Source organism: Anomaloglossus baeobatrachus, chromosome 8 (genome assembly GCF_048569485.1).
Source record: "Anomaloglossus baeobatrachus isolate aAnoBae1 chromosome 8, aAnoBae1.hap1, whole genome shotgun sequence".
NCBI classification, from domain to species: Eukaryota; Metazoa; Chordata; class Amphibia; order Anura; family Aromobatidae; genus Anomaloglossus; species Anomaloglossus baeobatrachus.
Window position 1 is genome coordinate 208,858,741 of NC_134360.1, and position 109,394 is coordinate 208,968,134.

The 109,394-nt window shown below is 48.4% G+C and overlaps 2 protein-coding genes across 2 annotated transcripts; one reads left to right on the forward strand and one right to left on the reverse strand.

Moving 5' to 3' along the window:
* Positions 1-1,903: 1,903 nt before the first annotated feature.
* On the forward strand, positions 1,904-24,670 carry CIMAP2 (ciliary microtubule associated protein 2). Its single transcript, XM_075320131.1, has 10 exons — positions 1,904-2,037; positions 5,950-6,037; positions 9,333-9,503; positions 9,585-9,707; positions 11,776-11,913; positions 11,984-12,127; positions 13,319-13,486; positions 17,424-17,552; positions 22,264-22,394; positions 23,731-24,670. The coding sequence occupies exons 1-10, from the start codon at positions 1,988-1,990 to the stop codon at positions 23,813-23,815; spliced, it is 1,227 nt and encodes a 408-aa protein (XP_075176246.1). The 5' UTR covers positions 1,904-1,987; the 3' UTR covers positions 23,816-24,670.
* A 3,423-nt stretch (positions 24,671-28,093) lies between these two features.
* On the reverse strand, positions 28,094-87,082 carry DHCR24 (24-dehydrocholesterol reductase). Its single transcript, XM_075320130.1, has 10 exons — positions 86,989-87,082; positions 84,713-84,963; positions 82,288-82,443; positions 80,268-80,373; positions 59,504-59,622; positions 58,384-58,647; positions 58,164-58,307; positions 49,677-49,874; positions 49,328-49,506; positions 28,094-30,012 (listed from the first exon to the last, which is right to left on the reverse strand). Exons 2-10 carry the CDS (start codon positions 84,941-84,943, stop codon positions 29,859-29,861), a joined length of 1,551 nt encoding a protein of 516 aa, XP_075176245.1. The 5' UTR covers positions 84,944-84,963; positions 86,989-87,082; the 3' UTR covers positions 28,094-29,858.
* Positions 87,083-109,394: the final 22,312 nt, after the last annotated feature.

Here is a 109,394-nt window from a genome sequence, read left to right on the forward strand (position 1 = left end):
TGTGTAAAAAAAAAAAAAAAAAGCTCTTATTTTACCCACCATTTTTCCTGTTAATGCTTTGGATGTTGGTGCTGAAAAATCTGCGGAAAGTACCCAGGTTGCATTCACACTATGTACGAACATAGACATAGACTGGATGGGGGTCCCTTGAGCTGAACGCAAAAGCTGCATGGACATATATGTTTTATAGTTTTAGCGTGTTTTTTTATTAATATTTTCATCATAGGATCTTTTGCATGGATTTAGTATATAATGGGAAAAGAAATATTGATGTAACTCATGGGGAGTCAAAAGATCACATGGTCAAGTCCCCTGATGGGACTGAAAAAAAGTCTGAAAATAGTTTGACAAAGTATTTAAAAACATTATCCCCATTAAAAATACTTTCTTATGTCAGAAAATAGTAAAAATATAATATATAAAGCTGAATGAATGTGTGTGTGTGTGTGTGTGTGTGTTTGTTTCTGTGTGTATATGTCTGGGATTAGCATCTGCACCGTTGCAGCTACAGCCACAAAATTTTGCACACTCACACTTCTGGACCCCGAGAGCGTCATAGGCTATGTTTTGAGGGGAAATTTTAACCCCACGCTTTACAGTTATTCACCAAAAAACCTGCCTCCATTAAAGCGAATGGAGCTGGGAGCCACAGTACAGCCAGAACTTCAGAAGAATGCGCAGCCACGCCCTTAAATGGAATGTTGGCGTGTCACAATGCAGCCAGGGAAAGAGACAGACACAGACAGGGAAAGAGGCAGACACAGACAGGGTAAGAAACAGACATAGACAGGGTAAGAGACAGACACAAAGAGACAAAGACAGACTGACAGGGAAAGAGAGGGAAAGAAAGAGACAAGTTAAGAGACAGACACAGACAGGTAAAGAGACAGACAAAGAGACAGAGACAGACACAGGGAAACAGACAGACAGGGAAAGAGATAGACAGGGTAAGAGACAGACAAAGACAGGTAAAGAGACAGACATAGGGAAAGAGACACAGGGAAAGAGACAGACAGGGAAAGAGAGGGAAAGAGACAGACACATGGAAAGAGAAAGAGGGAAAGAGACAGACAGGGAAAGACAGGGAAAGAGACAGACAGGGAAAGTGACAGAGATAGACAGACAGGGAAAGAGATAGATAGACAGACAGGGAACGAGATTGAGACAGACGGAGAAAGAGACAGAGACAGTCAGAGACAGACAGGGAAAGAGACAGACAGACAAAGAGATAGAGAGAGAGAGATATATACAGAAGGGGAGACAGGCATTATAATTACATTTATATCTATTTGTTTTGTGTTTTTTGTGTGCAGAATACATTTTTGTTAATACATTCTATTTTGTTAACAGCAGTTATTAACCCGGGCGAAGCCGGGTAGTACAGCTAGTAATAAATAAAAATATACGTATTTAGTATAGATGTGTCTGTAACATTATCACGTTTTTAACCCATACGGTGACTACTATGAAAACAAAAATACCAGTATTGCATTTTGAAAGTATTTTTTGTTGTGCAAAAGTAGTATAAATAAAAAACTAAATAAATATATGTTCATAATCATAGTGACTTGCAGAATGAAGTTTATACATTTTTTCCTATAGACAGAGTAAAAATGAAACACCCTATGCAAATAAAAAGAATATTAAGCTTTTTTCAATATATGTATTTTAACATAGTCCCATGAAAACATGCAATTCTCCCTGCAATAAAATGATCCCCCATGTGGCTCCTGTAATGCTTAGTCCTGGGGGCCACATAGCCATTTTTGTAACTGAAATGATAAAATAGAAGAGATCAGCTCGGCTCTGGTGAGAACTCTGTGCGGCCCCTTTAAGGAAGTAGAACGCGGAGCAAGAAGCGAACATTCCAGGAACTTGTTACACAGCTCGATCTCGTCGGCTATTGGCTGCGGTTCTGTCGTCACGTGACAGGCACTACTTATAACACTGACAGGCGTCTGCGTTACTATAGCGACCAGGGCACAGAATGGCTGGGAAGAAGTTTAGAGGTGCCCCCTTTGGCTGCCAGAGTGCCAGGTACCATGAAACCCTCCTGGGAGACGAGGGGCAGCGTCTCCTCTGCTTTACCCAGCAATGTCTGGCGCTGCTGCAGGAAGACCAGAGATCGATATGTATGCTGTTCCATTAACCCTTGACTGGTATCATGAAAAAAAAAATCACTAGTTATACCAATCTGCATGGGGTCATATTGATCACATGGTACCAGACAAGGGTGTTAAGCAGTGTTTTTGGTGAAATGTGCAGGGCTTTTTTTCTAATCTGTTCATCTTCAGAGTTAATTCAGAAAATATATCTGATAATTACAGTTTATGCTGCCAATCAGCAATACACTCATTTTTCACTTTTTTCCCTACAAATAAGCCAATGTCCTCAATGGCATCCAGTAAAGTGTCCAAATTATGGCAAAGTCACATAACCAAAAAGATTTGTGAACTTGCTGTCACTTAGCAGCAAGAACCCCCCATCCCATAAAACTTCCACATTGCAGATATGTCACCAGCAAGTCGCATCTGCATGCTGCTCACATAGAGGTCTATGAGGGCAAATTCACTTGTAACCAAATATTCAACCAAAAATATGGATTTTATTAATCATATTGCAATGTGACCACCTCTGACAATCAGTGGTGCGCAGCATCACCACCTTTATGTGCGGCATATAAATTTGTAGCTCTAGCCTTAGGGGGTTGTTCAGACCAGTGTTCCATCCGTGTGTAGTTCATCATGCACATGGACCCATTGTAACCGATGTATGTGCTAGAGCACAAAAGCAATTTTACAAATGGATCAATGGTTCGCATTGAAATAAGGCTAGGTTCACAATTCCGTCAATTTGTATCAGTCACAGTCCGCGGCTCTGGTAAACAACGGAATCCGTTTGGCGTATTCCGTTGTTCTCATATACTTGTATGAGCGGCGGATTATGACTGATGCCCTTGCGTTGCATCCTCCGTCCGACTGATCAGTCGTGGAACGACTGACCATCGGGCGGCAGGAACGCAGCATGTAGCGTTTTTTGAGCAGCGGAATCCTTTTGATTATGCTCGCATGCTCTGTCTTGGCGGCCAAACGATCAGCTGATCGCCCGGCAGCCGCCTTCTGTGAGCAATCAGCTGATCATCCGACGGCAAGCTGCTGTGAGCGATCAGCTGATCGCCTGGCAGCCGCCTTCTGTGAGCGATCAGCTGATCGCCCGGCGGCCGGCTTCTGTGAGCGATCAGCTGATCGCTCACATTAGCCGGCCGCTGGAAGATCATCTGATCGCTCACAGAAGGCGGCTGCCAGGCGATCAGCCGATCGCTCACAGCAGCTGGCCGTCGGATGATCAGCTGATTGCTCACAGAAGGCGGCTGCCGGGCGATCAGCTGATCGTTTGGCCGCCAAGAAGATCATCTGTTCGCTCTCAAAAGCCGGCGGACGGCTATTGTGAACGATCAGCTGATCGCTCTCTCTCTCACGTTTTACAAGGGAATCCGACAATGAATCCAATTCTTGTCACACGTTGTACAACGCATCAGTCACAAGCGTCAAGCAACGCATGTGACTGATGCAAAACAACAGAAATGTGAACCTAGCGTAAATTGAAGCTTGCGCTATTCTGGTTTTACAGCGCTACTATATGGCACCAGTCCGAAAAAGCACATGGAACCTATTGCATCACATTTTTCAGACATAATTTAATAATCTTTTTTTTTATATTCAATTTGGCTGTGTTTTTTTTTACCCCAGCTTTTAAAGGGAACCAACCAGCAGGATATTCACATATAAAGTACAGGTAGTGCCATTCTGGCGCTAGGATGCTGACTCAAATCATACCTTCAGTTTAGAGATTGGATCTTTGATTGCAGAATAAAAACGTTAGCAAAGGTCCAGAAATTAGTGCATTGGCTGAGTGGGCATGTGCTTCGGGGCAGGCCTTTGTGGGAGTCTTTAGTAATGATTCCTCCCCTTCATGCCTGCCTAACCTGTGTTTGAATTTCTCCCCTCTGCCACCGTTATTAACACTATGGCCAACCCGTGCACAGTATTATGTTCAAGTTTTTCTCCAACAAAATGGCGCCAGAATCAGCGCATGCGCACACCGCGATCTCCAGCACCATTTTATTGAAGGCACTGTTGAGATGGCTATGAACAGTGGCGGCGAATGCGCTAATAAAAGAATTTTCAATCTGCTCATGTGCCGCCGCTGGTCATATTTGTCTTTACAGTGCCTTTAATAAAATGGTGCGCTCATGCGCTGATTCTTGCGCCATTTTATTCCAAAGTTGGAAAAAAAACTTGAAGATAATACTGCACATATGCTGACCATGGTCTTAATCATGGCGGCAAAGGGGAGATATTTAAAAAAAGGTGAGGCAGGCAGCTAGGGGAGGAATCCTTATTAATGAAGATCAGACCCACATAGTCCCACCCCGATGCTCACGGCACTTAATCAATGCACTCATTTTTGGACCTTTGATAACTTTTTCTTTATGCAATCTCTAAACTGAAGGTATGATTTGATCCGGCATCCTAGAGGCAGTATGGCACTGCCTGTACTTTATATGGGAAAAACCTGCAGGTTGCTTCCCCTAAGGCCTCTTTCACACATCCGTGAAAATCACACACGTTTTTCACGGACATGTCAAAGGTGCGTATTTCCCTCCGTGTGCCGTGTTTATGGCACACGTGTGTTCTCCGTGTGTTATCCTTGATAGCATACGGAGAACAGGAACTTTCTGCTCACCTGTCCCTGGCGTTGCTGTCCGTGGTTCTGATCTACGGTCTCCGATCTTGCCGACTCCCCGCTGCTGCTGCTTCCGACCCACAGTGGAGTGAATATGCAATGAGCATAATGAGTGGGGGTCGGAAGCAAGTGACAGCAGCGGCAGAGACAGCAGAGCCGGAGAAAGTGAGTATAGAAATTCTTTTTATTTCACACACGTGTGTTTTCTCCGGTACATGTCACACGGATCACATCCGTGCGGTCCGTGTGCGGTCGTGTGACACCCGTGATGCCGGAAAAATGCCCCCCAAAATGTGGTATTTTTTTTTTACAAGTGAGTGAAACCAGCCATGCCGACATTGCTCAGCGTTACCTATTTGTGTCCTAGTTTATGGCCCTGACCTACAGTATCTTGTAAACTTGCAGCTAAAGGTACTAAGCGACGCTCCAGTGATCCCACCAGCAACCTGACCTGGCAGGGATCGCTGGAGCGTCGCTACACGGGTTGCTGGTGAGCTGTCACACAGGCAGATCTCACCAGCAACCAGTGACCAGCCCCCAGCCAGCAGCGACGCGTGGAAGCGATGCTGCGCTTGGTAACTAAGGTAAATATCGGGTAACCAACCCAATATTTACCTTGGTTACCAGCACACACCGCTTAGTGCTGGCTCCCTGCACTCCTAGCCGGAGTACACATCGGGTTAATTACCCGATGTGTAGTCTGGCTATGTGTGCAGGGAGCAGGGAGCTGGCACTCGCCGCGTGAGAGCGGCGGACACTGGTAATGAAGGTAAATATCGGGTAACCAAGGAAAGGGCTTCTTGGTTACCCGATATTTACATTGGTTACCAGCGTCCGCAGAAGCCGGCTCCTGCTCCCTGCACATTCAGTTGTTGCTCTGTCGCTGTCACACACAGCGATCTGTGCTTCACAGCGGGAGAGCAACAACTAAAAAATGGTCCAGGACATTCAGCAACAACCAGTGACCTCACAGCAGGGGCCAGGTTGTTGCTGGATGTCACACACCGCAACATCGCTAGTAACATCGCTGCTACGTCACAAAAGTCGTGCCTCAGCAGCGATGTTGCTAGCGATGTTGCTTAGTGAGACGTGGCCTTAAGTGACCAAAACCTTGATCAGAAGGTATAAGTGAGCACAATTACATTGTTACTTTGTCTGTAGATGTCTTTGTATGTCTTTGTATCCCGCACTTTTATCTTGCAGATTTGATGTGTCTGCAGTTTATCCTGATTTGAAGAAACCTGGAACATACACACAAGTATCATACTGCAAGAGGGCGACCTCAGAGCTAGTGAGTAAAGATGCCAGGAGCCACTGGACAATAAAAGGCCGTAATTAAATGGCCTCTATTAGTGATGAGTGAGCACTATCATGCTCGGATTTTCTGTGTACTTGTAATCAGCAGTTGGACACTCAGATGGGCACTACTCGAGCATCCTAGTATAATGGAAGGCAATGGTGAACTTGAGCATTTTTCCAGAAGATCTTGATCGAGTTCCCCATTGATTTCCATTGTACTCTGTACATAAGTCGAGCCCATCCGAGCATCCAACTGGTCATTAAGAGTAACAAGCACCCAAGCATGGTAGTGCTCGCTCATCACTAGTCTGTATCAGAGAATGGTAGTGCTCGCTCATCACTAGCCTGTATCAGAGAATGGTAGTGCTCGCTCATCACTAGTCTGTATCAGAGAATGGTAGTTCTCGCTCATCACTAGCCTGTATCAGAGAATGGTAGTGCTCGCTCATCACTAGTCTGTATCAGAGAATGGTAGTGCTCGCTCATCACTAGCCTGTATCAGAGAATGGTAGTGCTCGCTCATCACTAGTCTGTATCAGAGAATGGTAGTGCTCGCTCATCACTAGTCTGTATCAGAGAATGGTAGTGCTCGCTCATCACTAGCCTGTATCAGAGAATGGTAGTGCTCGCTCATCACTAGTCTGTATCAGAGAATGGTAGTGCTCGCTCATCACTAGCCTGTATCAGAGAATGGTAGTGCTCGCTCATCACTAGTCTCTGTCGGAGTATGGTAGTGTTTGCTCATCACTAGTCTGTATCGGAGAATGGTAGTGCTCGCTCATCACTAGCCTGTATTGGAGAATGGTAGTGCTCGCTCATCCCTAGCCTGTATCGGAGAATGGTAGTGCTCGCTCATCACTAGTCTGTATCGGAGAATGGTAGTGCTCGCTCATCACTAGCCTGTATTGGAGAATGGTAGTGCTCGCTCATCCCTAGCCTGTATCGGAGAATGGTAGTGCTCGCTCATCACTAGTCTGTATCGGAGAATGGTAGTGCTCGCTCATCACTAGTCTGTATCGGAGAATGGTAGTGCTCGCTCATCACTAGTCTGTATCGGAGAATGGTAGTGCTCGCTCATCACTAGCCTGTATCGGAGAATGGTAGTGCTCGCTCATCACTAGTCTGTATCGGAGAATGGTAGTGCTCGCTCATCACTAGTCTGTATCGGAGAATGGTAGTGCTCGCTCATCACTAGCCTGTATCAGAGAATGGTAGTGCTCGCTCATCACTAGCCTGTATCGGAGTATGGTAGTGTTCGCTCATCGCTAGCCTGTATCGGAGCATGGTAGTGCTTGCTCATCACTAGTCTCTATCGGAGTATGGTAGTGCTTGCTCATCACTAGTCTCTATCTGAGTATGGTAGTGAGCGCTCATCACTAGTCTCTATTGGAGCATGGTAGTGCTTGCTCATCACTAGTCTCTATCTGAGTATGGTAGTGTTCGCTCATCACTAGTCTCTATCGGAGTATGGTAGTGCTTGCTCATCACTATTCTCTATTGGAGTATAGTAGTGGTCGCTCTCATCATTAGTCTCTATTGGAGCATGGTAGTGCTTGCTCATCACTAGCCTCTATCGTTTCAGCAAACATTGCAAAAATCAGCATTACAAACAAATATGACAAACCATGCAATATACATGACCAGCGAAATATGCTTCGTTCTCCACTTATGAGCCACGTCTTCTCCAAACCCCATACTCTCTCCCGCCCGTTGAACTCATCATACATTTTGAAATATAACTAAAATCTGTTTTGGTCAAAATAAGACTAACTGCCAAGTCACTGAAGGGTCAGATTATAGCTGTGTTTTGAAATGCATGGGGGGAAGAGCTGCAGAATGGGACAACAGGCAGAGAGACAAACATAAGGCTGTGCTACTTCTGATTTTTAGGTATGGTTTTGTCTCACCCCAGTGCTGAATCCACAGATAGTTGTTTGAGCATTGTATATCATGTGTTTGAGGGGCTCTTGACTAGTCTCTGACAGATGAATTTGGGGGAGAGAAGAATCATTGAATCGCAATGATAGATAAGAGGTGTCTGGCTGTGGCTTAACTTTCCTCTTTCCATTAAATATTTGTAGATAGGTGTAAGGAGAAATATCCAACCACAATCTAAGGTGTATAGGCACTGTAAAAACCTAAAAGTTAATCTGAAGTTTGTCTAACACTATAACACCAATATTTGACTAGTGGGGTAGGGATGATCTCTTGGATAGTAGGGTTGGTGTGATCACTTGGGTAGGGGGGATCTCTTGGCTAGTGGGGTAGGGGTGATCTCTTAGATAGAAGGGTTGGGGTGATCCCTTAGCTATTGGGATAGGGGGATCCCTTGAATTTTGAGGTGATCCCTTGGCTAGTGAGGTAGGAGTGATCCCTTGGATAGCAGGGTAGGGGTGATCTCTTGAATACTGGGGTAGGTTTGATCCCTTGGCTAGTGAGGTGGGGTGATCCCTTGAATAGTAGGGTAGGGGTGATCCCTTGGCTAGTGGGGTAGGAGTCATCACTTGAATAATGGGGTAAGGGTGATCCCTTGGTTAGTGAAATAGGGGTGATCCCTTAGATAGTAGGGTAGGGGTGATCCCTTGGCTAGTGGGGTAGGGTTGATCCCTTGGCTAGTGAGGTAGGGGTGATCCTTCGGATAGTAGGGTAAGGGTGATCCCTTGGCTAGTGGGGTAGGGGTGATCACTTGAATAGTTGAGTAGGGATGATTCCTTGGCTACTGGAGTGGGAGTGATCCCTTGGACTCTCACTAATTATCAAAGTGTGACAGACATAGCGGCTTGTCTGCAACGATGCATTAGAAAAACAGTCTGGAAACCATAATGATACCATGATCGTCAAAGGGGTTTACCGTTTTCATAAAACTCTTTTTCATGGTCTGTAGGGAAACAAACTGTGTTTTAGTCACCCCCTTTGGGTTCAGTGCTGAGTCTCTGTCACTGCTGTCTGTTACTGTCTTCAGGGCTGATGCCAGCAGCTCTGAGCAGCTTGTGCCATCAACTTGGCTAGAGCCGATAAACTCACTGATTGGCTGCAGCGCCGTCTACGTGATGTCATTGCTGCAGACAATAACAGACACCGAGAGCAGACAGACTCTGTGCTGGAACTGGGGAGGGTGAGTAAAGTACAGTGGTTTTCTGAAACCAGAAAACCCCTTTAATTGTGGTCATGGGGAGCGAAGCTCTATTCTGAGTTTTCCTTTGGGGGCCTGGGCCCTATATTTACAGCAAAACCTGTAACAATGATGCAACTTGTTGAGTTTGGAATTACACTATTATCTAATCCAGGGAAGACGGTTGGGTCCGGGATCCTATGAAGCAGCACCAGGCAATTTCAGTCCATCAGTTCTCCAGAGAAATGCGTCTGCGCCTGGATGGAAACGAGCCGAAGAAACGGAAAGACTGACGGAAATCCCTCACATTCTTTATAAGGAAGCCTGGGAGAGGAACCGCTTGTTGGTGAGGAATGAACATTGCAAGGTATATTCTGCCCAACTTTAACAACTGGTCTGACGTCTTGGATATTCTTCATTTCTGTAGAAACAAAACCTGGGACCCGGGCGATACAATACAAAGTCATTTGTGGAATTGATGGAGGAGAAGCCTAGCAGTGTACGGGGAGTCTGCAACACCAGAGACGTGCGATTCAGGGCAGATAAAAGGGTAAAGAGTTTTGCAGTATTTTTTTTTTTACCTCCGTCCACTTCTTTTTGGCGTACGCTGTTCATACATTTTGCACAAAATCATAAATACTGTTTTTATTTTTGTTTTTCACATTTTTTGCGATTTTCTAATGCAAAAAGTCGCATGTTCCCCTAAAATCTAACAAAATTTGAGCAAAATTTCAGCCTTACATAAAATTTTTACAATTTATGAAATAGCCAAAAACTTCTGAAAACCCCAAACCACACACACACAGTGATATGAATATAACAAACACAAACAAGTAAAAAGAAATCCCCAACAAAGTAAAAAGGTTGAAATAAAAAAAGGTGAAAAAACCTGAAAGACTAGATAAATATAGGCACAAATGAACAAATGACTTGGGCCCTAAATCTATTCTAGTCCCAGACATTTATAGTTTATCCACAGGGTATACTATAAATGACTGATTTATGTAGATCGCCCAAGCCTCATCCTTGCTCATGGGGCAGCCACTAGGGAACACCTAGTCTAAAAAATACGATTTGGACAAAAGCATTGGGACCCCTCCATATTCCATCTACAGGAGCTTTTATGACCTCCCAGTCTACACCCATCCACATTAATATAGAGTTGTTTCCGCTTCCGCTCTTCTGGGAAGGCTTTCTGCTAGATTTCAGAGTTGTCTGTGAGAATTTTTGTCCCTTCATCCAAAAGAGCATTTGTGAGGTCAGACGCTGATGTTGGATGCGAGGCCGGGTTCACGATCTTTGCTTTAGTTGGGCTCTATGTGGCTGATCAGGTTCTTCCACACCAGACTACCTCAAGCATGTTTTTATGGATCTTTTGCACTGGGCACAGTAACGGGGAACAGAAAAGGATCTTCCCTCAAACTGTTCCCACAAAGCTGACAGCTAAAATTGCCGGAAATGTCTTTTAAAGGGGTTTTCCCATAAGCAAAGTTAAATTTAATCAATAGATCTTGGAATAATACTAATTTCCACAACTGGATGTGTTTAAAAAAATGTTCCTGTACTGATATAATCTTATATATGTGCTCCTGCTATGTACTGTGTAATAACAGAGAGTGATAGAAGAAGGGTCTTAATTCCGCACCAAGGACTTAATGGATCCAGGAAGAGATTAATGCTTCTTTAATAACATGCACAAGTCTACGCGTTTCTGGAGACACAGCTCCCTTCATCAGGACATTGGCAAGAGAACAACATGATGTTCTCTTGCCAATGTCCTGATGAAGGGAGCTGTGTCTCCAGAAACGCGTAGACTTGTGCATGTTATTAAAGAAGCATTAATCTCTTCCTGGATCCATTAAGTCCTTGGCGCGGAATTAAGACCCTTCTTCTATCACTCTCTGTTATCAGCCAACTTTGGGACTGCTGCCTGGACCTGGATCTTATATATGCCTGTATAGTGGTTGTGACTGGCACAACCATTATAGGTGAGTGTGTTTTTATTACATATCTTCCTCCCTTTTTGGGGTAAGACCCTATTGCGCTTTTCTTTCCACAGTTTCTCATGTACTGTGTAATGGCTGTGTCTGACCGTACAGGGACATGATCTGATCACAGCACATCTCCTGGGCAGGGGAGGAAGCAAAAAAATATACAGACCTTACAGCATGGGATCACAAATAATCCTTTCTTTGAGGTAAAACATTTTTTAAAAAAAACAGACAGGGAAATGTTTTACCTCACAAAAAGAAACAGTTGCAATCCCGTGCTGTAATATCTGTATACTTTTATTGCTTCATCCCCTGCCCAGGAGCTGTGGTATGATCAGACCATGTCCCTGTATGGTCAGACACAGGCATTACACAGTACATAGTAGGGGGACATACCGTATATAAGATTATCTCAGCACAGCAACTTTTTTTTTCTAAACACATCCAATTGTGGAAATTATTATTATTCAAAGATCCATTGATTAAAATTAACTTTAGAATGAATTTTGTTTATGGGAAAACCCTTTTAAGCATTATGGTTTTCTGTTTTATGTATTCGTATCTCTGTGTGTATATTTTAGCACTATACATGTAATTAATTTGGCCACTTCTCTGCCCTCCATGCAGGACTGTTACCCAGGACCTGGAACTTACGAAAAACAAGGAAACCATTATGCATTAGTAGAAGAATGGATTTCAAAGTCTGCAAACTCGAAAGGCATCATGGATAGCGAGACGAGTAGATGTTGCACAGCAGGCAGCAGTGTGAGTGACCGTGTTAGAAGAGGGACCAGTACTGACTGGCATGTCTCCTAATGTTAATCTCATTTTACAGGGATGTGACCTGGGGCCAGGATCCTACAACATTAAGTGCTCCACGGATGAAACCTTTAATCACGTTGTGGGAAAGAGAGGTCCATATGACTTATTCACCGGATCAAGATCAGAGCCCATCCTGTATGGACACTTTGCTACACCTGTGAGTAGAGTTCCATATTTACTGCAAATTGGTGTATCGGGTGGAAATTGCTTCAAAAAACGCTATTTTTTTATGGAGCTTTTGCTGAATAGGTTTTCGAAGATTTTTAGTTTTTCTACAGTGTTCTTTGCAACCTTTTGTCTCCACAGTGTCTAGTTTGGAGCAGATTCCATCAGTATCTGCTTCAAATACATTAAATAGACTTTTCTATTTTATTCCACCAGCATTTTTCAAAACCTCTTCAGGAAAAAAAACACTGAAAAATCAATAAAGTGGATTTCCTGTAGAAATGACTAGGAAAAGTTATCAAGAGTTTTTGAATAAAGTTGAGCGAGTAGCAAACTATTTGTACTCGCCCGAATAGTGTGTGCAATGCAAGTCAATGGGGAATACTTACAAAGTAACGAGTAACCTGAGTACCGCACTATTCGCTACTCGCACGAATAGTAAAGCGCCGCACAATTAGCTCTACCCTCACCTACTGTATCCTCACCTATCCCTTGTAGACTGTGAGCCCTCGCAGGCAGGGTCCTCTATCCTCCTGTACCTGTCTGTGCCTTGTATTGTTTATGATTATTGTACTTTTCCCTATTATGTATACCCCTTTCACATGTAAAGAGCCATGGAATAAATGGCGCTATAATAATAAATAATAATAATAGTACGGAATTCGGGTTACTCGTTACTTTGCAGGTTTTTCCCCTTTGACTTGCATTGCACACACTATTCGGAACAAATACGCGAGTATTAGCCAGTACTATGTTATGAGTATAGCGAGTACAAATAGTTAGGTACTTGCTCAACACTATTTTTGAAGCAGATACATTCCCAAATCTGCTCAGAAAACTATTCTTTCAAGCGAATCCTGATGGGATCCATTATAAACTAAGCAGTCAAATCACAAGGCTGAAAAAAAAAGAATACTTTTGTAAAAAAAAAAAGCTCTTTTGAAACTCTTTAAAATCTATTCAAGAAACGCTACAGGAGAGGAAACCTCTTAACAAAGGGCTCCCTGGGGTACAATGCACCAAATTTTATTGAGAGGCGCACGCCACGTGATGGATGTGGCAAATATTGTCATTGGTCTATGCCAGAAATGCTAGTCCAGGTACTGGAGTCACATTTCCGCAATACAAAACGCCCGTCGTTTTGGTGGTAAAAAATGTTTGTTTGTTTTTTTTATATACACAGAAAAATTACAAGTCGGAGCCCGGACAATATAAAGTCAAATCATTTATTGAAGAACTGGAAAATGAGCAGAAAAAGAAACACGGAAGGTTTGGGAAAATTGCTCAGTATCCAAAAGTCCCAACTGAGAGAATATTTTGCAACTCATTGACTCACAGGTCCCGGCCCATTGTAAGTATCTAAGAAGGAGCAGAAATAAGTCTGACGGCTCGCTCATAAATCGGACGAGTGCAATTCGATAAAAAAGGGAGGAAGTGCAGATCTGCGTTTTTTTTCTCAGCTGTTTTTGGCATGAGAAAAAAATAGCAACATGCTGCAATTTAACTCCCAAATCGGTAGTGCGAGAAAGATATTGCATGCTATAAGGACCATCAGTATGGCTTCCAATTTTACAGATGGATTGGACAAGGAGTGCACATGGATGACAAGTGAGAAAAAATTGTCCCTCTTTTCTGGATGGGAATGGGAATAATTTTTTAGTTTCAAATATTTTATTGATTTTTCAACAATACAGTACAAACAATGCAAATAATACTTTCCCCCTATCCGGGGTTACTACAAGTGAACGTACTTTGTTATGAGAAAAATAAACAAGAAAGAAAAAAAAGGAGAAAAAGAGAATGAATCTAATACAAGCTACTGAGAATAGAGAGAGGTATAAAGAGAATAGACTGAGATAGAGATTATAGGGAAAGAGTGGGAGCGGAGGAGGGGGAGAGTTTACCTGCACCTATTCCGTTTCACCGGGGTCAAAGCTACATATCCAAGGATTGATTTATTTATATGCGTATGTGAACCCAGCCTTAGGGCTCACTCACATGAGGGTATATGTGACGCCCTGGCAAAACTAGGTAGTCACAAAAAGAGTTAATCCTCCTTGGCACTAACACAGTCCCCACACAGATATACACCAGACAATCAGGCCCTACTCACCCCCTCCCCAGGGAAATAGGAGGGAGTGAGGGAGAAGAGCTTAGGAAGTGCAGAGAGGAATTAAGTTTCAGTTTGTGCTGTAGTCAGTGGAGAGCTGACAGGAGAGAGTTGGAGCTCCCTGGAGAGGTTGGTAGTCGGGGTTGGAGCCCTGGACTACTGGACTAGGTGGCAGTGAGGGCCACAGGCATGTAGATCCGCCGACCGGGACAGGGTTGTAGCCCGCCGTTGCTGAGAGAGAGGACCCGATCCAAGGGCCATTCAAGCGGACTAGTCCAGACAAGAAAGAGACAGACAGAGAGTGTGGAAGAAAGGGCCCCTGGCTGTATATCTGGGTGTGGGACCCGAGCACACCCCTCCATAAGGCTCCGGGCATTCAGCTTTGGTTTACAAAAGGACTCTGTGTTTACTGACCCTCCACATCAGTACAACCTCATCCAGCACCAGAACAACCGAACTGTGAGTTTACTGCTCCCTGCAATCCCTCACAGTACCCTGGGCCCCGGGACTACACCTCCCCTACCCGTGGAGGGGATCCCACCTTGCTACCCAGATCCATCAGCCCCGGGAACCCCCATATCTAGGCAGCGGCGGTGTCACCATCCATCACCGCAAACCACGGGTGGCGTCACAGACAATTTCCCTTGTAAATAACCCCTTTTCACTGGTGGGCGACGGACGGCTGCTCGAGCCCCGGATCCGCCTGCCACTCAAGCCCCAGACACAATCCCGGACCCGAGCGTCACTCGAGCAGCCCCCCGGTTGTGATCTGTCCCCCGCCCGTGACATATACATCAGACAAGTTCTATCTGATGTTTTAAAGCATACACTTGCTCCAGTGTTATACTATGGAGTAGCGCTTACCAGCTCTTGTTTTTGTCTCGGCATGAGAAAAACATTTTTGCATCCTCCGATTGGTAGCGTTTATCTGTCGTCCACACCCATTCAAGTCTATGGGTGCGTGGACTGCACTCGGATGATATACGCTGACACAGACAATGGAGAAGATGGAGAAATTAGGTTCTCCATCTTCTCTTCACCTGAGCACAGCAATCTGACACTCGGCTCAAACACTGATCAGAGTTTGAGCGGAGTGTCATTAACATAATCAGCCCGATTCTCTCGCATGAGAGGATATACGCTTGTGTGACCCCAACCTAATAGAGTGCTGAGATTTATTTTAATACTACATATCCCAGCATGTTGATAACATTAATGTTCCTTGAGAGTAAGGCGGGCTTTGCACGTTGCGACATCGCAAGCCGATGCTGCGATGTTGCACGCGATAGTCCCCGCCCCCGTCGCAGGTACGATATCTTGTGATAGCTGGCGTAGCGAAAATTATCGCTACGCCAGATTGACATGCACTCACCTGCCCTGCGACCGTCGCTGTGGCCGGCGACCCGCCTCCTTCCTAAGGGGGCGGGTCGTGCGGCATCATAGCGACGTCACACGGCAGGCGGACAATAGCGGCGGAGGGGCGGAGATGAGCAGGATGTAAACATCCCGCCCACCTCCTTCCTTCCGTATAGCCGGCCGGGACGCAGGTAAGGAGATGTTCCTCACTCCTGCGGCTTCACACACAGCGATGTGTGCTGCCACAGGAACAACGAACTACATCGTACCTGTCGCGGCACCGGCATTATGGAAATGTCGGAGCCTGCACCGATGATACGATAACGACGCTTTTGCGCTCATTCATCGTATCATCTAGGATTTACACACTACGATGTCGAGAGCGACGCCGGATGTGTGTCACTTTCGATTTGACCCCACCAACATCGCACCTGTGATGTCGTAGTGTGCAAAGCCGCCCTAACTGTTCCCATCAGATCATGCGATCACCTATGTACAGGATGGGTGATAACTTTCTGATTGCATGGGGTCCTCCCACTAGACCCCCCCTCCCCCCAATACCGAAAATGGAGCTCTCAAATGCCTTGGTGGAATGGAGCAGTGACTGCGCATGCCCTGTACTTGGCCTTCTCCTTCAGTCCCATAGGTACCGTAGTGAGTGGAGCCGTGGCATTGGACTGCCTCTTTCAGGATTGCTGGGAGTCTCGCCATCAGCAAGTTATGAACTATCCAATTAATAGGTGATATCTTGCTTAGAAGGGGATAAACCCTTAAAGGAGTTTCCTGGCTAAAGTGTCAGATGACTTATTCTTAGGCCTGTTTCACACATCTATAAAAAACACATACGTTTTGTACGGTCCGTGGTGTAGGTGCGTATGTATATGCGTGTGTTCAGCGTGTGCTGTCAGTGTGCTATCTGTGTGACATCCGTATAGCACACAGACAGCATGAACTTCTATACTTACCTGTCCATGGTGCTGCTGTCCCCAGTGCTGCTGCTGCTGCTTCCAGTGATCGGTGCAGTGAATATGCAATGAGCATAATGAGCTGGGGTCGGAAGCAAGTGATAGCAGCGCTGGAGACATCAGGGCTGGAGACATCAGGGCTGGAGACATCAGGGCTGGAGACATCAGGGCTGGAGACATCAGGGCTGGAGACAGGTGAGTATAGAAAAGCATTTTATTTCACAGACGCGTGGTTTTCTCTGGTACGTGTCACACTGATGTCACACAGAGCACATCAGTGTGCAGTATGTGTGACACCCGTGCTGCCGGAGAAAAACGGACATGTCTACATGTGGAGCACATAGATACACGTATGCACCACACAAACACACTGTCTATGGGAAAACACGCACGAGTGCACAAACCAATTGATCTTGGGTCTACGTGTGCCCGTGTCTCCGGTGAAAATGGACGTCACACCTACCGGAGACACGGATGTGTGAAGGGGGCCTTAGATCAAGTCATTAATATAAAATCAGTGTGGGTCTTACTCCCGGCATTCCCACTGATCAGCTGTTTTTAGCTCAATCAACAGCCGCCTATTCCCTTTGTCAGTGGCGTGTATTCCTACGCGGTCTGGTATGGTTAACACTGATTGGATAGTGTCAGACACCCCTACTTAGTAACACCCAGTTGTCAATTTGTTCATAAGTTTCTAGGAGGATTACCCGAGGAACAGCAATGTAAAGTTCTAAAATGACCCAGAATTTCATGATTTTATTTATTTACTAACATCTTAGGAGAGCCCACACATTTATCACAATGTACAGTAGCTCCACTGGTTCTATCCATTAGACTTGATTTTCATTTGATTCTAGGACTCTCCTGGACCCGGCTCCTATGAAACAAAACCACTGTTCGACTCTGTACGGAAATCATCAGCGCCTTTCCTAACGTCTGCTAAGAGATTTGAGAAGAAGTCATGCAGGATGCTTTTTGGAAGCAGTGTAAGTATACGTGCCGTCCTATGTATGCTTGGTGCATAAGTTAGCAGTAGAAAAAAACACAAGCTCACCCACTTGGAGTTCCATAAGAATCTGACCGGTGCACGGACATCAGTAGGACCCACTGAAGTGTGAATATGAAGAAAGGAATTTCCAGCATCCAGGTTCCAGATTATTTTAAAAAACGAATTTCTTTATTCCAAATGATTTAAAAATTCAGTCCATATGTATAAAAACAAGTGGCAATTAACAAACAGGTACGCGTTTCGGTTTTTTCACCTCCTTAGTCTGAGACAACACTATTCAAATGAAAAGCCCTTAAAAAAGGTCAAGGGGGAGGAGAAAATCACAGAGAAATGACATCACATGTGTAGAAACACGACTGAGTAGGTAGCACATGAGAGAGACTTTTTACAATACATTTGAAATTTCATTTTTCACATTGAGCCCATACGGCATTCTGCTATTAAGTAAAATTATCCATTTTGCTTCGCAGCGGTGTAACAATTTTGTCAAATCGCCACCCCTTTTAGGGAGGATCACTTTTTCTGCAGCATTCACTTTGAGCGATGTCAGATTGCCAGCATGCACATTTAAAAAATGTTTAGATGCGGCAGACAAGCTCCGTGTAGTGGTATGGTTTACATCATAGACGTGCTCTGAGATGCGACGGCGTAATGTACGGGAGGTACTTCCCACATACTGGACGTGGCAGCTCGTGCAGGTGATGATGTAGACCACCGCAGCAGTACCGCAATTAATAAAGGACTTAATGGTAAATTCTCGATTATTAGCACAAGATGTAAATTTAGTGGTATTAAACATGAACCTACATAAACCACAATTTTTTTTAGCACATTTGTAGGAGCCCAATGTGGGTAACCAATTGTGTGAACAGTGACTTATATTCTTATTGAGCATTGTGTGGTCACTAGGTGAGATGCGATTTGCTATTGTAGTATTGCGCTTAGACACAAATCTCACACCATTAGCCAAAATATTTTTTAAGGTGTTGTCAACCTGCAAGATAGGTAAAAATTTCTTGACAATATCAATACTGCACAAAACGGAGAAAAGGAAGACGGGTTTTTTTGCCGCGCTATGAACCACACCGCTGAAGATTTCTTAAGATATTTTTATTGAGCCATTCCAACGCGTTTCAAAGGCATAACCGCCTTCTTCCTCAGGGAATAAAAAACATACCAATACAAAAAAAACAGGGTTTAAATAGAAGTTTCACAGTGAGGCCATGTTACCTCTGCAGGTTCAAATCCCTTTTTCTTCTCCCCAAAAAAAAACCCTTTTTATTTTTATCAAAAGAAATGCACTTATAAATACACATAAATAAATACACATTTTTTTGGCTAAAACAATTTTTTTTACAATTTTTTATCATATATAATTTTTTGTATTTTCTTTCTCTATCATATCATCGTGTTGGACATGAATCTCCTTTCATCCAAAGCATCAAAGCATGCAGAATCTATATGTATTTAAACAAAAAATTTTTTTCTTTTTTTCCTTTTATCCCTCCTCCCCCTCCTCTTCTTTTTTTCTGATCATGACGTAGATCTGCTCCTCGTGTCTATGAGTCATGGGGAAATGAGGTAATTCTTGGTAACATGGCCTCACTGTGAAACTTCTATTTAAACCCTGTTTTTTTTGTATTGGTATGTTTTTTATTCCCTGAGGAAGAAGGCGGTTATGCCTTTGAAACGCGTTGGAATGGCTCAATAAAAATATCTTAAGAAATCTTCAGCGGTGTGGTTCATAGCGCGGCAAAAAAACCCGTCTTCCTTTTCTCCGTTTTGTGCAGTAACCTAATTTTTGACGGGGCCGCTGCTGAACCAGCCTAGCACTTACATACGTCTTTACAGGGGTTGTGACTGGCACAACCGGACCAGGTGAGTGCATCCATTTTCTACTTCAAACCCAAATACCGGGTAAGACCCTATTGCGCCCTTGTTTTTCCCTACTACAGATCTTGACAATATCAATGACATTATAATAATCACTACTAAAACAGGTTGAAAAAACTACCTGAGAAGAGGTTTGTTCAGACACAGAAGAAGTGGATTTTTGTTCCAAATATTGCGCTCTGTTTTTCTTTTCAGATTTTAGCTTTGCTTGGTCAATAACCTTTGGGGAATAACCCCTGTTTTTGAATCTGTTTTTAATAATATCACATTGCTTCTGGTAAGAGAATTCAGAAGTGCATGTGCGTCTGGCTCTAATGAATTCTCCCACAGGTATATTATTGGTGACATGGCGTGGATGGCAACTAGAGGCATATAATAGGGAGTTGCCTTTCTGAATAGGTCACAATCCAAACTATCAGTACCAGCCTTAGCTGTCAATTGAAGGTCCAGAAAGGAAATTGAAGTGGAATCAGTTTGATGGGTAAAAAAAATTGCCGTCCTATGTATACTTGGTGCATAAGTTGTATCCATTATAGCAGTCAGCAAAAAAATAACATTATTATGGTAAATCAGCTGCACAAACTACATGCGTGCACACACCCATCACTTTTTTTTTTATTATTTTTTTTTTATTTTGCTATATGCATTCTGTTGGGTACACGTGAGGAAAGAACAGACGTCTACTTCTTCTTCGCAAGAAAGGAGTTGGTGGTTTCCTAAAATAATAACCATGTATTGGTGCCACGTCTGAGGATTTTGCTGTTATATCCAAGTGATTTGTGTTTCACTTTTTTTGTCTTGTTGTTACCTTTTGATATTAAAAATGTTTCCCACATTGGGGTCACACTCTGGGAAAATTTAGACCTAGCTTGTGTGCAGTCCTACAGGCTATGCATCCTGGGAAAGGGTATGCAAATTAGCTGTCCTCTAGAAACTGTCTAGAAACTGTCTTAATGCCTCCATTTTGAAAGGAGGTAGTAGCTACCCTTTCCACCAATGCTCAACCCATAAAAAGAGCCTTGAAAGATGCTGTTAAAGGGAACCTGTGACCACTTTTTCGGCCTATAAGCTGCGGTCACCACCAGTGGGCTCTTATATACAGCATTCTAACATGCTGTATATAAGAGCCCAGGCCGCTGTGTAGAACATAAAAATCCCTTAGAAGGTCGCTCCGGTGCACAACGGTTGGATGAGTGGTGCCGTTCTCCGGGACCGCCGCCTCCCCTTTCGGCCATCTTGGTCTTCCTTATTCTGAAGCCGCGGTGCATGACGCGTCTACGTCGTACACACGTGCCGGCATTGAGGTCCTGCGCAGGTGCACTTTGATCTGTCCTGCTCAGGGCAGATCAAAGTATTGTAGTGCGCCTGCGCAGGACCGGTGAGTGTGTATGACGTAGACACGTCAGGCACCGCAGCTTCAGAATAAGGAAGACCAAGATGGCCGAAAGGGGAGGCGCCAGTCCCGGAGAACGGCACCACTCATCCGACCGTTGTGCACTGGAGCGACCTTCTAGGTGACTATTATAAAATGTTTTTTATGTTCTACACAGCGTCCTGGGCTCTTATATACAGGATGTTAGAATACTGTATATAAGAGCCCGGTGGTGGTGGCCACAGCTTATAGGCCAAAAAAGTGGTGACAGGTTCCCTTTAATATTTTTTTTCCTTTTGGGTATGACCCGTTTGTACCTTTTTAATGGGGATTTTTTTTTACCTTTCACTAAATTAATAGTGAGTTAAAAAATGCTACATTTATACCACATCCTTCATTTTCCTTTCTTTTATCCACATCTTCTTCCCTCTACTTGTTATAACTAACAAGTATCATTAGTTCGTGGGGCTTTACGATTTATGACTTTGGATTAATGTTCTTGCACCTGCAAGAAGGAGCAGGTCGGGTCTCTATCTGACAAATTTGGAGAAGACAGAAGTGGTTTATTAATGCTTCTGTCTTAATTTTTACAAATTTTTTTACGCAAGCCGAACAATGGCCCAGAATATATATAATCTCAATAAATTACATAAATACCCAAAAAGAGAAACAAGAGATTGTCTTAAAAATATATTTTATTTAAATTATTAGTCAAAAAGACTTAAAACCATACATAAAAACAAGTGTTTTTATGTATGTTTTAAGTATTTTTGACTAATAATTTAAATAAAATATATTTTTAAGACAATTTCTTGTTTATCTTTATGGGTATTTATTTTTTTCCAAGTAACATAAAGCTAACTGAGTGCTGTATAGTGAATAGAAGCTTTAGCATTACCAATATTTCCATAAGGACTAGCGATCATGTGATTGTCAGGTGTCTGCTGAGAAACATTCACTGTCAAGTGAAAACCTAGAATTGCAGGACGGTGCAATGCATTCTGCAATCAATTTGAATACTGCCAAATCGTGATTATGTAATGCTCACACTGTCAGGATTGTCCTCCGTTCTCCAATGTCACATGACCTCAGGTATACAATTTGCATGCTTGTGTTCACTTGCCAACTAAATTCTCATCTGCTTCTCTCAATAGAGCTATTGAGAGAATCGGATGAGAGTCTAGTCAGCACGCTTTTCTAATTTTTCAATCCGAAGTCACATAAGATGACTGTAGAAATGTCTAATGTGCCCGGAAAACGCCATAATGTGGTAGGAAATTGATCGAGATATCATAAAACCTTAGATTCCTTCATAGAAAACTAATTCATAATTTATGCAGATGCAATAACTAATTTTTTAAAAACTAATTTTCAGATAAGAATTTTAATTCTCTGACTCATAGTAACACTTTTTATCTTGCAGAACCCAGTTGGCGTTGGGCGATATAATATAGATAAACCAGCGCGCGGCAAAACAGCAACTTGCTTCCGAACACCGTTTCTTTCAAAAACAGGGCGTTATTTATCAAATTTTGAAAGGGACAAAGTTCTGCAGTAAGTACAAGATGATTATATTCACATTCATATGTAGAATTTAGGATTGATGCTTTACGCTGTTTATCAGCTCCTTTAGGCCTCTTTCATACGTCCGTGGAAAATACAGACATTTTTCACGGAAGTGTTGAATGTGTGTATGGCCCTCCGTGTGCTGTGATTTTGGCACACGTGTGTTCTCCGTGTGCTATCCTTGATAGCACATGGAGATCAGGAACTTTTTACTCCCTGTCTCCGGCAGTGCTGTCCATGGTGCTGCTGTCTCTGGCACTGCTGCTTCCTGGTCCATGGTGCAGTGAATATGCAATGAGCATAATGAGCGGGTCCTGAAGCAAGTAACAGCAGCGTGGAACACAGCAATGCTGGAGACAGGTGAGTATATAAATTAATTTTATTTCAAAGACAGATTTTCTCCGGGACGTGTCACACAGATCACATCACTGTATGGTCCGTGTGGCATCAGTGCTGCTGGAGAAAAACTGACTTGTCTCCGTGTGGAACACATGTACACGCGTGTGCTCCATATGGACACACAGTCCTTGTGAAAACACTGATGTGTGCGCAGACCCAGCGTCGGACTGGCTACCGGAGGAATCTCCAGTAATGCCAGGGCTGGATTCAGGTACTTGCATTGCACTCCGGAGCTCTCACCTGAGCTCCGGCGTGCAGCCGAGACTGTACCGCGAGCGCCAAGTGATTGATTCCGTGGCGATTGCAGTTCAGTTCATGGCCGCTGCAGACATCCCGGGCTGATCTCCGGAGTTCAGGTGAGCGCACCGGAGATCACCCTGAGACTGTCTGCAGCTGACAATCGCCGAGGAATCAATAACTCGGTGCTCGCGGTACAGTCTCGGCTGCACGCCGGAGCTCAGGTGAGAGCTCCGGAGTGCAATGCAGGTACCTGAATCCAGGCCTGGCATTACTGGAGATTCCTCCGGTAGCCAGTCCGACGCTGCACAGACCCATTTGCGTATGTCCGTGATTCTGGTACATATGAAAACGGCGTCATGCGTACCGGAATCACAGACGGGTAAAAGGGGCCTTAGTTGCAGAGGCTTCACACTACATTGATTTTAAAACGAGGCAGAGTAAAAGTTGAATTACTTAAGTCCTTTACTTCCTCCCTGCTGAGGGAAATAAATATGGCTTAAAATAAAAGAGGGATAACTTCTTTCGACTTAACTGGCCCTGTAACCAATCTCTGCCACGTGAATGTGGAGGAGTGGTGAGACATTTTATGTGGATATGCCATTACATATAGCTTTATAATTGGTGGGGTTCCAACGTCAGTGATCCCAATCCTTCAATCCTTTCCAATTCTATTTTTTTTTTTTAGGGAACGGATCCAAAAGTCCCACACCCCTTCATCTGCTAAAAAGTTATTAGAGTCGGACTCTACGGCTCCACCTCATTCAGCATGAAGACCATCAAAGTGGAAGATAATAAAAAGAGTGACTGATGGATGTGCAGGGTTTTATTATCATATGAAATGATTGTATTGTGGACACAAATTATAATATATTAACATGACACCTATGCAAAATCTGAATGTATGTGTAGAAATAACATGTTACATTTAATTATAAAAGGGATTATCATGTACTATAATATTAATAGGCCATCAATATCAGATTGGTGGGGGTCTGATAGGTGGCACCCCCAGTGATTAGCTGTTAGGAGGTCCCACGGCCAGGTGCCAAGGCTCTGTGTGTGAGTAGCCTAAGTGTCTTGTGCTTATTGAAGTGAATGGGAGCTGAGCCTCAGTACCTGGAATCAGCAGCGTCACAGTATACAGAGATGTTGTTTTCCGGCTCTGAAAGCCGTGGGACCTGCTACCAGCTCATCGGATCACCAATATCATAGTCCTGGAAACCCCCTTAATATTGGTGTTGAAATAATTTGCTGTGAGTTTGATATCGTTATCAGAAAATACATAAGTTGTCCAAGAATTGGGAAATTGCTTTATAGGAAGTGTTTTTTTTTCCCCATAACCTTCTGTAGCTCCAGTGCCAACAATCTTTGATTTCAGAGATCTTTGCCAACTTCCCAGCAGCGCTTGTACCATCCATGTGACCACTGCAGCCAATCACTTGTCTATGCGGTCCCTTGATGGTACTTATCATAACCACCAGGGCCAGTAATTGGCTGCAGCAATCACATGCACTTACAGGTCATCCTTACTACAGGGATGTAAACCAACACTTGCCATGATCCAATTCTGGACAATCCCTTTAAATAAATTTGCAGAACATATGACTATGGCCACAGCAGCTGTACTTGATGATTATCTAAAATATAAATGCTTCACAAAGTAGAGGAGAATCTGGGGCGCTGCTCCAAACACTATTATACTACTCATGCCATGCGATCAGTGTCCATTATATCCATAGTAAACAGGCAAATATCCATGCCGCTCCGGGGTGCTCATTTTAGAGGAGACATATCCAAAATAAAATTATGGAGAAAACGGCACTCACCGGTTCTTGCTGTGCAGGAATTTCTTTATTTACGGTACATGTGGAGATTACATGCATAGGGCTAGCGGGGAGGGAGCAGACCACCCGACACGTCAGACGACGGCTGTTTCGCACTCTCAGTGCGAGGGAGCGGACCACCCGACACGTCAGACGACGGCCGTTTCGCACTTTCTCTCAGTGCAATGGAGCGGACCATTCGACACGTCAGACGACGGCCGTTTTGCACTTTCTCTCAGTGCGAGGGAGCGGACCACCCGATACGTCAGATGACGGCCGTTTCGCACTTTCAGTGCTTCACAATGATAAAGAAATTCCTGCACAGCAAGAACCGGTGAGTGCCGTTTTTTCCATAATTTTATTTTAAAATATAAATGCTTGATTCTATTTTATTGTTATATTTGTGAATACTGCAAAAATGTAATGCATCAGCAAGCATAGGCTTTCTGTTTTTGATCAAAGTTAGGCTATGTTCACACTGCGCTTGTTTTGGTAGTCAAAAACGACAAGTTTTTAAAGCAGAAACTGCTTCAGGAATAGGTGCTTCTTGTCTTGAATAGTTTTCGCTAATGCTGTGACATTTTTTTTAGCACTTTTTTGACACCCATCAAACAATTAATCCAACATTTGCTTTTTTATGTTTATAAAATGCTCAGAAATACACCCAGGCATCTACTGGGCACTTTTTTACCTTTTCTGTTGACTTCTAATGGAAAAGATGGGGCGGTTTTATAGCGGCAAACAACTGAAGAATGTTTTGCTCACTTCTTTGGCGTTTTTGAAACCCAGAAAGACGTTCAAAAGCCTGATTGTGTGAACAGCAATATCGTTTAACAGTAGTGAGGAATGGAACCACTCCAATAATGTCTGAAAATACCCCCCCCCTAATGTGAACATGCCCTAATGCACCACGTGAATCTATTATGAACTAGTGCAAATAACTAGTAATGTCCAGTTACATATACTGCAGCTTGTTGTCTGCGGGTTTATAGCATATAGTAAAAATAAATAAAACAATTGATGTAGGGTATCCCTATATTATGATACCCAGCACATATAAAGCCTATAGCTACAGGCGGCAGCCCCCAGCCGTGTGCTTATCTTGTGTGTATCAAAATAAGGCCATGTGCGCACACTGCTTTTTTTGGTGCAGTTTGTGTTCATAAACTTCATGCAGTCCTTCCCCAGCAAAATCTATGAGAAATCCGAAATGCTGTGCGCATGTTGCTTTTTTCCTTATAAATTTTGCTGCAGTTTTTCTGCAGAAAAAATAATTAGCATGCAACTTCTTTCCTGCAGGTCCCTGCAATGTTCTCTGTGTTTTGCCATTGATAATGTGTAAAAAACGCAAGGACAAAAACACACCAAAACGCATGCGTTTTTTTTTTTGGCAGAGGTGCGTTTTTCGCTGAAGAAACAAATCTATAGTGCGCGCACAGGGCCTTAGAGGAACCTCATGCGGCTTTTTAAAAAAAATATCTTAATAAATAATTTAAAATAAAAAAACAGACGCAGTCCCCTTCCGCCCCAGAATTTTTGATACCCAGCATCCATTAGCTGCGACAACCCCGGAGCTTTACCCAGTTCTTTCCGATTGCCATGGTACGGTGGCAATCGGGTACTGAGGAGTTAATGACAGCTTACAACTGTCAGTAAGCGTCCATCACTAATTCTATACGTAAAAATAAATAAACACAGTGAAAAATCTTTTATTTTAAATAAAAGACAGCACCCTCTTTCCCCTCTTTGTTAATCTGAAAAAGACCCTTGAAGTTTCGCCATAATCTACACAATGTCCCACGACAGTCCTGGCACTGCTACATCTCAGCCTGCAGAGACCGAAAATAAGCTTGGATCTCCCAGCCTGAGAAGACCAACCCCCAGCTGTTGGAATTTATCATTGCTGGGTATCAAAGTTGGGGGGGACCGCACGTCATTTTTTAAAATTATTTATTTAAATAATATAAAAAAAAAAAAAAGCACCTCTTATTTTCATACACAGCCAAGATAAGCAGACAGCTGAGGGCTTCAGCCTGTAGCTGTATGCTTTATCTGTGCTGGGTATCATAATATGGGGGGACCCTAGGCCAAATATTTTATTTATTTGTTTTTACTGTACGCTACTAACCCGCAGACCGGGTCTATGATTGGAAGACATCAGATTGATCAGACATGTTGTCACTAAGCATGGGCGCTTGTTTTGCTGTAACCAATTGGGGGGGAAAGCCGTGCATATGCAATGAAGGATAATGTGTGGCCCCGAAAGTGAATGCGCAGCCTGGAAGCAGTGTACAGCCAACTCGGAGCCTCAGCGAGTACAGCGCACCGGCTCCTATTCCCCTATCCCTTCTACCAACATTTTTAATCTCTGGATTCTGGTCCCCATAGACTTGTATGGGGACGGCAATCCAGCCCGGAACCGGATTTTAAAAACCAGATAACCGAGATCGTCAGGTCCGTGTTATCTGCGAGTCCGCTCATCCCTATATATTATTAGTAGTCAAAGTTGACATGAATAATTAATATATGGAACTCCCCTTCAATAATTAGTGGAGGAGTTCCCCTTTAAGACTGGCCAGTTTTCTCTGTAAAGGCTACTTTACACGCTGCGATATTAGTCCCGATATCGCTAGCGTGGGTACCCGCCCCCATCTGTTGTGCGACACGGGCAAATCGCTGCCCGTGCCGCACAACATCGCGCAGACCCGTCACACATACTTACCTGCCCGGCGACGTCGCTGTGACCGGCGCACCGCCTCCTTTCTAAGGGGGCGGTCCGTGCGACGTCACTGAGCGGCCGCCCAATAGAAGTGGAGGGGCGGAGATGAGTAGCCGGAACATCCCGCCCACCTCCTTCCTTCCGCATAGCGGCCGGGAGGCAGGTAAGGAGAGCTTCCTCGTTCCTGCGGCGTCACACATAGCGATGTGTGCTGCCGCAGGAGCGACGAACTACATCGTTACTGCTGCAGTAACGATAATCGAGAATGGACCCCCATGTCACCGATGAGCGATTTTGCACGTTTTTGCAACGATGCAAAATCGCTCATCGGTGTCACACGCAGCAACATCGCTAATGCGGCCGGATGTGCGTCACAAATTCCGTGACCCCAACTACTCCGCATTAGCGATGTCGCAGCGTGTAAAGCCCCCTTAAGTCTCCCTAAAAAAAAAAATTCCAAAAGCAGCACAATACAACACACTGCCCTATAATACAAAAAGAAAGGATTACACACACAAAAAAGTCATTTAATAAAGTATCTTGCTGGCTTGCATCCAGATATACTGACAAGCTTTGTCATCTTTTGGCTGCATCATCCAAACAACTTTTTGGCTTTTGAGAGACATTCAGACATTTCAGCCTTCCATGGCTGGGATAGGAATAAGGCTAGGTTCACATTTCAGTTGTTTTGCATCAGTCACATGCTTGACGCTTGTGACTGATGCGTTGTACAACGGGTGACAAGAATAAGAATTCATTGTCGGATTTTGTTGTAAAATGTGAGAGAGAGAGAACGATCAGCTGATCACTCTCATTAGCCGGCCGCCGGGAGATCAGCTGATCGCTCACAAAAGCCGGCCGCCGGGAGATCAGCTGATCGCTCACAAAAGCCGGCCGCCGGGAGATCAGCTGATCGCTCACAGAAGCCGGCCGCCGGGAGATCAGCTGAACGCTCACAGAAGCCGGCCGCCGGGAGATCAGCTGAATGCTCACAGAAGCCGGCCGCCGGGAGATCAGCTGAACGCTCACAGAAGCCGGCCGCCGGGTGATCAGCTGAACGCTCACAGAAGCCGGCCGCCGGGTGATCAGCTGATCGCTCACGGAAGCCGGCCGCTGGGTGATCAGCTGATCGCTCACAGGAGCCGGCTGATCAGCTGATCGCTCACAGGAGCCGGCCGCCGGGTGATCAGCTGATTGCTCACAGAAGCCAGCCGCCGGGTGATCAGCTGATCGCTCACAGAAGCCGGCCGCCGGGTGATCAGCTGATCGCTCACAGAAGCCAGCCGCCGGGTGATCAGCTGATCGCTCACAGAAGCCGGCCGCCGGGTGATCAGCTGATCGCTCACAGAAGCCGGCCGCCGGGTGATCAGCTGATCGTTCGGCTGCCGAGAGAGAGCATGCGCAGCGAAATCCTAAGCATTCCGCTGCTCAAAAAAACATTACACTCTGCGTTCCTGCCGCCCGACGGTCAGTCGTTCCACGACTGATCAGTCGGGCAGAGGATGCAACGCAAGGGCAATAGTCACAATCCGCCCCTCATATAAGTCTGTGGGAAACAACGGAATCCACCAAACGGATTGCGTTGTTCATCAGAGCGGCGGATTGCGACTGATGCAAAACAACGGAAATGTGAACCTAGCCTTACTGTATCCCGGTATCGACCACCGGAAGGCAAGGCTGCGAGAACAACTCAGCACAGCTGCATTGCATTTTTTCCATAACGCCCATAGAAATGAATGGGAGGTACGCAGCGGAGAGAAGCTGCCCCCTGCCTTGATACAGTTTTTCCCCTTTCATGGCTGAGATGGGATTAACCCTTTGATGGCCAAAGTTCACATTCAATTACAAATAAAGTGGGTTTTTTTAGCAGTTATATTCGATGGACAACAGTGGCAGCGGTTCTGGAGAAGAAGCCATCATGGCTGCGCAGGACTCTTCAGAGCTATTGTAATTGTCTTCGCTTTCCAGGGAGCATGGTGGATTTGTCTGGGGCAGTGAGGAAGCGACTCTTCATAGGTTTAGTAGACGTCTCACTGGCACCCTGAGGATATATGAGCATGGTACCTGCTGTAGGGATGGCACTGATCACTTTGCAATGATAGATAAAATGCAATAATGGATCCAATTCGGTGATGTTGGGCGCCAGTGTTGGAGGTTTGTTGCCACAATAAGCTGAAGGAACTTGAAGTTTATGACAAAGGCTTTTAATTTGGATCTTGGTAAAAATTAAAAAAAAACAAACCATCCCGTTCTGCAGTAGATGTCTCTCGCTCAGTGGCGTGCGGTTTTGCAGATTTTATCATACACCTCCGGGAAGGCGTTCCTACAACCCAGCTTCTGCCTCAGCTTCTGATACAAGGATCCATCAAACATGTCCCAGAATTCTTCACGGCTCATGTAGCAGTCTGCATAAAGCATCTGGAATCTAAACGGAGAAGGGGGAGAAAAAAAAACAAGTCAGAAAATCAGAAATTAAAAATTCTAAAATGGAATATTTTGCTTGATGTAGCAGATATTTTGTATTTGTACTGAAATTTCTTATATTGATGATCGGTGGAGATACCGTTAATTGACAGCAGGCTGTATACGCTGTAGATATTTCCAGGCAGAAAAGTCACGGTGTATTTTAGTGGCAGAAAAGGATTATTGCAGATTTTTACAATTAATTAGTGTCCAGTGTGGAGGATGTTTTGTGAGCGCAAACTGGAGACCTCCATGGAAGCATTGCCCATTGTCAGATTACCAAATTCGTCCTTCCTTCTCTCCATATTTGCAGTAAATACTTGCAGGGTGCATTGGTCGAGCATACATGAACACAACTTTGAGAATAAGGGGGGCTTTGCACGCTGCGACATCGCTAGCCGATTGTAGCGATGCCGAGCGCGATAATCCCCGCCCCCATTGCACATGCAATGTCTTGTGATAGCTGCCGTAGCGAACATTATCGCTACGGCACCTTCACACGCACTTACCTGCCCTGTGACGTCACTCTGGCCGGCGACCCACCTCCTTCCTAAGGGGGCGGGTCGTGCGGCGTCACAGCGACATCACACGGCAGGCGTCCAATAGAAGCGGAGGGGCGGAGATGAGCGGGACGTAAACATCCCGCCCACCTCCTTCCTTCCTCATTGCAGGCGGGACGCAGGTAAGAAGATGTTCCTCGCTCCTGCGGCTTCATACACAGCGATGTGTGCTGCCGCAGGAACAAGTAACAATATCGTACCTGACGCTGCAGCTAAATTATGGAAATGACCGACACTACACAGATCACCGATTTTCGACGCTTTTGCGATCGTTTATTGGTGCTTCTAGGCTTTACACGTTGTGACGTCGTTACTGGCGCCGGATGTGCGTCACTTTCAATTTGACCCCGACGAGATCGCAGTAGCAATGTCACAACGTGCAAAGTACCCCTTAGAGTATGTGCCCATGATCAGGACCTGCTGCATCTTGGACGCAAGCCTACTTCCTTGCACAAATTTAGTGTTTGTTGTGTTCCCTCGGCATAAAGCTGTTGGGTCCCCGCTGCCCAGATGTATGGCAGTTGTGCTCTTGGTGGCTGACACGCGGGACTTTTGTGGGTTGCTGTCCGTCTGGAAACCCTGTCCCCCTCGTTGTGTTATTACCGTCAATCTCTGAGCTCTGGGGGAAAGTCCATAAAGTAACTGTTCTTCGCAGGTTAATTATCAGGTTGCGTGAAGCTACTCCCTGATCTAGGGTCCTGTACCCCCTGCTGTGATCGGTACTGATCCGGTTATTGGGGTCTTAGTCTGGCCAGGCTGTCGGCACCAATCGGTCACCTTTCCCAGTTCACGGCGACCGGTCCCCGACTACTCCGGTCCCGGACTACTGTCTGCGACCCAATCTAGTCCGACCTCCCGGGAGCTCCAACTCCCCTGCTCCTCACACTATGAGGGCTACTACTGTTCACTTTCCTGGGAGCTACAACTCCCAGTACCTCTCCCTTTGAGAGTCACTGCTATTCTCTTGTCACTCCTCCCACAAGTCTGCCTGACCCCTCGGTGGGCGGCCCTTTGCCAGCTAGACCTACCAACTGGTTTGTCTGTCTAGTCCTGGTGTGAGTGTGGATTGGGATTTGAATGCGGTTGTTAGCAATATCATTGGGTGGAACCTGGAACAATGGAGGGTAAGCTCTGCATCCCTTGGAGGGGGTGCAGTTCCCTGTGGCACCCTAACATGCTCAGGGGCACCACACTTGTGACTCCACAGCAATTGACATGCTGCGGCTCGGGAAGTTGCACCACAGGACAGTTTTTGCTGAGGGAAAAACAAGCACAGTGGGCACGGGATTTCTAGAAATCCATCCACTCTGCTTGTACTGTACAACGCAGCGTTTTGGATGCAGCTGTAGCATGCTATGTCCAAAACGCTGTGAACACTGATCGTGGGCACGCAGCCTTGCATCCAGATCTGCAAGATTAATTCTCCACTGAGTGAAAGCATGCAAGCTCGGCCACTGCTCCACCACGGTGGCGAGGAAGAACAGGGAACTCAGTATTCTAATAATAGCAATCTGTGTGGAGCCCCAATTTTAGGGCCTCAAAAGATCTAACATTTATTATCTATCCACATAATTCACAATAAATAGAGAGGATCAATAAGTTTTGCAGTATCCTGGTCTGGCGTCTACTTGACTGTTAGGGTATGTTCACCTGTCCAGTAATCATCCGTTAGAACTAGACTAATGCGGGCGTCACACGGTACGATATATCGTGCGATTTCACAATCGATCGTACCCGTCCCCGTCGTTTGTGCGTCACGGGCAAATCGCTGCCCGTGTCGCACAAAGTCGTTAAACCCCCGTCACACGCACTTACCTGCCGAGCGACCTCGCTGTGGGCGGCGAACATCTTCTTCCTAAAGGGGGAGGGACGTTCGGTGTCACAGCGACGTCACACAGCCGCCGGCCAATAGAAGCGGAGGGTCGGAGATAAGCGGGACGTAACATCCCGCCCACCTCCTTCCTTCCGTATTGCCGGCGGGTGCTGCGGGACGCAGGTAAGCTGTAGTTCGTCATTCCCGGGGTGTCACACGGAGCGATGTGTGCTGCCCCGGGTACAATGAACAACCGGCGCCATGAAAAATAAACGATTTTTTAAAAATAAGCGACGTGTACACGACTCAAGATTTGTGAGCGATTCTGCGTCGCTCGGAGGTGTCACACAAAACGATGCCGGATGTGCGTCACGAAAACCGTGACCCTCGACGACGCATCGCACGATAGCTCGTCTCGTGTGACGCCTGCATTAGGGCGGCACGGTGGCTCAGTGGTTGCACTGTTCCTTTGCAGCTCTGGGGTCCTGGGTTCAAATCCCACCAAGGACAACATCCGAAAGCAGTCTGTGGGTTTCCTCCAGGTTCTCCGGTTTCTTCCCACACTCCAAAGACATACAGATAGGGAATTTAGATTGTGAGCCCCAATGGAGACAGAGATGTCAATGTATGTAAAGCGCTGTGGAAGTAATGGCGCTATATAAGTGAATAAATATTATTATTAACTTGTCCAACAGTAACCCGTTGGCAAAAGAGGTGTACAGACAACGTTTTGTCCATTTTTAAAAATAAATAAAATAATAATTTCAGCTTGAAGTCTCTAGAAAACGGATCCGTTAACTAGCCATCTGTTATATTCTATTTCAATCTGATCCAGAAAGCAAAAAATTGATCCTTTTCAAATGAAAGAAAACCAGATGGCTTATTAAAAGGATCCTTTTTCTATAGACTTCACTGTTAAAAAAAATAAAATAAAAAAAAAACACAACACATTCAGCTGAAATCAGTTTTTCTAAAAGGACAAAAAAGAAGGGAATTTTGTTACTTACCGTAAATTCCTTTTCTTCTAGCTCTTATTGGGAGACCCAGACGATTGGGGTGTATAGCACTGCCTCCGGAGGCCACACAAAGCAATTACACTAAAAAGTGTAAGGCCCCTCCCCTTCTGGCTATACACCCCCAGTGGGATCACTGGCTCACCAGTTTTAGTGCAAAAGCAAGAAGGAGGAAAGCCAATAACTGGTTTAAACAAATTCACTCCGAGTAACATCGGAGAACTGAAAACCGTTCAACATGAACAACATGTGTACCCGCAAACAAACCAAAAATCCCGAAGGACAACAGGGCGGGTGCTGGGTCTCCCAATAAGAGCTAGAAGAAAAGGAATTTATGGTAAGTAACAAAATTCCCTTCTTCTTCGGCGCTCTATTGGGAGACCCAGACGATTGGGACGTCCAAAAGCTGTCCCTGGGTGGGTAAAGAAATACCTCATGTTAGAGCTGCAAGACAGCCCTCCCCTACGGGGAGGCAACTGCCGCCTGCAGGACTCTTCTACCTAGGCTGGCGTCCGCCGAAGCATAGGTATGCACCTGATAATGTTTGGTGAAAGTGTGCAGACTCGACCAGGTAGCTGCCTGGCACACCTGTTGAGCCGTAGCCTGGTGTCGCAATGCCCAGGACGCACCCACGGCTCTGGTAGAATGGGCCTTCAGCCCTGATGGAACCTGAAGCCCCGCAGAACGGTAGGCTTCAAGAATTGGTTCTTTGATCCATCGAGCCAGGGTGGCCTTAGAAGCCTGCGACCCTTTGCGCTGACCAGCGACAAGGACAAAGAGTGCATCCGAACGGCGCAGGGGCGCTGTGCGGGAAATGTAGATTCTGAGTGCTCTCACCAGATCTAACAAATGTAAATCCTTCTCATACCGATGAACTGCATGAGGACAAAACGAAGGCAAAAAAATATCCTGATTAAGATGAAAAGAGGATACCACCTTCGGGAGAAACTCCTGAATGGGGCGCAGCACTACCTTGTCCTGGTGGAAGACCAGGAAGGGAGCCTTGGAAGACAACGCTGCTAGCTCAGACACTCTCCGAAGAGATGTGATCGCTACCAGAAAAGCCACTTTCTGTGAAAGTCTAGAAAGTGAAACCTCCTTCAGAGGCTCGAAGGGCGGCTTCTGGAGGGCAACTAGTACCCTGTTCAGATCCCATGGATCTAACGGCCGCTTGTACGGGGGAACGATATGGCAAACCCCCTGTAGGAACGTGCGCACCTTAGAAAGTCGTGCTAGACGCTTCTGAAAAAAGACGGATAGCGCCGAGACCTGTCCTTTAAGGGAGCCGAGCGACAAACCCTTTTCTAACCCCGATTGCAGGAAAGAAAGAAGGGTAGGTAATGCAAATGGCCAGGGAGACACTCCCTGAGCAGAGCACCAGGATAAGAATATCCTCCACGTTCTGTGGTAGATCTTAGCAGACGTGGGCTTTCTAGCCTGTCTCATGGTGGCAACGACCCCTTGGGATAAGCCTGAAGACGCTAGGATCCAGGACTCAATGGCCACGCAGTCAGGTTGAGGGCCGCAGAATTCCGATGGAAAAACGGCCCTTGGGACAGTAAGTCTGGTCGGTCTGGAAGTGCCCACGGTTGGCCGACCGTGAGATGCCACAGATCCGGATACCACGCCCTCCTCGGCCAGTCTGGAGCGACGAGTATGACGCGGCTGCAGTCGGATCTGATCTTGCGTAGCACTCTGGGCAAGAGTGCCAGAGGTGGAAACACATAAGGGAGCCGGAACTGCGACCAATCTTGCACTAGGGCGTCTGCTGCTAGAGCTCTTTGATCGCGAGACCGTGCCATGAATGTTGGGACCTTGTTGTTGTGCCGGGACGCCATTAGGTCGACGTCCGGCCTTCCCCATCGGCGACAGATTTCCTGAAACACGTCCGGGTGAAGGGACCATTCCCCTGCGTCCATGCCCTGGCGACTGAGGAAGTCTGCTTCCCAGTTTTCTACGCCGGGGATGTGAACTGCGGATATGGTGGAGGCCGTGGCTTCCACCCACATCATAATGCGCCGGACCTCCTGGAAGGCTTGCCGACTGCGAGTCCCTCCTTGGTGATTGATGTATGCCACCGCTGTGGAGTTGTCCGATTGAATTCGGATCTGCTTCCCTTCCAGCCACTGCTGGAAGGCCAGTAGGGCAAGATACACTGCCCTGATCTCCAGAACATTGATCTGAAGGGTGGACTCCTGCTGAGTCCACGTACCCTGAGCCCTGTGGTGGAGAAAAACTGCTCCCCACCCTGACAGACTCGCGTCTGTCGTGACCACCGCCCAGGACGGTGGTAGGAAGGATCTTCCCTGTGATAATGAGGTGGACAGGAGCCACCACTGCAGAGAGTCCTTGGCCGTCTGGGAAAGGGAGACTTTCCTGTCCAGGGATGTCGACTTCCCGTCCCATTGGCGGAGAATGTCCCATTGAAGTTGACGCAGATGAAACTGCGCAAACGGAACCGCCTCTATTGCCGCCACCATCTTCCCGAGGAAGTGCATGAGGCGTCTTAAGGAGTGCGACTGACTTTGAAGGAGAGCCTGCACCCCTGTCTGTAGTGACCGCTGCTTGCTCAGCGGAAGCTTCACTATCGCTGAGAGAGTATGAAACTCCATGCCAAGATACGTTAGTGATTGGGTCGGTGACAGATTTGACTTTGGGAAGTTGATGATCCACCCGAACGCCTGGAGAGTCTCCAGTGCAAAATTCAGGCTGAGTTGGCATGCCTCCTGAGAGGGTGCCTTGACCAGTAGATCGTCCAAGTAAGGGATCACAGAGTGTCCGTGAGAGTGCAAGACTGCTACCACTGCTGCCATGATCTTGGTGAACACCCGGGGGGCTGTCGCCAGACCAAATGGCAGAGCCACGAACTGAAGATGTTCGTCTCCTATCACGAAGCGTAGAAAGCGTTGGTGCTCTGTAGCAATCGGCACGTGGAGATAAGCATCTTTGATGTCTATTGATGCTAGGAAATCTCCTTGGGACATTGAGGCAATGACTGAGCGGAGGGATTCCATCCGGAACCGCCTGGCGTTCACATGCTTGTTGAGCAGTTTTAGGTCCAGAACAGGACGGAAGGAGCCGTCCTTTTTTGGAACCACAAAGAGATTGGAGTAAAATCCTCGCCCCCTTTCCAGAGGGGGGACAGGGATCACGACTCCTTCTGCTCTTAGAGAGTCCACCGCCTGCAGCAGGGCATCTGCTCGGTTGGGGTGTGGGGAGGTTCTGAAGAACCGAAGTGGAGGCCGAGAACTGAACTCGATTCTGTACCCGCGAGACAAAATGTCTGTTACCCACCGGTCTTTGACCTGTGACAGCCAAATGTCGCAAAAGCGGGAGAGCCTGCCACCGACCGAGGATGCGGAGGGCGGAGGCCGAAAGTCATGAGGTAGCCGCCTTGGAAGCGGTTCCTCCATTTGCTTTCCTGGGGCGTGAGTGAGCCCGCCAGGAATCTGAGCTCCCTTGTCCTTTCTGAGTCCCTTTGGACGAGGAGAATTGGGGCTTGCCCGAGCCTCGAAAGGACCGAAACCTCGACTGCCACTTTTTCTGTTGAGGTTTACTTGCTCTGGGCTGTGGCAAGGAAGAGTCCTTGCCCTTGGACTGTTTTATGATTTCAGCCAATGGCTCACCAAACAGTCTGTCTCTAGATAATGGCAAGCTGGTTAAACATTTTTTGGAACCAGCATCTGCTTTCCAGTCCTTTAACCATAAGGCTCTGCGCAAAACCACAGAATTGGCGGCCGCCATAGAGGTACGGCTCGTAGATTCTAGGACAGCATTGATAGCGTAGGTCGCAAACGCAGACATTTGCGAAGTTAGGGACGCCACCTGCGGTACTGCTGGATGCATGATAGCATCCACCTGTGCCAGACCAGCTGAAATAGCTTGGAGTGCCCACACGGCCGCGAATGCTGGAGCAAACGACGCGCCGATAGCTTCATAGACAGATTTCAACCAAAGGTCCATCTGTCTGTCGTTGGCATCTTTAAGTGAAGCGCCATCCTCTACTGCGACTATGGATCTAGCCGCAAGCTTGGAAATTGAGGGATCCACCTTTGGGCACTGGGTCCAGCGTTTGGCTACTTCAGAGGGAAAAGGATAACGGGTATCCTTAGAACGTTTAGAGAAACGCTTGTCTGGATGAGCGTCGTGCTTCTGGATTGATTCTCTGAAGTCAGAGTGATCCAAAAAAGCACTTAATTTACGCTTGGGATACAGGAAATGGAACTTCTCCTGCTGTGCAGCTGCCTCCTCTGCAGAAGGGGCTGGGGGAGAAATATCCAACAGTCTATTAATGGCCGAAATAAGGTCATTAACCATGGCGTCACCATCAGGGGCATCCAGATTGAGAGGGGCCTCAGGATTAGAATCCTGATCCCCGTCCTCAGTCTCATCACAGAGAGATTCTTCTCGCTGAGACCCTGAGCAGTGTGATGACGTGGAGGGTCTTTCCCAGCGAGCTCGCTTAGGCTGCCTGGGACTGTCATCTGAGTCAGAGACTTCAGCTTGTGATGCCTGAGACCCCCTTGAAGTACGGATTAGTTCCAACTGAGGGGGACCAGAGAGCATAGCCACAGCAGTGTCCATGGTCTGAGGAACTGGCCTGGCCTGCAAGGTCTCCAGGATTTTTGTCATGGCCTCAGACATCTTATCAGCAAACACTGCAAAGTCTGTCCCCGTCACCGGGGCAGGGTTCACAGGCGTCGCTGCCTGGGCTACCACCACAATAGGCTCTGGCTGACGAAGTGCCACTGGGACTGAACATTGCACACAATGTGAATCATTGGAGCCTGCCGGTAGATCAGCCCCACATGCAGTACAAACAGTGCACACAGCCCGTGCCTTGGCAGCCTTGCGTTTTGCGGATGACATGTTGCTGCCTCCTCAGAGCAGTACAGGGTGTCCAGCCAAGAAGCGACCTACAGTGCAACTATATATATATATATGGTACCAAGAAAAAAGTACACTAATATGTCACTGAGGCACTAGAGGGGCCAGCACTACTGTGCAGCTTACCGTCCGCTTAGGAGCGGTGTGTGGTCGCCAGAAATCCCTCTAGTCTGGGTCTCCCAGAGCCTGCTGCCTCTCCCCAGCCAGATCGCATGTGTAATGGCTGCCGGCGTCCTTGTGGAGAGGGGGGGCGGGCCCTGGGCGTACACCGACGAAGAGCGGGAAGTCTGCTTCCCCTTGTGCCTAGTGAGAGGGCTGGAGCATGTAAATAAAGCTCCAGCCCTCGGCGCTGCCTATTGAGCAGCGTCTCTCCCCTACCCTGATTGACAGGGTGGGGGCGGGAACGAAGCGGCGCTAGGCCGCAGAAGCCGGGGGCTAAAGTTAGAAGCGCCGCCGCCGTAAAAGCGCGGTCGGCGCAAAGCCCCCGGCGCACCATAAGTCGCAGCTGCGCCGCCGCTCCAGGAGCGGTCGGCGCAGTAGTTCCCAATACACAACGTCACCCAGCAAAGCTGCAGTGACCTAACCCCCAGCGTACATCGCCACTGTCCCCGGCGCACTACAACGCTCAGCAGGCCCTGAGAGTGTCCGTGCCTGCCGGGGACACAGAGTACCTGAAAGTTGCAGGGCCTTGTCCCTGAACGGCACTCCCGCTCCCAATCCAGCAGGTTCTATGGGTCTGTGGATGGAGCCCGGCCCCAGGGCTTGGGGGCCGGCAGGATCCCACTTCCACAGAGCCCTAAGGGGATGTGGAAGGAAAACAGCATGTGGGCTCCAGCCTCCGTACCAGCAATAGGTACCTCAACCTTACAAGCACCAACCGCGGGTGAGAAGGGAGCATGCTGGGGGCCCTATATGGGCCCTCTTTTCTTCCATCCGATAGAGCCAGCAGCTACTGCTGACTACAAACAGTGGAGCTATGCGTGGATGTCTGACCTCCTTCGCACAAAGCAGAAAACTGGTGAGCCAGTGATCCCACTGGGGGTGTATAGCCAGAAGGGGAGGGGCCTTACACTTTTTAGTGTAATTGCTTTGTGTGGCCTCCGGAGGCAGTGCTATACACCCCAATCGTCTGGGTCTCCCAATAGAGCGCCGAAGAAAGTTGTGTTTTCACACTTTTTATGCCAACGGATCGCTGCTGGATCCGTTCTAACGGATGATTATTGAACATGTCAACATAGCCTAAAGGGTACTTTACACGCTGCGATATCGGTACCGATATCGCTAGTGTGCGTACCCGCCCCCGTCGGTTGTGCGTCATGGGCAAATCGCTGCCCGTGGCGCACAACATCGCTAACACCCGTCACACTACTTACCTGCCCTGCGACGTCGCTCTGGCCGGCGATCCGCCTCCTTTCTAAGGGGGCGGTTCGTGCGGCGTCACACGGCAGCCGTCCAATAGCAGAGGAGGGGCGGAGATGAACGGGACATAACATGCCGCCCACCTCCTTCCTTATTGCCGGTGGACGGAGGTAAGGAGATGATCGTCGCTCCTGCGGTGTCACACGTAGCGATGTGTGCTGCCGCAGGAACGAGGAACCACCTCGCTATGCATGAGACAACGATTTTTGGTAAATGAGCGACCTCTCATATACCAACGATTTTTGTCTCTTTTGCGCTCGTTGATCGTCGCTCCTTGGTGTCACACGCTGCGATGTTGCTACCGGCGCCGGATGTGCGTCACAAACACCGGGACCCCGACGATATATTGTCAGCGATGTCGCAGCGTGTAAATGGCCATTTAGATGGATGGCTGCCAGAACAGGACAGTGTGAATATCCTCGGCCAGGTTCTGGGGGCTTTTGTGCTAAAGGCTCATTTAGACGTCAAGTTTTCACAGATAGAACTCTTACCCATTGTAGTCTACAGAACTGTTCACGTATCCATTTAGGTTTGCAAACTAGGTGGTCTGTACAAAATCATAGACATGTCCAAAGTTCATCAAAGATCACACTTGCCAATGCAAGTGTAGTGCCCCTGAAACCATCAGGGTGCTACAAGGTTCTGCATTCCCACAAGGATGCAGGGCCTACTCCCTTAGGGACCCAGAACCCCAGTGTCGGTAACCCCAAAAACCCAGGTAATCCCAGTTTTCCCCAACAATCCCTCAAATAATGGTACCTAGCTAGGGTGGGACCAAAGGATGGCCACCTCGAGGTGCAGCCAATCCAGTCCACTAGTTGACCATGTGGGAGGGGCAGACTGAGGAGTGTGAGAGTAGACTATAGACAATACAGTGGAGAGTCGGAGACGGACGGAGGTGCCAAAGCTGTCGTGGGTTATCGGTGACCTGGTACCCAGGGCGAAGTGGTTGCCGGTGGAGTACTCCCGGAACTACGCACCCATGGGGTACAGGACCCTAGGTCAGGAAAGCGCTCCAGGCCAACTTATTAACACCTGCACAGCGAGGGGACCATCAAGGACCTTGCTGACCCTAAAGAATCCGAGGACTCAGTAGCAAAGGGAGAACCGGGGACAGGACCAGAGACTCCAACCCCACAGGGTTCACGCTACCATCAGGCGGACAGAAGTGGACAACCATAGAACGGGGACCCCCAGTGTTCCATACCACGGGAAACCACTTACTAGGGACAGGTGCAGGGGAAGAAGGTACCAGAGAACCAGACTGGCACTGGGACGAAGGGAACCTAGAGGCAAAACCAGCCAGCCTCGGGCAACCAGTTAACAACACAAAGTGAGTAAACCAGTTGCACTGAATACCTGTCTGGACTCCTTCTTCCGACGTCCACTGCACCATACACCCTCTGGGGCAATACCCTACTTGCGGAGGGACTACCATACTAGCTGCAATACCATCAGCCCCAGTAGAGACACTCTGCAGCGGCGGCTCCCTACATTTAGCCGCAACACCGCAAGAGGCGTCATGAACATTAACTTTATGATCACTTGTAAATAACCCCTGCCATTTCATTACGTGTCCACCATCAACCACGTCCGGGACCACTCGAGCCACAGACCACCCGGATCCGAGCACCTCGGCTGCCCTAGGGCGCGACACAAGTCTACGGGTCCGTGGAAATAAAACGAACCAAAGTCATCAGACAGCATTCGGATGACATTCCGGTGCGGTCACTTTTTCAAGGACTGTCTAATAGGAGAAGCTTGAGAAACCTGCAGTGGGTTTTTTTTTCTTTCAGCCGAGAAAAGCTGATAAAATGAAGAAACACTGATGAAACTCGGACCATTTTTTGTTAACAGGATTAATCACTGACATCTGAATTAAGCCTTGCCTGGAAGTTTGCATTGCCTTGGTCCTACAGCCATAGAGTACCAGAGTGGGCGCCAATCTCTTTGCGCATCTCAAGTGCTAAATGTTATTTGTGCAAAATTCACCATCAATGTCCCTGCGCTCGTTTACAAATGTTTAGGATTTCTTCCAAAAATAGTTTTCTTTGTCGCTCCATTGGGAGACCCAGACAATTGGGTGTATAGCTATTGCCTCTGGAGGCCACACAAAGTATTACACTTAAAAGTGTAAGGCCCCTCCCCTTCTGGCTATACACCCCCAGTGGGATCACTGGCTCACCAGTTTTGTGCTTTGTGCGAAGGCATATAGTGTCCCCAGCATGCTCCCTTCTCACCCCACTGTATGTCGGAGGTGTTTGTAAGGTTGAGGTACCCATTGCGGGTACGGCGGCAGGAGCCCACATGCTGATTCCTTCCCCATCCCTTTTTACAGGGCTCTGGGTGAAGTGGGATTTACCGGTCTCCAGGCACTGAGACCGTGCTCCATCTACAGCCCCTGGAGAAGATGCTGGATGGAGCGGAGTACATCAGGGACATGGCCCTGCTTCCTCAAGGTACTCTGTGTCCCCGTGCATTTGGCGCTCACACCGCAGCATGCTGGGTGTTGTAGTGCGCCGGGGGACATCAGCGCTGCGGCGCCTGTGCCATGGCCTCATTCAGCTTTGCTGAAGCAGGCTCACTTATGGGAATTGGTCGCGCCGGCCGCTGGGACTGCGGCGCGGCTGGCACTTGTAGTGCGCCGGGGACTTCAGCGCGGCCTGCGCTTTTACGGCGGCCGCGCTGATAACTAGAGTCCCCGGCTTTTGCGGCCTACTTCCGTTCGTTCCCGCCCCCAGACCTGCCAGTCAGGAGAGGGGCGGGACGCTGGCCACTTCCAGGAATCGGTCGCGCCGGCCGCTGGCAGCGGCGCGGCTGGCACTTGTGGTGCGCCGGGGACTTCAGCGCGGCCCGCGCTTTTACGGCGGCCGCGCTGATAACTAGAGTCCCCGGTTTTTGCGGCCTGCTTCCGTTCGTTCCCGCCCCCAGACCTGCCAGTCAGGAGAGGGGCGGGACGCTGGCCACTTCTATGCATCGGTCGCGCCGGCCGCTGGAACTGCGGCGCGGCTGGCACTTGTGGTGCGCCGGGGACTTCAGCGCGGCCCGCGCTTTTACGGCGGCCGCGCTGTTAACTCGAGTCCCCGGCTTCTGGGCCTAGCTCCCTTCGTTACCGCCCACAGCCCTGACAGTCAGGGTAGGGGCGTGACGCTGCATAGAGCAGAGCTGAGAGCTGGAGTATGTTTTGCATACTCCACCCCTCTCACTGTGTGCACTGTGAGTCCGGATTCCCGCACTTTCTCAGGCACGCCCACGGCTTCCTTCTCTACAAGGACACCGGCAGCCATTAGTGTCAGTTTCTGTACGATACAGAGACAAGTGTGGAAGACCCTGGCATTCTGATAGTCACACAATCGCTGTAACAGGCGTTAAGCAGCACCTGTGGTGCTAACCCCACTAGTGCAGAAGTGCACTTATAGATATGCTTGTACTATATACATTGCACTGTTTGGTCGCACGTTGTATATACCCTCCTGGATTATGCGGAGGAGTTATCAGCATATTCTCTGTGTAAAACAAAGGTGCAGAACCACATGTTTTTCTATACAGCTGGTACAGCATGTACGGCTATACGGCCGGCAGGTACATAGACTCCCATTGTATGCACTAATGGCCAGGGGATGAGGACGGTGTCTGCAGTATTTACTGACAGTTTTTCTGAGACTATGGCTATGATACTAGAAGCCTAGCAGTCCGGACATGTCTCTCACAATATGGGCACTGTTGAATCATTGATCCATGGCCCCCCTCAGTGTGAATAACTAACAGCTCCGGGAATGTCACACGCATCCCAGAGTCACGGCTCTGCACGGACGTCAGTCCCAGACAGCCTAAGTGGGCTCGCTATGAGCGGCCTCGGTTTCATCAGGGTCCTAACAGAAGGACTCGCTGTGTAATGAGGCGGAAGTAGCGGCTCAGGATTCTGATCCTGAGACCGCTCTCAATCTGGATACACCTGATTGTGACGCCATAGTAAATAATCTTATAGCGTCCATCTATAGAATGTGGGTTATTTCTCACAGCTCCTCCAGTGGAGGAGTCAGCTTCACGTATTTTTCTGGACCACTCTGCCTTCAGAGAGGCAGTCCAGGAACACCACGCTTATCCAGATATGCGCTTCTCCAAACGGCTTAGGATACACGTTATCCCTGTCCCCTGACTTGGTCAAGGACTGGACCCAATGTCCCGAGCGGCATCCTCCAATCTCCAGGCTTGTAGCTAGATCCATAGTTGCAGTGGGAGATGGAACTGCAAACTCAAAGATGCCACTGACAGACAGATGGATCTCTGGTCGAAAGCCATCTATGAGGCTGTCGGCGCACCGTTGGCTCCGGCATTCTCTCCCTTGGGGCACTCCAAGCTATTTCAGCTTGTCTTACACAGATTGACACGGTTACACGTACATCTGTGCCGCAGGTGGCATCCTTAACCTCTCAAATGTCTGCATTTGTTTCTTACGCGATTCAGGTTGTCCTGGACTCTGCGAACCGTGCGGCGGTAGCCTCCGCTACTCCGTGTTTTTAAGCAGAGCCTGGTCTGCTCGTTAAGTGAATGGAAGGCAGATTCTGCTTCCAAAAAAGGTTGCCTAACCAGTTGCCTTTTTCTGCTGACCGACTGTTTGGTGAGCGTTGGATGTAACCATCAGACAGTCCAGGGGTAAGGATTCATCCTTTCCTCAGCCCGGACACAACAAACCCCAACAGAGCAAGAGGCAGTCGGGGTTTCGGTCTTTTCGAGGCTCGGGCAGGTCCCATTTTTCCTCGTCCAATGTGGACTCAAAAGGATCAGAGGAGCTAAGATTCTTAGCGGGCTCAGTCTCGCCCAAAAAAGCGACAGTCTGAAAACCCGCTTCCAAGGCGGCTTCCTCATGACTTGCGGCCTCGGTCGGTAGCAGGCTCTCCCGCCTTGGCGATATTTAGCTGCCATAGGTCAATGACCATTGAGTGTGAGACATTCTGTCTCACGGGTACAGGATAGAGCTCACTTCTCGTCCTCCAACTCGATTCTTCAGAATTTCTCCACCTCCCGGCCGGGCCGCTGCTCTTCTGCAAACAGGGTGCACTCTATAGGCAGAAAGAGTGATGACCCCCGTTCCTCTTCAGGAACAAGGTCACGGTTTTTACCCCAAATTCTTTGCGGTACCTATAACAACGGGCCGTTCCGTCCCGTTCTGGATCTAAAAATGCTCAGCAAGCTCGTGGACACCAGGCGGTTCCGGATGGAATCCCTCCGCCATGTCATCGCCTCAAGGTCCCAAGGATATTTCCTAGCATCATTAGGCATCAAAGATGCTTATCCACACGTGCCGATTGATCCAGAGCACTAGCGTTTCTACGCTTCGTTATAGGAGACGAACACCCTCTGTTCGTAGCTCTACCTTCCGGCTAGCGACAGTCCAACTGGTCTTCGCCAAGGTCAGGGCAGCAGTAGTCACAGTCCTGCACTCTCAGGGTCACTCTGTGGTCCCGTATTTAGACGATCTACTTGTCAAGGCACTCTCTTAGGAAACATGCCAACACTGCCCGAACGTTGCGCTGGAGACTCTCTAGAGTTTTGGGTGGATCATCAACTTTTTAAAGTCAGATCCGACCCCGACCCTATCGATAACATATCTAGGCATAGAGTTTCTTACTCTCTCAGCGATAGTGAAGCTGCCGCTAGACAAACAGCATTCACTACGGGCTGCAAGCTCTTCTTTAAGAACCAGTCGCACACATTGAGACGCCTCATGCACTTCCTACGTAAGATGGTAGCAATGGAGGCAGTTCCTTTCGCGCAGTTTTACTGCGTCCACTACAATGGGACATTCTCCGCCAATGGGACGAGGAGTCGACGTCCCTCAACAGAGTCGTCGTTCTTTCTCAGGCGGCCAAGGAATCTCTACGGTGGTGGCTTCTTCTCACCTCTTGGTCAAAAAGAAGGTCCTTCCTATCCCCGTCCTGGGCGATAGTTACGACAGACGCGAGTCTATCAGGGTGGGGAGCAGTTTTTCTCCACTACAGCGCTCAGGGTACGTGGACTCAGCAAGAGTCCACTCTTCAGATCAATGTTCTTGAACACAGAGCAGTGTATCTTGCCCTACAATCCTTCCAACAGCGGCTGGAAAGCAAGCATATCCGACTTCAGTCGGACAGCTCCACAGCGGTGGCATACATCAACCACCAAGGAAGAACGCGCAACCGGCAAGCCTTCCAGGAAGTCCGGCAGGTTCTGATGTGGGTGGAAGACGCGGCATCCACCATATCCACAATTCACATCCCAAGTGTGGAAACTAGGAAGCTGACTTCCTAAGTCGCTGAGGTGTGGCCGAAAGAGTATGGTCTCCTCACCCGGACGGGTTTCAGGAGATCTGGCGCCGCTGACAGAGGCCGGACGTCGATCTAATGGCGTCACGGCACAACAACAATGTGCCAGCTTCATGGCACGGTTTCACAATCATCGAGCTCTGGCGGCAAACGCCTTAGTTCAGCATTGGTCGCAGTTCCAGCTACCTTAGGTGCCACCTCTGGCATTGTTGCCCAGAGTACTGCGCTAGATCAAGACCGACTGCGGCCGCGCCATCCTCGTCGCTACAAATTGGCCGAGGATGTTGTGGTACTCGGTTCTGTGGTGCCTCACGGTAGGCTAACCGGGGGCACTACCAGACCAATCAGACTGGCTGTCTCAAGGGCCATTCTTCCATTTGAATTCTACGGCCCTCAACCGGATGGGGTGGCATTGAGTCCTGGAACCTAGTGTCGTCAGGATTACCTCAGGACGTGGTTGCCACCATGAGACAGGCTAGCATACCAACGTCCGCCAAGATTGACCACAGGACGTGGAAGATGTTCTTATCTCGGTGCTCGGCGCAGGGTGTTTCTCCCTGGCCGGTTGCATCGTCTATGTTTCCTTCCTTCCTGCAATCTAGGTAGGAAAATGGGTTGTCGCTCAGTTCCCTTTAGGGACAAGTCTCAGCGCTATCTGTATTTTTTCAGAAACGACGACTTCCTCAGGTACGCACGTTCCTACGGGGAGTTTGTCTTCTCAGCACTCCGTACAAGCGGCCGTTAGAGCCCTGAGATCTGAACAAGGTTCTAATTGCTCTCCAGATGCCGCCTTTCGAGCCTTTGAAGGATGTCTCCCTTCCCGTTTTTCACGGGAAGTGGCCTTCTAGTAACGGTCTCGTCTCTTAGGAGAGTTTCCGAGCTAGCAACGCTCTCATACAAACTCCCTTCCTGGTCCTTCACCAGGACAGGGTAGTTCTGCGTCCGGTTCCGGAATTTCTCCCTAAGGTGGTATCCCATTTTCATATCAATCAGGATATCACCTCACCTTCTTTGTGTCCTCGTCCAGTCCATCAATTTCAGAAAGATTTGCATCTGTTGGTTCTAGTGAGAGCACTCAGGTTCTACTTCCCGCATGGCGCTCCTGCGCCACCCGGATGCACTCTTTGTCCTTGTCGCTGGTCGGCGTAAACAGTCGCAAGCTTCCAGATCCACCCTTGCTCGGGGGCTCGAGGAACCAATTCTTGAAACCTACAGTTCTACTGGGCTTCTGGTTCTCTCAAGGCCGAAGGCCCATTCTACCAGAGCCGTGGGTGCATCCTGGGCATTACGGCACCAGGCTACGGCTCAGCAGGTGTGTCAGGCACCCACCTGGTCGAGTCTACTTACTTTTACCAAGCATTATCAGATGCATACCTACGCTTCGGCAGACGCCAGCCTAGGTAGATAAGTCATTCAGGCGGCGGTTGGCCACCTGTAGGAGAGGGCCGTTTGACGGCCCTATCATGAGGTATTCTTTTACCCACCCAGGGATTGCTTTTGGACATCCCAATTGTCTGGGTCTCCCAATGGAGCGACAAAGAAGAAGGGAATTTTGTTTACTTACCGTAAATTCCTTTTCTTCTAGCTCCAATTGGGAGACCCAGCACCCGCCCTGTTTTCTCGGGGTTTTTCTGTTTTTTCGGGTACACATGTTGTTCATGTGGTATGGTTCAGTTCTCCGATGTTTCCTCGGATTGAATTGGTCTTTAAACCAGTTATTGGCTTTCCTCCTTCTTGCTTTGGCACTAAAACTGGTGAGCCAGTGATCCCACTGGGGGTGTATAGCCAGAAGGGGAGGGGCCTTACACTTTTAAGTGTAATACTTTGTGTGGCCTCCAGAGGCAATAGCTATACACCCAATTGTCTGGGTCTCCCAATTGGAGCTAGAAGAAAAGGAATTTACGGTAAGTAAACAAAATTCCCTTCTTTAAACAAAAAAGAGCAAGCAATCTGCTGACTTGTGATCTCTACCCTCTCATCGATAATATATGATACTTTGCCCTCTGTGATGACTTGCACTGAGCAGTCACTTGAGTTTGTGAATACAGAGCTTTATTTTTCCCTAATTTTTTTTATATGCTAATCTTAACCTACTATAAAGAAATCATATTTACAACAATTACCTAACGGTAATTAAATTACTAAAATGCTTATTAAAGGGAACCTGTCAGGTGCAATATACACCCTGAACCACGAGCAGTTCTATGTACATATTGCTAATTCCTGCCTAACTGTCCCTGTATCTAGTAGCATAGATAAAGAGATCTATAGAAAAAGTATTTCTATAGATCTTTTATGATATGCTAATGAGGCCAGGGACTAGTCGCAAGGGCATGATTTTCCCCTGACTAGTACGGCCTCTTAGCCGGGGCATGCTAATATGTTATTCAGTGCCCATTGCCCAGGGTCATCGGGGGTGACGCGTGTACCTGTGTCAGTTGTCACCGCTTCAGAAACCGGGTTTAGAGTCAGTGCGCATGGTCTGAAGCCCCAGCACTTCCGGTCATGCGCACTATGAAGCCGGGTGTACACGTCCCAGCTTCAGAGAGGTCTAGTGCTCATGACCGGAAGTGCCGGGGCTTCTGATCATGCGCACTGACCCTAAACCCGGCGTCTGAGGCGGTGTCAATGGACAGAGATACGCACATCCCCGCTGCTGACACTAGGCAATGGGCATTGAATAGCATGTTAGCATGCCCCTGTGGGTGTACTTTTTTTTTTTAATCAGATACTTTTTTATTAAAACAGAATACATACAACAGTATAACAAATCGGCATCCAACTTAACTTTATCATATCTATTACCCCTTTCCCTCCCCCTCCCCCCCACCCCGGCAGCAACACTCCTCCCCAATATTACATCCCATTTAGTACACACTTAGAATACCCTCCAACTGCAGTATAGAAACCATCCCGTTCACCCCGATGTCCTGTGGGTGTACTTACATGTTAAGAGGGCGGACTAGTCAGGGGAAAGATCATGCCCTTGTGACTAGTCCCTGCGCTCATTAGCATATCATAAAGGATCTTTAGAAATACTTTTTCTACAGATCTCCATCTATGCTACTAGATACAGGGACAGTTAGGCAGGGATTAGCAATATACACCCAGAACTGCTCATGGTTTTGGGTGCATATTGCACCTGACAGGTTCCCCTTAAAGATAATAAGGACGGTAATTACAGTCATATCACGGCTGAAGATATCACAACCTGTTCCCTTCCCCCTTGCCATGCTGACCATAACCAAATATTGGTGTCAGTCTAAAAGCCATAACTTACCCGTGAACATCTCTGACAAATTTTTCCAATTGGCGCATAGAAGCTTTGGCATTGAAGTGTTTCGTCTTTGGCTCCCCGTATGCCCCAATATCCACATAGAGCTCTGCTTCATTACCCTTGGGATGGACCATGCCAGGATGGCTTGGCAGAATGAAAGGACACAGCCATAGTGGGTAGACCTGTCAAAACATATGTAAAAGCCCATGATGTCTGGGATACAACCTCAGCACTAATACTTTATAGCCGATAAATAAAATGTTGAGTAAATTCATTCATTAAATTAAACTTTTCACTAATCCTTAATCCAGAGCTGCATTCACAATTCTGCCGCTGTGTTACGAGTACATACACTAATCTCCTTATGGAAGGCGCTGATGGCTTTCTGCAGATATTTCATAGGAACAAGCATGTCCTGCACCACGTGATGCTGCTCATACAACTTCCTGATGGTTTCCCCTTGGGTGAGCTTCAATAAGGAGATTTTTGGAGGCACCATCCAGCCAAATAGGTAACGGAAGAGGGGATGATTGCCAAATGGAATGATGTCCTAGAACCAAAGGGAAGAAGCGATCAGTGGCAGCAAATTATTTTTGAAATAATAATCTTTATTTCTATAGCGCCAACATATTCCGCAGCGCTTTACAATTCATTTATCCATGCTTCTGTCAATAAAAGAACTGATCATTATTAGGTCGTAAATGTTTTTAATAATTTATAATATTTGTTATGACACCAATCCACGGATAGCTGCGCGTTAAAGGGTTGTCCAGATTGAAAAAAATAAAATAAAAAAAATAAATAAATAAATTGTTCTAAAAAACAGCGCAACTCCCGACCATGAATTGTCATTGTGTGTGCTATTACACCTCTGCCCCACTGAAGTGTACGGAGCTGAGCTAAAGAACCACAGGTGGAAGAAAGAAGGGAATTTTGTTTACTTACTGTAAATTCCTTTTCTTCTAGCTCCTATTGGGAGACCCAGACAATTGGGTGTATAGCTTCTGCCTCCGGAGGCCACACAAAGTATTACACTTTAAAAAGTGTAACCCCTCCCCTCTGCCTATACACCCTCCCGTGCATCACGGGCTCCTCAGTTTTGGTGCAAAAGCAGGAAGGAGAAAACTTATAAATTGGTCTAAGGTAAATTCAATCCGAAGGATGTTCGGAGAACTGAAAACCATGAACCAAAAGAACAATTCAACATGAACAACATGTGTACACAAAAGAACAACCAGCCCGAAGGGCACAGGGGCGGGTGCTGGGTCTCCGAATAGGAGCTAGAAGAAAAGGAATTTACGGTAAGTAAACAAAATTCCCTTCTTCTTTGTCGCTCCATTGGGAGACCCAGACAATTGGGACGTCCAAAAGCAGTCCCTGGGTGGGTAAAAGAATACCTCGATAAAAAAGAGCCGAAAACGACCCCCTCTTACAGGTGGGCAACCGCCGCCTGAAGGACTCGCCTACCTAGACTGGCGTCTGCCGAAGCATAGGTATGCACCTGATAGTGTTTCGTGAAAGTGTGCAGACTAGACTAGGTAGCTGCCTGACACACCTGCTGAGCCATAGCCTGGTGCCGCAATGCCCAGGACGCACCCACGGCTCTGGTAGAATGGGCTTTCAGCCCCAAAGGAAGCGGAAGCCCAGAAGAACGGTAGGCTTCAAGAATCGGTTCCTTGATCCACCGAGCCAAGGTTGACTTGGAAGCCTGCGAACCCTTACGCTGGCCAGCGACAAGGATAAAGAGCGCATCTGAACGGCGCAGGGGCGCCGTGCGAGACACGTAGAGCCGGAGTGCTCTCACCAGATCTAATGAGTGCAAATCCTTTTCACACTGGTGAATTGGATTAGGGCAAAATGAAGGTAAGGAGATATCCTGATTGAGATGAAAAGGAGATACCACCTTAGGGAGAAATTCCGGGACCGGACGCAGAACCACCTTATCCTGGTGACAAACCAGGAAGGGGGCTTTGCATGACAGCGCTGCCAGCTCCGACACTCTACGGAGCGATGTAACTGCCACTAGAAATGCCACCTTCTGCGAAAGACGTGATAAAGAGACATCCCGCAGCGGCTCGAAAGGTGGTTTCTGAAGAGCCGTTAGCACCCTGTTAAGGTCCCAGGGTTCCAGCGGACGCTTGTAAGGTGGGACTATGTGGCAAACTCCCTGCAGGAACGTGCGGACCTGCGGAAGCCTGGCTAGACGCTTTTGAAAAAATACGGATAGCGCCGATACTTGTCCCTTGAGAGAGCAGAGAGACAAACCCTTGTCCATTCCGGATTGAAGGAATGAAAGAAAAGTGGGTAAGGCAAAAGGCCAGGGAGTAAAACCATTATCAGAGCACCAGGATAAGAAGATCCTCCAAGACCTGTGATAGATCTTGGCGGACGTTGGTTTCCTGGCCTGTCTCATGGTGGCAGTGACATCTTGAGATAACCCTGAGGACGCTAGGAGCCAGGACTCAATGGCCACACAGTCAGGTTGAGGGCCACAGAATTCAGATGGAAAAACGGCCCTTGTGACAGCAAGTCTGGGCGGTCTGGGAGCGCCCACGGTTGACCCACCATGAGATGCCACAGATCCGGGTACCACGACCGCCTCGGCCAATCTGGAGCGACGAGAATGGCGCGACGACAGTCGGACCTGATTTTGCGCAGCACTCTGGGCAGCATCGCCAGAGGAGGAAATACATAAGGCAGTCGAAACTGCGACCAATCCTGAACTAATGCGTCCGCCGCCAGAGCTCTGTGATCTTGAAACCGGGCCATGAATGCCGGGACTTTGTTGTTGTGCCGTGACGCCATGAGAACGACGTCCGGCGTTCCCCAGCGGCGACAGATCTCTCGAAACACGTCTGGGTGAAGAGACCATTCCCCCGCGTCCATGCCCTGACGACTGAGAAAATCTGCTTCCCAGTTTTCTACGCCCGGGATGTGAACTGCGGAGATGGTGGAAACTGTGGCTTCCACCCACTGCAGAATCCGTCGGACTTCCTGGAAGGCTTGACGACTGCGAGTGCCGCCTTGGTGGTTGATGTATGCGACGGCAGTGGCGTTGTTCGACTGGATACGGATCTGCCTGCCCTCCAGCCACCGATGAAAAGCCAATAGGGCTAGATACACTGCCCTTATCTCCAGAATATTGATCTGAAGGGATGACTCTATCGGAGTCCAGGTTCCCTGAGCCCTGTGGTGGAGAAAAACCGCCCCCCACCCTGACAGGCTCGCGTCAGTGGTGACCACAGCCCAGGTTGGGGGTAGGAAGGATTTTCCCTGCGACAGAGAGTTGGGAAGGAGCCACCACTGAAGTGACGTCTTGGTTGCAAGGGAAAGAGAGACGTTCCTGTCGAGGGAAGTCGACCTCCTGTCCCATTTGCGGAGAATGTCCCACTGGAGTGGCCGCAGATGGAATTGCGCGAAGGGCACTGCCTCCATCGCTGCCACCATCTTCCCCAGGAAGTGCATGAGGCGCCTCAAGGGGTGTGACTGACCCCGAAGAAGAGATTGCACCCCTGCCTGCAGAGAAAGCTGTTTGTCCAGCGGTAGCATGACTACCGCTGACTGAGTATGAAACTCCATCCCGAGGTAAGTCAGTGATTGGGTCGGTGTCAACTTGGATTTTGGGAAGTTGATGATCCACCCGAACTGCTGGAGCGTCGCCAGAGCGACGGTAAGGCTGTTCCGCGCGGGGGGCGGAGAGGTTCTGAAGAAACGAGTCGGGGGACAAGAGCTGAACTCTATCCTGTAACCGTGAGACAGAATGTCTCTCACCCATCGGTCTTGAACATGTGGCCACCAGGCGTCGCAAAAGCGGGAGAGCCTGCCACCGACCGAGGATGCGGTTCGGGGATGCCGAGAGTCATGAGGAGGCCGCCTTGGAAGCAGTGCCTCCGGCGGGTTTTTGGGGGCGTGACTTAGCCCGCCACGCATAGGAGTTCCTCTGGCCTTTCTCCGGCCTGCTGGACGAAGAGGATTGGGGCTTGGCGGAGGGACGAAAGGACCGAAACTTCGATTGTATTTTCCGTTGCTGAGGTCTCTTCGGTTTGGACTGGGGTAAGGAGGAGTCCTTTCCCTTGGATTCCTTAATAATCTCATCCAATCGTTCGCCAAACAATCGGTCGCCAGAAAACGGCAAACCGGTTAAGAACCTCTTGGAAGCAGAGTCTGCCTTCCATTCGCGCAGCCACATGGCCCTGCGGACTGCCACAGAATTAGCGGATGCCACCGCTGTACGGCTAGCAGAGTCTAGAACTGCGTTCATGGCGTAGGAAGAAAAAGCTGACGCCTGAGAAGTCAAAGACGCAACCTGCGGAGCAGAATTACGTGTGACCGCATTAATCTCAGCCAGACAAGCTGAGATAGCTTGGAGTGCCCACACGGCTGCAAAAGCCGGGGCAAAAGACGCGCCCGTGGCTTCATAGATGGATTTCTCCAGGAGCTCCATCTGCCTGTCAGTGGCATCTTTTAGCGATGAGCCATCTGCAACCGATACCACAGATCTAGCCGCCAATCTAGAGACTGGAGGATCCACCTTGGGACATTGAGCCCAACCCTTAACTACGTCAGAGGGGAAGGGGTAACGTGTGTCAGTAAGGCGCTTAGTAAAGCGCTTGTCCGGAACCGCTCTGGGCTTCTGGACAGCATCTCTGAAGTTAGAGTGATCGAAAAACGCACTCCGTGTACGTTTAGGGAACCGAAACTGGTGTTTCTCCTGCTGAGAAGTCGACTCCTCTACAGGTGGCGGCGGGGGAGATAGATCTAACACCTGGTTGATGGACGAGATAAGGTCATTTACTATGGCGTCCCCTTCAGGTGTATCAAGATTGAGAGCAACGTCAGGGTCAGAGCCCTGAGCTGCGATGTCCGCCTCGTCCTCCAGAGAGTCTCTCAGCAAAAACGGCAAGCTCTGTCCCTGCCGCCTGGACCGGGGGAGCAGGGGGGTCTACCTGAGCCGAGGGTCCCACTAGTGACCGAGGCTCCGGCTGAGCAAGCATAACAGGGGTCGAGCATTGCTCACAGTGAGGGTAGGTGGAACCCGCAGGTAACATAGCCGCACAAGAGGTACAGGTCGCAAAATAACCCTGTGCCTTGGCACCCTTGCTCCTTGTGGACGACATGCTGTTGTCTCCTAGGAGAGTGATCACTGAGGGTATTTGGGAAAAGGTATATAGCCCGACCGAACAGAAATATATATATATATATAGTATCTATTCCGGCACCCTAAGGGTACCAGCACCGGGTGACCGGTGTGGCTTACCGACCGCTAAAAAGCGGAGTGTGTGTCCTCCAGATTCCCTGCCTTAGGTCTCCCAGAGTTGCAGAGCTCTTTCCAGGTAATCCTCCACCGGCAGAATGCCAAAAAAATGGCTGCCGGAGCTCTCTGGGGAGGAGTGGAGCCGTGGGCGGCGCTAGAAAAGTGCGGGAATCTGGGGTCCCCACAGTGATCAGTGAGGGGGGAGGAAACATACAGGATGCTCCGGTCCTCACATCCGACGTCAGGTCGGCAGTCCCGCCCTTACCCCTGACAGACAGGCCCGGGGGCGGGAGTTTTGCTACTAGGCCGCAATGAAGCCGGGGACTAAATTTAAGACCGCGGCCGACAAGCAGGCGCGGTCGGCGCGGAAGACCGCCGGTCTTCACAAATCAGCAGCTGCTGCAGCGTCCGGGGTGAAGGCGCTCCATGCACAGCCCCCATGGGGACACAGAGTACCTTAGAGATGCAGGGCCCGGTCCCTGAGGATGAATAGACTCCTGTCCGGCAGATTCCCACAGGGGCTGCGGAGGGAGCACGGTCCCATAAATGGATGACCGGTCAGGATCCCACTTCTCCCAGAGCCGCTAAGGGATGGTGAAGGAAAACGGCATGAGGCTCCGGCCTTTGTACCCGCAATGGGTACCTCAACCTTAACAGCACCGCCGACGTAGTGGGGTGAGAAGGGAACATGCCGGGGGCCCCGTGGGGGCCCACTTTTCTTCCAACCGATATAACTAATATGAGAATGCATGAGTGGCTGTGTGCCTCCTTCCACACAAAGCATAAAACTGAGGAGCCCGTGATGCACGGGAGGGTGTATAGGCAGAGGGGAGGGGTTACACTTTTAAAGTGTAATACTTTGTGTGGCCTCCGGAGGCAGAAGCTATACACCCAATTGTCTGGGTCTCCCAATGGAGCGACAAAGAAACAGGTTTTTATTCCTGGACAACCCCTTTAATGCATCACTCCAATGTTTTTTGGGGTTTTTTTGAGTGCTGCTTCAAATCTAAGTCCCCTGCCGCCTGTCTTAGGCCTCTTTCACACGTCCGTGTCTCCGGTACGTGTTTGGTCAGTTTCCTCACGTACCGGAGACACGGGCACACGTAGACATTGTTTTTTTAATGGACTTGGATACACGTATGTATTTACGCACGGAACGTCTGTCCGTGCCGTACATAAGTGTGTTCCTCACGGCAACATGTCTGTTTTCTCTCCGGCATCACGAGTGTCACAAGGAGTGCAAACGGGTCACACGTAACGCAAACGGACCACACGGATGTGTTCCGTGTGACACGCACCGGAGAAAACACATGTATCTGTGAGAAACAAAAACCCCAAACTTTACTCACCTTCTCCAGCCCTGCTGTCTCTGCCGCTGCGGTCACTTGCTTCCGACCGCCGCTCATATATATATATACATATATACTCATTGCATATTCACTTCACTGCGGCCGGAAGCAGCAGCAGCAGGTAGTCGGCAGGACCGGAGACCGAAGATCAGCACCACAGACAGCGAAGCCAGGGACAGGTGAGTAAAAAGTTTCATTCTCCGTGTGTTATCACGGATAACACACAGAACACACGTGTGCCATAAACACGGCTCACGGAGGGCAAAACGCACCTTTGACATGTCTGTGAAAAATGTGCGTGGTTTTTCACGGACGTGTGAAAGAGGCCTTATACTCACCTTCCAGGGTCGTCATCTTCTATCAGCGCCGCTCCCGTCGATCTCCTGTGATTTGTGACCTGCCGGTTTCTCCAGTTTTTTTTATGGAGCGCGTCGGAGATCACAACTCAATGTAAGTCTATGAGAGCCTCATTTTGGCTCTCATAGACTTGTATTGAGAGCTTGTGACGTAACTTCTGACTTCCAGCCAGTCAGAAATTACGGGCACAAAATAGCACCACGGGACCAGAGCAGTGTCGTTAAAAAGTGAAGATGTCGGAAGGGGAGTATAATACAGAGGGCTTATATTTAAAGTGCCACTCCAGAGATGGAAAAAAAAAAAAAAACAAACAAAAAACTGGAGTGGTGCTTTAAATCAATAAATTGTTGTATTTTTCTACTCCTCACAAGCGCCTGTACACTAGTAGGAAACTAAAGATTTCAGGTACGAGCGGACGGAGGAAGAAGGAGATATATACCAAGAGCGCTGTTCTTTAGTATTCCTTTTAGGCATTGCATTGGTTTTCTTGAAATGCATCACAACGGCCATCATCCAGATGTCCACGCTATATCTCCGCCATGGGCAGCACTGATGGCTTTTGTTGGAACAATTGTAAAGTTGAGCAAAAAGATTTCCACGACCCTGGTCAAATATCCACATCACAGACGCAAATTATAATGTCGCAGGGGGCTTTGTAATCGTGAGAGGCGCAAAACATGGCGGCATTTGAGTGCCAACTACAAAAGTTTGCAATGTCCTGGTCAGACTGCCACAGAGTACCAACATGGATGCCCGACCAGGGTACTGAAAATGTTTCTGAGCAGTTGATATTCATGGTGCACTTTATTTGGAGGAATGCTCCGGGTGCATATGACCAATGTATCCATTGACACTCATTTCTTGACCTGTGGGAGTGGTGTATACTGATAGATTTGTTTTCCAGCTGTTTAGAATAGCTTTGCTTGCTATATTATTCCATACAGTGACATCCAGGAAAATAAAAACTCTTTTTTTATGGAAACCTAAGCATATGTGCACACAACCAGCACCCGCTGCGCCCTGGACGTGGCAGATCCTGTCATGTGGGGCAGCAAATCTCCTTTGCAGGAGACCACAGCTGTCTGTGACCACAATCTAGGCTTGGGCAGTTGTGGTCTTTCGCTGTGTTCTCCCTGTGGAGAACGCTTACGTTTCTGCAGCAAAAAATTGACATGCTGTGGCTCGGGAAGCTGCACCGCAGGTCAGTTTTTGCTGCAGGAAAAACAAGCACAGTGGGCACGAGATTTCTAGAAATCCCATCCACTGTGCTTTTACTGTACAACGCAGCATTTTGGACACAGCGAAAACTCTGCATCCAAAATGCTGTGAAACCTGATTGTGGGCACATGCCCTAAGGGAGACAATGTACCACTATATTGCTGTACATTGACAAATATTGGAGAAAGTCATTGAGGTATAATTTGGGAACCCCTAGAGACATATACCCCTGGTGCACACTGCAAACACAGTGTGAACTGACCCTAAGGGTATGTGCCCACGATCAGGACTCACTGCGGGGCCGCAAGTCTCCTCCGCAGGAGACCGCAGCGGCCTGTGCCCACAATCAGGGTTCACTGCGCTGCGGTCTCTCTACGGAGGACGTATGCAAATCTGCAGCAAAGAATTGACATGCTGCGGTCTGGAAAGATGCACTGCAGATCAGTGTTTGCTGTGGAAAAACAAGCACAGTGGGCACGGGATTTCTAGAAATCCTCTCCACTATGCTTGTACTGTAGAATGCAGTGTTTTGGAAGTAGCTGAAGCATGTTGGGTCCAAAACGCTGCAAACACTGATTGTGGGAGTGCACCCCATGACTAGTCCTTTTTCGTGTCGGATAACCATAGCATGCTCTATATAGTGGCTATATTAGACACTTACCTGCAGTTCCCAGAAGATACTCCTTGTGTGTCTGTGGTAGTAGTGGCGTAGGGGGATGTACTCCGTCCCACTTTGGTTATTCTTCAAATAGGATTCCACATGACGGAAAAACCAAGGTTTCCAATAATTTCCAATTCTATTTACCTAAAATGCATCAAAGTATTAATATAAAGACTAAGAGGAGCAAAAGATAGAAGCACCAAACGACAGAGTGACGTACCTGGTCTGGCTGAGCCTCATCGGTCAGGACTCCGGTCATTATCACGGCCTCATCAGCGGAGTAGACCAAACCCTCTACAAAATAGTTCTCTTTTTTTGTGGATTCTCTTGAAAACCTCTCGCAGATCTTCTCTAGGCCTCTCACCGGGGTGTAGTGCAGCTTCACGTACTTCTTCACAGGGACTATCTTGATTTCTGCGGCAACCAAGAATCCCAGGGTTCCACACGACCAGGGGACGGCATAGAAGAGGTCAGAATTCTCTGTCTGCAGAGAGAATATAGAACATAGCTAATATAAATCACGGAGAAGTAACGACCTGGCGACTACTCGCTGGCCTCATTAGCATATCATAAAGGATCTTTAGAAATACTTTTTCTAAAGATCTCTTTATCTATGCTACTGTAGACTGGCACTACTAGGCAGAGATTAAAAATATGTATCCAGAACCGCTCTTGGATCTGAGTGCATACAGGACCTGAGAGGTTCGCTTTTAGGTGTTGTTCACAGCTTTAGAGATTATCACCTAAATAGGTAATAATTTGCTGATCACTGGGGTCTGAAGACTAGAACTCTACCAATTCCAAGAATGTGGGGCTCTGCAGAGCCCAATCTAAAGGCAGCAGTGGCCGGACACTTGCACCCCCACTCCATACACTCTCTATAGGACTGCTGGAAAAAGGTCGAGCACCGTAATCGCTACCCATACTCCAATAAAGAATGAATAGAATGGCGGAGGACATGTCCAGCAACTGATGCATTCATATGGGGCTCTGCAAAGCCCTGTTCTTTTGGGATCGGCGGAGGAGGTCTCCAATGAATCAGCAAGTTATCATCTATTCTATGGATAGGTGATAACTTCAAAAGATGGGAATAACCCTTTAAAGGGCTGGATGACTGCTTTTTTCAACAGCTAACCTAAACCCCCTACTCTTTCTATACTTTGGCTGTGATGGAGAAGGGGGCTGGTCTAGCTCCGTGTTGAGCACAGATTAGGATGATAGAGGCATCTGGCCTAATACTACTATATTAGTGAGCTATATAAAATAATATTTAAAATGTATTAGTCTAATGTTTTGTTTTGCTCCATTACCCCTTTAAATAAACATGAATGAGGTCTTACCGGTGAACAGCGCACAAGACTCCCATCAGCAAGGACAAGTTCATAAGCCAAGCAGATATGCTGGAAGAGCCCGAAATTATGAGATGACGATTCAATTCCTGTTCCCATAATCAGACCCCCTATACCGGAAAACAGAGGTTTATAGTGTTACCCGCCATTGTCTGATACAACCGTTCATTGAGTGGACACCATACTATTATCCTTGTAATGAGGCGCTCGCAGGAAAAAAAGGCAAAGCCTACAGTTTCACAACTGCTCAGTCATCATGATGAGATCGCCTGCTTTCCAATTCGGTCAATTTCAGTGATACATATAAAGCAACTTTTATTTTTAATGCCAAACTCCTAAATTCTCAAAATGTATACATATATAATATATACAGTATATACACAAACTGCTCAAAAAAATAAAGGGAACACTAAAATACCATTCTGTTAAACAACAGAATGGTATTTTAGTGTTCCCTTTATTTTTTTTGAGCAGTATATATGCGTGTGCGCATATATATATATATATATATATATATATATTTATATTATATACACATATATACATATATACACACACACACACACACATATACATACACATATACATATACACACACATATACACACATATATATATATATATATATATATATATATATATATATATATTAGTGTGTGTGTGTATATGTATGTATATATGTGTAATTATATATATATATACTAGAAGGTGGCCCGATTCTACGCATCGGGTATTCTAGAATTTACGTATTGTGTAGTTCATGTATGATTTTTGTTATGTTATATATATATATATATATATAGAGATGTTGTTGTGTGTAGTTACCAAGTGTTTGTGTAGGGGCTGTACATGTTCTGGGTGTTGTCTGGGTGTGACGGGGGGTGAGAGCGGTGTTGTATGTGTGTTGCGTGTGTTGCGTTGTTTGTGGAGCGCTGTGTGTCTGTAGCGTTGTGTGTGTGTTGCGCGGTTTGTGTGTGTGTGGTGTGTTTTGGGGGGGAGGTATGTTTTGTGCAATGTGTGTGTTGTGCGGTATGTGCGTATATTTGTGTGTGCCGCGGTGTTTGTGTGTTGGGTGTTGTGTGTGTGCAGCGTTGTCTGTGTGTGTGGGTGTCTATGTAGGGCAGTTGTTTGTGGTTCCCAGTGTGTGTGTGTGTGGTGTGTGGTGTGTTGTGCAGTGCGCGCGCGTGTGTGTGTGTCTGTGTGTGTGTGTGTTGGGGGGAGGTGCGCACTCCCAAACGTGCTCCATCCCCCATGCAGCGCACTCCCCATCGTGCTCCATCCCCCATGCAGCGCACTCCCCATCGTGCTCCATCCCCTATGCTGCGCACCCCCCATCGTGCTCCATCTCCCATGCTGCGCACTCCCAAACGTGCTCCATCCGCCATGCTGCGCACTCCCAAACGTGCTCCATCCGCCATGCTGCGCACTCCCAAACGTGCTCCATCCGCCATACTCCGCACTCCCCATCGTGCTCCATCCCCGATGCTGCGCACCCCCCCATCATGCTCCATCCCCCATGCTGCACCAGCATCAGCCTCTCTGCCCCCAGCATCAGCTTCTCTGCCCCCAGCATCAGCCTCTCTCCTCCCAGCATCAGCCTCTCTCCTCCCAGCTTCAGCCTCTCTCCTCCCAGCTTCAGCCTCTCTCATCCTAGCATCAGCCTCTCTCCTCCCAGCATCAGCCTCTCCTCTCTGTCCCCAGCATCAGCCTCTCTCCTCCCAGCCTTCCCCAGCATCAGCCTCTCTCCTCCCAGCCTCCCTCCTCCCACCCTCCCCCAGCATCAGCCTCCCTCTCCCAGCCTCCCCCAGCATCAGCCTCCCCCAGCATCAGCCTCTCTTCTCTCAGCCTACCTCTCCCAGCCTCCCTCCTCCCAGCCTCCCTCAGCATCAGCCTCCCTCTCCCAGCCTCCCCAAGCATCAGCCTCCACCAGCATCAGCCTCTCTCCTTCCAGCCTCCCCCAGCATCAGCCTCCGCCAGCATCAGCCTCTCTCCTTCCAGCCTCCTCCAGCATCAGCCTCCCTCTCCCAGCCTTCCCCAGGATCAGCCTCTCTCCTCCCAGCCTCCGTCCTCCCAGCCTTCCCCAGCATCAGCTTTCCCCTCCCAGCCTCCCTCAGCATCAGCCTTCCCCAGCATCAGCCTCTCTCCTCCCAGCCTCAGCCTCTCTCCTTCCAGCCTCCCCCAGCATCAGCCTCTCTCCTTCCAGCCTCCCTCAGCATCAGCCTCCCGTTCCCAGCCTTCCCCAGGATCAGCCTCTCCTCCCAGCCTCCTTCCTCCCAGCCTCCCCCTCCCAGCCTCCCTCAGCATCAGCCTTCCCCTCCCAGTCTCCCCCAGCATCAGCCTCCCCAAGCATCAGCCTCCACCAGCATCAGCCTCTCTCCTTCCAGCCTCCCCCAGCATCAGCCTCCACCAGCATCAGCCTCCCTCGTCCCAGCCTCCCCCAGCATCAGCCTCCCCCTCCCAGCCTCCCCCAGCATCAGCCTCTCTCCTCCCAGCATCAGCCTCTCTCATCCCAGCATCAGCCTCTCTCCTCTCAGCATCAGCCTCTCTGTCCCCAGCATCAGCCTCTCTCCTCCCAGCCTTCCCCAGCATCAGCCTCTCTCCTCCCAGCCTCCCCCAGCATCAGCCTCCCCCCTCCCAGCCTCCCCCAGCATCAGCCTCCCCCAGCATCAGCCTCTCTTCTTCCAGCCTCCCCCAGCATCAGCCTCTCTCCTTCCAGCCTCCCCCAGCATCAGCCTCCCTCTCCCAGCCTTCCCCAGGATCAGCCTCTCTCCTCCCAGCCTCCGTCCTCCCAGCCTTCCCCAGCATCAGCTTTCCCCTCCCAGCCTCCCTCTGTGTGTGTGGGTGTCTATGTAGGGCAGTTGTTTGTGGTTCCCAGTGTGTGTGTGTGTGGTGTGTGGTGTGTTGTGCAGTGCGCGCGCGTGTGTGTGTGTGTGTGTGTGTGTGTGTGTGTGTGTTGGGGGGAGGTGCGCACTCCCAAACGTGCTCCATCCCCCATGCAGCGCACTCCCCATCGTGCTCCATCCCCCATGCAGCGCACTCCCCATCGTGCTCCATCCCCTATGCTGCGCACCCCCCATCGTGCTCCATCTCCCATGCTGCGCACTCCCAAACGTGCTCCATCCGCCATGCTGCGCACTCCCAAACGTGCTCCATCCGCCATGCTGCGCACTCCCAAACGTGCTCCATCCGCCATACTCCGCACTCCCCATCGTGCTCCATCCCCGATGCTGCGCACCCCCCCATCATGCTCCATCCCCGATGCTGCGCACCCCCCCATCGTGCTCCATCCCCCATGCTGCACCAGCATCAGCCTCTCTGCCCCCAGCATCAGCTTCTCTGCCCCCAGCATCAGCCTCTCTCCTCCCAGCATCAGCCTCTCTCCTCCCAGCTTCAGCCTCTCTCCTCTCAGCTTCAGCCTCTCTCATCCTAGCATCAGCCTCTCTCCTCCCAGCATCAGCCTCTCCTCTCTGTCCCCAGCATCAGCCTCTCTCCTCCCAGCCTTCCCCAGCATCAGCCTCTCTCCTCCCAGCCTCCCTCCTCCCACCCTCCCCCAGCATCAGCCTCCCTCTCCCAGCCTCCCCCAGCATCAGCCTCCCCCAGCATCAGCCTCTCTTCTCTCAGCCTACCTCTCCCAGCCTCCCTCCTCCCAGCCTCCCTCAGCATCAGCCTCCCTCTCCCAGCCTCCCCAAGCATCAGCCTCCACCAGCATCAGCCTCTCTCCTTCCAGCCTCCCCCAGCATCAGCCTCCGCCAGCATCAGCCTCTCTCCTTCCAGCCTCCTCCAGCATCAGCCTCCCTCTCCCAGCCTTCCCCAGGATCAGCCTCTCTCCTCCCAGCCTCCGTCCTCCCAGCCTTCCCCAGCATCAGCTTTCCCCTCCCAGCCTCCCTCAGCATCAGCCTTCCCCAGCATCAGCCTCTCTCCTCCCAGCCTCAGCCTCTCTCCTTCCAGCCTCCCCCAGCATCAGCCTCTCTCCTTCCAGCCTCCCTCAGCATCAGCCTCCCGTTCCCAGCCTTCCCCAGGATCAGCCTCTCCTCCCAGCCTCCTTCCTCCCAGCCTCCCCCTCCCAGCCTCCCTCAGCATCAGCCTTCCCCTCCCAGTCTCCCCCAGCATCAGCCTCCCCAAGCATCAGCCTCCACCAGCATCAGCCTCTCTCCTTCCAGCCTCCCCCAGCATCAGCCTCCACCAGCATCAGCCTCCCTCGTCCCAGCCTCCCCCAGCATCAGCCTCCCCCTCCCAGCCTCCCCCAGCATCAGCCTCTCTCCTCCCAGCATCAGCCTCTCTCATCCCAGCATCAGCCTCTCTCCTCTCAGCATCAGCCTCTCTGTCCCCAGCATCAGCCTCTCTCCTCCCAGCCTTCCCCAGCATCAGCCTCTCTCCTCCCAGCCTCCCCCAGCATCAGCCTCCCCCCTCCCAGCCTCCCCCAGCATCAGCCTCCCCCAGCATCAGCCTCTCTTCTTCCAGCCTCCCCCAGCATCAGCCTCTCTCCTTCCAGCCTCCCCCAGCATCAGCCTCCCTCTCCCAGCCTTCCCCAGGATCAGCCTCTCTCCTCCCAGCCTCCGTCCTCCCAGCCTTCCCCAGCATCAGCTTTCCCCTCCCAGCCTCCCTCAGCATCAGCCTTCCCCAGCATCAGCCTCTCTCCTCCCAGCCTCAGCCTCTCTCCTTTCAGCCTCCCCCAGCATCAGCCTCTCTCCTTCCAGCCTCCCTCAGCATCAGCCTCCCCTTCCCAGCCTTCCCCAGGATCAGCCTCTCTCCTCCCAGCCTCCTTCCTCCCAGCCTCCCCCTCCCAGCCTCCTTCAGCATCAGCCTTCCCCTCCCAGTCTCCCCCAGCATCAGCCTCCCCAAGCATCAGCCTCCACCAGCATCAGCCTCTCTCCTTCCAGCCTCCCCCAGCATCAGCCTCCCCAAGCATCAGCCTCCACCAGCATCAGCCTCCCTCGTCCCAGCCTTCCCCATGATCAGCCTCTCTGCTCCCAGCCTCCTCCAGCACGCCGTGCTCCTCTGCCGACACTCACACACCCGATCGCATCCACTCACACACACCCGATCGCATCCACTCACACACACCCGATCGCATCCACTCACACACACCCGATCGCATCCACTCACACACACCCGATCGCATCCACTCACACACACCCGATCGCATCCACTCACACACACAGTAGTACAGTACTCACCTCCGTGACAGCCGTGTCAGTTCGGGGAATGCGCGGGGGGAGGGAGGGGCGGGGCCAGAGCTAGCGTGCATTGCGTGAGGGGGGCGGGGCGTGGCGGGGCCGAATTGCCAATGCCTGCAGGGTGCCGGGGCGAGAGGCCAATCTGTGGGGGGGGGCGGAGCCTGGGCGAGCGGCTGGCCAATCCGTGTGGAGGCGCAGCCTGGGCGAGCGGCCAATCCGTGTGGGGGGGCGGGGCCATGGCGAGCCCAGTGGCCAATCAGCTTTGTGTCACCGTAAGGACACAATTTTGGAGCATGACAGACAGACAGATAGACAGACAGACAGAATAAGGCAATTATATATATAGATATAATATATATATATATATATACATATATATATATGTGTGTATATGTATATGTGTGTGTATATATGTATATATGTGTATATAATATATATATATATATATATATATATATATATATGTATATAAAAATAAAATGTGTGTGTATATATATGTGTATATAATAGTATATATATACTGGTGTATGAGACGACTTTTTACCCCCTTAAAATAATGGCTACAGTGGGGGGTCGTCTTATACGCCGGATATACGGGGGGGGGGGGGGTGTGTGTGTGTATATATATATATATATATATATATATATATATATATATATATATGTACACTGCAGCGTCCAGGGGAGGTGGGGGCAGCAGCTCTGGAGCACAGGTGAACGCTGCAGCGGCAGCCTTTGATCTCCTGCACCCGCTCATATAATATGCACAGCCGCTGTCCATCTCCAATGGTGCTGAAATCGCACGCAGTGATGGGCTGGGGCAGCGGTGCATATTATATGAGCCTGCGTCCCAGTGTGATCGCACATGCCCCCCCCCTGTGTTAGATTTGGCCCCCAGGCTGCTGCTCATTCTAAAATAAAAAATCTTTACTTACCCCTGCAGCGTTTCTCCCCGTGTCCCTGCTTCCACTGTGATCAGGCAGGCAGAGAGCTCAGCCTGCTGTGCCGATCACATGACCGCACTGAGAACCAGGAAGTGGAAGAACAGAAGCACGGAGCCAGACAGGAGGGAGCTCAGCGCTGCAGGAGATAAGGAAAGAGGGTTTTATTTTACTATGGACAGCAGCCTAGGGGCCATATCTGACACAGGGGGACTTGTGCGATCTATATAGGGGCCATGGACAGCACTATGGGGGCCATATCTGACACAGGGGGACTTGTGCGATCTATATAGGGGCCATGGACAGCACTATGGGGGCCATATCTGACACAGGGGGACTTGTGCGATCTATAGGGACCATGGGCAGCACTATGGGGGAGATATCTAACACAGGGGGACTTGTGCGATCTATATAGGGGCCATGGGCAGCACTATGGGGGCGATATCTAACACAGGGGGACTTGTGCGATCTATATAGGGGCCATGGGCAGCACTATGGGGGCGATATCTAACACAGGGGGACTTGTGCGATCTATATAGGGGCCATGGGCAGCACTATGGGGGCGATATCTAACACAGGGGGACTTGTGCGATCTATATAGGGGCCATGGGCAGCACTATGGGGGCGATATCTAACACAGGGGGACTTGTGCGATCTATATAGGGGCCATGGGCAGCACTATGGGGGAGATATCTAACACAGGGGGACTTGTGCGATCTATAGGGACCATGGGCAGCACTATGGGGGAGATATCTAACACAGGGGGACTTGTGCGATCTATAGGGGCCATGGACAGCACTATGGGGGAGATATCTAACACAGGGGGACTTGTGCGATCTATATAGGGGCCATGGGCAGCACTATGGGGGCGATATCTAACACAGGGGGACTTGTGCGATCTATAGGGACCATGGGCAGCACCATGGGGGAGATATCTAACACAGGGGGACTTGTGCGATCTATATAGGGGCCATGGGCAGCACTATGGGGGCGATATCTAACACAGGGGGACTTGTGCGATCTATAGGGACCATGGGCAGCACTATGGGGGAGATATCTAACACAGGGGGACTTGTGCGATCTATAGGGGCCATGGACAGCACTATGGGGGAGATATCTAACACAGGGGGACTTGTGCGATCTATAGGGGCCATGGACAGCACTATGGGGGCCATATCTGACACAGGGGGACTTGTGCGATCTATAGGGACCATGGGCAGCACTATGGGGGAGATATCTAACACAGGGGGACTTGTGCGATCTATAGGGGCCATGGACAGCACTATGGGGGAGATATCTAACACAGGGGGACTTGTGCGATCTATAGGGGCCATGGACAGCACTATGGGGGCCATATCTGACACAGGGGGACTTGTGCGATCTATAGGGACCATGGGCAGCACTATGGGGGAGATATCTAACACAGGGGGACTTGTGCGATCTATATAGGGGCCATGGGCAGCACTATGGGGGCGATATCTAACACAGGGGGACTTGTGCGATCTATATAGGGGCCATGGGCAGCACTATGGGGGAGATATCTAACACAGGGGGACTTGTGCGATCTATATAGGGGCCATGGGCAGCACTATGGGGGAGATATCTAACACAGGGGGACTTGTGCGATCTATATAGGGGCCATGGGCAGCACTATGGGGGCGATATCTAACACAGGGGGACTTGTGCGATCTATAGGGACCATGGGCAGCACCATGGGGGAGATATCTAACACAGGGGGACTTGTGCGATCTATATAGGGGCCATGGGCAGCACTATGGGGGCGATATCTAACACAGGGGGACTTGTGCGATCTATAGGGACCATGGGCAGCACTATGGGGGCGATATATAACACAGGGGGACTTGTGCGATCTATATAGGAGCCATGGGCAGCACTATGGGGGCGATATCTAACACAGGGGGACTTGTGCGATCTATAGGGGCCATGGGCAGCACTATGGGGGCGATATCTAACACAGGGGGACTTGTGCGATCTATAGGGACCATGGGCAGCAGCATGGGGGCGTTATCTAACACGGGAACGTGTGCAATCCATAGGGGACCATAGGCAGCACAGGGGAACGTGTGCCATCACAAGGGGGCTATATTCAATATAAGGGGGCCATATCCAGATTAAGGGGGCTAATTTTAGGATGGGGGGCTATGAGGGACATATACCCTATATGATTTGTTAGAGGGACACTGGCATTATAAGATGGACCCCATTAACATTAAAAAAAAAAAATTCTCTTTTCCTTCACCAAATTTGGGGGTGCGTCTTATAATCAGGTGCGTCTTATAAAGCGAAAAATACGGTATATATCATACAGTAGGGGTCGGGAACCTATGGCTCGCGAGCCAGATATGGCTCTTTTGATGGCCGTATCTGGCTCGCAGACAGGGCTCCTACCTGTCTATGGGCAAATGCCGGGGCCCTGGAGAGCCGGGGGGGCCCACTCGGCCTCGTCAGTTCTCCTGTCCCTTGGCCGGGGCCCACTCGCCTTTATAGTTCTGCTGCCCCCGGCCGAGTTCCGGGGACCGCAGTCCTCGGCAGCAATCTGCGGTGCCGTCACTTTAAGGCGCGCAGACATCCTGTTTTGAATTTCATCTGTGGGCGGAGCTACCGCCTTCTCAGTCCCACAGATGAAGGAGGCGAGCTTCTGTCCGGCGCTGTGTGGGCCCCCTCTCCACCGTGACCTAATCGGGTAAATGCCCTCCCCGCCTCCCCATTATGGGCCCCGGTGAGCTGCTTCTAACCCCCCAGATGTATGCCCTGCCAATCCCCCCCCCCCCCGCCGATGCCACGGGTGCTGTACCCACCGAGCCGCGGGTGCAGGCCCCACAGAGCAGCAGAGTTGTGTGTATTTGTCTGTATGTAGCAGAGTTGTATGTGTTTGTCTGTATGTAGCAGAGTTGTATGTGTTTGTCTGTATGTAGCAGAGTTGTGTGTGTTTGTCTGTATGTAGCAGAGTTGTATGTGTTTGTCTGTATGTAGCAGAGTTGTATGTGTTTGTCTGTATGTAGCAGAGTTGTATGTGTTTGTCTGTATGTAGCAGAGTTGTATGTGTTTGTCTGTATGTAGCAGAGTTGTGTGTGTTTGTCTGTATGTAGCAGAGTTGTATGTGTTTGTCTGTATGTAGCAGAGTTGTATGTGTTTGTCTGTATGTAGCAGAGTTGTATGTATTTGTCTGTATGTAGCAGAGTTGTGTGTGTTTGTCTGTATGTAGCAGAGTTGTGTGTGTTTGTCTGTATGTAGCACAGTTGTATGTGTTTGTCTGTATGTAGCAGAGTTGTATGTGTTTGTCTGTATGTAGCAGAGTTGTGTGTGTGTGTGTTTGTATGTAGCAGAGTTGTGTGTGTTTGTCTGTATGTAGCAGAGTTGTGTGTGTTTGTCTGTTTGTAGCAGAGTTGTGTGTGTTTGTCTGTTTGTAGCAGAGTTGTGTGTGTTTGTCTGTTTGTAGCAGAGTTGTGTGTGTCTGTTTGTAGCAGAGTGTAGTAATAATAATAATAATAATAATCTTTATTTCTATAGCGCCAACATATTCCGCAGCGCTTTACAATTCAGGAGGAACATATACATATCATATACATAAACATATACAAACAAGTAACAATTATAGAGGCTACAATATTTAAAAGGAAAAATGGCAACCCTGCTCGTGAGAGCTTACAATCTACAATGAGATGGGGGGAGGGGCAAGGTACAAGTGTTTATTTAAAATGACAATCCAGCCAGCTTATGGGGGATAGATGATGGCTTCCTGGACCAGTTGGCAAGAGCCTTGAGATGCATTTGGGTGCCAAGGAGTTTGACGTGGGGTTATGTTCTGAGAAGTTGTAGAGGGATTATGTGAAATTAGTTTGGCTAGGGAGTGTGATAGGCCGCCCTAAAAAGATGCGTTTTTAGGGAGCGTCTGAAGCTGAGTAAGTTGTGATTTGTCCTAACTTCTTGGGGTAGAGCGTTCCAGAGGTTTGGTGCAGCTCGGAAGAAGTACCATTGTTTCAGTCCAGTTGTGGCTTTATACAGCAGGGAGGAGCATTCCTTGCTGTACTAAGTGAACATTGGAGCGATTTATCTGTCAATGGCCCTTTAAAAACATATTGTACGGCTCTCGCGGAATTAAAATTAACATGTTGCAATCAAAGCAGACTTTTTTTCATTTGGGAGCGGGGTAGTGAGTATATCCCAAATTCTATATTTTTAGGGCAGAAGTTGGGGGTCGTCTTATACGCCGGCATATACGGTATATATATATATATATATATATATATATATATATATATATATATATATATATATATATATATACATATACACACACACACACACACATATATACATATTATTCACTTTGGCTCCCCACCTTGAGAAAGCTTGACCTCGCGAAACGCGCGTCGGATGGAGATCCTGGGCGCTATTCAGGGACTGCACTGAGCTGTTGGACAGTGTTTGGGCTGGCAGGACCTGGAGCATTATTTGATTACTTCACTGCACTAGCACTTTAGGTAAGAAACCGAAGTTATAGCTCGATGTGCTCCTGTACTGTATGGTTATTTTACCATATCGTTATTACTTTGTGACCTCAGTTACAGCCTTACCATAGTCTCTCCCTCTCCTTGGAGATTCTATGGTGAAATTTTCTGCCTCCCTTACATAGTCCCAGCCTCGTACTATTATTATTGCCTTTGTCCTGAGATAACCCTGTGACAGCCTCCATTTTTTACAATTATGCATTCCACATATTGACATATTGTTAGTGGCTGTCCTTATCCTATTGCAATTGGACCTTGACAATTTGTCCCCCTCTTTTTATGGTAGTGTACCATCATTTTAATTGTTCTGTGTTGTGTATGTCTCAATAAACTAATTGAAATTTTTGCACTTTACACTTGTTCTCCGGTATTATATATATATATATAATATATATATATATATACACATATACACACACACACACACACACACACACACAAACACATATACTGCTCAAAAAAATAAAGAAAACACTTAAACAACAGAATGGTATTTTAGTGTTTCCTTTTTTTTTTTTTGAGCAGTATATATGTGTGCGCGTGTATAATATATATATATATATATATATATATATATATATATATATATATATATATATATATATATATATATATATATACACACAGTTAGGTCCAGAAATATTTGGACAGTGACACAAGTTTTGTTATTTTAGCTGTTTACAAAAACATGTTCAGAAATACAATTATATATATAATATGGGCTGAAAGTGCAAACTCCCAGCTGCAATATGAGAGTTTTCACATCCAAATCGGAGAAAGGGTTTAGGAATCATAGCTCTGTAATGCATAGCCTCCTCTTTTTAAAGGGACCAAAAGTAATTGGACAAGGGACTCTAAGGGCTGCAATTAACTCTGAAGGCGTTTCCCTCGTTAACCTGTAATCAATGAAGTAGTTAAAAGGTCTGGGGTTGATTACAGGTGTGTGGTTTTGCATTTGGAAGCTGTTGCTGTGACCAGACAACATGCGGTCTAAGGAACTCTCAATTGAGGTGAAGCAGAACATCCTGAGGCTGAAAAAAAAGAAAAAATCCATCAGAGAGATAGCAGACATGCTTGGAGTAGCAAAATCAACAGTCGGGTACATTCTGAGAAAAAAGGAATTGACTGGTGAGCTTGGGAACTCAAAAAGGCCTGGGCGTCCACGGATGACAACAGTGGTGGATGATCGCCGCATACTTTCTTTGGTGACAAAGAACCCGTTCACAACATCAACTGAAGTCCAGAACACTCTCAGTGAAGTAGGTGTATCTGTCTCTAAGTCAACAGTAAAGAGAAGACTCCATGAAAGTAAATACAAAGGGTTCACATCTAGATGCAAACCATTCATCAATTCCAAAAATAGACAGGCCAGAGTTAAATTTCCTGAAAAACACCTCATGAAGCCAGCTCAGTTCTGGAAAAGTATTCTATGGACAGATGAGACCAAGATCAACCTGTACCAGAATGATGGGAAGAAAAAAGTTTGGAGAAGAAAGGGAACGGCACATGATCCAAGGCACACCACATCCTCTGTAAAACATGGTGGAGGCGGGGGGCGTGTCCAGGATGCTGAGCTGAGTGGACGTGGGGAAGAGGAGCTCCTGTTGACCCTCAGCTAAATCAGCACTTATCATAAGCACAAACCTACTCACCGGCTCTCAGGATGGGACCATGGAGGATTAAACCATCGCAGCAGGCATCGGTGGCCCCCCCGCTGCACACCACGGCGCTGGATACTTTCTTGGGCCTGGAACAGGGTCCAGGGGAGGCCCGGACGCCATCTTTCCAGGAGCATGGAGGGGAAATGGAGGCATCGGCCCGGCCTGCTAAGCAGCAAGAGAAGGAGGAGTGGGTGAGCGGGGACACAGGGGGGAGTGGAGGAATCTCTGCAGCAGATCCAACAGGGGATGCCTTGGCTCAGCAGCCCTGCACTGCATCGGATCCTCAGGCACAGCAGCAGCAGGCCCAGGAGCACATAGTGGCTGTGGGAGATAAGGTGGAGGTCGGGGGGCAGCCCTCCCCACTGCCGGGAGAAGGGACTGCAGCCACAGCTGGTAATATCAGGGAACAGAGCAGCCTGCTTCCCCCCTCTGGGCCTCGGTGTGGAGATCAGCTTCCCCAGCACCAGACTAAAACTCCAGTGTCTATTACTGCAGGTGCTCACCTTAAAGGGCCAGACACCTTCTATAAGGACATGCATGATTTCATAAGTAAACTTCCTTCTAAAGAGGACTTTCAATGCCTCATACATGAAGTTAAAGCAACTTGCAGGTCAGAAATAGCTGAAGTGAGGAGAGATTTGCAGCAATTGTCTAGCAGAATTGAATCCCTGGAGGAAGAGCATGACATCACCAGATCCCATGTATCAGAATTACACAAACTGGCAACATCGCAACAAAAAATAATGGAGGATATGCAGTCTCACATAGAGGATCTCGACAACAGAGGACGCCGTTGCAATGTCCGTGTGAGGGGGGTCCCAGAGTCAGATGGGCCCGAGGACACAAACTCCATACTACAATCCATCTTTAATGAAGTGTTGGACGCTCCCCCTTCTAACATCATCAAGCTGGACAGGGCACACAGGGCTTTACAGCCGAAGAATTTATCCACCCAACCCCGGGACATCATTTGTTGCATTCACGACTTCTCCACCAAAGAACTGATCATGGCTAAGGCTAGAATGAGGCGCACGGCACCTGTGTTCAATGGCAAGGAAATCCAGCTTTTCCCGGATCTTTCTCGCATCACACTCCAGAAAAGGCGGCACCTCAAACCCCTCCTCACGAGCCTGAAGGAGCACCAGGTTCCATACCGCTGGGGTTACCCGTTTGCACTAACAGCGCGCAGAGGGGGTAAATCGGCGACCCTTCGCACTCCAGCAGATACCACTCTGTTCTGTGAAGCACTGGACATTCCAGCGGTCTGTATCCCAGATTGGGACTTGCAAAGGTTGGAAGGGCCGCCCCCTCCCGTGTGGTCCAAGGTGAGGGGTGGAGGGCGTGGGGCTTTGGGGGGGAGAGGAGGTAGGGGCCGCGGGTCGCCCCCCTCCCCGGCTCACCGTTGAGGACACTTCTTAACCTGGTTGGTGCCTATTTCTTATACCCTCTGAGTTCCAGTGGCTGAGCATGCTTTGTGATACTGTGACTCTCTCTACAGCAAGCCTCTGACTGTCCATTGTGTCATCTGCGGCCCTCTGGGTCTGTTGAGCTGCATAAGGGGGGGGGCTGTAGCCACAATGATGCCGTGGGTGGTAGGGGGGTTGGCGGGAGCCCGGTCCCCTTACTTGGAGTTAGTGGTTGAGGTTTTTTTTTTTTTTTTTTTTTCCCCTTGTTTCCTTTTGGCACGGGCCCGTGCCCACTGGACTGACCCCCGTGGGAGGGCTACTGGGGAGTGAGGTGGGTGGCTCTCTTAGCTCAGACGGGTTGGGGAACCTCCCTCTAGGTCTCTCCCTTCCGGGTTGACCCCCCGGGAATCTATGCCTAAGGTTTATGCATTTTGGTTAATGTTCTTAATTCATGTTCATTTCTATGTTTGTCCTTGTCTTCCCCCCTCCCCGATGTTTTTTCCTTATGTGTCCTTTCCGGTACCACCCCTTCTAGAGTCCCTGGGAGCTGCGGCCCTTTGTCGTATGGACCATCTCCTCTGGCCGGCTTCACAGGGGAAGTCATGCCCCCGACGGTATAGGTGTGCCATTAGCTTTTTCTTACTTCTAAGTTTTAGATATGACCCGCATTATCTCTCTTAACGTAAAAGGTCTGAATTCACCCCGTAAGAGGAAATTGCTGCTACAGGAACTGAAAACATCAGGTGCAGACATAGCCTTTATCCAAGAAACACATTTTGTGGAATCAAACACTTTCAAATTTGCGTCCCACCGCTTTCCCATCCATTACTCGGCTTACTCGGGCTCCAAGAGGGGGGGAGTTGCTATTTTAATATCCTCCAGTTGTCCTCTACAAATTACGGGTTCTCACTGCGATCCAGAGGGTAGATATGTGATTCTGGAGGGCCAACTGGGGGGATCCCCGCACATACTGGCCAACATTTATGCACCTAATGAAGGGCAGATACGCTTTCTTCAGAAAATACTCGATCTGATAGGCGGACTGGCACCGGCCTCTACGGTGTTGGGGGGAGACTTTAACATCCCTTTTTCGGAGGTGGCCGACAGACTCTCTGTGGGTGGACACCCTCCATCGGGTGCTTTGAAAAATTTGTCCCGGGACTTTCGTAGGCTCATTAGATCAGGGGCTTTATACGACGCTTGGAGGGTGGACCACCCGGGAGAGAAGGCCTTTTCCTTCTACTCGCATCCGCATCAGACGCACACCAGAATAGACTATTTTTTCATTGACTCACAGCTGCTGGGGCGTCTTGAGAGGGTGGAAATGGGATCCATTACGTGGTCAGACCATTCCCCACTCATAATGGACTTCAAGAAAGATGGTCCTCGACCTAGGACTCAGCATTGGCGCCTTAATGAATCTCTGATCAAAAATCCCGACACTAGGGCCTTTTTAAATAAGCAACTGGTCGAATTCTTTCAGTTGAACACGGGCACGGTCACGTCGCCGGCAACACTCTGGGAAGCTCACAAGGCAGTGATGAGGGGACTATGCATTAGAGAGGGCGCCAGGGCTAAAAAGAATGCCACAAGCCAGCGGGACTCTATAACGGCCCATCTTAAGCTACAGGAAGGGAGACTGGCGGCTGCCCCATCACTGACTATTCTTAGGAGAGTCATCAGCCTTAGGGAAAAGTTGAGAGACTTGGCAATTGGCAGAGCAGAAAAATTGCTAACCTTTTCCAAACAAAGATACTATGAAAGGAGTAATAAGGCTCATACCTTACTCGCCAGGCAGCTTAAGGAGCGCGCTACATCCTCATGCCCTCATGCTCTGCGCGACGAATAGGGCACTATCCACTATCACCCCGCTTCAATAGCTGACATTTTTTTCAATTACTACAACAAGCTTTATAACCTTCCGGTTCCCCCGGGCATGGCTTCGCGCGGGGCTGGGGCACTTGGGGACTATTTTTCGGCCCTTGAGCTCCCTTCACTGCCTTGCGGAGCAGCCGCGGCTTTGAATAAAGAGATTACTACAGAGGAACTGGAGCAAGTTCTGGAAGCCCTGCCTGGCGGGAAGTCACCGGGCCCGGACGGCTTTACTTATTTTTATTACAAGGTGTTTGCGGCGGAGCTCCTCCCACACATGGCCGCCTTGTTTAACTCTTTCCTTCAGGGTGACCCTATCCCTCCATCCATGCTACACTCCCATTTAATCCTCCTGCCCAAGCCACCCAGGGACCCATTGGACTGTGCTAATTATAGACCAATAGCCCTTTTGAACTCCGATTTGAAGATGTTCACCAAGCTCTTGGCGGCCAGGCTTAATCGATGGTTGCCCCAACTCGTGTATAAAGACCAGGTGGGTTTTGTCCCTTGCCGTCAGGGGGGGGACAACACCAGGAAGGTCATAGACCTGGTGGATGTGGCAAATCGGACGAAGCAACAGGCGTTGGTGTTGAGTCTAGATGCAGAGAAGGCTTTTGACCGCCTTGCGTGGCCTTTTCTCTTCAAGACAATGGAGGTCTTTGGGATCTCGGGTGGCTTTATGCGGGCCTTGAAGTCCCTGTATAGCGCTCCTACGGCCTCTATCAAACTCCCCCTCCACATCTCTAAGCCTTTTCTCATCTCCAATGGCACCAGGCAGGGGTGCCCCCTGTCCCCCCTCCTTTTTGCACTATGCATAGAGCCCCTCGCGGCCTCGGTCAGGAGCAACCCAGACATCTCGGGGGTCCTGGTCAGGAATAAACCGTTTAAAATCTCACTTTTTGCCGACGATGTGCTCATTACACTTACTAACATCCATGTGTCCCTTCCAATTTTAATGTGCACCTTGGGTAGGTACGGGAGCCTTTCGGGGTATAAGATCAACTCTAGCAAAACGGAGGCAATGCCCTTGAATCTCGACCCGGTGGCCCTGGATTACCTGCGTTTGAATTTTAAGTTTCGTTGGAAGACAGATGCGGTCAAGTACCTGGGGGTTAACCTCACATCTACTTATGATTCCCTCTATAACCTTAACTTCCCCCCCCTTTTCCGAGAGCTGAGAACTCTTTTGAGCAAGTGGTTGCCCCTCCCTCTTTCGTGGATGGGGCGCATTGCGGCGGTTAAAATGAGCTTGCTCCCAAAATTATTATATTTCTTTGAAACCCTCCCAGTTAAGGTACCAATAAAGGAGCTGAAGTCCCTTCAGGCGGCTATCCTTAGATTTATTTGGTGTAACAAACGTCATAGGGTGGCCAGGGAGGTGTTGATGGCTCGGAGAAACAGGGGGGGGCTTTCTGTCCCGGACATCCTAAAATACTATTGGGCGGCCCATCTTAGGAGGATCCCCTGTTGGGTGTCCCTTTGGGCATACAACAGGTGGACTGAGATTGAAAAACTTTGGCTGGCGCCTATACATCCAAACGCGCTCCTGTGGCCCCCGGCCCGGTGTGATTCGCCCCCCCCTCTTCTTGGACCGATGCAGTTCACTAGGGACCTCTGGGCATTTTGCATTAGAAGATTTCCTTTGGCATCCCCCTGCTCCCCTCTGGTGTCCTTCATATACCAACCCTTGCTCCCAAGCAGTCTGGAGTCGGACATGGTGCACCCCTGGCTCAAGGCAGGTCTATTCAGATTTGCAGACATTATAGATGGAAGTACAATGCAGATCCATTCCTTTGAGTACCTTAGAGATAAATTCTCTCTCTCTAATCGAGAGTTTTTCCAATATCTGCAGATCAGAGACTTGGCTGGCTCCTTGTTTGGCAGGGCAGGGGCCTCGATTCCCACAGATTTTGAGAAAATTTGCAGAAGGGGCACTGATACTAAGGGGCTGATTTCGGAAATTTACATTTTGCTTTCTGATTCACGGGAGGGGCCCGAGGGGTCTTTTCCATACATGCGGAAATGGGAGTCTCTATTGGGAAGGCGGATACTTCCTCAGGAATGGGCAGCAATCTGGGGAAACGCCGCCAAGACGTCAATATGCACACTATATAAGGAAAATATCTATAAAATTTTGCTATTTTGGTACCACACTCCAGATTTCCTTCATGGCATAGACCCCTCCATACCGGCTTGTTGCTGGAGATGCGGGGGAGGCAGGGGCACCATTCTGCACATATTCTGGTCCTGTCCAGGGATAGTCCCCTTCTGGGAGCGGGTTAGAGGGTTGATCCATAAAGTACTATATATAGAGGTTGATCTTGATCCCCTGATCTATGTTCTGGGTCTTGGGAATGGGGGATTGGGAAAAACGGCCTCTAAGCTTTTGTCCCACATCCTTACGGCGGCCAGATGCTTAATTGCAAAGAATTGGAGGCAGCCAGGGACACCCTCACTCCAGAGCCTCAAGTATAGATTACTGGACGTTAGACGCATGGAACATCTCACGGCACTATTGCATGACACAGTTGACCGCTTCCAGGCCGTGTGGGCACCATGGGACTACTTTGCGGGACAGGAGGATCTGTGAGACTGAGGCCTATGGGTCCTATGGAAGGAGCATGGACTCTTGAAACCCTTCCCTCTTCCCTCCTATTTCTCCTCTCCCCTCCTAACCCTCCTCACCTGTCCTGTCATTGTTTGTCTAGGTTCGATAAGAATTGTGAATTTTATGTTTTATTTTATGTATGAAAAACGTAAATTGAAAATCTCAATAAAAATTCAAAGTTTAAAAAAAAAAAAAAAAAAAACATGGTGGAGGCAACGTGATGGCATGGGCATGCATGGCTTTCAATGGCACTGGGTCACTTGTGTTTATTGATGACATAACAGCAGACAAGAGTAGCTGGATGAATTCTGAAGTGTACCGGGATATACTTTCAGCCCAGATTCAGCCAAATGCCGCAAAGTTGATCGGACGGCGCTTCATAGTACAGATGGACAATGACCCCAAGCATACAGCCAAAGCTACCCAGGAGTTCATGAGTGCAAAAAAGTGGAACATTCTGCAATGGCCAAGTCAATCACCAGATCTTAACCCAATTGAGCATGCATTTCACTTGCTCAAATCCACACTTAAGACGGAAAGACCCACAAACAAGCAAGACCTGAAGGCTGCGGCTGTAAAGGCCTGGCAAAGCATTAAGAAGGAGGAAACCAAGCGTTTGGTGATGTCCATGGGTTCCAGACTTAAGGCAGTGATTGCCTCCAAAGGATTCGCAACAAAATATTGAAAATAAAAATATTTTGTTTGGGTTTGGTTTATTTGTCCAATTACTTTTGACCTCCTAAAATGTGGAGTGTTTGTAAAGAAATGTGTACAATTCCTACAATTTCTATCAGATATTTTTGTTCAAACCTTCAAATTAAACGTTACAATCTGCACTTGAATTCTGTTGTAGAGGTTTCATTTCAAATCCAATGTGGTGGCATGCAGAGCCCAACTCGCGAAAATTGTGTCACTGTCCAAATATTTCTGGACCTAACTGTATATATATATATAATTGCCTTATTCTGTCTGTCTGTCTTGCTCCAAAATTGTGTCCTTACCATGACATGTCCTTATGGTGACAAACAGCGGATTGGCAGCTGGCCTCGCCATGGCCCCGCCCCCCGCACGGATTGGCCGCTCGCCTCGGCTCCCCCCCCGCACGGATTGGCCGCTCGCCTTGCCTCGGGTCCGCCCCCCCCGCACGGATTGGCCATGTCCTTACGGTGACAAACAGCGGATTGGCCGCTGGGCTCGCCATGGCCCCGCCCCCGCACGGATTGGCTGCTCGCCCAGGCTCCGCCCACCACACGGAATGGCTTCTCGCCCCGAGGTGAGCGCATCAAGGTCCTGCAGCGGCGGAACATACACACGCACACACATAAGAACAGACACACACACACACACATCAGATCACACTCACTCTCACACACACATCAGATCGCATCCACATACTCACAACATCCCGTGATATCGCTTGCTTTTCGGCGGCGATACTGTGCAGTGACCTTCCAGGACCTGCCGGAGGATCACATGGCCGGAAGCATGTGGTATCTCCGGATGTTGTGATTGTGTCAGCGCGTATGTGCGATATCGTCAGTGTATGTGTGAGTGTATGCGATCGGATGTGTGTGAGTGTGAGTGTATGAGATCGGATGTGTGTGTGTGTGTGTGAGTGTATGCGATCGGATCTGTGAGTGACGGCAGAGGAGCTCGGCGTGCAGCACAGCTGCTGGGACCGCCCACCGGTGGGCACAGGGAGAAGTGGGGTGTGTGTGTGAGTGTATGCGATCAGATGTGTGCGTGTTTACTGTCTGATATGTGACTGTGGAGCATGATGGGGAGTGCGCAGCATGGGGGATGGAGCACGATGGGGAGTGTGCAGCATGGGGGATGGAGCACGATGGGGAGTGAGCAGCATGGGGGATGGAGCACGATGGGGAGTGCGCAGCATGGGGGATGGAGCACGATGGGGAATGCGCAGCATGGGGGATGGAGCACGATGGGGAATGCGCAGCATGGGGGATGGAGCACGATGGAGGGTGCACACCTCCCCCCAAAACACACACACACACACACACACACACACACACACACACACACACACTGCCACACACGCACTGCACAACACACACACACTGGGAACCACAAACACTGCCCTACACAGACACCCACAACACCGCACACACACAACACCCAACACACAAACACCGTAGCACACACAAATATACGCACATACCGCACAACACACACATTGCACAAAACATACCTCCCCCCAAAACACACACACACACACACACAAACCGCGCAACACACATACACAACGATACAGACACACAGCGCTCCACAAATAACGACACACAACGCAACACACAAACAACACCGCTCTCACCCCCCGCCACACCCAGACAACACCCAGAACATGAACAGCCCCTACACAAACACTTGCTAACTACAGACAACAACATCTATATAACAAAAATCATACATTAACTACACAATACGTAAATTCTAGAATACCCGATGCGTAGAATCGGGCCACCTTCTAGTATATATAATATATATATATATATTATATATATATATACACACATACACGCACACGCACTTCTCCTTACCGACTGTCAGATCGTCAAGCTCCGGAACCACAGGGAGAGTCCAGCCGATGGAATTAAGAAGGGCCGTCACCTGACCCATATTTACCAAAGGTTCCACACGAACAGTCTAAAGAAAAAAAAAAGTAAAAAGATTAAATATTACAATTATAAAATAGGGATTGCTTCAAGTTCTTAAATGGCTAAAATTGTGGTAAAGTTTTGGTAAAAGCTGCTGTAATTTGCCTCTTCGTAAAAAAACTGTTCTTGATTTTTATTTAATTTTATAGTTTACTGCCCATTGCCTAGGTCACCGGCCACCTCCGCAGTCTAGCAGTGGTGGCAAGTTTCCAGGGCAAGGAGCTCTTTTCTATAGAGCTTGTAATCACTGCTCTGACGCGGGCCGGATCACTTGATCGATCCCCGAGTTCTCAGCTTACAGCGTGGGAGAGCGCACAGTTCAGGACAGCGGCAGACCCATGCCAGTGGTGTAAACTGACAATTTTCAGGAGAGCACTGCTTCATTCTTTTCCTCTGGCAAGCAAGAATCCAGGATACAGAGCAGTGGTGCGCTCCTGAAGAAGGAAGATTGGACAACCCCTTTAAAAGGCACCCCAGTGACTGGGGCCATGGTGCATCATAAGGGCCCCTTCACACATCCGTCTCTCGGGTGCGTGTGATGTTTGTTTTCACACATACCAGAAGCCGGGATTCACACAAACCCATTAAAATCAATAGGCTTGGTCTCACATACGTATTTTCACACAGATCACATGTTCATGAGGAGCACATGAGTGTCCATGTGCTTCACACGGTGACATCCATTTTCTGCCAGCAGCATGGGTGTCACACGGCCCGCACACTGATGTGATTCATGTGAAATCAGTGTGACCCATATCGGAGAAAATACAAGTGACCTAAAAATAAAGAATTTTTATACTTACCTGTCTACGGCACTGCTGTTGCTTCCGGGTCCAGCTCATTATGCTCATGCATATTCACTGCACTCACCGCGGACTAGGAAGTAACAGCAGAGCGGGAGACAGGTAAGTATACCAGCTCATGCTGTACATGTGCTATCCAGGGCGGCACGGTGGCTCAGTGGTTAGCACTGCAGTCTTGCAGCGCTGGGGTCCTGGGTTCAAATCCCACGAAGAACAACATTGTAAGGAGTTTGTATGTTCTCCCTGCGTTGTGTGGGTTTTCTCTGGTTTCCTCCCACACCCCAAAGACATACTCATTGGGACTTTAGATTGTGAGCCCCAATGGGGACAGTGTTGCCAATGTATGTAAAGCGCTGTGGAATTAATGGTGCTATATATAAAGAATAAAATATTATATTGTTACACATATAGCACAGGGACAGCACATGTAATATGCACATTCACCACGGACCATGTAAAACGTTCGGATTTTGCACAAATTTGTGAAGGAGACCTAACTGGCACAGCTCTGTAGAAGCTGCAGTACCATTTACAGCCACTACACAAAGTGTGGCACTGTGCCACTTCCGCTGCATCGCAGCCCCTTCAGACAGCTGATCAGTGGGGCGCCTAGGGCTACATGCGCACGCTGCTTTTTTTCCTGCTTTTTTGCTGCTTTTTTGGCTGCAGTTTTGTTGTCAGAACTTTCTGACATTTGACTTCCCAGCAAAGTCTATGAGAAGTCAGATTTGTCATGCGCAGGTTGCAGTTTATTTGTCAGCGTTTTATTTGTCAAAGGTTTGTGACAAATAAAATGCAGCATGTTCATTCTTCCTGTGTTTTTGTCAACATTTGTCACAAAAACGCAGCAAAAATGCAGGGTGTGAAAAACGCACCAAAAACGCACCAAAAACGCACCTAAAATTACATGCGTTTTTTGTGACATTTCCAGGCTCTCTCTGACAAGGTGCAGTTTTGGCTGCAGTTTTGGCTGCAGTTTGTGAACACAAAAAGATGCAGCGTGCGCATGTAGCCGTAGCCTTAACTGATCCCATCATTGTTTCCTGCCCCTCTTTTGCCACCCAAAATAAAAATAATGAACTTCTGGGGGTAACACGTACCTGTCTCTTAGTGTCCACCTCCAGGATGTCCATGAGGTTGATCATTATGTTCTTATGTGTGCTCTTGTATTTCCCAACGCGCAGGGATACGGTTAACCAGCCCGGCCTTCCGGTGCACATGAAGTTTTTACCTCCTTCAGCCTTCCAGCCTCGTACCTGGGAAAACAGTGATATAATAAAACTATAACATTATAATAATATAATATCAACAATAAGGACAATCTGTTTCTGGCTGTTTTTCATGCTTGCGCTTTCGGGTGTTTTTTCTCCCCTTCTTCCATGAACCATAACTCCGCCCCCCCCGCCATCGACACAGCTATATAGGGGCTTACTTTTTGTGTGACGATTCAGTGTTCAATAACAGCATTCATTTTACTCAAAAAAATGGGCACAAAATCCAAGTGTCGTGAAACGGTGAAAAAACCCTCTAAATTCTGCCGTTGTTTGGGGGGTTTTGTGGCATTATTTGGTTACATATAATGTTTTGATCGCTTTTTATTGCATTTTTTTAGGGAACGTGCGAAAATAGGGAAAAAAAAGACAAATTCTGGAATTTTGCTTTTTTTGCTTTACGGAATTTACCAAAAGGGTTGAATTATTTTATATTCTGATAGATTGGACTTTTGTGGATACTATTTTTTTCTTTTTATATTATTTTTTTTTATAAACTTTTTTTTTTCTTCATTATTTTAGACTGGTTCAAGTCCCTGCAGCTTTCAAAAGGTTATTCCCCCCACAAAATAAAGTTCTCATATCCATAGGATGGAAGTAACTTGGTGATCATAAGGGGGTCTGACCGCTGGGACCCTCAGTGATCTTGAAATTAAAACTCTGAGCATCATTTAGAACAATGCTCCATTCTTGATCTCCGCTCCATTCATTGTCTATGGGACTGCTGAGAGGAGCACTCAGATATTTCCAGCAGTCCCATAGACAATAGATGGAGCAGAGGAGCACCATTTAGGACAGCGCCCCAGAGCCTTGATCTCGAGATCTCTGGGGTTCCCAGCTGTCAGATCTCCAGCAATTACCCCTATCCTACGGCTCCTCAGTTATTATATATGAGCACCCGACATTTTCGGTATATGTACAACAGAGGCAGGGAAGGGGTAAAGAGTAACAAAACTTTCAAAACACTTTTTCGATATGCCGTATTAGGGTGTATGGATGTGCACATTATTTGGATTGGTTGGCTGCATTAAAGGGATTGATTCCTTATTGAACCTTTATACCCTGGGTCAATCAGCCGATAACCCAGAGCCCTAGCTGATATCACATTATTATTAGAGTTGAGCGGATTGGAGAGAAAAAGGGAGAGAGAGAGAGAGAGAGAAAAAGGGAGAGAAAAAGGGAGAGAGAGAGAGAGAGAGAGAGAGAGAGAAAAAAAGGGAGAGAGAGAGAGAGAGAAAAAGAGAGAGAGAGAGAGAGAGAAAAAGGGAGAGAGAGAGAGAGAGAAAGGGAGAGAGAGAGAGAGAGAGAGAGAGAGAGAAAGGGAGAGAGAGAGAGAGAGAGAGAGAGAGAGGAGAGAAAGAGAGAGAGAGAAAGAGAGAGAAAAAGGGAGAGAGAGAGAGAGAGAGAGAGAAAGAGAGAGAGAAAGAGAGAGAGAGAGAGAAAGAGAAAGAAAGACAGAGAAAGAGAAAAAGCGAGAGAGAGAAAAAGCGAGAGAGAGAAAAAGCGAGAGAGAGAAAAAGCGAGAGAGAGAAAGCGAGAGAGAAGAGAGAAAAAAACAAAAAAACACAAAACCCAAAAAAACAAAAAGCAAAAGAACACCCGAATCCGGATCGTGCACCCGGAATCCCGCGTTCGAGTCGGACCCGGATCTACCGCTTAAACCGCGCGGATCCGGAATTTTCATGTCCGGGTCCGCTCAACACTAATTATTATCCATTCTGGAGGTTGGAGGGGGTCCTAGGTTGGGGGGCTCCTATCTATGATGTTCAAGTGCCGTAACAGGCCATATAGATAGGAATCGGCCCCATAAAACATCCCCTTTAGGCTATGTGCCCACGCTGCGGATTTACCGCGGATTTTGCCGCGGATTTACCGCGGATTTCCCGAAAATCTGCAGCAGCGGCACTTCCAAGACATTTCAATGGCATTTTGGAAATGCTGTGTCCATGCTGCGGATTTTTCCGCTGCGGATTTGCCGCGGATTTTGATGCGGAAAAATCTGCAGCATGTCAATTATTTGTTGCGGATTTTGGGTATAGAATGGGGAAAAAAAAAAAAAAATCCGCATCAAAATCCGCGGCAAATCCGCGGGTGCGGATTTGCCGCGAAAGTCGCAGATTTTCATGCAGAAAAATCCACAGGTACATTCTACCGTGGACACATAGCCTTAATGTTATATATATCAGGAAGCGACATTGCAAACGCTCTGTTTATCTCTAACATATAAGGGGTAATATCACAGCCGCCCTCTCACCTGCTCCTGAATCTCCTTCACCCGGCGGTCATGCTGTTTGGGGGCGCTGCACATCTTAAACACCAGCCAGGCCCTGACGTAATAATACACATCGAAAACGACGGAGAGCGGGAGCAAGAAGAGGCAAACAAACACCCATCTGTGGTGCACAATGACGTATTCAAAGCCTTTAGCCCTGATCCACAGCAATAGAAGGACAAGGGCCCCGGCGACGTACAAGATCACATCCATGGCTTCAGAGGAAGGAGAACCTGGAAAGTGCAAGAACAGTGTGAATAGCGCTCTACAAGACGAGGGACGACGCTCCAACATCAGCGCACACAATGCACAACGGGGATCATATACTGCAGGGAAGGTGTCCGACAAAAATCACCCACTGCATAAAAATCAGGGGATATGAAAAATGCTTTTAATTTTTCATATCATTATCTACTGTATATAAATGGTAAAAAATGCAATTTTTACACTGGCTCTTACTACCTGTTCTTTACAAAAGCAGCAAACGACTGACTGTGACGCAATTTGATTATATGGAAATATGTTCTGGGTAAAGGTGAAAGTACAGGAGGAGGAGGTGAGCTGTGACATCACCTATTGTGAATGGTGGATCCGGTGTTATCTACTGTATATAGAGATGTTATTAGTCATTGTACAGGAGGAGGAGGTGAGCTGTGACATCAGCTATTGTACGAGGTGGATTCTGTGTTATCTACTGTATACAGAGGTGTTATCAGTTATTGTACATGAAGGGGAGGAGGTGAGCTGTGACATCTATGGTGAATGGTGGATCGTGTATTATCTACTGTATACGGAGGTATTATCAGTCATTGTACATTAGGGGAGGAGGTGAGCTGTGATATCACAGATTGTGAATGGTGGATCCTGTGTTATCTACTTGATAAATAGGTGTTATCAGTCATTGTACAGGAGGAGGAGGAGGTGAGCTGTGACATCACATATCAATGGTAGGTAGATCCTGTGTTATCTACTGTATATAGAGTGTTATCGGTCATTGCACATGAGGGGAAGGAGGTGAGCTGTGATAGCACAGATTGTGAATGGTGGATCCTGTGTTATCTACTTGAGAAATAGGTGTTATCAGTCATTGTACAGGAGGAGGAGGTGAGCTGTGACATCACATATCAATGGTAGGTAGACCCTGTCTTATCTACTGTATATAGAGTGTTATTGGTCATTGCACATGAGGGGGAGGAGGTGAGCTATGATATCACGGATTGTGAATGGTGGATCCTGTGTTATCTACTTTATATAGAGGTGTTATCTAACGGTTACTGTAATCCTGACACTGATGATAATGAGACTGCTGAAAAGTCATCTGTACAGAACAAGGAGTGGGAGTCCAGAGTAAGGCTGCAAGAATTAAATAAATAAATAAATAAATATTATATATTTAATATTTTTTTATTTATATATATACACATATATATATATATATATATATATATATATATATGATAATAAATAAAAAAATATTATATATATTTATTTATTATCATATATATATATATATATATATATATATGATAATAAATAAATATATATAATATTTTTTTATTTATTATCTTTATATATATATATATATATATATATATATATATATGTGTATATATATAAATAAAAAAATATTATATATATAATATTGTTTTATTTATTATCATATATATATATATATATATATATATATATATATATATATATATATATATATATAACCTCCCCATTTTAATGTTACATAAAAAAATAAAAATGTTTGGCACGGCTTTGTCAAGCAAAAAAATCAGTGTCATTCAAAACTACAACTCGTCCCACAAAGAACAGGCCCTGGTGCAGATCTGTCAATGGAAAATGGAAAAAAAAAACCCAAAACATCTCTTTGGAAAGTGAATAAGATTAAAAAGTGCTACAAAAAAAACCCCGAAAACTGGATTAATGAAAAATACAACCTGAACACAAAAGATCCGCGCCTGATAATGAACACGATGAGCGACTATTGGCACTGTGTGGCGTTAGTGGACGGGTGGGGGCGCACGAAGGACCCTGTGTGTGATACTCCTGCTCCAGAATCATAAAAACCCATGTTACCCACCAGCACGTGGTACAGCATGCTGATCGCCTGCAACCTGTGGATCTGCTGGTGTAGAACTACAGGTCCCAGCAGGCGCAGACTGCTGTACACTCATGAGACGCGATCACACCCGGGGTACATGTCGCACATGAGAAACTGCGCCGCTACCCCAGTGATCCTGTCCGCTCACCTGTCAGCCCCGCAGCCGCCGCCGTCACCTCCTGTCACCCGCATCTATCCAGCCCCCGGCCACCACCACACAGCGCGCTGTCACATTAAGCCCCGCCCCATTCGCGTAACTCCTCCCAGTCCTCGGGATGATTGGCTGTTTCATCGCTCGATCAAGCTGAGCTCAGGTGGTGCGGTATTAAGAGGCGACCAATCAGATACTGAATTGAGTATCGGAACAGAGTGGAAGGCGGAGCTACGGAGGAGCGGAGCAATCCGCAGTTAGAGGGGCGGGATCAGGCAGTTGCCACGGTGACGGTGGCTGGGCGTTCCTGCACGAGCTTCTTACTGTAGCCATACGACACAGAAGTCACGTGACCTGTGTGTGTGATCCTATATTGTCCTGAAAAATAAAAAAATATTAAAACAATGATTAAAAAAAATATTTATTTTTTTTTCAATAAAATGCACTTCTGTAATTTTTTATTTTTTTTGCTGATGGGGAGTTTTTATATTATTCATTGTACAGTAAAACGCTTATGTCAGTACAGCAATACCAAACTTTTTTTTGTTTCTTGAGAAAAATTCAAAACTTTGGAAAAAAAATATATAAAAATTTATAAAGTAATAAAATAAAAATAAGGAAAAAAAAGGAAATAGCTATTTTTTAGATTAATTATTATTATTATTATTATTATTATTATTATTATTATTATTTACAACTACAAGGGACAACTACAAAATTGTTTTCACCTTCCCGGAATAGTTAATTTTATATATTGGCTAAAAACTGGCGATTCAGATTGGCGACGACTTTCCTACTTTTCTATTACATTTTATTTATGGTTTATATTTATTTACTAGCTGTACTACCCGGCTTCGCCCGGGTTAATTGCTGTTAACAAAATAGAATGTATTAACAAAATTGTATTGTGCACACAAAAACCACAAAACAAATAGATATAAATGTAATTATTAAAAGGCAAAAACTAAGCTAATAGAAGCATTTCACAACATATATTTCAACACCACAGATATTCCACACAGATTTAACTAAATTGGCCAAGTAATGTGCTCCGTCTGTTTCTTTCCAGGTCTGCCTCTTTCCAGGTCTGCCTCTTTCCTCGTGTGTCTCTGTCTCTTTGTTTCTTTCCCCATCTGTCTCTTTCCAGGTCTGTCTCCCCGTCTCTTTGTCTGTGTCTTTTCCTGTCTGTCTCTTTCTGTGTCTGCCTGTCTTTGTCTGTCTCTATTTCTCTGTCTCTTTCCCCGTCTGTCTCTATCAAGGTCTGTGTCTTTCCCCATCTATCTTTCTCTGTCTCTCTGGCTGTCTCCTCCTTCCCTGTCTGCCTGTCTCTGTAACTGTCTGCATGTCTGTCTGTCTCTTTCCCCATCTGTCTCTTTCCAGGTCTGTCTCTGTCAATCTCTTTGCCCGTCTGTCTCTGTCTGTCTTTTTCACCGTCTGTCTCTGTCTGTCTCTTTCCCTGTCTGTCTCTCTGTCTGACTCTGTCTCTCTCTTTCTGTCTCTCTCTGTCTGTCTCTCTCTGTCTCTCTCTATCCGTCTCCCCACCGACATCTTATTACCTCACATATAAGCTTCTTATACTATGAATGTCTTTTGTTCTCTAGCAACCACTCACAGCTCCTATTAATAACCTGTAGTTCCAGGCTCCATTTACTTTAATGAAGGCATGTTTTTTGGAGAGTAACTGTAAAGCGCGGGGTTAAATTTTCCTGTCAAAACATAGTCTATTATGTTCCCTGGGTCACATGAGGTGTCTGTGCAAAATTTTGTGATTGTAAATGCGACGGTGCGGATACACTTTTCGTTTCACTTTCTCCCCATTATGTAGATAGGGGCAAAATTGATTGGTAAATTGGAACGCGCGGGGTTAAAATTTCGCCTCACAACATAGCCTATGACGCTCTCGGGGTCCAGACGTGTGAGTGTGCAACATTTTATGGCTGTAGCTGCGACGGTGCGGATGCCAATCGCGGACATACATACAAACATACACACACATACACACAGACATTCAGCTTTATATATTGGATTTATATATTTTATAATTTATTCCACACATTGTGCCTCCCCTCCCCCTTAAGGGTATATAAGAATTTTGGGTGACATTTCAACATTTAAATGCATCTTTAATATCATTATTATTTTCGCTGTAACTGGGGCTGGTACTTTAGGCCTTGGTTACAGGGCAATCTCTGCCTTCTGCCCCCCCCTCCTTTCCCTTTCCACCGCAGAGCTGTTCTGGGACTGATAACCTCTTGCAGCTTCTTCTGTCTCCCAGTACCAGTAATCATATGATCTCTGGGACCAGAGGAAAACATTTTGTTATTCTAGCCCAAATTGTATACATAGCACTCATTCAGCACTGTCCATACAGGAAGGCAGAGACCGTAATAAACCATATCTGCCTTTTCTTTAAGCCAGTTCCCCGCTCTTGCAGCTACTGACAATGTTATAAAAAAAACTTTGTAGAGTCGTGTGCTGACCAGTGGGTGGTCCGCAAGTAATAAGTCAGGCCACAGTGCACCGTAAACAGTGATAGATGGGTACAATAAATTAAAGATAGCCATAGTACCCGCCATGAATACCATAGTAAACATAGCCCCTGAATGATAGTCACAGGCATTAACTAAATGCTATCAAATACATTCAGCCATACTGCCCTAATACTAAAATCAGCCCATTGGGTTTATAGGAGCAATATTCCCCACTGAGAAAGCTTCCATGGAGGGTGGCGAAACGCGTGGATTCTTCTTCCCTTATGGTCCGTGTCCCCCCCACCTCCTTACATCTTTGCTCATTTTTAGAGGAAAACTGTATTTGTGCATTGAAGATTTACTGTTTCCTGTGATTGTTTTTACAATTATGCAAATCAGTTCTTCATCAAAAGAAATGATCTGGCAAGAACCAACTAGGAGAGGTGGATATCCTCAAAGCTAATGTTCGATTGTTCTGAAAAGCCCTGCAGCAAGGAAAGGATACACGCCAGAAGCTCATCCGCAGGCAGCCTGTTTTGGGTTTTTGCCCCTCATCAGTTACTTCTCTAGATGGTGCTAGTGAGATCATTTCTATTTTTGATGCGCCGCCATTATATTTTGATGCGCCAACGAAGTCTGGGGTGTTACCCGTCACCGGGCCGCGATTCTTCTCCTGGGTTGCCGGGGTGGCATTGCCCCGATGGTGTCAATAAAGCAGGGGATGGGGACAATGGTGGTAGTTGTTCGTGACGCCACCTGTGGTGGGTAGCCAGTTATTAGCCGCTGCTGCAGAAATTCTCTCTCTCCTGGGGCGGATGGTAACGCAGCTCGGGTGTCACACACAGCTCTCCACAGGTAGAGCTAGGCCCCAGAGAGGATCATAGGAGTAGTAGTCGCCTATGGCGCAGGGGTTGAAAGCGCCGGTGACAACCTCCTCTGGATCCGAGATAAATACTGCACCTTGGGTGAGGTGCAGTACTCTGTGGCGCCTGAAGCCGCAGGGGCGCCACATTTTCATCTTTTTTTTAGCATTGATCTGGTCCCATGGTGTCATCTTGTGCCCATAACTTCTGAATGGCCAGAAGTTAGAAGTTACATCACAAGCTCCCAATGCAAGTCTATGAGAGCAAGAATAAAGCCAGACTGAGGCTCTCATAGACTTGTATTAAGATGTGACCTCCAGCTCGCTCCATGAAACACTGGAGCTGCTGACAGGCCAGAGGGTGAGTATAAGACAGCGGCAGGGGACTTGCATTTAATTCACCACTTCAGCATTTTGGTTTTTTTTTCAGTGCTGGAGTGATGCTTTAAACCTAAGTTCCCTGCCCTCTGTCATATATTTGTGACACCCTGGGCAAGCCAGGGGTCACAGGTTACAACACCACACGCACCCCACATTCCCTGCAGGAACACCCAAGCTACCAAAATCCTTGTTGCCTTCCTCCAGGGGCTGATGTCCACACCAGGGGGTGGGCCAGGCGGTTGGCTCCGCCCACCGAGGAGTTCACAGTCCTGGAGGCGGGAGGAACCAGGCAGATAGAGTTTGGACAGGAAGGAGAACAGAGAAGAGTGAGGGAAGTGAAAGTAGAAGGAGGTGAAGTAGTAGTGGAGCTCAGGAGAAAAGCTGAAGTGACAGAAAACAGAGTAGTAAAGCCTGAAGTTGGTCCGGGTGTGTGCCCCGGATAGTGACAGCAAGGTCAGCAGACGGCGGTGATAGTCTGCAGTGGGACTGTTTGGAGGTTGCTGGAAGGACCGCGGACAAGTGGTGACCCGGCGGTACTGGAGCAGTATACGAAGAACAGTCAGCACCAGGGCAGGGGCCTTTCGGATCCCGGCAAGGCTAGGAGTCGCCATAATTTGCCAAATCCGTCAGTGAAGGGGATGTCTGTCTCCTAACAACCAAGTCCCGATTGAAGGCAACAGTCCGACCGTGAAGGGGAGACACCGCCACCGCCAGGGCACCAGTTTCCCAGGGCCAGCGCCTGCGGGCAAAGTAGGGCTCCTTCGGCCCAGCTTGAAGCCGAGGAGTGGGTAACCGGTGGGGACCCATCGCTACCAAAGAAACTATCATAGGTGCAGGGAAGAGACCGTCACCGCTAACTGCAGGGAACATCAGCACCGTGAACCGTCCGAGGGACCCATCCAACCAGCCGTTTGTTTACCGAGAACTGTGTCGTGGTTACTGGCTGAGTGAGTACCTCCGTGTCGTGCGGCACAGCGCTGTCCCTGCGCCCCTGCACCTCCACGGGCCCCATACCCGCCTGTCCACCGTCCCAACCCCATCACCGGGCCCCGGGAGCACCACAACCCCTACCCACGGAGGGGCACATCAACAACTGGCTGCTCAGTACCATCACTCCCGGGCTCCCCATACAAAGCAGCGGTGGTGTTAACAAATCACCACAACCGTGGGTGGCGTCACGGACAATAAACAATTCCAAAACCCAATCCCCTTTTCACTCACGGGCGAGGAGCGCCGCTCGAGTCCCCGGGATCCGGCCCATCGCTCGAGCCACCGAGCAGCAGCAGCAGGCCGCAGTGCCAGCCGGACCCGAGCAGTGGGAGAGCGCGGCGTCCCCTCCTCCGCCCGCGACATATTCACCCTCTGGTGTTTTCATCTTTTTTTCGGTGTCATTCCGGTCCCACGGTGCCATCTTGTGCCCGTGGCTTCAGACTGGCCGTAAGTCAGACACTACATCGCAAACACGCAAAACAAATCTATGAGATCCAGAACGGATGAGTCTCTCATAGACTTTTATTGAGTTGTAACCTCCAGCACACTCCATAAGGCCTAAAACACACTTCCGCAAAAAAAAGTACGTGTCTTACGGTCCGTTTTTCGGGTCCTTGTTCCGTTTTTTAGGGGCGTTTCTCGGTACGTATTGCATCCATGTGATGGCGTATGCGAGCCGTGTGTGCGTTTGGAATGTCCGTATTGACATAAAATACGTACGTGTGTTGTCCGTGTGCTGTCCGTTTTTAAAGGCCCGGATTCTTACGCAATTAACGATTTTAATCATTCATCATGAGATCCTGGTGTTGTTTGCTTTCAAATGACCTGATAGATTGGAAACAAGTGTTGCAGATTTTGTGATGAAAAACGGACACGGACGATATGTGCTGAACACGGACATACTCCGTGTGCGGTACGTGCAGGCACGGACCCATAGACTAAAGCGGGTCCGTGCCTGCGTGCTGCCGGCCAAAAACGGACATGTCGTCCGTGTAGAAAAGCGCACACACGTACTTACCACACGGACACACGTTCCATGTGATTTTACGTGTGTGTGCCATCTACCATTGAATAACATGGGTCTCTGTGTCTCCGGTACGTGCAAATACGTACCGCATACGTACAAAAAAAATGGATGTGTGTTGCGGGTCTAAAACACTGGAGCTGCGGGCAGCTCACAAATCACAGGAGACTGACTGGAGATAAGCTGAAAACAGGTGAAGACGGTGGAGGGCAAGAATAATATAGTAGGCAGGGGACTTAGATTTAAGGGTGCTTTACACGCTGCAACATCACTAACGAATCCGATATATCGTCGGGGTCACGGTGTTTGTGACGCACATCCGGCGTTGTTAGCGACATCGCAGCGTGTGACAGCTAGGAGCGACGATCAACAATTGCAAAAACGGCAAAAATCATTGATCGTTGACACGTTGCTCCTAATCATAATGTCGTTGGTGTTTCATTCCGCAGGTTGTTCCTCGTTCCTGCGGCAACACACATCGCTGTGTGTGACACCGCAGGAACGATGAACATCATCCTACCTGCGTCCACCGGAAAGGAGGAAGGAAGGAGGTGGGCAGCATGTTCCGGCCGCTCATCTCCGCCCCTCCTCTGCTATCGGGCGGCCGTTTTGTGACGCCGCGGTGACGCCGAATGCACCTCCCCCTTGAAGGAGGGATTGTTCGGCGGTAACAGCGACATCGCTGAACAGGTATGTGCGTGTGACGCTGCCGTAGCGATATTGTTTGCTACGGCAGCGATCACTGCATGTCGCACGAACGATGGGGGCGGGTGCTATCGCTCGCGACATCGCTAGTAATCGCTAGCGATGTCGCAGCGTGTAAAGCACCCTAAAAGGAGTGATTCCTGAAGTGTCTTCTGCCTAAAAAAATGCATGTTTTTGACTGCCTGAAAAAGACGCAGTGTGAACATACCCTAGGAATCAGCTAGTCTGAACCTGTGCTTCCCCCTAAATTTCTATAAGCTTTTACTTTTGGATTACTACTATATTACGTATATTGCGCATTGATACATGTTGTATATACGCTCAAGTTGTTGTTTTGCTCATATTTATAGGGGATCTGTAATGAAACATCAGAACAATTGGCATAAATTCACTGCCTAATAAAATGGAATCACCCCTTTTAGAGGACCTGTCACTTGCAATAATTTTATCACTTGGTGTAAATATCGCTGATCTCCTGAATCTGGCAATGTTTTTCTTTTGTTCCTACACCTCTCCATTCTTGAGATATGGCCTCTTCTTCCCTGGATATAAATCTAGTCTTGTTAGCAAAGTGGGTGTGGTTACCAGCTTTCTCTGTGGGTGGTTTCCTAAGGGGCCACACCCAATTGGCTAAAATACCCCTAGATTTATACACAGGGAAGAAGTGACCATATCTTAGGAATGGAGAGGCGTAGAAACAAAAGAAAACCAACACCGGATTCAGGAGAACAGTGGCAAATACAACTTGGAAAAAAAAATAATAATAAACAAAAAAATATATATATATACCGTTTATATATATATATATATATATATATATATATAGTTATTTATGGCAAGATCCTCTATGAAGAATCTATGCACAGTTCATTCAAGCTTATCGTCGGAGGTATAGTTTTGGAAAATTTCCCAATGTATTCCTCCAATTTACTACATAGGCATGTGTTTCCCATTGAGTGAAAATTGTAATAAAAAAAAGTACACTGTGTGATATATTCTTTCCTATTGTGGCCCACTGTATAGCAAAAAGTAGCCTGCTGTGTTCTCCTATACAGTTAAAAAACAGTTTGCCAATGTACACCAGCATGATAAAGGTCAAAAGGACGCACTAGGGTACACATTACATGTAAGCCCTGAGATTTACATGGAACAAAAGTGAATGTTGTGCTTAGAGTTCAGCGAGTACCTAACTATTCGTACTCTCTATACTCATAACGAGCACTGTCTAATACTTGCATATTAATTCCAAATAGCGAGTGCAATGCAAGTCAATGGGGAAAAACTCGCAATGTAACGAGTAACCTGAATTCCGCAATATTCGCTACTCACACGAATAGTACGGCATTCGGGTTACTCGTTACTTTGCGAGTTTTTCCACATTGACTTGCATTGCACAGGCTATTCGGAATGAATACACGAGTATTAGCAGTGCTCGTTATATTGTGAGTTTTCCACATTGACTTGCATTGCACTCGCTATTGGGAATGAATACGCGAGTATTAGACAGTGCTCGTTATGAGTATAGCGATTACAAATAGTTAGGTACTCGTTCATCTCACGCTGCACCGAGGTGACTGAACATGCCATTATCTCACCAGCAGATGGCACTCTTGGGTCAGGCAACCCTATTGTGGTTCTTTGTTTTTAGGCTTTGCGTAGAATGGATTTGTCTATGGAGATCTATAGAGACCAGTTCTCTTACAAGTTGCTCTGAATAACCAACATAATAGCAATATTCTTATATGGGGCAATTTAATTAAAAACTCTCACAAATTCAGCATCTCTTGTGCAAAAAAACTAAGACTGCAATTAGTTGTTACAATTTCTAATTACTTGAAGGGACCCACAGACTAGAGAGCCATGTGCTATCCCCATTTTCAGTAATACCTCTATTGGTGGGGATGTCTGAGTCTCCTTCCTGGTCCTGCTACTGATCAGCCCTGATCTTATACCCCTTAAGCCTCCCCCAGGGATGGCCGGGACAGAAGTGTGATTTAACTCACAGAAATAGACAAACAGGGGAAAGCAAAACTCTGTCACACAACTCATACACACACATACACAAACACACACACACACACACACACACACACAAATATAAGACAAGAGGTAGACAAGAGCAGGGTGGAAACTACAAAATGATGAGTAAATCCATAACCACACCAAGCACAAATCAACTCTTTCTCCAGGAATTGTGGAGACCACAACTCACAGATCAACACTGCATAAACTATAGCTGGCGAAGGGAGAGGATCAGAAGTGATTGGCTTCCTTACAACGTGTGATCAAAGAAGTTTAACGACAGGCTAGTAAGGTTAACTCTTGCTAGTGTGACGCCCTGGCCTATCAGGTCGTCACAGGGTATTGTGCAATCTGCCCTCCTGCACAGTGTCCACCCTCCTTGGTTAACGGATCCCAGTCCTCTGCTGTTCTTAACAGCTAGTCCAATCAAAATCATAGGAACACTTCCCACTTGAACCTACCAGACACACCATTGGGGCCTGAAGAGAATAGGGCCGCCCACATGGGGGTTGGTGAGGAGAAAGTGAGGACAGTGACAGTTGAGAGTTGAGAGTGAAGGAGAGAGGAGGTGAAGTGGTTCTTGTGAGGAGAGGTCACGGAGGAGAGCTCCTGTATACTAGGTGGCAGACGTTGGTCTGGGCCTGGTAGGAGCTGGAACCCCGGTCGCAGGGGACAGTGTCAAGGGGCACGGACTGCCGAGGAGGGCAGTCGGCGGCATTGAGCTATCACTAGGCAGGGGCCAGGGCACGATGGGGTACGTGGACCCCAGGCCGGAAAGTAGCTTCACGCATTCCGGTAATTTACCCGACGGGGGTGAAGACTTCAAGTGTCATCCCCAACCCGCTCCAAAATCGGGGTACTAGCGCACCGATGGGATAGGACTTTCCCACTACAGTCCAAAGAAATCCTACGCTTGAACCCTGAGAGCAAGCTCACTCTATTAGCCATACGGGTGAGCAGGACCCGGAGAGTTTCTTACGAATGGGTCCAATCGAGACTAAGGTGCCAGGGATAGGGCCACAAACCAACAACGACACCAAACACCAGGGGCACTGATCTAGGCGTGCTCTCCGCAGACTACAGCTTGTAAACTTTGGTTTTCAAGCTGTCGGTGTGGTTATTCTAGGACTGAGTGAGTACATTGGAAACCCCCCGCACCTATCCCCCAACGGCACCCAAACACCATCCATCACCAACGGGCCCTGGGACACAAACCCTCTACCCACGGAGGGGTTAAACATCAGGCTGCCACACCATCATCACCGGTCTCCCCAACAGCAGCGGTGGTCCCTCGCATTACCACGCACCGTGGGTGGCGTCACGAACTTTCCAAAATCCCCCTGTACATATCCCCCCTTCTTTTAATTGAGTGGCCGCGTGACCCCGGGTCTGGAGACCCCTCGAGCCACCGTGCATCCGGATCCGAGTGGCGGCAGCGGACAGGCTGCTTGCCCGGAGGCGGTACACTAACATGTCTATGAATGAGTAGACAGCACTTTTTCTGACTCTTCCTGATTGCCCTGGTGCAGCCGCAATCGGGGTAATAAGGGGTTAATGTCAGCTCACAGCTGCCACTAAGCCCTAGATTAGTTATGTAAGGTCAAAAATAACCATCAGTCAACCCATAATACAACAGTCATCAGAGTAATTATAATGATTTGAAAGTCAAGTAATCATAAAGACGGACCAATGCAAATCGCTATACAAACTGTAACAAAGGAAAAGGAAAAAAGCGATCAAATAGCCAATTAGGCATGATGACATGTGACACTGTGGCACCCTGGCCTAGCCAGGTCATCACAGATAACATACAAACACACCCCACCCCATTAGACAGGGTCACCAGCCAAACAAAAACCCTTGATGCCTCCCTCCAGTGGCTGATGTCCACACCAGGTGGGGCGGAGCTAAGCGGTTGGCCCCACCCACCGAGGAGTTCACAGGCCTGGAGGCGGGAAAAGTGACAGTAGTTTAGTGTTGGAGCTTGAGGAATGAGGAGTAAACACTTGGGTGTCTGGGTTTGTGGCCCAGGCACAGACAGCAAGGTTGGCAGACGGTGGTGGCCGTCTGCAGGAGTGGTGGAGCAACGCAGAACCGTAGGACCGGGGACGGGCGACGGCCTGCCGGTACCGACCGGGGAGCGAAGTGAAGCCAGCACACACAGGCAGGGCCATCGGACCCCGACCAGGCTTGGAGCCGCCGACAATAGTCAGATCCGAATGTGACTGGAATCCCAGGGGTTTCACAACAGCAAAAGTCCCGATTGAAGGCAACAGCCCACACCGTGAGGGTATACAGCTACCGCCTAAGGCTAGAGACCCAAGGGCCAGCGTCTGCGGGCAAACGGGCTCCTCCGGTACCCATACACCGGGGAGCGGACTGCCGTTAGGAATCCATAGTAGTCAGAAAGAGAACATTAAGATGCAGGGAAAGACAGCCGCCATCACCTGTCCGGGGAGAAGCACTGCAGCCGGCTGCGGGACCCGTCCATCCAACCGTTTGGTTTACCGAGGACTTTGTACCTTTCTTGCTGAGTGAGTACACCCGTGCCATCCGGCACCACGCCGCGCTGTCCCTGCAACCTTGCACCTCACCGACCCTGCCTCCCCGTCACAACATCACCGGGCCCCGGGACCACCGACCCCTACCCACGGAGGGGGAAAACAACATCCCAGCTGCTCCCTACCATCGCTCCCGGGATCCCCGTCATCAGCAGCGGTGGTGCCTATCTTCACCACGACCCGTGGGAGGCGTCACGGACTAAATCCCCCAAACCAACCACCCCTTTCACTCACAGGCGAGGAGCGCCGCTCGAGTCCCCGGATCCGGCCCACCGCTCGAGCCACCGAGCAGCAGTAGCAGCGCCGGACCCGAGCGTTAGCGAGAGCGCAGCAGCGCCGGACCCGAGCGTTAGTGAGAGCGCAGCAGCAACGGCGTCCTCCCCGCCCGCGACAACACAAAAAGACAAAATTTGGGGGACACAAACCAGGGGGCCCCAGAGTATGATAAAGTCATAAAATATGCCTTGTTACAAGAAAGTATTAATGCTATTACAATTATACACATATATTCCAAAGGAAAAAATCTTTTGAAAATTCTTATTAGACATCTAATAGCAAGACAAGGTATACAGGGTACGGCATATACAGTGGGAGCCACAATTATGGGAGGTTGGATAAACAAGCTATTTTTAGGCTGGGGGTGTGCCCAATAAACATTGGTCTCCCCAGCCTGAAAATACCAGCCCCCAACTGTCGGGCTTTATCTTGGCTAGGTATTAAAATTGGGGGCACCCTAGACCGATTTTTTAATTTAGTTTTATTGTACAATAGACTCGCAGACGGGGTCTGTGATTGGTTGCAGTTAGACGCTGTGTAACGTCTGCCCAGGACCACAAACTCAGGATGGCTGTCACAGACGTACTAAAGGCTAGCTGCCCACTCACCAGGATCCCAAGAACCCCAAAACCCTTTAACCCCTGTATAGGGATTTGGAATTACACAAGGTCCAGGATATTGTTGCCTATGGAAGGCTGCAATCCAGGAAAGAGTAGTCAGCAGGCAGGTCCAAACCAGGAGGTACAGAAAGAGACAAAATCATCAGGCAATAGGGTGGTCAGGAATTCAGGCAGAGGTCAAACCAGAGATGGCTGCGAAGTACAGAACACAGCAGGCAGGAGAGTAGTCAGTGAATGGGCAGAGGTCAGACACAGGGATCAGAAGTTCAGGAGCAGGGTGTCAACCAGAGAGAAGCGGAACTACAAAACTATATCTGACAGGGACCAGCAGACAAGAGGTGGGATTAGAAGGGTGTGGTGTCTTCCCATCTGCTGTAGCTTTAAGGTGGTAACTTCAGCTGGAAGACACACACCACCACAGTCAGCCAGTGGCACTGCAGGTCCCAGGTAAACCCAGCTAAGTGGATGGGCAGAGCCTAAGTCCACTAGAGCCACTGACATGACTCCTCTTGTATCATCAGCAGTGTCCACGGTGGGAATACGGCGGCGCCTTGTGACCGAAGCAGAAGTCGGAGGAGCGGACTTCAGTGGGGGCATGACACACTGTCACACAGGCTGGGGGTGCATCTGACTGCAACCAATCACAGATACCTGTGGATGGGGAAAGCAGTAAATATGCAATGAAGGTAATGAGCGGCCCCGGAAGTGAATGAGCAGTTGCAGGAGCATACAGCTGCGCCGGTGACTCGGTAAGTATGAAGTGCCTGCCCGATCCCCCTATCCTTTTCACCACCATTTTAAAGTGCTGGATTCTCTTCCCCATAGACTTATATGGGACTGGCGTCCGGCCAGATACCTTGGATGAATTCTGGGTTTTTTATTAACACGGTTAGATCCGCTGATACCGGGTATCTGCGAGTCCGCCCATCACTAGGATGAAAAACCAAGGCAAAACCACTGAAAAGAATGGACAAATTCATTCTTTTAATAAAGCAGCAAAAAACAGGACAGTTGACAAAACCGTCAGGAAAACACCGCAGGTGTTGTGTGTGTGTGAGCATGATATTTTTGTAATCTCATAGGCTTTGCTGGTACTGTGAAGGCAGGGTTTTATTAGCATAGATTTGCATAAAACCAATGCAATAACTATGCTAAAAATGCTGCAAAAACACCCTGTGTGAAGATAGCCTTAAAGTAAAGTCTGAGTTCGCACCGTGTCCATGTCACTAAAGCCAATATTTCTCAGAGGAGTGCACTACAAGCCCTATGTCACAATGACAATGGGGATAGCAGGAAACCGGGGCTCCTAAGCTGACCAGACTATGGGGCCCTATGCTATCCCTAGTCTCAGGGATACCCCTAAAGGTGGTGATGCCTAAGTCTCCATATTAATACTTATCATATAGACCGGGAATATAAATGGGTAAAATACAAGCAAATTTATTCCCAAAGTGCAAAAATATTTATTAAATTGATTCACATAAAATGCTGAACACAGCAATAACAACCCAGAAAAATCTCCTTAAACCTTGATGATATGAGATAATCTCCCCATCTGTTCCTGGTTACCAGGGGCAGACCGGGGGATCCTAGATATAATATTAGAATATTATTTGATTCACACAGGTAACAGTATAATGCAAACAATTGTACACATAGAACTTGATGATAAGCCAATACTCAGCAAAATTCCAATGAGCAGTAAGGGTTCAAAGAACCATTCCACTTCTGTGGGTAAATAGATAGAATTGCTTGTTGGCAACAATATAGCAGTCCTCGGTGTGTTGTATAGACCGTTGTAAACAGATGGTAAGCCTGGTCACTTTGCCTCGACGCGTTTCCCCATAAACATTGGTTCCTCAGGAGGCCATAATCAAAGATGATCAAAATCAGAGATGCAGTTCCATGGAAAGCCGATCCCTCTAAAAGATGATCCTGCCTTGGGTACAGTCAATGCTGTAGGGATTCCACCCCCCAGCAATCAGGAAGGCTGCCTAAGTCTCTATCCCCTGCTCCTGAGCAGCCCTGATATGATACTCCCTCCCCCAGGGGGGACCGAGACAGGAGTGAGATTAAACCCACAAAAATAGACAAACAGGGAAACCAAACTTCTGTGACAGAGCATATGCTCATGTGACGCCCTGCACTAGCCAGGTAGTCACAGTTAGAGCCCCGCACAACACTTGTCCCCTAACAAGGTGTCAGCAGCCAAACACTTTAAACCCTAATCACCCCCCTCAGGGCTTGATGGGCCCACCAGAGGGCAGAGCCAGGCGGTTGGCCCCGCCCACCGAGGAGTCCAGAGAGCCTGAGGCGGGAAAACAGTCAGTTAGTTGGTAGTGAGTGAGTTCAGGAGGTGAAGGAGAGTGGAAGCAGGCCTGTGCCCAGGTCTGCAGCAGTCTGACAGGTGCCAGGGTTGGAGCCCGGGCACCTTTGGCAAGGAGGCATACAGAGGCCTCTGCCTGCAGGAGTCGGGAAGACGGCTAGGTGGAACCGTGGTGGACCGGGACAGGGTAGTGGCCCGCCGGTATTGACCCGGGGAACCGACTTGGAAACCGGAGCAACGAGGGGGGTACTCAGACCCTGAAACGAGGTCCAGAAGCTACTGGACTGAGTTAATTAACTGATTGCGGCCAGGACCATAGGTCCTTTCCCACCCAAAGTCCCGACTGAAGACAACAGCCCAACAAAGGGGATAGAAAGCCACCGCTCAAGCAGAGAGATCCCACAGGCCAGCGTCTGCAGGCAAAGGGCTCCTCCGACATACACAAGCCAGGGAGCGGACTCCTGTATTGCAAGTTCAGGTAGTTCATCAACACTCAAAAAGGTGCAGAAGAAAGGCAGAGACCACCAACCGGGTGGGGGACCAGACTGCAGCCGGCTGCGGGCACCGACCACCATCATCTTGGTTTACCAGAGACTTGTGTGTGTTTCTAATCGTGAGTACACCAGTGCCCTCCAGCCGTGCACCTCCCTGCACCGCCCAACTACTCCCCCCAACGAGTCCTGGGGCCACCATCCCTACCCATGGAGGGGTTAACATCTTGCTGCGCAACATCTCCCCCGGGTGCCCCGTAACCGCAGCGGTGGTGTCCACCTTCACCACAACTCGTGGGTGGCATCACAAACTTAACCACGGCTCCGGCCATAAACCTACGTCCCCCAAAATGCCAGCCCCTTTCAGATCGGAGTGACCACAGGGCCCCCGGGTCCAGAGACGCTAGAGCCACCCACCAGTGAGCCCGGATCCGAGCGGCTCGTTGCAGCCGAGCCCGGGGCGGTACACTCACAGAGGCATAAGACAAATAAAGATAAGGGGGGAAACAAGAGCAGGGAGGAAACAACAAGACGACAGGTAAACTCCAAAACCACTCCAGGCAAATATCAACACTTTCCAGATAGTCTGGGATTCTACAACACACAGACCAACACAGCATAACCTATAGCTGGCATGGGCAGAAGATTTCATCCAGCTTAAATATGAGAGGGGCAGATGTGATTGGCTTCTTCACAACATGTGATCAAAGGAGAATAACAAGCAGACTAGCAGAGGTTAACTCTTGGTAGCCTCACTATAACTGAGCATACAGCAGGTTGACGCCCAAGTCTGCCTGTGTTGATCAGAGACACCAGAGAAACCATTGGAGTGTCAGAATTTGCAATGTGAACAGAGCCCAACGCCGCCTGACAGTCAGCGAAGTTCGTGAAAAACGTCATGTGACACCCCAGTGCCCCACTTAGTAAACCCTGTCTTGACCCCCTTATATCAGCAAATTTCTTTACTGGTAACCTCCAAGACTTGCATCCCAAGGACTACTGAACCAGAATATCCCATGTATTACTGCCATTAAGCATTTTTGCTGGAAACCATTATTTGGCAGGCTGAATCTTCTGTCCCTCTGGAGATAAGAGGTGCCAGGGATCGGGCTGAACGTGTACATTAGCGGTGATAGGATGTTGATGACCAGGTTCTGACTTAGGACGTCCCCAATGCCCGTCGTCTTTCCTGTAATGACTCTTTGTGGATGTGACAGCTGAAGGAGAGTCTGTGCTCATCACCTGTATTTATACTCAATAAACGGGAGCTTCTCCGGACAAAGTGCCATCATGTTCCGTATTTATGGTGACAACAATGTAGTTATCAGGAAACAAAAGAAAGCATTCACGGTAACTGCTTCATACACCGTCAATGTCATGTAATGGCTGCGGCTCAATATACAAATCTTAGTAGGATATATGCAATACAAAAATATTATGAGCGACTTCATAATTCCTAATTACATTAATTAAAGCTCAATAAACAGCTTAGTAGCCAATAGAAAGAAACCAAGTGACTAAGCACAGAGGAGCGGCGTCAGTTTGGGAAATGAATATTGTTTATTTTTTTATTTTCACCTTTCTTCTATTAATAAGCAGTTGTCCGATGCTGAACACCTTTATACCCATTTGTTTAGTTAACCACATACACTTTCCAATGTGTTTTATCAAAGTGGCAAAAGAGGTATAAAATTGTAAAAAGTGAGACACATTAATACACAAAAAAATTAAAATTGCCCAAATTTCAAATGTTGAGGGTAGGGGGGGTTACACTATTTTGTTAAATATAATGCAATTGAGGTATTTGCTAGGCTACGTGCCCACGTTGTGTATTTATGTGCAGAAAATCTACACATAAATCGCATGTTTTGGCAGGAAAAAAGCAGCTGAAAAAAAAGTGCATTTTTATTGCATTGGCACGTTTTTTCACATGTTTTTTTTCCATTTTTTTTGTGCTTTTTTAAATCATGGGAACCACGGGGGTTCAGGTTCTGTATCATCACGATCGCCAGCAATCCACCGGCTGATCTTACAGCTGGGACCCGGCTCTCGATGCCCGGACGGGTGCCTGCGCCTCTCTTGGCAGTTTAACTTCCTGACTGCTGTGATCAATGTGATCGCAACACTTAGGAGGCAGCGAGAGGACTCGCTTACTTCTCCCTGGCGATCGGGTCCCTGTAATGTGATCACAGGGACTAGAACGCTAACATGGTAACCCTGGGTCGTCACCATGACGACCCCGGGTTAATGAGGTACAGATCGCCTCACAGACCAGGGCACCTTTGTCACTGAGTTCCCTGGAGCAAATCCCATGATAAAGACCGTGAGACACTGGCTATGTGGCCTAAGTGCAGGGAACCCTGGTGAAGTCACAAGGTGAACCGAGTTCATGCCGGCGGATCTGCAGGAAACCCCAGTGATCCGCCAGCATGAACTCGATTCACCTTATGATATCACCGGAGTGCCCTGCAGCAAGGTCCCGTGGTAAAGACCGTGAGATGAGGAAACGGTTGCATGGAACCCCAATGACATCAAAAAAGTATAGAAAAAAAACCGAAAAAAGCAACTTGTGCATATTACATATGCATTTTTTAATGCGTTTTTTTGGTGAAAAAAGCAGGAATAGTGCAGAAACAATTGACATGCTGCTTCTTTTTTTCAGCAACAAAAACTGCAAAAAAAGAAAAAGAAGCAACATGTGCACAGAAAGTCAGGATTCTCATAGACTTTGCTGGGATGCTTTTTCCTTACTTTTATTTATTAAAAGAAGCAAAGAATAAAAGCATGAAAAAAACAACATGGGCACACTGCCTTGGAAACTCATGTATCCAACATCTATATATATAATTGCCTTATTCTGTCTGTCTGTCTGTCTGTCTGTCTTGCTCCAAAATTGTGTCGTTACAGTGACAGTGTCGTTACAGTGACAACCGTCGGATTGGCCGCTGGGCTCGCCCTGGCCCCCCCCCCACGGATTAGCCGCTCGCCTCGGCCTGGCCCCGCCCCCCACATGGATTGGCCGCTCGCCCCGGCCCTCCGCACGCATCGCCCGCTCGGCCACGCTCCCTTCCCCCGAATTCAAACGAAGCCCCGACTCCCAGGTGACTGCTGCACTCCCAGGAGTCCACACCGGCAACCCAGCCCAGACATAACCTTGCGATGCTGGGATCGTGACGGAGCCGGTGTACGTTGGTAACCATGATACACATATAGGAAGCGCTTCCCCTAGTTACCCGATGTGTATCATGGTTACCAGCGTACACCGGCTCCCGGTACACATGTGCAGGGAGCCGGCATACGCTGACGCCTCGCCCGCTCGGCCCCACCCCGGCACACGTTTGCCCGCTAGGCCCCGCCCCCGGCACATGTTGGCAAGCTCGGCCCCGCCCCTGGCGGCCCGCTTGGCCCCGCCCCCGGCACACGTTGTCCCGCTCGGTCCCGCCCCCAGCACACGTTGGCCCGCTTGGCCCCGCCCCCGGCAGCCCGCTCGCCCCGCCCCAGCACACGTTGGCCCGCTCGGCCCTGCCCCCGGCACACGTTGGCCCGCTCGGCCCCGCCCCCCGGCACATGTTGGCCCGCTCGGCCCCATCCCCGGCACACGTTGGGCACCTATACACCTCCCCCCCAGGACTACTCCTTCCATTATACTCCTCTTTCCCCAGGACTACTACTCCTATTATAGTCCTCCTATTATACTCCTCTCTGAGTATAATAGGAGGACTATTATAGCATGGGGGATGGAGCACGATGGGGGGTGCGCAGCATGGGGGATGGAGCACGATGGGGGGTGTGCAGCATGGGAGATGGAGCACGATGGGCGGTGCGCAGCATGGGGGATGGAGCACGATGGGCGGTGCGCAGCATGGGGGATGGAGCACGATGGGGGGTGCGCAGCATGGGGGATGGAGCACGATGGGGGTGCGCAGCATGGGGGATGGAGCACGATGGGGGGTGCGCAGCATGGGGGATGGAGCATGATGGGGGGTGCGCAGCATGGGGGATGGAGCACGATGGGGGTGAGCAACATGGGGGATGGAGCACGATGGGGGGTGCGCTGCATGGGGGATGGAGCACGATGGGGGTGCACAGCATGGGGGAAGGAGCACGATGAGGGGTGCGCAGCATGGGGGATGGAGCACGATGGGGGGTGCGCAGCATGGGGGATGAGCACGATGGGGGGTGCGCAGCATGGGGGATGGAGCACGATGGGGGGGTGCGCTGCATGGGGGATGGAGCACGATGGGGGATGCGCAGCATGGGGGAAGGAGCACGATGAGGGGTGTGCAGCATGGGGGATGGAGCACGATGGGGGTGCGCAGCATGGGGGATGGAGCACGATGGGGGTGCGCAGCATGGGGGATGGAGCACGATGGGGGGTGCGCAGCATGGGGGATGGAGCACGATGGGAGGTGCGCAGCATGGGAGATGGAGCACAATGGGGGGCACACCCCCCCCCAAAACACACAAACACCGCCACACGCGCACCGCACAACACACCACACACACACTGGGAACCACAAACACCGCCCTACACAGACACCCACACACACAGACAACGCCGCACACACACAACACCCAACACACAAACACCGCAGCATACACAAATATACGCACATACACACACATTGCACAAAACATACCTCCCCCCAAAACACACACGTGCACCCCACACAGACAACACTGCAGACACACAGCGCTCCACAAACAACGCAACACACAAGCAACACCGCTCTAACACCGCCACACCCAGACAACACCCAGAACATTTACAGCCCCTACACAAACACTTGGCAACTACACACAACAACATCTATATCTATAACAAAAATCATACATTAACTACACAATAAATTCTAGAATACCCGATGCGTAGAATCGGGCCACCTTCTAGTTACTGATAAATACCCCGAACATATAAAGGAAATCGCCTCCTGATCTACTACGTTCTGGCCTCCAGCCCACAGATCAAGCAGCAAGTGACACATATGAACATTACTGTGAAAAATGTGCAGTTTTGTGCTGCTTTATTTATCCTATGTACATGTGAGTGATATTTCCAATCCCAGGGGTCATTTTGAAACCAGTCAGCCTGATCTAAGTACTAAATTGTGGCTGAAGGTCAATACATGGAAATGCAGAGTCGTTAGTATTTGGGAGAATTTATTCTTCAGAAATCCTTGTACTATCGCTCAGTGTTTGGCCACAGAAAACATGGAAAATGCAGAAACATGTTAGAATTTAACCCCAGAAAATGAGAAATTGACAATTGCACTGTCGTAGAATGGATGTTCCATTATTGTTGATGTGCCGGAAGTAAAGGACATTACACTTTGGCGTGAAGTCTTTTCAATTTTAAAGGGAATTGTTTAATGTTTCATTCATTACCTTATTTTCATAGCTATCTTTGTGCCTAGAATGCAAACCTCTTGAGAATTCCATGGAGAACTGGAACAGATGAGGATTGGAAAGAGATCAGAAGAGATCAGAGGAAAGTCTGTGTGCAATTGTATGCAAGTGTGTGACCATCGGCACCCAGAAAGCCGGCAAAATACTAGAATGCAACATTGTAAAGGGGTAAATCTCATATTCTCCCTGACTTAATAACAGTATACTATATATCACTTTAACAAAATGTTACTGAGCATCATGAACAATAATTTCCAAGTTGTCTTCTAGCAGGATAGTTCTCAGATGAAGCACAGGTCAAAGACAAGCCCAACACTGACATGGCTGTATACTGTCACAGTGTGACTGTGGGATGGTGAGTTACAGGGGCTTCTATGCTGTCCGTCACGCTAGGGGACCATAGGCTATCCCTTAGCTAAGTGTTCTGCTCTGTATTTTACTCCTAATGGTGAAGATGCCTGAGTCACATGCCTGGCCCTGCTCCTGACCAAATCTAATCTGATTTCTCCCTGCAAGCAGGGAGTGGGATGGAAACACACATAAAGACAGACAAGGGAAAACTAAAACTCTGACACACTGCACACACACAGAAATAGACAATGAGAGACTCAGGAGAAAAGCAAGAGCAGGAAGGTAGCAACAAAAGGTAACAAGGGTTAACTCCATAATAATTGCATTCAGCAACAAGTACTACAATCACCAGATAGTCTGTATTGAAAAACCTCACCAGACCAGCTAAGATACATTATAGATGGCAGAGATGGAAGGATCTAGTCAGCATGTATAGGAGAGGAGCAAATGTAATTGGCTTCCCCACAACATATGATCAAAGGAATCTAACAAGAAGACTAGCAGAGATTAACTATTGCCCACCTGCCTATGAATTACCACTCTGCAGGTCGACGCCCGAGTGTGACTGCGTTGATCACAGACACCAGAGAAGTTATTGGGCGGAGTGTCAGAATCAGTAATCTAAACAGATCCCACCACCGCCATGACAGTCAGCGAAGTTTGTAAAAATCTCTATGTGACATATGCATATTGACACAAGAGTTCTGGGGTACTATCTCAATGATATTTTTGCAGGCGTCGACCAACTGTCATGGCAGCATCAGGATTTGTAGCAACTACAGATTTTGGGAATGTGCCTGTTAACCTCTCTGATGTCTGTGATCAGAGCAGGGAGATGCAAGTGTCAGCCCACAGACTTAAAGAGGCTGACAACAGTTAATCTCTGCTGGGCTGCTTCCTATTCTCTTTGATCACATGCTGTGCGGGAGCCAACTACGTTCACTTGCCTCCTATATATACAGGCTAGACTATTCAATTGATGTCAGCTATAGCTTACCTATACTGGTTTGTTGAGGTGTTGTGATCCAGACTTACTGGTGGTTGTTGTGCATTATTGCTTCCTTTCTGCTCTTGCTTTTCTTCTTAGTCTCTTACTGTTTATTCCTGCGAGTTTGCAGTATTTTGATATTTCCTTGTCTATCTTAATCTGTGTTTCCATCACACTCCTGTCCCTTTCTTCCCTGGGGGAGGGGTAACAGATTAGATCTGGTCAGGAGAATAGTAAGGCATGAGACTCCAGGGTCTCTACCTTCAGGGGTAATTCGGAGGTCCTCAAAAAAACCTTTGATTGTAATTGATCTGTATTATATCTGCAAAAATGAGTGTCGGCACATGTACCCAAAAAAACTGACGTATCGGCCTTCAAGGGACTCTGTCACCAGCTTTTTGCCATCTAATCTGAGAGCAGCATGATGAAGGAATAGAGACCCTGATTCCAGCGATTTGTCACTTACTTGGCTGCTTAGTGTAGTTTTAATAAAATCACTGTGTAATCAGCAGTAGATTATGAGTACAGGACTACTTGGTGTGCTGCTAGGCTAGGTAGTCCAGAATTTTCATGAGTTCTATAACTGCTAGATCTGCAGCAGAGAAAACACTGATTTTATCAAAATGACAACAAGCAGCTCAGTAAGTGACACATCGCTGGAATCAGGATCTCTGTCTCTACATTATGCAGTTCTCAGATGGGGGAGTAAATACCTGGTGACAGAGTCCCTTTAATCAGATTATTCTAAAAATACGTTTAGATGGATGCCTGAAAACACAGAAGCATATAACGCACATACCACTGGATAGCACTGTATACATGTATACATACTAAAAAAAAGTGAAAACTGTAAAAAATTACAGAGGTACAATATAATATGGTGCATGGCACTGGCAAAGGTGTGCAGTCATTCATTTATATACACAACA

Coding starts and splice junctions, on each gene's coding strand:
- DHCR24 (XM_075320130.1), bottom strand. CDS start 84,943: ATGGATGTGATCTTGTACGTCGCCGGGGCCCTTGTCCTTCTATTGCTG. Junction 58,648..59,503: donor GTCTTGTGCGCTGTTCACCG/GTAAGACCTCAT, acceptor TTCTCTCTGCAG/ACAGAGAATTCTGACCTCTT. Junction 58,308..58,383: donor ATGAGGCTCAGCCAGACCAG/GTACGTCACTCT, acceptor GATGCATTTTAG/GTAAATAGAATTGGAAATTA.
- CIMAP2 (XM_075320131.1), top strand. CDS start 1,988: ATGGCTGGGAAGAAGTTTAGAGGTGCCCCCTTTGGCTGCCAGAGTGCC. Junction 9,708..11,775: donor GATTCAGGGCAGATAAAAGG/GTAAAGAGTTTT, acceptor CCCTCCATGCAG/GACTGTTACCCAGGACCTGG. Junction 17,553..22,263: donor GGATGCTTTTTGGAAGCAGT/GTAAGTATACGT, acceptor TTTATCTTGCAG/AACCCAGTTGGCGTTGGGCG.